The sequence below is a fragment of the Scyliorhinus canicula genome, chromosome 7, assembly GCF_902713615.1.
Source record: "Scyliorhinus canicula chromosome 7, sScyCan1.1, whole genome shotgun sequence".
Taxonomy (NCBI): Eukaryota; Metazoa; Chordata; class Chondrichthyes; order Carcharhiniformes; family Scyliorhinidae; genus Scyliorhinus; species Scyliorhinus canicula.
Window position 1 is genome coordinate 178,701,088 of NC_052152.1, and position 144,179 is coordinate 178,845,266.

General features: G+C 45.0%; 1 protein-coding gene across 2 annotated transcripts; it reads left to right on the plus strand.

The window, feature by feature from the left end:
* Positions 1 to 8,400: 8,400 nt before the first annotated feature.
* On the plus strand, positions 8,401 to 120,371 carry hck (HCK proto-oncogene, Src family tyrosine kinase). Of its 2 annotated transcripts, none has more exons than XM_038803381.1 (13): positions 8,401 to 8,718; positions 45,638 to 45,758; positions 51,552 to 51,594; positions 53,118 to 53,217; positions 54,990 to 55,088; positions 56,124 to 56,227; positions 56,566 to 56,715; positions 58,700 to 58,852; positions 73,366 to 73,548; positions 94,886 to 94,962; positions 115,407 to 115,560; positions 118,179 to 118,310; positions 118,858 to 120,371. In XM_038803381.1, the coding sequence occupies exons 2-13, from the start codon at positions 45,642 to 45,644 to the stop codon at positions 119,058 to 119,060; spliced, it is 1,515 nt and encodes a 504-aa protein (XP_038659309.1). In that variant the 5' UTR covers positions 8,401 to 8,718; positions 45,638 to 45,641; the 3' UTR covers positions 119,061 to 120,371. The 2 variants fall into 2 exon arrangements, with proteins under 2 accessions (XP_038659309.1, XP_038659308.1); XM_038803380.1 differs by lacking the exon at positions 8,401 to 8,718 and adding an exon at positions 31,729 to 31,772.
* Positions 120,372 to 144,179: the final 23,808 nt, after the last annotated feature.

A 144,179-nucleotide genomic window follows, 5' to 3' on the forward strand; every position in this document is an offset into this window, starting at 1 on the left:
GGGTCCCTAGTGCTGCGAAGCAACAGTGCTAGCCACTGTGTTACCGTGCCGCCCAGAACGATGTGAAGGCATCAGAGCGAGTGCAGAAAAGATTTACAAGAATGATTCAAGGGATGAGAAAATTCGATTACGAAGATAGATTGGAGAAATTGGGACTGATTTCCTTGGAGAAGGCTGAGAGGAGATTTGACCGGGCTATTCAAAATCATGTGGGGTCTGGACTGTTCCCTCCAATGAAAGGATTGAGAATGAAAGAGCACAAATTTAAGATAATTGTCTAAAGAAGCAATGGTGATATGAGGAAAATATTTTTCACAGAGCAAGTAGTTAGCATTTGGATTGTATTGCCTGAGAGTGTAATGGAGGCAGGTTCAATTAGGTAGCTATCTGGAAAGGAGTCAAGGGAGAAGATGGAGGAATGGCACTGAGTGAATTGTTCATTTGGAGAGTCAGTGGAGGCAGGATGGGCCAAATGGCCTTCTTCTATGCTATAACAATTCTGTGATTCTGTGAAAAACCAGGATAGTGAGAATTGGTCTAGTTTGTAGATTTAATATTTGCAATAAATCGATGTTTTGGCTGGTCATTCAATTCATTTTAAGTCTGTACAGTTTTTATTCATATATAGTCTTTATGAGTTTGAGAGATTGATATTAACCAATAATGTTTTGATGATGTTCACTATTAATATCTGATTAGACAAATACTAGGTGGCTAAATCAAAACAAAGCAACTTTCAACCCAAACTGCATTTTACAGTGCCTGTCTTTGCCCCTTAAACACTTCTAACAAAAAAATGGAAAAGAATTGTCACATCCTAGTATGTATTGACCTTTCTTCCAAAGACGGCATTGAGAAAAGAGTTGCTTTAATGGTCCTGTTTTTGATACACTATATTCACGCAAGAGGTAAGGAGGAAGGGAGAGGGTGTAACAGGGGAGGTGAGATTCTAAGATACACTCCCCACTGTGACAGGAATGGAGTGCCCATTTGAAACCTTTCTGATTTTATGATCAATTGACTTCAATAGAGTTTAAAATCAAACAAAATGTAAAATTGGCATTTGATTCAAATCCATCCATTTTCACTGGGCAGCTCAGGTTAAAATTGGGCTAATAGGTCACCTGGATATAAATGAGCTGTCTCCAAGACTGAGTCCTCATATACTGTTAATAATAAGCAACTCATTGGCTTGTCTGAATAATGAATAAATACCGTGGGTCTCACTGTACCACAAAGATTGGATGCCTTTTTGTAGCAGTGAACAGAAGGAGTTATAAGAAAAAGGTGAGAGCAGGTGAACTTTAAAAAGAAAATTGAAAAGCTACAAGGCCCAGAAAAATACTGCAAGAAGTTTAAAATGAATGGTGAGTTAAACATCCTAAAGTCAAGAAAGATGAGCCACTGATGTTGGAAAATGTAATTACTTCTCTGTTAAGAAAAATTGTATTCACTGAAATAAGGCAGCTTGAATAATATTCCGAGGTGAATCTTATGAATCATTTATTTAATCCATCTTTGGCAAGATTGTACTACACATGCCCTGCAGCCACTGGGCACACCACAAGGATGCTTGATGTCATTTACCCTGAGGATAACAATCTGTGGACATCCCAAGCACAGCCAAATGGCACAATCACACGCTCAGGCACCTGAGCAGGTCAAATTCAAGTTCAAAGACTATGTAGTGATCTAGTCTACATACGGACTGGGTTGTTTAAAAAGGGGGGGAAAGGGGAAGGGGAAGAGATGGGATGGGATATGCGCCAGGTAGCAGCCTAAGTCCATGGCCTTAGTGCTCCTATCTCTGTGATCTCTGGCAGCCCACAGCCCTCTGGGATATCTGGATTCCTCTGGTTCTAGCCTAGAACATAGAACATAGAACATAGAACAGTACAGCACAGAACAGGCCCTTCGGCCCTCGATGCTGTGCCGAGCAATGATCACCCTACTCAAACCCACGGATCCACCCTACACCCGTATCCACCCTATACCCGTAACCCAACAACCCCCCCCCCCCCCCCCACCACCACCCCTACCCCCCTCCCCACCACCCCTACCCCCCTCCCCACCACCCCTACTGTGCAGACTCTGCACAGACAGTGACCCAGCCGGGAATCGTCCTCTTGGGCATCCCTAATTTTAACCACTTCTACTGGTGGCTGTACCTTCAGCAGCCAAGATTCAAATCTCTAGAATTCCTTCCCTAAATCTGCCTTTCCTCCTTCAAAATAGTCTGTAAAATCTACATCTTTCGCCAAATTTTCGGTCATCCGCCTAATACCTCCTGATGTGGTGTTGGGTCAAATCTTGTTTTATTATGATCTTGAGAAGCACCTTGAGTTATTTTTACTTTGTTTATTTACGAGATGTGGCCGTCGCTGGCTAGATCAGCATTTAGTGCCCATCCCTAGTTGCCGTTGTGAAGGTGGTGAACCTCTTGAACCTCTGCAGTTCATAAGTTGTAGGTACACCCAGAATACTGGTAGGCAGGGAGTTGCAGGTTTTTGATCCAGCGACAGTGAAGGAATGGTGATACATTTCCTAGTCAGGATGGTGAGTGGCTTGGAAGGGGATTTCTCGTGCTGGTGTTCCCATGTGTCTGCTGCCCTTGTCCTTCTAGATGGTAGCAGTCATGGGTTTGGAAGGTGCTGCCTCAGGAGCCTTGATGAGTTGCTGCAGTACACATTGTAGATGGTACACACTGCTGCGCTCGTGTGTCAATGGTCGACAGAGTGAATATTTGTGCCAGGGCTGCTTTGTCCTTGATGGTGTCGAGCTTCTGGAGTGTTGTTTCATTATGTTAGAAAAGAGATAGAAATAAAAGTTATTTCTTAATTTATAGTGTTTTTTTTCCAATTAAGGGGCAATTTAGCGTAGCCAATTCACCTACCCTGTACATCTTTTTGGATTGTGGGGTTGAAATCCAAGCAGACATGGGGAGAATGTGCAAAGTCCATATGGACAGTGATCCAGGGCCGGGATCGAACCTGAATCTTCGGCGCCACCGTGCTGCCCCTGATATAAATAAAAGTTGTTAATAAAATGAGATTCCATTGTTTCATTAACTCAAATCTTAATTCAAAGTTCAACACAGCTTTTCATCGTTTTATCTGGACATTTGAATTGACACAGTGGAATTAAAACCAAAGGACCAATCAACTCACGTCACTAACTGGAAAAGCCTTGTGGCATGTTACCCTTGCTGATCTGACACAAGCTGGCGGACGGTAGTTGCAGATATATCTATAAATGCCGCACATATATCTGTAAAGCAAGAATACCGCGGGATACAATGGATTTGTCATTTAACCTTTCAGGGCAGATGTCTGGATATTATTGGAGCTGATTTCACAATCTGTAAAATTCTTAGCAAGTACATCAATATTTTATATTCTCACTCAGTGCAGGTTAGTTGTTGCACAGGTGAACGATCTAGGCACATAACTTATGAGCTCCAGGACCATGTGCCTGGGGAGGGAACACACCCTGAAGATGCACTGGGAAACCCCCCCCCCCCCGCAAACGTTCCCAGGTAAGAATTGCAATTTCAAACTTTTGATGTGTTATGGTGCTGCACTGGGAACCATCCGATAACGTGATTCAAATGTCAAACTTCAGCTGGTTCCGACTGTCTTACAGTGATACCTAGGAAATGTTAGAAGATTAAAACCACATCTAAATTCTGGATAACTGACACACCCAGCAGCTCCCCCCCCCCCCCCCCCCCCCCCCCCCCCACCACCACCCCAGCCCCCCCCGCCACCACTCTGACCATTCACAAGATTCCTCCCACCACACCCCAGTACCGCCAACCCCCAGGACACCAGCACTCCCACCGTCCACAGGACTCCACCCACCCCCTCCATTATCCCATGACTACCTCCCCGACACCCCACAGGACACCCCCACCATGCCTCATGGAACATCCCGGCTGCCCCACATTTACCTCCCCAGCCTCACATGGGTCATGCCGACCTCGCTTGGCCATCTACCTCACACCTCACCCCGAAACTACCCTCCCCCCCTTGAGCCAACCCAATTCCGCCTCCAATCCTCCATCCGGAACAGGGTCAACTGACCTCCACCTATCGGCACACTCACTCTGCCCTTCCACCCAGTCAAGCACAGTCCCCTGCCCACACCACCACCCCCAGCCCTGCCAGGCACAAGCTCGTCACCCCAAACAAATCCTACCCACTCACCTTATATAATGACTTTCTTTATGGCTTGTCAAAGTGGCTGCACCTTTAAACTTACCTAGTTTGCAGCAGCTGGGGTGTGGCTCACTGACCTGGACTCAACAATCTGTCAGGGGAACCCACTGTGTTGGAATCATCTCACCCAGCCTGAGCCAGGTAGGGTGAGAGAAGAGCAGCTTCAGCTGAAAGAAAGAAAGTAGGAGCTGAGTGGAAACCTGACTCAATTGCCACTCGACCGGATATTATGGGCCCTTATGTGTTAGATCATTCCATGGTCCATGCAGGACCTGTGATGGAAAGTGTTGCATGGTTCAGTGGCCTCTCAGCTGCACCTCAGCGACTTCTACATTATCCGCACTAGCACCCTGTTAGCCTGAGGTTGCAGCCTTTTCACCCAGACAATCTGAAGGAGTTGCAACTTGATTGTTGGCTGCACATTTCACTGGCAATATTAATCTTGGATTATCCAGAGATGAAATTGGTCTTGGGTGGTGACAGGAGAGTCCGTGATGCAGAGGTAACTCAGAGGCCCAGGCTAATGCACAGGGGGCATGGGTTCAAATCCCACCATGGCAGCTAATAGATTCAACAAACAAATCTGGAATATTCAGCTCGTCCCAGTAATGGTAACCATGAACCTATCCTTCATTGTCACTAAAACTCCTCTGGTTCACTAATGTCCTTTAGAGAAAGAAATCTGCCACCCTTACCCGGTCTGGCCTACATGTGACTCCAGACCCACAGCAATGTGGTTGACTGTTAACTGCCCTCTGCAATGCTCCAGCAAGCCATCTAGTTCAAGGGCAACTAGGGATTGGCAACAAATGCTGGCTTTTCCCGTGACCACCGCAACTCATGAAAGAATGAAGAAAAACTAATGAATAAGCAGCGCATTATACACTCTGCTTGATATATTTGCCATTGCCTTGAGTGGATGTCGCTGATTTCTCCTTTTTTGTGCTGGGCTACTTTTGTTGCCAATGATGCACATGTGCAGCCAGCACCTTTATGGGGGGCACTGTTCAGCTGGACACAAGTGCAGTCATCATATGCCCTGGAACTGCAAATGCTACAGTGCTGGCATCAAGTTAACACATTTCAAAATCCATGGCTCACCCCAACCCTCACAGAGAGGGCTGGAAAGAGCAAGTGGAAAATGGGTCCCATTTCGTCTGCCCACCCTCACTGTAATGTGACACTGTAATATCCCACATGGGACCTACGGGATGGGAACGCTTGTCTTCCCCGTGCTCCTGATGGAGGATGAGCTCCCCACTAGGGGTAGGGTATCTCAATTAACCCATATATGAAAGGTCAGTCAGAAAAGCACCGACCGACCAGAGAGGAACCCAGTAAGGATCTACTGGGTCGTGTATATATTGTTTGTGTAAATAAACTTTGTTTCATATTTTACTCAGTGTGGACTCCTGTGTCCTTATTAAAGGCATATCACGAGGGTGTAATTTTAGAAATGTATTAAAGGATGAAATATCTAAATAAATTACGGAGGTGGGGTGAATTAGGAAAGAAGGAGACAGGGAAATGGCCATGTTCCGAGTGCCCGCCTGTGACATGGCTCAGAAAACATGAAATTGCTGGAAATTGTAGACCAGCCATTTAATTAGTTCATAGAGATGGTCCATCTGGTTATTTTGTGTATTTTTGTGGTATAAATCATTTTGGTGATAAATGGGCAATTAAGTAAGATTCATTATTAAAAGTTTAAACACTGCTGAATCGAAGCTGTAACCTTTTACGAAGGTGGATTGTCTCTCCTTTAATAAAGATGAAAAGGAGTCAGGCGAGTAACTTTAAGAAGATGTTTATTTATAACACACTCCATGTACAAAGGGGCCCAGTCAGACTTTACCGGATCCTCACTCTCTGTTGGTCGGTTCCTATCTGGCCAACCTTATATACACAAGATAATAGCCTCATAGTTAGCATAGCCATATGGGAAAACAAACAAACCAGCTCCGTACAGGTTATTACATCTCCTTTAAATGAAGTTAGTGGAGAGCGGCACGATAGCTCAGTGATTAGCACTGTTGCTCACAGCGTCAGGGATCCGGATTCAATTCCCAACTTAGGTCACTGTATATGCAGGGTCTGCACGTTCTCCCCTTTCATGCGTGAGTTTCCTTCGGATGCTCCGGTTTCCTCCCGCAAGTACTGAAAGATATGCCTGTTAAGGTGAATTGTACATTCTGAATTCTCCCTCAGTGTACCCAAACAGACGCTGTAGTGTGGCGACTAGGGAATTTTCACAGTAACTTCATTGCATTGTTAATGTAAGCCTACCTGTGATGCTAATAAAGATTATTATTATTATTATTACTGTGCACAAGCTGACAAGTGCACATGCACAGGCAGGTATCGGCGACCATCCTGCAGGCGATGTTGTGTTAGCAGGCGATACGATGTTTGTGCTGCCACCATGACTAATTTGACAGAATCATACAACACAGGCCATTAACCATCCCATCGGGCCTTTTGTAACTTTTAAAATGACCTATCCAATTAGCTGCTCCCTTGCTCCTCCCTCTCCCACAAGTCCAACATTTCCAATTCCGAGCGAACACAGATTTCTCTGGATCTCCTGCTAATTATTTTATATCTGTAACCTCTGGTTATATAACCCATTCACCCCCAAAAGAACAGTTTCTCCTTATTGTTTCTGCACGGTAGCTCGGTGGTTAGCACTGTATGCAAGCCTACTTATGACAATAAAAATTATTATTATTATCACACTTTTTGAACTCCTTCCCATCTCCTCCCATGCATGTCAAGCACCTAGCTGATTTTCCTGGCCCTGGCAATTAAAACTGCCAAACACAAGTCTGCTTTAAATAGGGGGCTGGATTCGCCATTATTGAGACTATGTCCCCACGCCGGTGTCAAAATGGTGGAGTTTCATGGCAGAAAAGCTGGCATGAAAGGGACACGATTCCCTAGCCCTGCTGGGGGCTAGCAGGGACCCGGTGTAGATCCAGCAGCTTTTGCTGCAGATAAGGGTCTGGGTCAGAGGTGGCGCATGCGCAAGGCGGCGGCATCCAGCGGCCGTGCTGTTCTCCATGATGGACTTGGACCGCAGAACTGGTCCCAAAAAAGAAACCCCCCAATCAGCCGCGTGCCCGACCCTCAACCACTGCAGAAACATTTCCCAGCCGTCTATAAGGCCCTCCCCCCCCCCCCCCCCCCCCCGCCTCTGATTGGCACCCCCCCGACCAGGGCAGCTGCAGACTGAGTCCGCAGCCGCCACACGAGTATCCCGACTGGCTGGACCGTATTAGATCCACACCGTTGGGGCTTCAGCTGGTCGGGGACGGAGAATGGCAGAGCGGGCCTCTGGCAATGGTCCCAGGTGGTGCAGCGTACTCCCCGAGTATGTCGCTTTTCGGGGCCCGCAGAATCGGCGAAACGGCGCCGGTCCCGATTCCTTGTGGGAAAATGGATTCTCCCACCCCCGTGCAGGCTGCAATTTTGGGGTGGGGAGAATCTTGCCCAGGGTGTCGGGAATCTTGGGAATTATTACCAGCAATCAAAGCCAAGCTCCAGCAGCGGAAACGCTGAATCCTAAACACGACCTGACATTGGGTAAACCGATTGAAAAACACTGACCTAACCGAGATGTACACTGACAATCCGATGCCTGATTGAGTGAGCTATCTGGACTCCTATCTGGGGGGTGGCCTCTTGGCCAGTTCGATGGTGTTTAGAGACCTGGGCTGCGGCCACATGGCCACTGAATAATAATAATAATCTTTATTATTGTCACAAGTAGGCTTACATTAACACTGCAATGATGGGACATGCGGTGATTAATAAATTGTTTAATGCCGAGTCTGCACTGCAGGGGAGACATTGTATCAGATTGTAGCTTACTGCTGTAATAATATGGTGTAAGTAGTTAGATATGTTTTCTTCCCATTTAGGTAGGCGAGTTTGAAACGTGTTGGTGTCACTGTCACAAGCCCCGACGAGTGAAGCGGCGACCAACTTAAAGTAGAGAGAAAAATAAACACACTGATCAAGCCAGGAGTATCTCCCCGGCGCTCGAAACGACTGAAGGTTTAATCTCCCCTCCTCCCCCGATAAGAGCGCCTCAAGCAAAGTGGGTTTTCGTCACTTGCCTCAGTGGGCTTGATTTCCGTTTCTAATCATAGCGCTGGCAGCAGAGGTTTTAAAACCCACTGCGTCCGAAAGGCCGCCCACTGACTGATCACTGCTCCCCCTCCACTCACAACTCAAGGGGTGTGGTCACTTCCCAAGCGACTGAGAGACTCCTTCACAAGCTCCGTCCAGACACAAGGAAATGGGTCAGGGCGGGTAATCAGCGAGCCGGGCAGCTGTTGTCAGATCGCCAGCATCTCGGAGCTGTGGCTAACGATGGGACTTTACGTTGCTGCCTGAACCGGGACAAGAAAAGCATCGAGACCACTTTTTCTCGCCCCCCCCCCCCCCCCCCCGGAGTGTTTTACTTCAGAGTTCGTGAAGTGAGGGGAGAAGATTAAAGGTATGTGTTTGGTTTTGGTTCAGTCTGGAAGCAGCCTGAGGTTGCTGTGTGAGACTGGGACAGGGTTGGATTGTAGTGAGTGAGGGGCGGCAAGTGTGGAGAACTCTCCGATCAGATGCTGCGAGCTACTTCCGCACCCTGAATTATGTTTTCTCTCTTTGCCGGATGGTATATCCGACCACTCCTTTGGGTTTTAAAAAAAAATCCCATTTTTTTCACCCCTGCTTTTAAATTTAAATGTTTAAAAACAAAATATACTTGTGTTACCGTGCGCTGTTTGATAAAGCGGCGAAAATTGTGGAAACTAGGCGAGTCCCTCTCTCTCTCTCTCTCTCTCTCGAGATCTTTTAAAGGGCGTTATCCCGCCGAATTAGGAGACTCGTTGTCACAACTGTGTGGAGCAGTTCCCTGATTTTTAATTGAAGAACGTGAACTTAAAAACATACGACATGGCATTTTAGCATTTACGTGTCCGGCTTGGTGATATGATTAAGGGGAAGGGGGGAAGAATGTGTTGAGACATTTCCTGAGCTTTCCTGGATCAAGGACACCAACGAGAACTGTTGACCTACATTTGTCTCACTCGCGATGGGAGATGGTCTCCCTTCCTAATGGAGAGGAGTGTCTATGGGTGGGAGATGGTCTTTTCTAATGGAGAGGGGTACCTGTGGTGTCTTTTGGGGACTATGACTGGTGTCTTGTCTGATTGACATTTGTCATTAACGTTTCCCTTCTGTGACTACCATACAGTTAACCACGCGATTTCCCAACATAGCTCAGCTTTAAATTGCCAAATACCAAGAAATGGGGAACACCTATTGCAATACAGTAAATAAACAGCTAGCCCCAACTTTTACCAAGCTAAAATGTGTAACAATGTTGCCACCATTGTACCTGAGGGTAGGGGAAACTCCCTATGTTGAAACAGCAATTCGAAGATACTGCCTAAGAGATGGTTGAGATAAAGGGTGGAAGAGTGTCTGGATTTAACTCCTTGTTAGCAAAGTTACATGAAATGGTCTTAAAGTGAGAATTGGGAACTAGAATTGGATCCCGAGTTACATCTCTTAAGAGAGAGAAAGAGAAAGCGAAGAGATCAAATTTTGACCCTTTAAAAAATCTAATACCTAAAGAATTAAGATTCCACGCTTTTTGTTCATAGGCCAGAGAGCTTTTTTAAAAATAATAATAATCTTTATTGTCATAAGTAGGCTTACAATAACACTGCAATGAAGTTACTGTCAAAAGCCCCTAGTCGGGTTCGGGTACACAGAGGGAGAATTCAGAATGTCCAAATTACCTAACAGCATGTCTTTCGGGACTTGTGGGAGGAAACCAGAGTACCTGGAGGAAACCCACGCAGACACGGGGAGAATGTACAGACTCCACATAGACAGTGACCCAAGTCAAGAATCGAACCTGGGACCCTGGAGCCCACTGTGCTACTGTGCTGCAGGCATTAATTACCATGCTATTAAATGGTTACTTATGCCATTAATTACTATATTTAACTTACTTGAGTTTAATGGACAATTCATATGAAAAGGTACAATTGGTAAACTTTGCACAGGGATGGGGGATGTGTTAAAAGTGCAATCCTGTTTTGCTGAAGCTAACAGCAGAATAATGCAAATTGTCAACCAAATTGTAACTGTGCAATTCATGGGACAAGTTGTCCAATTTTCATGTTTTGTGCCATTTGCCATTTTCGTCACTATAATGTAGAAGTACTGTGACTTGTTAGTAATCAAAAATAGAGAAATTTAATAAATTCAGGGCCCCCTTGGATTCTGGGCTCCAATTTTGAATGCTGTGACCTACCATACTTCAGGGGGATCATTTTAACCCAATCCATCTAGTGAGAAACTGGCAGGGTTGGATCCAGTACCTGGTCTATACCCCCACCTGATTTTCCTTTCTGTTAGCTTTAGTGATAATTGAGCAGAATGTAAAGCAGGCATCCAGTCCGATTTTAGTTTCCCAATGGGCAAATTGGCACAAAGCTATTCCTTTTTTTAAAATTTAAAGTACCCAATTTTTTTTTTCAATTAAGGGGTAATTTAGCATGGCCAATCCACCTACTCTGCACATTTTTGGGTTGTGGGGGTGAAACCCACGCCAGCACGGGGAGAATGTGCAAACTCCACACGGACAGAGACCCAGAGCCGGGATCGAACCTGGGACCTCGACGCCGTGAGGCAGCAATCCTAACCACTGCGCCACCATGCTGCCCCTCACAAAGCTATTCCTTAAGTGCCTGATATACTGCCCTGAATCTGCACTTGGCAAAGTCACCAGTGATATGCTATGTAACTAGTTCATTCTCCCTCCCTCTTCATATCCAAGCTCTCTGCTGTCTGTAATACTTTCTATCACTTGATTTTCTTGAATGCATCTCCTTTATGGTCCATATTTTGGCTTTTTCTTTCACCAACACCCATTCCTACATTTCGCACTGTAGACAGTACATCATTTCCAATGACACCTTCTCAAGTGACTGCATTGGCATCCCTAATATACCCACAGGGTTCCATCCCATGCAATCTCCTTTTCATCAGATATGAACTGCCCTTTAGCAACATCATATGGAAACATGGCCAGTCTTCACATTAATGTCAATGATGCTCTGCTTTACGTCTCTGTGGTTATGCCTTTTGTTGTCTATCTCCAATGGCTTCCTATCTCCCATAGGATCAACATTTCAAAACAAATTTGCCATCAAATCCATTCATAACCTCCACCTTCCCAAACTTTACTCTTCAACAGCTATCCTTTCTCCTTTAACCACTACTTTGCTCTTATCCTCTAAATTTCCCTCTGTTGTTAATCTCCCTACGATCTTCAAAAGCTGCAGTGTCTCACTTATTGAATGCACCTTTGCTCCTAACGTTTTGACTTTTCTCCCATCTACTTGGTGAGACTACCGTCTGTACCCATGTAAAATTGTCAATCGTACGTGAGAACTAGAGCAGAGTTAATAGCCGATGGCTCTTCGTGCCTCTAGTTTTGAGTGTTCAAATCTGATATCTAATCCACACAGTGGAAACCTACAGTTTCTCGACTTCCTTGTGGGAAATCATGTGTTAATTGCCTTATTTTGGCACTCTGCAATATCGAAGTTTGGTATGTCAACATTCATCATAATCCATAGTATTTGGAGAAAGGATGTTTCGGTGATGAACACATTCTGAATGTGGTGTTTTCTTTAACCTTTTTCTTGTGCTCAGTTGGTAACTTGTAAGGATGCTATTCTTGTGTTTCCCAGAAGGCGATCATTTGTGAATAAGGAACTACTGTATTTAAATGACCTCCGCTGCATGCAATTCCCAGCAATGGCAGCCATTGATCTATTTCTGACTAGAAATAACCTTTTATCTCAACATTTAACATGAACCCTTGCCAAGTTTCATTTGAGAAATTGGGTCAGTCTGTGAAGATAATCAAAGTTGGCAAAATAGTGGCTAGACATAAAGGCTCGTGATCCCTGATGTTTATTAATGTTGCACAGTCCTTAAGAAAAAACTTTAAAGTGCGAAATCAATTAATTTTTGTGTTAAATTCAATTTGACAGTTTCAGCAAAAGCTCCAAGCTCAAATAATCTTGGCAAAATCTTAATTTTCCCAAGATGTTGGGGTGGGGTGAGGTCGGAAGGTGTTGAAGACTCCAGAGATTTGAGCACCTGATCTAGGCTGACAATTCAGTGCAATATTGAGTGAATGCTGCATTTTGAACACTATTTTCAAATGACATGTTAAAGCTAAACAACAGGCTGCTCTCTTGAGTGTTGAAAAAACATAAATAAATCCCACAGCATTATGTGAAGAATTGGGCAGTTCATCTGTCCAGGCCAATATTAATCCTTCCACCAACCCCATCACCAAAGCAGACTATCTGGTCATTGCTGTCTGTGGGACCGCCCAATATGCAAATTATTGCACCATATTTCCTGACATTATAAAGGTGATGACAGGGAAATACTTCTGAAGAGTCAATGAAATGCCTGCGTGGCCATGAAAGGCATGAGATAAATATCAATTTGTTTTATTTCAATGAGCTGTCAGTCTCTGCTGATTTTGTTCCAATTCTGTTCTCTGTTCAACTGTGGTGATAGCAGCGTTAATATGTTACCCATCAGAGAACTGACCTTGACATGGAATACTTGTTCTTTGTGGGAAGTAAAATGTCCCTAGATCCTGTGTAAAATGAAAGGAGGTGCCAAATGAGAATGTATTGCATACGGCATGGTTAAATTTGCCTCTAGCTAGGGAATTGTCTCCGATTAAAGATCTTTAGAGAAAACGAGTGCTTCTGGCGTAATGCCATTTTGGGGCTGAAACGTGTCATTATCAGCAAGAATCAGTTCTGAGGTATAATGTCCCTAGTGTCAGTGCAACCTCCAGATTCTTGATAATTAACAATATCACTAGAGAGTTGGTTTTGTGGTTATATTTCCATTGTGCAGTATGGCTGCTATTGCAATGCAGTCCTCTTTGAAGTTATTTGAAAGTTCAGAATTGTTTTCATGTGTAGGCTATCCTAGAAATTACTGGCATAATGTGGCATGATTTGTATATCTTCATAATTAAAACCATCTGTCTGCGTCCACCTCCATCCTTACATGCCTCCACCCTCAGTTGCTGAAACACGCATCCATACCGTTGTCACCTCCAGTCTCAATGTTTCCAATATCCTCTTGGCCAGCCTCCCACTTTGTAGCCTCTAAACTTGAGATCATCCTGAATACTGCTACCAGAATGCTGGCCCCACCAGTCAGCACCTGGAAATAAAAGTGAGGATGAGTTAAATCTCTCCGTGATGACGGTTGGTTCACTGAGAATATCTCGGTCATCCTTAGAACATAGAACATTACAGCGCAGTACAGGCCCTTTGGCCCACGATGTTGCGCCGTCCTGTGAAACCCCTCAAGTCCCTCTACACTATTCCCTTATCGTCCATATGCCTATCCAATGACCATTTGAATGCGTTTAGTGTTGGCGAGTCCACTACTGTTGCAGGCAGGGCATTCCACGCCCTTACTACCCTCTGAGTAAAGAACCTACCTCTGACATCTGTCCTATACCTATCTCCCTTCAATTTAAAGCTATGTCCCCTCGTGCTGGACATCACCATCCGAGGAAAAAGGCTCTCACAGTCCACCCTATCTAATCCTCTGATCATCTTGTATGCCTCAATTAAGTCACCTCTTAACCTTCTTCTCTCTAACGAAAACAGCCTCAAGTCCTTCAGCCTTTCCTCCTATGATCTTCCCTCCATACCAGGCAACATTCTTGTAAATCTCCTCTGTACCCTTTCCAATGCTTCCACATCCTTCCTATAACCAGAACTGCACACAATACTCCAAATGCAGCCGCACCAGAGTTTTGTACAACTGCAACATGACCTCATGGCTCCGAAACTCAATTCCTCTACCAATAAAAGCTAACACACCGTACGCCTTCTTAACAACCCTCTCAACCTGGGTGGCAACTTTCAGGGATCTATGGACATGGACACCGAGATCTCTCTGCTCGTCCACACTACCAAGAATCTTACCATTAGCCCAGTACTCTGCCTTTCTGTTATTCCTTCCAAAATGAATCACCTCACACTTTTCTGCATTAAACTCCATTTGCCACCTTTCAGCCCAGCTCTGCAGCTTATCTATGTCCCTCTGTAACTTGTAACATCCTTCTGCACTGTCCACAACTCCACCGACTTTAGTGTCATCTGAAAATTTACTCACCCATCCTTCTACGCCCTCCTCCAGGTCATTTATAAAAATGACAAACAGCAACGGCCCCAAAACAGATCCTTGTGGCACACCACTAGTAACTGGACACCAGTCAGAGTATTTCCCATCAACCACCACTCTTTGTCTTCTATCAGCTAGCCAATTTCTGATCCAAACTGCTAAATCACCCTGAATCCCATGCCTCTGTATTTTCTGCAATAGCCTACCGTGGGGAACCTTATCAAACGCTTTACTGAAATCCATATACACCACATCAACTGCTTTACCCTCATCCACCTGTTTGGTCACCTTCTCGAAGAACTCAGAGGTTTGTGAGGCATGACCTACCCTTCACAAAACCATGTTGACTATCTCTAATCAAATTATTCCTTTGCAGATGATTATACATCCTATCTCTTATAAACCTTTCCAAGACTTTTCCCACAACAGAAGTAAGGCTCGCTGGCCTATAGTTACCGGGGTTATCTCTACTCCCCTTCTTGTACAAGGGGACAACATTTGCTATCTTCCAGTCCTCTGGCACTATTCCTGTAGACAAAGATGACTTAAAGATCCAAGCCAAAGGCTCAGCAATCTTCTCCCTAGCTTCTCCTGCACACCTATTGTTTGGGCATTGAGCCACTGGGCCAGCCGATTGGCCCATCTAACTCTTTAGGCTAAAATGCATGAGCGCTTCTCCTTCCCGCCCCCGTCAAATAATGGAGTCTCCATTGTCTACTAGGATAACCATTCCAGACGTTGGTCAACTTATTGTAAACCGAGTGTTTTCTGACATCATTTTGGAATTTGTCTTTCATTGTTTTGTATCTCTGCTTCCTCCTTCTGCACTGCTGCACAGGTTTAACCTTTCCTTCTTATCATTTTCTGCCTTTCTAATATGAGGAGTTCAAGTATTCGGCGCAACTAATTTTTTCTGACTCTATAGGGTCCGTCTTTGAAGTCCTTGTCCATTTGGGCATCTGAGTGAAATATGTTCTGCAGTAAAATCCTGTGCGAATGTTTTACACTTGAGTCATTTCATTAATCGCTGTCACGCATACATCGCTGGAATAAATTGGTGGTTCATTCAGTGGATGTAGATTATTTACAAATGTTTAAAAGGGATCCAGACATGTTCCTGGATGTAAGTAATATTGTTGTTGACTTTTTCACAATCTAAACCTTTCATCATTTTAAATATAATTTTTTCAATTATGGTTTTCTGGAGTTAACTTCGACAAAGTTTCAGTTGGTCTCGATAATTAGTCACCATTCTCTGTGCTAAACATCAGCCAGGATTCCTACTTCGAAACATTATCCAGCCATGTTTGATAAAAAGTTGATTTCTTTCACAAAATTGGGTTTGGTTACAACGTCAGGCACGAGGGGCAATTACTCCCAGACAACCTTTGGAACAGGGCTTCTAACTGTCTGTAAAGAGGGTGCAAACATCATCCAAATGAGAGAGGATGAGAAAATTCAATTGACGGAGTGCAGCCTGTTCCTGCATAAATGCAACAGAGGCTCCCTGCCTGTCTGACGGAAAATCAGAATGTTACCCTGCCGAGGATTCCTAATCCGTCAAATAAATTTTGAAAAATTATTTTTCCCAAAGGGAAATAACGTTTCCTGTTAATCAAGTGACTGGATTCTGGGATCGGGTACCATTGCTGAAAATCCTTTCAGGAACTCTAAGCCATCCTGCAATGGAACTTGAGCAATGAATCCTGCTGTCACTTGGTCTGGCCTCTGTCCACCACAAGAGTGTGATGAGCAGAACTCCCACGAACTAAATTGACATAAGGCAGTAAAAAGGTATCAATAATGATGGAACTGCACCCCAGTGTGTTAGAAGAAAATAACACACCAGCATAATATTGTGAATGAAAGGCGCCACTGACCAAAATGCTTTCAATCTACATTAAAGATATAGGACTGCTGGGAGGCAGGAGGACAGTTAAATCAATTAATTCCCAACCTGCGAGCATTTTATCAGCACCAGGAGATGCTGCCGCTGCATGGTCATGCTTCCGGATAAAACCTGGAGGCTTCCTGGGATGGGGCTTGCTTTTATAGTTGCTCCCTGGTCTAAGAAGGAACTGCCACACCCCTCCCCGTGGCAATGGCTATCCCCATGTCTGTGGTGCCTGCACTGAAGGGGGCACCAACAACGGCCCCCTTAATTGCTGGGGTTTTCTGTGTGACCCCTGCACAGTAAATAACAGAAAGCGCATTGCCTTCAAGGGTGCCTCAGCATGGTGGTGCCTTTTTCTTCCTGCAGTGCCAGCAGCCACCATCTCGATCAATGGCTTTGCTAAGGCTGCTGAAATGAAATGAAAATCGCTTATTATCAAAAGTAGGCTTCAAATGAAGTTATTGTGAAAAGCCCTGAGTCGCCACATTCCGGCGCTGTTCGGGGAGGCTGGTACAGGAATTGAACCATACTGCTGGCCTGTCTCGGTCTGCTTTAAAAGCCAGCTCTTTAGCCCTGTGCTAAACCAGCCCCTGACCGCTCTGGGATGCACATTTGGACCCACATTTGGTCCTGGCGGTTGGGCATCATGCCCTTTGATAAAATACTGGACATGTTGACCTGTATTCTGTCATTGAATCGGGTGTACAAATTTGGAAAAATATCCAGCCCCCAAACACAATCTTTTTAAAAGTGGATGCCTGTACTTCAGGTTTTTGGTCAGGGTGGTGCTGGTTGGCAATATAAAAATCTAAGTTGGGGTAGGCGACCCTGGAAGTCATAAGGAGGATGCTGGGTGTGGAGGTGGCTGGGTGGAAGACCAACCTCGAGGCCCCAGCACAGTGTCCAGAAATTTAAGAGTAAAACATAAAAGTTCCTCTGGCCCTCACCCCATCCACTATGCCAACCTAGTGCCAACTCCTGCAAACCCTCTGGCCCTCACCCACCACCCTTTGCCCTTACACGACTGTGCTAATTCACTGACCATTCATCCAGTATCTACCATGAGTGGGCCTTAGAACCCATGCAAAGATGGGACCAAATAAAAGGTTTATTGCAGCCATCACTGCAGTGAAGAAAACTAAAGGCATTTACTATATTTACATTCCTTCAACTACATATAGACTTGTAACAACAAACATTCCAGGTGCACAGTCCCTTATAACAAGCATCAGAATTCATAGTCCCACTTCAAAGAATCTATAACCACTTGAAGCTATCAATCAAACTGAAATACGAGGCATCCTACTGTGATAATGGATGGTTGTGAAATCAGTCATGCATCAGTAACCCAGTAATAGAACCTTGGGCTTATGTGTACAGACAGTGGAATAGCGAGCAATTTCTTTAAATACTCCAGATACTTTTTTTTCAAAGATTTAAAGGGCAAACCTTTAAATGCCTTGATATATTGACAGCTCCTTTTGACAGGTGATTCTGATCGTTTGACAAATCTGTTAACTGCTTCAATGAGCTTGGCAGTTAGAGTTTATATAATTTTTATGCACCTCTGTGCCCACGCCTAACAATCCAAAAGTGCCTCAGGACCAGATCCAAAGGGGTACTCCAGTATCAAATTATGCTCCTACCAGATCTCCTCTGCACAGATCAGGGGCGGGATTCTCCCCTAGCCGGCGGGGTGAGGGTCCCAGCGTAGCGGAGTGGCGCCAACCACTCTGGCGTCGGGCCTCCCGAAAGGTGCGGAATTCTCCGTACCTTTGGGGGCCAGGCCCTCACATTGAGGGGCTAGGCCCGGACCGGAGTGGTTGGCACCACGCCCACTGGCGCCAAAACCGGCACAATGGCCTTTGACGCCCGCCACCTGGCGCCGGGGCTGGCCGAAAGGCCTTCGCCGGTTCACACATGTGCCGGTGCGTCAGCTGCCGCTGACGTCATCACCGGCGCATGCGCGCTGTGGGATTCTCTTCCGCCTCCGCCATGGTGGAGGATGTGGCGGCGGCGGAAGAAAAAGAGTGCTCCCACGGCACTGGCCTGCCAATCGGTGGGCCCCGATCGCGGCCCTGGCCACCGTGGGGGAACCCCACGGGGTCCGTTCGCCCTGCCACCCCCCCCCCCTCCCGGGGCCCGCTCGCGCCGCCAATCCCGCCGCCACCAGAGGTGGTTCAAACCACGGCGGCGGGAGAGGCCGGAGAATCGCCGCAGGGGGCTCGCCACTCGGCGCGGCGCGATTCCTGCCCCCGCCAATTCCCAGGTGGCGGAGAATTTCTGCCACAGCGGGGCCGGGATTTTCGGCGGACCCAGGCGATTCTCTGACCCTGCGGGGGGTTGGAGAATTTCGCCCCAGATTTCACACTCCTGGGATACAAAAATTCTATTTCAATTGAGGTAGCTGATGATTTAAATGGCCAGCTTTCTCAGTACATAGAATTTACAGTGCAGAAGGAGGCCATTTGGCCCATCGAGTCTGCACCGGCTCTTGGAAAGAGCACCATACCCGCTACCCAAGGTCAACACCTCCACTCTATCCCCATAACTCAGTAACCCCACCCAACACTAAGGTCAATTTTGGACAGTTAAGGGCAATTTATCATGGTCAATCCACCTAACCCGCACATCTTTGGACTGTGGAAGGAAACCGGAGCACGCGGAGGAAACCCGCTCACACACGGGGAGGATGTGCAGACTCCGCACAGACAGTGACCCAAGCCTGAATCGAACCTGGGACCCTGGAGCTGTGAAGCGATTGTGCTATCCACAATGCTACCGTGCTGCCCGATATGCACAATATGTACATACCCTCTGTTGCCACCCCTGTAAAATTGGGAAATGCTGTGTTCAAGGTGGAGTGGGGAAGGTGGAGTGGGGGTGGAACTTGAGATTTTCAGGCCCTTGTACCATAACAGCGAGGTCATGACGAAAACCCACGCTAATGTTTTATATTGACCTTAGAATGCTCACTACATGGGTTTGACATAATGCACTTCTATATGTCTCAATTCCTCAATACAAATACAAATTGTTCATTTGCACGGATGGGAGGGGCTGCTTCACTGCCTTGAAAGACTGGGAACAGAAAGGAAATAATGTGTGAAAGTCAACTAGGGAGACCATTGAAGAAGAGGCTGAGCAAAAGGTGAACTAAAATGGACATGAGAATTGAAGTGAATTAGAGTCTGTTGTGTGGAGGATCAGTGATGTTTACTTGCCTATATTAGCTGAACTGGACGCGTGTTCCCAAGTGGGTGTGTGTATAGGGGTGCATTTTCATGTCCATCATTTTTGGCTTCTTTGTGGCAAATGGAGTTAACTTTTCAGTAGATCCAGCTCTCATTGGTAAATATAAACAGCATGCATTTTCAAGAAGAGTCAGGAAAGACACTGATCGAGTTTGTTGTCAAATTCCCAATTAAGATGACCGTAATAGCTGCAAATATGTAACGGCACTTCCTTTTAAATGTCCAGAATTGTACATGCTCATCCTCTGTTTTTATTATAAAAGTTATTTTCTGTGCATTACCACCAATAGTATATACTGCTCGGGCCGAGTCACAACACGTTGCTTTATGTTTTATTTTTGTTCCCCATTAAGATGTTTAAATTGTAAATATTCAAATTTGGGGGGGGGGGGGAATTTATCATTCTCACTTTGGAATAAAGTTCTGTTAATTTTTGTATATATTTATTTCACATAAAATCTTTAGAAAACTGAATTGTAGCACTAAGTGACATTTTCTGTAACATTGTGAAACGGCTATTGTCAAGTTACTAATACTGCAGACAAAGTTGTTTGTTAACACAGGTTCACCACAGCACAAAATGGTGGTCAGAGCTGCTGCAACATTACAATGTTACCAGTATGTGAGAGATTGAATAAACATCTTGCATCTGTGAATAAGCATCTTGCATCTGTGATATTTAATTTGTGCCTGATTTGGATGTGATACTTTGAGGTTTTCTATTGTGGAAACTTATCCTATGTTTTTAAATTAATTCTTTGATATGTGGATGTCACTGGTGGCACCAGCATTTATTGCCCATGAATTGTAACTTGCCCATAAACCCTTAATCATCCTTTGAACATGCCAGTGGGCTGCCTTGAACTACTGCTGTTCCTGTGGTATTTTCCATAGTGATTTGATAAAAGTGGCTTGTTTGGCCACTGCACAGCACAGTTAAGAGTCAACCACGTTGGTCTGGGACTTAATTCACTCATAGACCAGACTGGGTAAGGATGACTACATGTTTCTGGGACAAAAATTAACCAGTATTTTTCTACAAAAGTTTCATGGTCAGTTTTTTTTTGTTTTGTTAAAATAACTAATTTCTGCATTTCTTTTAAAAACTGAATTTACATTCTCAAAATGTGATTTTAAACATACCTTCTCTGGATTATTAGTCCAGTAATGACTGAAACATTTTGATACTGACCGGTTATAGTAGCCATTCTTATTAAAGTAATTGAGTAAATAACTTAATTTCTGAAACTGACTGAATATAGCCATTTATATTTCAACTGTGCCATATAAATATTGATTAGACACACCTTTAAAATGAAAAGGTTTTGTCTGTAAGTCTCTCACAGATGATTTCTCACACACTACAAAAAAAACTCTGATCTCATCAAGTGCCTTGTCAAGAGCACCATCAGGAAGAATTGAATCAGATTGAAGATTCTAAGCAGAGGGGCTGATTTAGCTCACTGGGCTAAATCGCTGGCTTTTAAAGCAGATCAAGCAGGCCAGCAGCACAGTTCGATTCCCGTATCAGCCTCCCCGGACAGGCGCTGGAATGTGGCGACTAGAGGCTTTTCACAGTAACTTAATTGAAGCCTACTCGTGACAAGCGATTTTCATTTTTTCATGATTTCTCTCACTAGAAAAAAAACACTGATCTCAGCAAATGTCTTGCCAAGAGCACCATCAGGAAGAATTGAATCAGATTGAAGATTCTAAGCATTGCATTTAAATGCAATGCTTGAAGAGCATGCTGACAACATGAGATGGGGAACAGGCTAAACACTGCGATCTATGAGCTATTCATGGGACAGTATTGGCAGGCTAGAAAAGTCAAAGCCAGAGAGCAGGTTCGGAAGTGTTGATTCAAAATGGATTCATGTTAAAAGGCAAGAGTCTGGTGATATCAGTGTGGTCCAAAATATTGGGCAGAGAACACGCTGCATGTTAGTTGATTAGTAAGAAGCAGATAATAAGATAAGCTGTTTCAGCATATTGTCAAGGACTTGTCATAAACATGCAGAGGAAATGATTTTAGCTGAACTTCTGATCCTGCTCCATTGCAACATGTACAAGTTGAAATGGGTTAGAATAATTCTCATGCTATTGTGGGAATTCCTTCATTAAACAAAGCTACATTCCTCCCTAACAGCACAATGGGGTACCTATGCCACACAGACTGCAGCAGTTCAAGAAAGTGACTCACTGCTACCCTCTCAAAGGCACTTGTGGGTGGGTAACTAATGCTGGCTTTGCCATTGACATTTGAGTACTATAATCAATTTTTTTTTTCAACTCCAAAGAACTGAAAACATATACTTGCCTGCCATTGTATACGTAAAAAGTGCATGGAAGAATTTGTCAAATTTCACAAGTTTTGGTTTTACCCATTTTACAAGTGGCTTGGAATGTCCATGTGTAAGCAATGTCCATATGTAAGCAAAGAGAAATGCAAGAAACCATAGAAGGATCTGCGAAAGAAATCAGAAGACCTATAACTAAGAGAAACACTGACATTGTAGTATGGTTATAGTCCTGCATAACTGTGTGAAATTTATTGAGCACTATTCAATGTTTGCAATAAAGTTATCCCTCTGATCATAGAATCTCTACAGTGCAAAAAGAAGCCGTTTGGCCCATCCAGTTCTCACCAGCCCTCCAAAAGAGAACCCAGGCCCACTCTCCCGACCTATCCTGGTAACCCCACCAAACCTTTTGGATACTAAGGGGCAATTTATCATGGCCAGTCCACCTCACTTGCACTTTGGACTGTGGGAGGAAACTGGAGCACGCGGAAGAAACCCACGTGGACACTGGAAGAATGGGCGAACTCCACACATACGCCACCAATGATCCGAATCGAACCCGGGTCCCTGCTGCTGTGAGGCAGCAGTGCCAGCCACTGTGCTGCCCCATATTTAACCAACTTCAAAGGAAAAGGGTATAAAGTTCTACTGATGGGAAAATTATAATTTCACAGGGAGAGAGTGACAAAATATTGATAAAGTTTAGGTGACAGATTTAAAGACTTAAGGGGAGAATGCAACAGAAAATTGTACTCCCTTTGTGGGGGTGTGTGGAAGAAATCTTTATCAATATTGAAATATAATTATCTCCTTGTGTTGTAAGATTTGAAGTATGTTTTGCAGGATATGTAAAAATGCCAGAATGAAGAGTGTAAATGGCGAAAGGCCGGTTGGGGGGGGGGGGGGGGGGGGGGGGGGGGGGGGGGGGGGGGGGGGGGGTGGGGGGGGGGGGGGGGGGGGGGGGGGGGGGGGGGGGGGGAGGGGTGCTGGCTGGCTGGCTGGCTGGCTGGCTGGGGAGAGCCAATGGAGATTGCACCAGACTTGGATGTTTTGAAAACCTAAAAGTTCATGGAAAATCATTGTTGACGGAGATCGTATAGCTCAGCTGCCAGAGCAAATTCTTTTGAGTTGCAAGAGATATTGGTTCAGGGTTAAAATCAGAAGCTGATGAGATGCTGGTGTAATAATGATGTCCGATTACATGACTAGAAAATAACAGCAATATTGAAGAGAGCAAGAAGCACTTTCCTTTTGTGCAGGTCTAAATGTCTACACATTGGTATAAATAAACAAATCTGGCTCAAAGGACTACGGATATCAGCAGCATACCTTTGTGAAACTGGACAGTCTCCAAACTCTTTGTAAGCCCCTCCCATACAACAAAACATAGTGGCAGCGAGTGAAAGACCTAGCCAAGACTGAAAGAATCTATAAGGTTATTTTTTTTGTTTTTAAAAGTAAATAACCTTGAAGGAAGGACAAAATAAAAAATTCCACAACTCCCCAAGATGTCAGAACATCATTGGAGCAGGAGAGGTAAGCTGTGACATCAGCCCAGAGACCAGACAGAAACTGAGAAGCAGGATCAAATGCAAGGACAATCCCAAAGTTCAGCAGAAGCATGATATCCACCCTACCACTGCCAGAACTATTTCAGAATACAGGAGGCCCACAGCAGACCCAGGAGTGGGACAATTTGATTGATTTTGATTTATTGTCACGTGCACTGAGATACAGTGAAAAGTCTTCTGCATACAGTCCGGGCAGATCATTCCATACAGGAAAAACATAGGACATACCTGGAGAACAACTGGAGAAAATGGAAGAATTGCTTTAGGATTACATAAAAGGACCAGGCGGTCCCAGGTTCAATTCCCGGCTTGGGTCGATGTCTGTGTGGAGTCTTCACGTTCTCACCGTGTCTGCGCGGGTTTCCTCCGGGTGCTCCAGTTTCTTCCCACATGTCTTGAAAGACCTGCTTGTTAGGTGAATTGGACATTCTGAATTCTCCCTCTGTGTACCCAAACAGGCGCTGGAGTGTGGCGATCTGATTGAGGTCTACAAAATTATGAGGGGCATAGACAGAGTGGATAGTCAGAGACTTTTTCCCCAGGGTAAGAGCGGGTCAATTAGTCGGGGGGCAGAGGTTTAAGGTGCAGGGGCAAGGTTTAGAGGAGAGGTACGAGGTAAGTTAGTGGGTGCCTGGAACTCGCTGCCGGAGGAGGTGGTGGAAGCAGGGACGATAGTGACATTTAAGGGGCATCTTGACAAATACATGAATAGGATGGGAATAGAGGGATATGGACCCCGGAAGTGTAGAAGATTTTAGTTTAGACAGGCAGCACGGTCGGCGCAGGCTTGGAGGGGTGAAGGGCCTGTTCCTGTCCTGTACTTTTTTTTGTTCTTTGAAACTGCACTCAAAACGTTATAGACAGGCAAGGGGTTGATGAGACTTCAGCTTCTTATGCAGTCATGCAAGCTTTCAATGTCTATCAGAACTTGATAATTGAGTGGGTTAAATTGAACAGAAGAAAACCCAAGTCCAGGATTTGTTTATCAAACATCTCTATAGCTGATAGGGAAATGTATTTATGGAATTTTAAAAGACATGCTGACTCACAAGAGGATCATTGTCGGGACGTTAGACTATCAGATTTCTTGCATGCAGTGGAGGTTTTAACACTGGTGAAAGCAGTGCTATTCTGAGATAAATGGAACTTGGGGAAACAGACTAGGTGTTGGGTCATGGGGAAAGAGAGGTACCATGGAGAAGATCAAGTGAGACCATTCTATATGTAGGCCATAAAGTGAAAATTGTGCCAACTGCTATTTTTAAAATGTCTCTGGTGTGGTGGGCTCAAGCTGCAAAAATGAGAAGAATGTCCCACATAGGGTGCAGAGTGCCACAACTGTGGAAAAATAGACCACAAATAGTGACCAAAATTGTTGCTCAAAAATGCCAACCACTGGTAAAAAGGGGGTGCAACTTTTAAAGCAGAGCTTGTGTAAGAAGTGGAAGACCACAAAAACAAAAATTAACCTTCCATGGGGAGATGAGTGACACTGAAAAAACATCTTGGAGTGCCGCGCATCTCACAAAGTTCACATTGAATACCGGAGCAGGGGTTACAAGGCACAGGTCAGGAGTGTGATGCAGTACTCTCCACTAACCTTGGATGAGTGCATCTCCAAGGTGCTTACACTATCCAGGACCAAGTAACCTGTTTTGGTATCCCTTCCACCACCTTCAACATCCACTCCCTCCATCACCGATGCTAGCATTGTGTACCATCTACAAGTTGCAGAGCAGTAAATCACCAAGGCTCCTTTTGACAGCACTCCCAAACCTGTGATGTCTACCACCAAGAAGGACAAAGGTAGCAAATACATTGGAACACCACCACTTGCAAGTTCCCCTCAAGCCATTTTATGATTATTGGCTAGACCCTGGGTTGTGGGGATCCAGTTTGGGAACAATAACATTTTGTTTAAAGTAAACAAAATGTGAGATTCAAGAGGCTTGCCAAGTGAATAAATTCCAGTTTTTTGAATAAACTAAGAATATTTTACTATATAAATGCAAAGAGTTAAAACAATCTAAAATTCAGGAAAAGTATGTGGTACGTGTGAATTAAAAGGCAAACTGTAGTCGGGCACACCCCATTACTCTGGGGCTTGGTCAGCGTTTACTGCCCATCTTTAATTGACCTGGAGTAGGTGGTGGTGAGCTGCCGCAGGAAACCGACCACCAGTATTTTGAACAGTACAAGCAACTCCGTCATTGACGACTTACAGGGCAGTGAGCGATTAATCACACTGAGCCCTTCAGTTTGATCATCTTCAACTTGATTAAACATTTAGGAATTAATGTCATGCGAGGGTGCAGCATCAGTCTGGTGGCCAGGTATTACTCGTTCGACAAAATAATTGATTTCAAACTGGATTACTTCCAATAAAGAGCCACCATTATCTTTTCCAGTAAGGGTGCGAGAGTGCCGAGGAATGGACCTCTTTGATTTAAGAGGAAAACCTTCCTATTGTTATGGATTATTAGTCACAGTGGATTGAAATAAATCAATTGAATATTCTTTTTGATATGTAACTAGTTCATTTTGCTATCCTCCAAACACTGGAGAGGTCAAGAGAAGGATGTGAGCCATTAAGCAGTTACTAAAGAAAAACAAGACTTGAATCTAGTTCTTCTTCTGATTTATTGATCCTCACCACTAACATCTATCTTAGACTTTAACCCAACATCTCCATGAATGATCACAAGTGAGTAAAACAGCCTGAGGGAGAACAGAGGAACAACCAGGCTTGCAATTTTACTTGCAGGCACAAAGCATGTGTGCTGAAGTCGAGGAAGAGAGCACGCACATGAGACCAACAGAGGGAAGGTAAACATTGAAAAAACCCTTGAACAATCTCTGTTGTGGAGTTGAGCCAGCTAGCGTTTCTTAATGAGAAGCCTCCGAGCCTTAATATCCCTAAAGCGATGGGCAGCACAGTGATGCAGTGGTTAGCACTGCTGCCTCATGGCGCCAAGATTCCAGGTTCAATCCAGGCCCTGGATCACTGTCCATGTGGAGTTTGCACATTCCCCCTGTGTTTGTGTGGGTCTCACCCCCACAACCCAAAAAGATGTGCAGTGTAGGTGGATTGGCCATGCTAAATTGCCCCTTAAATGGAAAAAAAATAATTGGATACTCTAATTTTTTTGGAAAAAAAAATCCCCAAAAAGGCAATAGAAATAGGGACTTGCTACTGAAGAAGAGAAAACTACAAGCTCTTAAAGTCACCCAGAATGAGAGGCTACCTTATTGAGACATACCGTATTCTTGGAGGGGCGCTTGACCGGGTAGATGCTGAGACGATTTCCATTGTGGGATAGTCTAGGACGAGAAAACATAATCACACACTGAAGGCAGAGTAGTGACTCTCCTCGGCGTCCAAAGTAGATCAAAACAAGATTGGAATTTAGTCAAGGTAATTGGAAAGCAAAAGTCACAAACTTTTGCGGGAGAGTAGAGATGTAGGCGGGTGTAACTATGATGGTGATAAAGATTGGAGGGAGATACAGAGCAAATGATTAACATCAGAAGCGTGCATGATACTGAATAATATCATGACTGAGCAAAGAGCAGAAATTCATGCCTAGTTTGGAGGTCCAATTGTATACGTACTTGTGCAAATAAATTAGTTCTGGTTTAAAAATATGAACTTGAGCTGCATACAAGACATCTCTAAACCCCTACCACATGACAAAAATGTTGCATGTGGTGTAATCTGCAGAAAAAACTAATTTAATAATTTACACGTGTATTTAAATAACTTATTTCTGCCACTAATTTGTTTTGCATTATATCACACAAAAGGAAAGGTAAGTGTGCAGTACCCTGCCAAACATTTTCTATTACCACTGCAACATTTAAGGCCAGATCAGAGAATGCAGAAAGTGAAAGGGGCTGAAATATGTGGGTGAGGAGCTCACCCTGAAGGAAGTGAAAACAGCCTTCTTAAATAAATAGATAAAATACAGCTGTTGCTTAAATACAGAAGAACAGATGGTCCATGGTAAATTTATTGGAGTGTGCCTGTGTGGTAGTGAGTTAGCTCACAGCACAAATTGTAGCCAAATTTGCATATACTACCCCAAACCTTCAAGGTTCCCAGATTAATCTGAACTTCCCTTTGTTTGAACAGTTGTCAAAAGTGCACTCCTTGCATAATTTATTAAAGTGCAAAATTGAAATGAAGATCTATCTTCCTTAATCATTCAGAAATGTTAACTAACCAAAGTTTTTTTTAAAATGTTTTTTATTGAGTTTTCATATTTTATATACAACATATTACAAATTATTAGAGAGAACAAAAAACACGCAAAAATTAACATGTATATTTACAGGTAAGCATCTTCATAATAACAATTGTGGCCGCCCCCTTTAGCCAGCATACATATTTTACGTTCCCCAATATGGCCGAGGCACATGTTTATAGGCATTTATTTATAGTTTGGTTTTGGGCCTTAGCTTGCCATCAAACCTCCATAACGAACCTTCGCCCGATTCCCGTCCATTTTCCCCTGATTCTTGGCCACCCGACTATTCTTCCTCTTGTTCGTTAGCCACAAACAGGTCCGGGAACAATTGCATGAATGGCTCCCACGTTCTGTGGAAGCCGTCGTCTGACCCTCGGATGGTGAATTTGATTTTCTCCATTTGGAGAGATTCCGAGAGGTCGGACAGCCAGTCTGCAGCTCTGGGCGATGCTGCTGACCGCCAGCCAAACAGGATTCTACGGCGGGCGATCAGGGAGGCAAAGGCAAGGGCGTCCGCCCTCCTCCCCAGGAATAGATCTGGCTGGTCTGAAACCCCGAAGACCGCCACTATCGGGCATGGCTCCACCCTCACCCCCACCACTTTGGACATAGCCTCGAAGAAGGCTGTCCAGTACTCCACAAGTCTGGGGCAAGACCAGAACATGTGGGCGTGGTTGGCCGGGCCTCTTTGGCACCGTTCACATCTGTCCTCCACCTCTGGGAAGAACCTACTCATACGGTTTCTTGTTAAGTGGGCTCTATGTACCACTTTTAGTTGCGTCAGGCCGAGCCTTGCGCACGTGGAGGTGGAGTTGACCCTATGCAGTGCTTCGCTCCAGAGTCCCCACCCTATCTCCATCCCCAGGTCGTCCTCCCATTTCATTCTTGTTGCGTCCAGTACGGTGTCGTCCCTATCTACCAGTCGGTCATACATGTCACTACAGTTCCCTTTCTCTAGGATACTTGCGTCCAGTAGGTCTTCCAGTAGTGTCTGTCATGGCGGTTGTGGGTACATCCTTGTCTCCTTTCGTAGGAAGTTTTTGAGCTGCAGGTACCGTAGCTCGTTCCCCCAGCTAGTCGAAATTTCTCTGTCAGTTCGTCCAGTGTTGCGATCCTGTCGTCCGTGTATAGGTCCCTGACTGTCGGTGTCCCCCCCGTCCTGCCTCCACCTTTGAAGGTGGTGTCAGTTAGTGCTGGTGTGAACCTATGGTTGTTGCAGATGCGAGCCTTGTCCGACATTTTGGTCAGGCCAAATTGCTGCCGCAGTTGGTTCCAGGATTGGAGGGTGGCTGTCACCACTGGGCTGCTGGAGTGTTTTTTGGGTGGGGATGGGAGTGCTGCCGTGGCGAGGGCCCGGGGGGAAGTCCCCATGCAGGAGGCCTCCTCCGCACGCACCTACTCGGCTTCTGGCTCCTGGATCCATCCCCTTACTTGCTCGGCTGTTGCCGCCCAGTGTAGAATTGTAGATTCGGGAGGGCTGCGCCGCCCCCCCCCCCCCCCCCCCCCCCCCCCCCCGGATTTTGTTTTTGTAGGACCTTCTTTGGGATCCTAGCATTCCCCCCCCCCCCCCCCCCCCCCCCCCCCCCCCCACCATACGAACGCCATGATAAGTTTGTCCAGCACTTTGAAAAAGGCCTTGGGGATGTAGATCGGAATGGATCTAAACAGGAGAGGAACCTGGGCAGTACGTTCATTTTGATCGTCTGGACTCTCCCCGCGAGGGAGAGTGGGAGTGTGTTCCATCTTTGCAGGTCCTTTTTTACTTCCTCCGTCAGGCTGTGAGGTTCCATTTGTGGATCCCTTTCCAGTCATGGGCTATTTGGATCCCCAGGTAGTGGAATTTGTGTTGGGCTTGTTTGAAACGGCAGCCCCTTTAGTGCTGCCCCCCCCCCCCCCCCCCCCCCCCCCCCCCCCCCCCTTGCGGGTGTACTGGGAAGATCTCGCTTTTGCTCATGTTGAGTTTGTAGCCCGAGAAGGCTCCAAACTCTTTCAGGAGCGCGATGATTCCGTCCATGCTGCTTTGTGGGTCCGAGATATAGAGGAGCAGATCATCTGCATAGAGTGAGACTCTGTGCTCTCTGCCTCCCCTTCGGATCCCCCTCCAATTTTTATCTAACCAAAGTTAACGTCTGTGATATAACTGGGCAAACATCTATCGGCAAGATATCTATTACAAAAATGTCTTCCTAATTATTTCGAGAGAGAGAGAGGTTTACAGGCATTGTAGAACGTAGAGGAAGAAAATAATCTCCATCGCCTATGATTTAGGAGCAGAAGTAGGCCATTCAGCCTATTGAATCTGCTCTCTCATTCAATGAGATCATGACCGGTCTGATATGAAAAGCCTCAACTCCTTTCCCACCTGGTGCCCATAACCCTTGATGTCCTTTCTGATTGAAAATCTGTCTACTCTGCCTTGAACATACTTAACATACATCTAGCCTTGAACATACTTAACCCAGCTCCTACAGCCCCTTGTGGTAAAGAATTGCACAGAAAGAAGGCATTCCTCCTCCTCCTCTATTTTAAATGGGCGCCAACTTGCTCTGAGATTATGCCCTCCAGTTCTAGACTATCCAACAAGGAAAATGGCCTCTCAGCATCTACCCTGTCAATCCCCCTTGAGAATCCTATATGTCTGAATAAGGTCACCTCTGATTCTACTAAACTCTACTGAGAATAGGCCCAAATCACTCCACCTCTTCTAATAAGAAAATCCCTCCATATCTCGGAAACAACCTACTGAACGTTCTCTGAGCTGCTTCCAATGTCAGTATATCCTGGACCAAAACCGTTCAAAGTATTCCAGGTGTGAAGCTCATAGAAGTGTCAAAATAAACAGCCATTCAACCCTGACTTCTAAGAAGCATAATCCTATTAAATGGTCATAAAACTTCCAATCAAACAAAGCTCTGTCCCCTTGCTAGTTGTGTAACTGGAACCCGACCAGGTTTTTGTGATATTCCTCTGATTCTACTGCACAGCTGTATGAATAAATCCCCAGAGCTGAGTACACTTGAGCCCATTGAGGTTGACTGAATAGATGACTAACCATTGGAGACTTAAGGATTCCGCCAACCTTGCTGAAGGATTCAACCTCATGGAAATTCAAAATTGAGGCAGGCATTTGAAAAACTGAACCCAGAGTCACATTGCGAGTATGTTGATTCGCACGCCAGCACATTTCCTGCACTGGTCAAATGGCAGGCAATGGTAATCAGCTGGGAAATGGTGTCCCCACCACCATTCTTGGTTACTGCACATGGGTTTGCTCAGCATCAGGACTGCAAAATCGAGTCCTCATCTCCTTATTTAAGGAGGAACCTTGGAGACAGAGTAGGTTCACAAGGCTGATTCCTGGGATGAATGCATTGTCTTGTGAGGAAAGATTGAACAAGTTGAGCCTGTACTCATTGGAGTTTAGCGGAATGAGAATCAGAGTCACAGAATAATGCAGTGCAGAACAGGCCCTTCAGCCCATCGCGTCTGCACCAACGCATTAAAAACACCTGACCTGCCTACCTATGAGTACCCAATTCATATTTTCCAATTAAGTGGCAATTTAGCGTGGCCAATCCACCTAGTCTGCACATCTTTGGGTTGTGGGGGCGAGATCCATGCAAACACGGGGAGAATGTGCAAACTCCACACGGCCAGTGACCCAGAGCCGGGACTGAACCTGGGACCTCGGCGCCGTGAGGCAGCAGGGCTAACCCACTGCCAACCGTGCAGCCCTCGGACCTGCTTACCTAATCCCTTTTGCCAGCACTTGGCCCATAGCTTTAAATGTTACCATGTGCCAAGTGCTCATCCAGGTATGAAACACAAGATTTATGAAGGGTTTGTCAGGTTAGATGCTAAACGGATATTTCCCTTTGCAGGGAATTTGGAACTGGGGGATCATCGTTTCGGAATAAGGGGTCTCCCGTTTAAGATGGAGATGAGGAGGAATTTCTTCTGGCGGTCATGAATCTTTGAAATTTTCTACCCAAGAGCACAGTGGATGGTGAAATCATTGAATATACCCGAGATGTAAGACAATGTTTGTGAATTATAGGCAGTCGAGGGTTCGGGGAGCAGTCAAGCGAGTGGAGTTACAGTGAGAATCCGATCAGCCACAACCTTATTGAACAGAGGAGCCGATTCTCGGGATTGTCTGGCCTAACTCCTCTTTCCGGTGTCCTCATCAGAGGAGATCTCGTACTCATAATTTTGTCTCTGTACCTGTGTGTGTGTGTGTGTGTGTATGTATCAGTGCACTGAAATGGGAAGAATTTACTTCAAAGTTCAGTGCTGTGCACAGTGGCGGACTGGGTCTAAAAATATTGGTTGCCAGGAGACAAAGGGGGCCCACCCACAACTACAATGCTATCATTTAATTTTCATAACGAATAAATAAAATGTTCAAAAACTACATATGGAAAAAAGGTACAATTAAAAATTTTGTGGAAAAAATGTGTATTTCTTAGTAATTACAGTGTACATGTACTGTACATATTACTGGCAGTAGATACCAAATGTAAATACAGAATGTTATAATTGAATTTTTTATTTATTTTTTAAAATTTTAAGTAATTGGTTGATATTTTTAAATAGTTTACTGCACAATTTACACATTAACAGATAGTTCAAAAGCACAATCGAGCGTTGCATGCAGTCCACTATATTAAGAGCAATTGTTTGTGTTCGCTAGATGATTGTGCAAATCTGCCAATAATTGCTTCTGCATCCAATTCATCTAACAATTCCTTTTCAATGGATAGCAACATGTATTATTCCAAATTCTCCTCAGACAGTGAATTTCTTAACCTTGTCTTTATGATCTTTAGCTTTGAAAATGTCCTCTCACATTGGACTTGAGTAACTGATAGTGTGCAGATGACTTTATAAATTTTACAGTTGTTGCAACTGGAATCCATATTCTCACCATCATTAAGCAATAGCTTTAATACATCAAAGTTTGAAGCAAAAGAAAACAATTCCAAAATTACTTGATCTTTGCTGATTTGTGGAAACAGCTTAATAATACCTTCCAATGCTTCATCTTCAAGGCCCTTCTCTGCAATAGTTTTAAACTTTGCTGGGTCCAAGCAGGACAAATCTTTATTCAACTGTTTGTGTTGTACACAGCGTGATTCTAGTGACTGGACAATGCGATCCATTATTAGGTTAAACACACTTACTCGAAAATCAGCTATAGAGAATCTGAGGAATTTCTTTCATCATCAATAAGCTCATCTGCCATTCTTTTCTTCTTCCTCTGCCTCTTAACTGGCAATGCTGTTTCCAATGCTTCAATTTCCAATGTTTGATTTTCATCCATATTCATCTGTGAAATCCTGTCATTACATTTATTTACAAATTCCAGAGCCTTGCTGTGAACGTTATCAAATGTTCTTATCTGTTCCTTCAACTTTGTTGTAGCTGAATCTACCAAACTCCATGCAGTAAACATATCTAAACCACTTGTCTGTAGATAACTTGATAACGGGGTTGTAGTTTCAAATATATACAAGTAAGTAAATGCTGTCAATATGGTTTCAAACTTTAGAAGACTTTGAAGTAAAACATTTGCTTCATGTTTTGTTTTTGCATCAAACTTTTCTGAATCTTGTATCATTGATAAGCATGTCAATAGATTTACGAAAGTACTGGCAGCGGCATCATCAAAACGTCCAAATATGGTTGTTACTGCATTGGATTTTCCTGACCATCTGATCTCACCAATTAGCTTTAATCGTTTCATTTTTGCTTGTCCTAGATGTTTTCCAACAACTTCTATCCATACAGCCATTCTCTTGTATGATGCTTTCACAAAAGTTGCTATATTCTGGAGCAAATTGAAAAAAGAAACTGCAGGCACACAACATTTTGTTGTTTCAGTTATCACCAAATTCAAGACATGGGCATAGCACCATATATGAACATGTTGATCAGCCACATCAGCAATTTTACTTTGTAAACCATTATACTGGCCATGGTAGCTTGCTGCACCATCTGTGCTATCAGATAAACATTTTTGGGGGTCAATTTTAAGATGCTGTAATGTTTCAATCAATAGATCAAAAAGTCCCTGTCCTATACCATCATTACTTGGCACAACTGAAAGTAGTCGCTCACAGGTAATACCTTTAAGCACATACCGAATAATAATGCTAACCTGATCGATGGATGAATGATCTTGTGTTGAATCAACCTGAATAGAATAATATTTTGCTTGAGAAACTTCATGACTAATTCTTTCTTGTATCATATTCTTCATAATTTTGATTAACATGTTTATAGTTGTTTTACTCAGGTATGTAACAAGTCCACCACGGCCTTTACTTTGAGCCTTTCCTTGTTGCTCTAATCGTTTGATTCTTTGTTTAGACTTGTTTTGCACTGCAGAAACGTGAGCTGCCATAATGGGGTCATATTTTGCCATCAACTGCACTGTAGCTAAAAAATTGCCATGATTCAGAACCTCATTATCTAGAGTGTAGGCCGATTCATTTCTGTGACCTCGAAAAGGAAGTACTTGCTTGCCTAACATCTTTATGATGTCTATAATCCTCATGACAATACTTCTCTGCTTCAATACTTCTTCTTTCCTTTTAATTAGTGATGCTGCAAAAAATGTATCTAAGGTGCCATCATTAACCACACTGATATATTGCTGAACATTTCTGACATATGTTGTTGTCGATTCATGTAAAGTCAAGCTCTGGCTAATACGCCTGTAGTCACTAAAGCCACGTACAAAGGGTGATGGATTACAAGTGTTGGGAAACTCAAAGGCTAAGCTGTATGAACAATATAAGCATCTATTTTCTTTGTTATATGTTAGCCATTTTCTTGGGACTGAGTCATTCATAATTTTCCTCTCATACAAACGAGCATCAAATGGCAGATCATCAAGTGGCTGAAGTGGATGTTCAGCAAAAAACTGTTTTAGCTTTGCTCGTGATGGATATTGGAAGATTCCAGTAATTGATCTTTCATTTTCTTGCGTAGGTTCATTTACAGGATGTGTTTCAGAAACCAAGTCATTTATGCTTGAAGGAATATCTGATTCCCTGTCACTAGTTGAAGCTATGTGTTCAGATGTTGCAACTACAGGCAGTACAGATACCGGAACAAGGAAGCCAGAAGAAATATTGGGCCTGGGTTGATTAGTAATGGATGCACTTGTATTTGTCTCTACATTCAAAGTAGCTCTTCTCTGTTCTTGTAACTCGCATGTCATTGCATCATCACCATGAGCATTGTTTCTTGCTTCTTGATTATTTGTTGCAGAACTGGATATTGATGTGGATTGTGCTTGTGGTATTATAAACTCTGTAATAGGCCTGCATCGCTTGGCTGATTCCTTCCTTTCTGCTTCTTTTTGTTCTTTGCGTTTTAGTGACCCAGATTTATGCTTTTTCTTTTCCATGCTGGTAGGGGTAATATTCCTGAAATAAAAACTTAATTAAAAATAGCCCACATTGGGAAAAATGAATATTGATGATTGCAAGAATAACTTGAAGGAACGCCAGATAAACACCTACTTGATAAAAAATATAAAATAACTTACTTACACTTCAATAGGCTACGTTCATTAGTCAATACTACTGTGGCCTATGCAGCTTCAGAAGAGGAGACAATCCACTGTCCAGTGTTCACACCAGCAAGCAACTGAGACAACTGTTGAAACTTAGAAGTTTGGTCCGACTATAGTAAGACATTAAGAATGGTCACACGACCAAAGTTAACATGTCCAGTTTGATACCAGTGTAGTGTTACAAGTCGCAACCCTTTGAGTTTACCGATCATGGCTTATAACTTCAATATCTTTGACCTCATGATTCACGGGCCAAAGGTACCACTTCTCCTTTTCGGTGACCTCACGACCCTATGTACTGCTTGATATCCTTTCAAGTTGCCAACCATCACAAATCACGAACTGTAACTTTATCTTTAAATTCACACACTCTTGCTGAAAATTTGGATTTCCAACCATGTCCGACCCGGGTGAATCAGCCCCCCTCCCCCTCCACTCCACTCCTTTTCACATCCGTTTAACACTGCTTCATTCCTTCATACAATGAGTGATTATTTGTTTGTTTCTTTATTGCATTTTTATTTGGTATTGCTCTTTTTAAAAACAATTATATTTTATTAAGTTAGAATACAAATCTCAGGAAAGAAGTTGGAGATTTATTTATCTAATTAATTATTTTTAAGGGCCCTTCAGAGATTCACGGGCCCCTTCTTGGCTCTCCGGGCCCCGGACCGATGTACCGGCTGAACCAAGACTATTGCTTGATATCCTTTGAAGTTGCCGACCATCTCAAATCACGAATTGTAACTTTATCTTTAAATTCACACACTCTTGCTGAAAACATGGAATTTCCTTAATTATGCCCGACCCGGGCCCCCCTATTCCACATCCTTCCACTACCTCCCCTGCTTTGTTCCTTTTCATGCACTGCTTATTTGTGTCCTGTTCCCTCGTTTTTCTTATTCCTTTTTATTACTAAAAGAGTTGTCTGTGTTTGTTTCTTTATTGCATTTACATTTGATATAGGGGGCCCACTTAATCAGGGGCCCACTTGCCATCGGGCAAGCTGACACCCTGGCCAGTCTGCCACTGGCTGTGCAGTTTTTTTAAGGGTTGGAATTTCCATCTTCCCGCCGGCAGAATCTTCCGATCCTGCCAAAGACTGCTCCCACCCCCGCTTTGCAGCAGGACAGGTGAGTCATGCAAAATGCCGGAGACATCGGCGGCACCAGAAGATTGTGCTGGGGACCAATGGGGAGCCACCTCCTTCGCTGGAAACCACGCTATCTGCAATGTATTTTGTGTTGTAACTGAGCACAAGACTGTGGATGTCTGCTGTGATTCCCACATGGAACGTTTCTAATTTAAATTGTTTTTTGTGGGGGGGGGGTTCACTCCAAATGGAAGAGCAAATTTAATCCACAAGAAATGTAAATCAATCCCCTAGTGCATGCATCTTGCTTCCTACCTGACCCTAACCTAAGCAGCAAATGGCTCATCCATTCAATCCATCATTTCTTCCTGTCCAAATATCCTCCACGTCATTATCTACCTTGTCCATGCTGGCTTTCCTCTACAAACTCAACCTTTTTACTGGTGCTTTCTGATTTTCCAAGCTCCATTCTAAGCACACCAACTCTGGCAATAATCTGCTTCCTGCATTATCTAGTTCAGGGTTTTTCAAAGTGAGGGTTAGATGTAAGTGGAGGACACTTTTTTTTTTGCAAATAATTTACAAAATATAAGCTTATCTCTGAGCATCCCAGATGCCAGGAACAGGCCGCTTTTCTCCCTTCCCACCCACCCTCAAAAACGATGTTTTCTTTTCTCTTTTAAGTCTTCACCTCGGGGAGAAGGTCTTATTGTTTTCAGTTCTCCTCCTCTATCCCATGCTGCTGCCCCAGCTCCTCCAATCACTCCAACAGGGGCTGGTTTAGCATAGTGGGCTAAATAGCTGGCTTGTAATGCAGCGCAGGTTCAATTCCTGTACCGGCCTCCCCGAACAAGCGCCAGAATGAGGCGACTAGGGGCTTTTCACAGTAACTTCATTGGTGCCTACTTGTGACAATAAGTTGTTATTATTATTATTATTATCTATGTTTGAATGATTGAACCTGTCTCTTGAGGAGCAGCAAGGCGGAGGGTTTTGATTGGAGCAGCAGCATGGGAGAGATGGAGTCTGATTGGAGGAGCATCTCCTCACCAATTCTCCCACGCTTGCTGCTCCTCCAATCAAACTCTGGTTCTGAGTAAGATTCCTGCAATTTTCAGCCCTGGACCATGGCGGTACCGTAATGTAAAGTCCTATTGTACAAGGGTGCAACCTTTCTTGAATTTTTGACAGTCTACTTGTGACATTTTGATGTCTAATTCACCACACTCTTCCCCCGCCCCTGTTTTTTCTGGTCTGTGACGCAGTAGCAGTGGCCTAGAAACAGATGAACCAGCTGTCAATCAACTGAAGCCATGATGTGGCTCAGTTCAATCAACTGAAGGACAGCAAATGAAATTTGGTGCAGATAAATGTGGAGTGCTACAAGTAGAAAGGATAAATAGTTTGGTGCATATACTCTGGACATGCTACAATAACTAAGGGTGAAGTTGAACAGACTAGTCATATTGGACCAAATGCTCAACATGTCCAACAATAATAAGACAGCAATTAAAGGCAAAATGTTGAAAACACAAAAAAAAAAGACAGCACGGTGGCGCAGTGGTTAGCACAGCTGCCTCAGCGCCTAGGACCCAGGTTCGATCCCGGCTCTGGGTCACTGTCCGTGTTGGGTTTGCACATTCTCCCTGTGTTTGCGTGGGTTTCGCCCCCTCAACCCAAAGATGTGCAGGCTAGGTGGATTGGCCATGCTAAATCGCCCCTTATTTGGAAAAAAAATGAATTGGGTACTCTAAATTTATTTTAGAAAAAGAAAACACAAAAAGTCAGGAAACAGATTTGATGTCTGAGTCATGAGGATGAATTGGGGGAAAAAACGTGGATTAAATTTAACAAAATGAGCAGTAGTAGATCGGCAGCCTCTTGGAATGTCAGAATGTCCTAATGTTATGATTCATCCCATAAGGTCTTTACATCTAACTACTGTGCGGGCAGCTGAGGCATTGATCTGTTCCTACATCCTTGTGCGAACCTCTTGCCCTGAAAGCAATGTTATCAAGTGAACAGTGGTGATTCTTTCATCCTTAACCAAGTGATACGAATGGGTAAAATGTTATTGCTGTTTGGTGGCCTGTTTTTGTATCCATGTTCTTGTCAAGTGTGTTTTACATAGAATTACATAGAATTTACAGTGCAGAAGGAGGCCATTCGGCCCATCGAGTCTGCACCGGCTGCTGGAAAGAGCACCCTACGCAAGGTTAACACCTATCCCCAGAACCCAGTAACCCCATCCAACACTAAGGGCAATTTTGGACACTAAGGGCAATTTATCATGGCCAATCCACCTAACCTGCACATCTTTGGACTGTGGGAGGAAACCGGAGCACCCGGAGGAAACCCACGCACACACGGGGAGGATGTGCAGACTCCGCACAGACAGTGACCCAAGCCGGAATCGAACCTGGGATCCTGGAGCTGTGAAGCGATTGTGCTATCCGCAATGCTACCGTGCTGCAATAGGTTTTATTTTGTCAAATACTTCTAGTTTAGGAACTTTCTGATAACTGGTGCATCTACCTTCCTGCAATATACAGTTGGTCAAACCGTGAGAACAATCGATGAGTTTTGTTTTATGACATCCCTATTTAAGACCACTTTAACAAACCACTTTAACTGTAACATTTTGGTGCTGTTGCTTTCTACTAAAGCCAAAGGTATAGTTAAGTACAGTCCAAATCGGAAATGAGCTTGCTCAAACAGTGGATTCAGCTGAGTACAGAATTTTGGCAGAAATAGCCTTGCTCTAGTTCACAGGCACTCTAGCGTCAATCGCCCTCTGCTATTTTCATACTTGAGTTAACTTGTTTGGCAATTTCATCTAATAATTCTGCGAAAAGAGATAGCTAACATCTAACTACGCAGTCGGTTTCACAATTTCAAAAGGAAATACACAATGATCTTGGTACGGACAACAAGTTACCCATATGTGTTGCTTTTTTTCTTGCTGAATGGTGAATGTTTGCAAATAAAGCTGAAAATGTTTGGTGGAATGTTGCAACATATGACTGAGAAATTGCACGTGTTAGAAGGCTGATTTTAGAATATTTCACAAAGACCAGTAAATATTATTTATGGGATCTATAAGTTATCTAGATTATTGGGTAGTTGTAGTAAATCATATGATCTATTTTTTTCTATAAATTGGAAACGGGAGGATTATTGTTCAAAGCATAATTGCTTGAAACATTTTTAAGGGTAATTGTCTACTCCAAAGGTCATGTTTAGACGATTTGCTAATTTATATATCAAATAAAAATAGAAAACATTGACAATGCACAGCAATTCCTTCAGTAACTATAAAGAAAAGAATAAGGTAACATTTAGGTTGGGATCCTTTGTCGGAACATGGGTTGTCTTCATGCTGCTAGACACATTTTGATGAGACCAGAATTTGAACACCCTACATGATTTGGATGGGATTCAGGAAAGTGTGACCAGTATAATTGCTAAATTATATTACGAAGAGGAACTTTTACCTGGATTTATTGTGTTTTTGTTGGATCTTTTGGGTGAAGGGTGTTAGATTTGCTGCCAGATATTTTTCTCAACAATAGTGATAAGCCAATGGATCACATCCTCAGAAAAAAAGTAACTGTTTTAGATAGGGCTGTCCATTCCTGTATGTATCCATTAAGTCAGTGGGCCTGCATAAGGGTCTCCAGACTCTATCCTTAGAACAGTAACATCATGTAAAGGCAGCTTTTGCATACCTACTGATAACACCCATAACTGAATCTCCTCTACTCTCAATCTCCTGAACAGCTCTCTTCAATCAGAAATTCGTGCAATGTCAAATCCTGGATATCTTTCAAAGTTCCACCAACTCGGGATTAGGATGATCAAAGCCATCAACCTAGGTCGAGTCTCTTCTAATTCATTCTGTTCCTCTTGTTGCAGCCCCCCACGTTCTGGATAAACCAGACTGTAACCATGTCGTCTGCAGTCTTTGAGAGGGTAGATCATGCTATCTTCCTCTGATGCCTCTCCTCTATCTTTTTTTTAATTACTTCATCAGAGTTACAAAGTCAGAGTGTGGACAAGGGCAAACCCCTAATCCAGCTCCTTGCCTGCTCCAAAAACCAATTCAAATTGAATCTAATTCATGGTCCCCACAAGAGAGACATACCAGATCCATGCATTACACTTGACCTCATGCTCATCTTAGCCAAAAGGCTGAGAAGCGATGACTCTCCACTATCATCCAACCTGCTGGAACTGCATCTGCCTGGTTCTAATCTGATCTATCTAATCATGGTCAGAATTTCCTGCAATCGCTGCAGTTTGTCAACCCCATAAATAACAAAACTATTATTCCCACCTCCACGACATTACACAATCTTCAATGTCTTCCACGCTCAACTATTTTAATGCACTCTTTAGCCTTTTGTTTTCTGCTCCCTAAATTTGAACTTGTCTAAATTGCTAAAAAAATTGTGTCCCACACTAAATTCCATTTGCCCATCATTCCTCCTATTGTCCTTGATCTAAACTGGCACTTTATCATTTGGTACACATATTTTTTGAATTAACGCAAGCATCCCTCAGTGGCTTTGCCCCACTTTTTATCTCCATTTCCATTCAGCCCCATAACCCCCCCTGAGTGAAACGTTTCTCTACTGCAATTTGTACATTCCACCTCCTGATTTCCCTTCCTGGCTTTGAATACATTTTCTTGATGCCCTTTGGGAAAGCATTTTGGGATGTTTCTTTGCCGCAAGGGTGGCAAATCACCTAAAAGGAGAAACTGATAATTGTAATTGAACATTACATTTACCTCGCTATCTATTAATCAGTTCTTGATCAGCCTTTTTTGTTATTGAGAGCTCTTGCACCTGAATGCTTTATTTGGCACTCTTGTTTCAATGGTAACACGTACTCCTGTCCTATGCTTCTATTTGTCTGCAGCTACAGACAGTTGTACCCATTTTAGCTGGGACATGGTAAATTATGCTGCACTAGGCAATGTTCTGGTATCTTGGTTGCCATTCTGGAGAAAAGGAATGGGCGCAGACATTATTCTGCTCCATCAGTTGAGTCTGGGTCAGTCAGTTCTAAGGTGAAAGGCTGCTGTGAATGACTAATTATAGTATCATTTATTTCATATAGAGTAAGCCCTTCTTGAATAAAATTTTCAATGCTTTTGATCTGTAATTCTTTAGCAATAGTTTAGAACATCGGGTAATGTGTCCTACAGGCTTGTGGTTTTGCTTGAGAAAAATGCTTCCAAGCGATCTCCTATTTTCTCCCATCTGTTCCTGCATTATCTTGTTTCTGTGCCCCATCACCCGACTCCGCTTTGTTATGGGTATGGACCACAACCTCAATTGTCCAACTGTTTGCATTTTGTAAAACTGAGAAAATGTCACTGCACCACAGGAGTGACAACACTGACCAGTAGACTGCTTTTTATATTAACACAAACTTTAGTTTGAACACAGAATTAAGCACATTAGCAATAAAGAAATAATTTTTAAGTTAACAGTTACAACACATTAAACTTGCTTCCTGAAACTTGCTTTAACGTTCCAATTAAGCGACCCATATATTTCAAATACCACTTGTGTATAAAGTTTTTAAAAAACAGGTTTTACTTGTCTTGGTGCCGAGTCCTTGGAGAGAGAAACCGTTTTTTAAGGACCAAACTGAAAACCTGCTCAGCTTGGAGCCCTGGAAACAACTTATTTGTCCAGACAGACCTGGCCCTCCTATTAGTTACAGCAGCTGCACTCAAAGCACACAGCATTTTTTTGTCCCTTGATGTGCCTTGATTCATTTAGCCTGGCTCAAACTGTTACAGCATTACATTAGCTCTCTATCTACAGACAGGGTAAAAATGCCATTTAATATTTATTAGTAAAGCGCTTCCCCTGCAGCGTCCTGATTATCTTACTTTAATCATAGCTTCAGAGGGGCTGGTTTAGCTCACGCGGCTAAATCGCTGGCTTTTAAAGCAGTCCAAGCAGGCCAGCAGCACGGTTCGATTCCCGTACCAGCCTCCCCAGACAGGCACCGGAATGTGGCGACTAGGGGCTTTACACAGTAACTTCATTGAAGCCTACTCGTGACAAGCGATTTTCATTTCATTTCATACTGTCTATAAGCACTTTAACCTAGGTTTTAATAATGTTACTGCAAAAATGACAATTTCTTACATTTGTCGCAACTTTGTGGTGTTGATTCAGCCTGCAAACGTGTTCAGTAGGTACTATGTAATGAATGTAGGAATTTCAGATGCATATATTTGGTACAGTTAGGGTAGTGTGTGTGACTGCTGCAATCATGTTTTAAAAGAAATCCTACTTTGAAAGACAAGTATATTTTGGGAGTCAGGGGTGCAAATAAAGCATCGTAAAAAAACTTGGGCTAATGGAATTTTGTTTGGATTAAGGAGATTCCCTGTGGTGTTTGTTAGATTTTGGCTTGGTAAAATGATACCTTAGCTTCACCCAGTAATGGTATCAGGCATTTTGCAGGAAAAACAGGGTTTGGTTGTGAGCTGAATGAAGCTGTGATTAGGAGATGCTCAGTTTGCCCTCAGTGCAGTTTAGTTCAATGAGATTAATAGTCCTTAAAGCAGTGCAGGTTTGTCTGAGAACAAGGGGGAGCTGAAACAGCATCTGAAGAAATACAGCCATTTTTAGATGGTTCTAACAGGAGTCTGAGCTTTCCTTTAAAGTGGTGTCAAAAAATCTTCTCAAAGAACATTTCTGTTCCTGAATGACACAGTTTTAACAGTGGATTGAGACCTGAGATTTTATTTGCTGTTTGAATGGGTAGTAGTTAAGGGTTATTGTACTCACAATTACCCCTTAAACAACGTTGAGTTGTTTAAGGAGTAATTGTAAGTTATGTTCTGGTCTGATATTAAAGATATTCTAATACTGTGTTAATAATAAAGTTGATCATCTGGTCTGATATTAAAGATATTCTAATACTGTGTTAATAATAAAGTTGATCATCTGGTCTGATATTAAAGATATTCTAATACTATTAATAATAAAGTTGATCTTAGTATACAATGTCCCTATTTCTTTGTGAAAGTACCCATGGAGCAGAGTATACTGTCCATAAAATCTTACAAAATTAAAATAAACTATCTGGATTCCTGTTCACTATTCCATCCACTGTTGGGGTCTGGTTTGGTATCGTAATGACCAGTAGCCCATTTGTACCTGGGCCACTCCGCTAAATAAACCAATTATTGTGGATGCTCGAATCTGAAGTGAAAGAGAAAGTGCTGGAAAATCTCAGCAGGTCTGCTGTCATCTGTCAAAGTTTTGGTAAAGAGTCATTGGACTCGAAACGTTAGCTCTTTTCTCTCCCTACAGATGCTGCCAGACCTGCTGAAATTTTCCAGCATTTTCTCTTTCGTGACCACTCCAGCAGTGTCAGCAGGCTATAATAATAATAATCATTTTGGAACAATTCAACCAATCTTCGTTCTTTTAATCACCCTATGCCCATGTAGATACTTTACATGCAAAAGACGTTACAAAATAATCATCCAAGAGCAGAATCCTGATATTTGCTGCTGTATTTCCCCTATCTCCAGGCCAGACTCTATTTCTAGTGCCCCTATTGCCACATTGGCTTATATATGTGCATTGAGCAGGAATTGGAACCTGATCCTGCTTCAGAAATATAGTGAACATTCAAAGGCCTGGCTATGAGTCTGTAACTGTATTTTTAACTTGGGGTGGGGGTGTAGGGGGGAATATATAGTATAGTCTCTAACTTGTCTGTTAGACTGTACTCGTTGGAATTTAGAAGGATGAGGGGGGATCTTATAGAAACATATAAAATTATGAAGGGAATAGATAGGATAGATGCGGGCAGGTTGTTTCCACTGGCTGGTGAAAGCAGAACTAGGGGACACAGCCTCAAAATAAGGGGAAGTAGATTTAGGACTGAGTTTAGGAGGAACTTCTTCACCCAAAGGGTTGTGAATCTATGGAATTCCTTGCCCAGTGAAGCAGTTGATGCTCCTTCATTAAATGTTTTTAAGATATAGATAGTTTTTTGAGGATTAAAGGGATTAAGAGTTATGGTGTTCGGGCCGGAAAGTGGAGCTGAGTCCACAAAAGATCAGCCATGATCTCATTGAATGGCGGAGCAGGCTCGAGGGGCCAGATGGCCTACTCCTGCTCCTAGTTCTTATTTTGTCAAACTTGCCATAATTCCATGGCAATAATTTAACTCCGCAAAAGATAAAGTGCACATCAACCTACCACATATTAAATTATGGCACAGAAGTGCTTTTTTTTTTGCATGATTTCCAGTTGGTAAAGTGGTTTGCTTGGTGGCTCCCGAGTCGGTTTCTCTTACAATTTTGGGTTATGAGCTGACTACTTTAGATTCCTTTTTACAGCAGTAACAGTGGTGAAAATATTGTGAACTCCAGATATTTTTAATTTGCTTACTGCAAAGATTACACCAAAAGTGCTGAAACTAGCACTTTGAGCTTTCTGTGACAACTAAACATGACACTTTCAAGCCCAATTTGAACAGTTATTCAGCTGGTTAAGGACAGCCTCTGTTTCTCTCCCTTCTCCTGCCGGTATCATGGCGCAATTGGAATCTTGAGATATTCCTGGCACAATTGTTTTTGTTTTCTATCTAATTATCTATTAATTTTTTAAAAATGGATTTTTACCTATGCTGATGCAGCAGGGAGGGATCTGAATATCCGGTCAATTCATTCATAATGCGGCAGTGTGGTTGGCACTACTGCCTCACAGCACCAGAGGCCTGGGTTTGATTCCGGCCTTGGGTGACTGACTAGGTGCAGTTTGCATGTTCTCCCCGGGCACTCCGGTTTCCTCCCATAGGTCCAAAGATGTGCAGGTTAGATGGATTGGTCATGATCAATGTGCAGGGTTGTGGGGCTGGGGCAGGGGAGTGGGCCTGGCTGGGGTGTTCTTCCCGATGGTCAGGGTAGACTCGATGGGCCAAACGTCATCCTCCTGCACTGTAGGGATTCCATACAACTCCTTGTGATAAGCAATGTAAATTTCAGGCCAAATTATCTACACCGGTGTAAGAATTCTAGGTGATATTTCTAATGCGCCTGGTGGTGTGGGTGCACAGTTGAGGGTTTGGGTTTGTTGAGTTATTACCATGTTATGTACACATTTGATCTCTGAACCAAAGCTTCGCTTGGGAGCATCAAAAATGATTGCATTCAACAATTTTTTTTTCCAGAAACATGGGCTGTGCAAAATCAAAGGAGTCTTCTGACCAGCAAGGAAAGAGCTTAAATGATCCCGTACGTAAATCTAACACTGCTCTTTATGTGAAAGATCCCACATCCAACTCCCATTCAGTAAGTAAAAATCAAGTTTTAAAGAAATTCTTCCAACTACTTCCAACTAGGAAAGTTAGCTTGTACAGCATGCTTTCAGAGGATATTGTTTTAATAGTTGACAAACAGTAGTATCCTAGAAATAGTCAAGCCGGTGTGGGCAGTCTTTACAATGTGGGTGCAAAACAGATTGATTTTTTTTTTTTTTAAACTAGTTAACGAGCATGTTTTACTTTTAGCCATTGAGGAGTTTGTCAAATGTACTATTGAGACCCAAAGTCCCAGTTTTAATTCTTAGAATGGTTGTGATTTCGGCCATAGTAGCAGATAATAGTGGAATTTATCTCTGTACCTGCGGACTGTGGAGGAGAAAGGAGTCTTCCCTACTTCTGATTATGGACCAGTGACTCCAGATGGAAAATTAACATGCGGTGGTTAGTTAAAACCAGAACAGGATGGGATGTCCTTCACAACAACAACCAGCATTTCTATAGCATCCTTAATGTAGACGAATGTTTGAAATGTTTCGGAGCCACAAGGTAAAGAAAATGGGCACACAAATCCAAGAAGGCAATGTTAGCATGGGTGACCAAGAGGGAGAGCAGAGAGGACTGTCCAGAGCAATTGAAGGCATGGTCACCATTGGTAGAGTGGGAGGTAGACGTACAAGAGTTGAGTTAGAGGTGCAGAGAGTATTTCCCTGATTGCAAAGATATAAAATGTTGAAACTATGGAGGGATTTAAATGCAAAGACAAATTTGCTGTATTAGGAGCCAATGCAAGTCAGTGAAGATGATCTGCCACTGAATCTCTCATCCATGCCTTCCTTAACTCTGGACTTGACTATTTCAATGCCCTCATGTTTAACCTCCTACAAACCCTGCTGCCCTTATCTAAACTTCCACTATGTCCTACTCACTCCATCCCTGAGCTCACTATCTACATTGCCTCCCTGTTAAGCAATGCCTTGAATTAAAAATTTGTCCATTTTAAATCTCTCCCATGACTTGCCAGACCGCTCGCCCAGATCTCTGTAGTCCACCAATTCTGGCCCCTTGCATATTCATGATTTTGATCACACCACCATTTCGGCTCTAATATTCCCTCCTTAAACTTCACTGTTCTCCTTTAAAATAATCCCTAAACCCATCGCATCGCCCAAGCTTTTGGCCATCTGATCTAATATCTACTTGTGGCTCATTATCAAATAATATTCCATAAAGCTTCTGTAAGATGCCGTTGGATGTTGTGCAAGTTAAAGGCGCTATATAAATGCAGGTTCCTGATGATGGCCAAGTGGGACTTTGTGTAGAATGTTATTATTGTACTGGCTAACAAATTGAACGTTTGCACCGTTTACAAGAATGAGATGCATTCTGTTTTATATCTCCTCTCTTGTTACAGTTAAACATTGTCTGATTGACCTAGCAAGCTCACCACCACCTCTTTCCCAAATATTTCAAAAGGTTTTGTAATTTGCAATATTTAACTGTTAATCCTGTACTATGTATGCTGTCCATTTCTTCATTGCTCATTAATGATTCAATTTCTCCTTTTTTTGTTGTGGATGCTTTGCACATTGCTATACAGGAAACGTAATGTGGGTTAGATTAAGCTGTGTGTGTTTCAGCCATTCTGAGCCTTGTGTTGCCAGATGGTAGTGGGTGGGGAGTGGCGGGGGGAAGAGAGAGAGAAGGCTTTGGGCCCTTTCCATATTGAAAGTATGGGCCTAACATCTGCTTCTGATCCATTAATGTTTTCACAAACGCAGTTTGTGTCAACACTGGCTCTCCTGGAATAACCAACCTTAAATATGGTGTCTAAGATGCCACAATTCCTGCTGCTCCTTGGCTCAAATTGCCTGACATTTAACCTCCAGACTGTTGATTTTTCTCTCTCTACTTCCCAACCCAACAGCAATTCTACAGCTCCCAATTTACTTACCCAATGGCACAGACTCCCCTCCCACTACAGTCGTCTTTGTTATCATGAGAACCAATGGCCTTTACTCATAAGGAACACATAGGAGTAGGTCATTTGGCCCCTCTCGCCTTCTCGGCCATTCAACAAGATCATGGCTAATCTGATTGTGGCCTTCCCTCCACTTTTCCTGCTTGCGCCCCTTAATCCTTGGCCCACTTGTCAATCAAAAATCCGGCTTATTCAGCCTTTAATATATATGCAATGATCGAGCCACCATTGCTTGATTCCCCTCATTCCTGATTCCCTTCCCCCTCCCCTCATTCCTGATTCCCTTCCCCCTCCCCTCATTCCTGATTTCCCTCACAAGAGGAATCATCCTCTCAGCATCTACCCTGTCAAACCCCAATGCTTCTTGGGCTGCACTCTGGGAGAGCCCACTAAAGGTGGGCATGACTGAAGTTAACTCTGTCATATTCTTATTTTTCAATACTTTTTTATTTATTTTGATCAGTGTTTTGTCATTAATTCCTCTCAGCTATTCCATGTCTATTTTTATTCCTATGTTTGGACTCTGACTTTTCCTCTTGTCCCTTTTTCCTGATGTTACAAATCTATCTAGGTCCTCTACCTGCCAACCCCTTTATTAGTTTTTAAAAGTAATTTCCACAAATCTATACATCTTTTCATTGGCAATTTGGTCCTGGTCTCATTTAGGTACTAAGAGCGGAATTCTCCGCAACGGCCGACGCCGTCGTGAAACCCGGAATGTTTCACGATGGCGTCGGAGACCGCTCCTCGACCCCTAGTTTACCCCCCACCTCCCCCTGGGGGGGGGGGGCTAGGAGCGGCATTGAGGGGAACTCGGCCGCCGGGAATGACGCAGCCGGCGGCGCCTAATGACGTCAGCTGCGCATGCGCAGGTTGGCCGGCTCCAACCCGCACGTGCGCGGTTGCCATCTTCCCCTCCGCTGCCCCGCAAGACGTGGCGGCTTGATCTTGCAGGGCGGCGGAGGGGAAAGAGTGCGTCTCTTGGAGACGCCGGCCTGACGATCGGTGGGCACCGATCACGGGCCAGTCCACTCCCGAGCACGGCCGTGGTGCTCAATCCCCTCTCCGCCCCCCCACAAGCCCCAAACTCACCTTTGGCGCGCTGTTCACGCCGGCAGCGACCAGGTGTGGTTGCCGCCAGCGTGAACAGGTCGGGGACGGCAGGCCGCTCGGCCCATCCGTGAAAAACGGCGACCCGCGATTCTTCTTTTGCGACACGACATTTTGGGGGGGGGGGGTGGGAGAATCACGGGTGGTGCCAGAGCGGCCCTCCCGCGATTCTCCCACCCGGCCTGGGGAGCAGAGAATCATGCCCTAAGTATTCCAGCACTAGAGCTTTTTCCTGATCTAGAACAGTATCAATATACCATGAACTGGGATCCATCCTTACAAAACACTCTCTCAGCCAAGCATTCACTTTTGTAAGCTCTTTGCCAATCAAGTGTGGCTCTGGCAGTAATCCAGTGATGCCCGCTTTGAGGTGCAGCTTTTAATATGGTGTGTTTTATCTCTGAAATAAATCTGCGGCAAAGCTGCAAGCTAGAGATGCATTTTGTTTTTGCTTTTAGTTCAGTGTTTCCACCCAACCATTAAGTTGTCTTTCGGATAGTTCCTCATTTATGTTGAGGTGGATTTTTTTGACATCGAAGGATACTGTTAAGTGGTTAACAGGAGAGTGACTAAGGTATTACTAATTTCTCAAACCAGATGGGGCCCCTTGAAACTGACATTAGTTGGAGAAGTCTGAAGTGGTTTGGTTTATGTTGTATATTTACTTGCTGCTTCCCAGCAATGACACGTCACAGCTCAGTACCTCCTCATCTTAAACCTCTGGCATAGTATGCTGGGGCCCCAATATGATGCAATACAAAGTTAATTCCTTAATCATTATTTAAGTAATAAGTTCCCGTACCAGCCTCCCCGGACAGGCGCCGGAATGTGGCGACTAGGGGCTTTTCACAGTAACTTCATTGAAGCCTACTCGTGACAATAAGCGATTTTCATTTTTTCATTTTCAAGTCTAGTGATGTATCTGCCTAACAGTCAGTCATGAAAACGCTGGAGAAATGAGACCACATTTCCTTTTGAGTCCAAATACAATTTCCAGCCAGTGTTCACTCTTTGCAGGGCAATTGAAATGACGGATTAACTTTACAGATGAATCTGTCTGTTTATAATGGAAATCCATTGAAAAGGCATTAATATTTTTTCTAAAGTAAAGCACTCCTCTCCTTGTCGGAAGTTGCAGTCTTTAGCATAGTTCAGGTTCTGTTGCCTTTTCCAGTATCTCAGCCAACTGGACAATCATTATACGTGAACATAGACTGTCAGGAGGAGAAATTGAATCCATTTTGTTGGCATAAAACAGGAGCAAACCAACTAATTTGTTCAAGGTGATGCCCTGTGGTTGGTTGAAATGCATCCAACTACAAGGGGTGATAACCTAGCAGCTACCTGAAACAGCCCTTTTATATCCGATGCCCATTTCAGCGAGCTTTTCAGAACTAAGTAGAACGTGCACCAGGCATTCTCCCCACTGCTTTTCAAGATCCTGCTGTAATCTGGATAGAATGACAGGCAGTAGATAACAAAAAGCTTGAATTGTTCAGTGTCGACTTATCTTAATGTGGAGCCGGGAACCGAGGAGTTCCATTAATATTTAGAGAGGGTAAACAAACGGAGCGTTTTTTTTGGTTACAGATAACTTATTATAATTTCAAAATACATGCAGTAAAATGGAGTCCTTTTTCAAAAGGTGGAACCATTAGAATCCTGATAATTGAATGTAACATGATTTAAAATGAGCTCATAATGGCAAATCCGGAAACTACAGTAAGATCAATAATGAAAGTTAATCTCTTTGCCTATGGGCCATAGTTTCCAGTTGTTTGTCTGACCAATTACTTTCACAAGTGAATGGCGTGTTACAGTTCACTCGGGACCCAGTCTGCAGTGGTAATATGAACGTTTACGTGCCTGGTCTAGTCTGGAGCTGTGGATAGTGATGGTTGAGACTCCGATGTTTCATCCATCACGCACACTGATCAGGAATCTCCCCTGCTCTTGCCACTTGCTATTGGTGTGTTTTGGAAGGATTCACAGGTTAATACTCGACCCGTTTGGCTGCATTTTTAATGTGCCTTCCTTCGCCACGAGATCCTGGGGTGGGTCTCTAACTCCCAGGACAGGGACCCGCCCTCTGCGCCAAAAGGTCGTCTCTGAAATGGATAGCAAAATATAATTTGAGTCTGACTAAGGTTTTTAAAAAGTCGCTTGTTTATTTTTTTGTCAGGAGATGGAATGCTGAAGTAACAGGTTTGTGCAAAAAGGCTGATTGAGTGATCATAAATGCATATGTGATGCAGTACTTTTTGTTAGAACTAAGCTATTTTCAGCATTCCACTTTCGAGTCACAGTTTCCTATTTCTGTATAATTAGTTCTTAACGGACACTGTGGTGCAATTAAAAGCCCGCAGTTGAAAAATTTATCATGATGGAAGGGAAAATATTTCTATGCATTCAGTCAGATCCATGGGAGTAGATTCATAGACATTTGCAACACAGGAGTCCATTCGGCCCATTGTGTCCACGCCAGTCAACAAAAATCTGACTACACAAATCCCTTTTTCCATAGCCCTGGAGGTTATGGTGGCGCAAATTAATATCTAAATTTGCCATTTTATTGTGGGAATGATGTTATTAGTTTCCAGTATTTCCCCATATACTGCTTTGGGTGGGTTACATCTAAAAAGAAAAAAAAAATTAAATTCTTCTAGTATTATCACAGGATCCATAATTCTATTTGGATTTGAATATTCATACTTTGACCCTTAATTTCTTTAGAACACGAATAATGTTCCTTCTCTGCCATCACCGACATCAGGAGGTATGTATGAAAACCTAATCCTTGGCCATGCCTGTTACAAATTGGATTCAGCTGTTAATATTTTTGCTCGCTAACCTTTTCAAGCTTGAGTAATAACATGGTGTGCCGAGTGTTGAGCGCTGGGAATTTCTGGCTCCATCGTGGTGAGAGTTGGGCGGGGCCAAGCCAAGTCCGTTGACATTTGATGGGACCAGCCGATCCCGGCGGTGGGTGGGTCCAGCAAATCCCGTCCAATGTGCGATTCCTAAAGTGTTTGTATTTGTTCAGTTGCATTCGAAATCTAAAAATGCATCAATGTAGGGCATAATGGTTAGCATTGCTGTCTCAGGACGCCGAGGTTCCAGGTTCAATCCTGGCTCTGGGTCACTATCCGTGTGGAGTTTACGCATTCTCCCTGTGTTTTCATGGGTTTCGCCCCCACAACCCAAAAATGTGCAGGGTAGGTGGATTGGCCAAACTAAATTGCCCCTTAATTGCAAAAATGAATTGGGTACTCTAAATTATTTTTTTTTAAATGCATCAATATGGGGATTAAATTGTGGTGATATGTGAACGGGTCAAGGTTGTTGAATGTTTTACTTAAACTGACCCTCAAATGACCCTTTGATTTTACACCACGCATACTTTTTCATAATTGGGGTTTTCAAAATTGGGGTTTAAGTGTCTGATGTTTAATAGGTGCAAGTACATGCAATGATGTATTTTATAATTTTCTGAACATATTTCGACATGCTCAATGTTCTAAATGTCAAAAGATAATTGTGATTCCATACTAGAATGATTTCTTTTTTTTAAATTACCTATCTCCGGTCAACTTCTGGGACAGAACCTCAATGGTCTTTTAATATGCTGCTCTATGGCTTTATATTGTTAAAATTTTTAAAATACTCTTTTTCCTACACTCCCCCCACCACCATGCCTCATTTCCTGGGAGGGTCACGTAAGTTTGTCTCGGGCCTCTTTAGTTGTCTGCTAGCTGTATTTTGATTTGAAATTCCCGAATGCTTTGCCCATCAAATTTCACATCATTCCTACTGGAAAATCAGCTGGTGTCAAAATTTGACTGTGGGTCTGAAGAGATTTGAAAGTCAACTGATGGCAGCCATAAATATTTAAACCTCTTTTTGGAGAACGAATACACTGCACCATTTCATTCGTACAGTTGCTCGCAAGTGAATAGCAAATGTGTTGGCAGATTTGGGGCGGAACCTCGTTATCTTGTAAATTTTCTTTTGGCCTAGAAATTCCCCTTGCAAGCACTAGAAACTCATCCCTGCCGCAATCTGGAGGGAAACCTGTGATATTGTGCTTGGTCAGAGAAAAACTCTGCAACACCGGTCACTGGAGCCCCACCCCCTCCCCCGGTCAGAATTTCAGATAGTGTCTCTCTCTCTCTCTCTCTCTCTCTCTCTCTCTCTCTCTCAATACTGTCTGAAGCAGAAGCTAATTTTAGCTAATATGAAATCCATACTCTTGCGTGTAATATAATTGTTCTAATTGACTGAACACTTTTCTGTTGCCAGGACATGATGATGTGGTGGCGGTTGCACTTTATGACTATGAAGGCATTCATGATGGAGACCTGAGTTTTAAGAAAGGAGAAAAAGTAAAGGTGCTCTCAGAGTAAGGAAGAGTTCACTAATCCATTATTTGCTACCATCTAATTGAATGGTACGGTAGGAGGTGCCTGCATTCAAACATCCATGCGCTTTCAACGATAAATAATTATTTTTGATTGAAATGGAATTTAGAGAACTAGAAATTAAAATTAAAATCGCTTATTGTAGGTTTCAAATGAAGTTGCTGTGAAAAGCCCCTAGTCGCCACATTCCGGCGCCTGTTCGGGGAGGCTGGTACAGGAATTGAACCGTGCTGCTGGCCTGCCTTGGTCTGCTTTAAAAGCCAGCGATTTAGCCTGTGCTAAACCAGCCCCAATTTCCATTGATCTTGGAAATGTTAAATTATACAGAACTAAAGGACTACTTATGGTATGAGTTTCATGTCCAAATCTCCTGAACTTTAATTGTATAATATTGTTCTGTACAATGATGTAATTAATGCTTCGCGCTATATTAACATACTTTAGCTGTCTGGAAGCCAGTGAATAGCTGGTATATCAACATAGAACATAGAACAGTACAGCACAGAACAGGCCCTTCGGCCCTCGATGTTGTGCCGAGCCATGATCACCCTACTCAAACCCACGTATCCACCCTATACCCGTAACCCAACAACCCCCCCCCCCCCCTTAACCTTACTTTTTTTTAGGACACTACGGGCAATTTAGCATGGCCAATCCACCTAACCCGCACATCTTTGGACTGTGGGAGGAAACCGGAGCACCCGGAGGAAACCCACGCACACACGGGGAGGACGTGCAGACTCCGCACAGACAGTGACCCAGCCGGGAATGGAACCTGGGACCCTGGAGCTGTGAAGCATTTATGCTAACCACCATGCTACTGTGCTGCCCCAGTTCAGTAAAAATTCTATACACAGTGATGCCAATGCCGAATTCACACAATTGATTTTATAGAACATTTTCAAAGCATTGAAAGTTCTCTAAAGGCCAAGCTTGTCGAAATAAAAATCCAATTTAAAAATGTAAAGCAACAATTTCCTTGTCAGGGGAAGCAGATAGGAGGGGAAAGTTAATTTATGTTAAGGAAACTCTCAGGACAACATGCCTGTCAATGGATGGTCGAAACAAAGTAAAATCTCTGAGACAAACTCAGTAATTTGATATATGAAGACAGACTGGAGCATTGTATGACTTCTTAATTGGAACTGGGGAAGTAGAGCGATCAGTGTGTTCTTCTATCCATCTCCAGATAATGTACAAAGTACATGGGGGGGATAGTGGCAATCTTTTAATAAATGCATATGAACCATTTTTATTAAATTTTTGCTTGATGTAACAGCAGACTGGAAATGCATAAAATGGGCAAAGGGGCAGCACAGTGGTTAGCGTTGCTGCCTCACAGCGCTAGAGACCTGGGTTCCATTCCGACCTCTGGTGGCTATGTGGAGTTTGCTTGTTCCCCCGGGATGCGTGGCTTTCCACCGGGTGCTCCGGTTTCCTCCCACAGTCGCAGGTTCGGTGGATTGGCCATGCTAAATTGCGTCTAGGTGGGATTATGGGGATAGCGTGGGGGATCGGGCCTAGGTGGGGTGCTCTTTCAGAGGGTCGCTGCAGATTCGATGGGACAAATATCGGAATTCTGTAATTTGTATATTATTAAATGGCCTATATGCCACATGACCCCTCCCCATCACTGAATGTTCAAACCTCATCAATGTGATGGTTCACAACAGCTTTATGAAGGAAGGAAACAGTACAGCAAACACTGTAGGATTTCTATGATAATAGAATTGGTTCTTTTTTGTTATTTCAGGCAAGGTGAATGGTGGCTGGGAAGATCTTTGCAATCTGATCAGGAAGGTTACATTCCAAGTAACTATTTTGCCAAAGATAACTCATTGGAAATGGAGGAGTGAGTACCTGTGGATGTTTGCATTTGCAGTTTAAAGTATTTATAGATACAATAGAACCTGCTTTTATTGGCTGTTGGTACCGACAAAGGCTTTTGCTGCCATTACACAAATGATATTTCATCCAATGTAGTATGGTTGAAGGATGGGAAAACATTATTTTTTACGTGTGTGCTGTTGTACTTCCATCCTCTGCATCAGATATCACTACATTAGTGCAGGGCTCTCTTATTCTGTGGGGGGGGAAATAGCCCAATAGTGGTATAATGTACCCAACTTAATTGCATGTAGTTTCATCAATGCTGCCCAAATGTTATAGTGACTTTACAGACATCCTGTACTGCCACTCATGAGAATTTAAACTTGGTGCTTTACTGAAGAATCTTATGTTGCTGAGGAGCAATATAGTACAAAAGTTATGCCAATTGAGTGCTCTTGCCTTTGCATCAGAAGTCCACTTCAGGAAAGAATCAATCTAGATTGCCAGGCACTGATGACATGCTGTGATAGGAGTACCATCCTTCAGATGAGGATTTGAAAAGGCCTCCTCTATCAGCTCTGCTGGGTTTAAATATCTTCAGCACTATATTGCAGAGTAGAAGGAAACTTTCCTAACGTAATAATAAACAAAATGCTGGAAAAACTCAAAACGGGTCTGGCAGCCTCTCTTCCAATAAAGAGCCATATTGGACTCTAAACATTAACTGCTTCTCACCCCATAGATGTTGCCAGGACCTGCTGGGGTTTTTGCAGGAGTTCTTGTTTTTATTTCCGATCACCAAAATCCACAATATTTTGCTTTCATTAAGCTTTCCTAATACCCTCACCATCATTCCTCGATCAACTCCAGTATTGGTGTTTTTATCTCTTCTTGCTATTTGTGAGACCGTGTTGTAAATGAGTTAGCTGACGTGACCGCACACATCACATTCAATTAATTACTTTTTGTCAAGTACTTTGGGGTATACTGAAATGCAAGAAAGTGCAATATAAATGCAAGTTTGTAACTAAGACTATTCTTGTGTATTCAATTTGAGGTGGTTCTTCAAAGGTGTCAGTAGAAAGGATGCAGAGAGATACCTCCTAGCATCAGGAAATAAAGTTGGCTCATTTATGATACGAGACAGTGAAACGAACATAGGTGAGAATTTTTTTAATGTAGTTAACAGTGATAAGTAAACTCACGGGCATTTTAACTGTGCTATAAATGGAGGTTGTTACATCCTGAAAGGAAGAGGTCTTATTCTTAATTTTCTTTTGTTTTACATGAACATTGAATATCAATGTAAACTCAAAACATTTGACATTATGCATTGTCTGTTCTATGCTTAATTTGGAAGGCATTTGCTTACAGGAAAAAAAAGTAGAATTTTTTTTTTAATGTTCAGATGAATTAAATATAGCAACTTAAAAATGTGTTTTGAACTATCATGGTAATATGTTTTTGTATTGCTGAAATCTTCCCCTTTTGTAATTTAGGTAGTTATTCTCTGTCTGTTCGAGATCATGATCCTACATTAGGTGATGCAGTGAAGCATTATAAAATACGTACCTTGGACAATGGTGGCTTTTATATCTCTCCTCGCATAACATTCCCCTCTTTAAACAACCTGGTCAGCCATTACAAGAGTGAGTATTGTTGCATTTTGGAACAGCCTTGCCGCACCCTATTGCCTAATTTTGTGGCGTAATTGTGTGGAGTTATTTATTTTAAATTACTTTAGATTTATTACATAGAGGCATTAACTAAATTAAATGGTTTAATGTCACTGCCCAAATGGTGAAGTAAAGAATTTCAGACTGGGACATTAAGTATTGTTGCACAGTTTTTGTAAGTGCAATTTCAAAGCATGTGAATTACAAATTATTAACCAAAATGAAGGCAAGACTCATCAAAATGTTTTTATAGTGATTTTACAGACATCCTGTACTGCCACTCATGAGAATTTAAACTTGATGCTTTACCGAAGAATCTTATGTTGCTGAGGAGCAATATAGTCCATGGGCATGACCTACTGTCTTTTACTTTTTAAAAACACCATGGAAGTGTTTTTACACATGAGTGTTCTGCATCCGAACAATTCATTTTACATTTAACTTGCAGAATAAGTTGAATTGCATATTTTGGCCTTCTACTAAAGAGAATCAAAAAGTAACCAAACTTGCTTTGCAGTGGCGTTTGAGCATATACTTGACAGACTAGAAGTGACATTTAATCTACGGTTATCGCCCCTCAAAACCTATTGCAGTATCACTGCTAAAATGTCGGAAAGGCAATTGCCCAGTTGATGCTGGTGACTGCTAGCTCCTATGATGCTATCAAGAATTATTGTCCAGACTTTGCATCATTTCTCCCACTTAATACTTGACCCTGATTATCTGATGCTTTTTTTAATTGATTTTTGTTTTAAACATAGGGAAGTTCAAAGGTTTTGATCTGCAACTTGACCAATGACGCAAGCATTCATTTCAAGAATGCCAACAAATTGTACCTTGTGGCCATTTTGTCGTAGCAGCAAAGTAATGTACTGTGCCTTGTGTGGTGATATGCTCATATTCCCATTAAACCGCATGTCCTGCACCTTCTGGAAGGCACACTGGAAGAAAGTGGCTAGTTACTATTGTTCATTGCATACTACATCAAATATATAAGTGTGGTACAATCCAAGCAGCGTAATAGGCTATTATCATGCTTTGTAGTGGAGGAATTTAGGAAACCTGGTGCAAAAAAGTAACACCTATTTAATGGGCGAAATTCTCCCCTACCCGGTGGGGCGCCAACCACTCCGGCGCGGACCTCCCCAAAGGTGCGGAATTCTCTGCATCTTTAGGGGCTAGGCCCGCGCCGGAGTGGCTCCTGCTCCGCCGACTGCCGGCAAAACTGGCGCCAACGGCCTTTGGTGCTATGCCGCCCGGCGTCTGAGCTGGCCAAAAGGCCTTCGCCAGTTCGCGCATGCACCGGAGCGTCAGCGGCCGCTGATGTCACCATCGGCGCATGCACGGTGGAGGGGGTCTCTTCCGCCTCCGCCATGGTGGAGGCCGTGGCGGCGGCGGAAGAAAAAGAGTGCCCCCACGGCACTGGCCCTCCCGGCGATCGGTGGGCCCCGATCATGGGCCAGGCAACCGTGGGGGCAACCCCAGGGTCCGATCGCGCCACCAATCCCGCCGGCACAGAGGTGGTTTAAACCACGCCGGCGGGAAAGGTCTGACAGTGGCGGGACTTCGGCCCATCGAGGGCCAGAGAATTGCTGCGGGGGCCACGCCGATCGGCGGGGCGCGATTCCCACTCCCGCCGATTCCCGGGTGGCGGAGAATTCCGGCCACAGCGGGGGCGGGGTTTACGCCGGCCCCGGGCGATTCCCTGACCCTGCGGGGGGTCGGAGAATTCCACCCAATGTGTTGAATTAAAACTACAAAAGCTGGAATTGGAGAAAAGATTATCAGTGAGGCAATGTAAAAACCCAAAATGAAGCATTAACATTGTGACAGTTTGTGTTGCCCGTATCAGAATTAAGATCATTTTTTTGCTTGCCCACAATCTAGAGTTTTATGCCCATGATCTATTATCTGATGAGCTGACATATTAAATGTTTCTTTCAATTACTGGTAACAGAACAAGGGGACGGATTGTGTCAGAAACTCTCCAAGCCTTGCATTAGTGAAAAGCCTCAAAAACCATGGGAGAAAGATGCCTGGGAAATTCCACGAGAGTCACTCCGACTAGATAAAAAGCTTGGAGCTGGGCAATTTGGAGAAGTATGGTTGGGTGAGTTTTATTAAATTATCTTTCTTTTGAACCTGTGACTCATTATTAAACGAAACACAAAATGGGAAATTCAGTAAGCTGAAGGCAAAAAGACCATTGTTGTTTAAGCGTGATTCTGGTATTCTTGTAAATATGTTGGACCACATGATGACGGCATGAGTTCTTGATCACTCCAAAAACTCCAGAAGTACCTGTGCAGTCAACACCAGTCATTACTCACCAGATGGGGATGGAAAGAAAATAGAAATGTGGGTTATTCAACTTTTTTTTTAAAAAAACTTTTCTATGGGCATCATTGGCAAGGCCAGCATTTGTTGCACTTCTCTAACTGCCTTGTCCTAAGTGAGTTTGTAAGCCATTTCAGAGGACAGTAAAGAGTCAACCAAATTGCTGAGATTCTGGAGCCTCATGTAGGCCAGACATGTACAGATGGCAGATTTCCTTGCCTAAAGTATATTTTTAGGGTAACCGTTCCTGAGACTAGCTTTCAATTCCAGATGTTTCTTAACTGAATTCAAATTTCAGAGCCTTAGCTGGGTCTCTGGATTGCTAATCCAGTAACATTACCACTACACTGCCATCTCCCTAAGATCTGAAGTTTGGAGTTCGATTTGCCTAATAATTCAATATGTCAAGGGTAACCTTAATGTTCTATGACTAGCATAGAGTTACCCTAATGGTGGCTATAGCAAGGGAATTAGGACCATAGTTTTCAACATCTTTGTATCATGCATAGGAACAAGTTTTCTATTTATGGACTGGTATTAAAAAAAGCTACAATCAGTTTGCCTCTGTGGTGGCATGCCCCTTGGGAGTGTTCTAGGTTCAAGTCTCGCTCATGGCGCAATTTAGGCAGTCTCCTCAGTGTAACACTAAGGAAGTGCTGTATTTTATGCAGGTGCCATCCTTCAGAAGAGATACTGGGGAACGTTTTTGGGCCCACATTCGCCGTCTGTGATAACGGCGAAGGGGATCAGGGATTATGGGGAGAAGGCAGGAGAATGGGGATGAGAAAATATCAGCCATGATTGAATGGTGGATCAGACTCAATGGGCCGAGTGGCCTAATTCTGCTCCTATGTCTTATGGTCTTATTATGGGCACAAAATCTTGAGGGTTTGGAAACCGGAATCTTGCCAGCGATATCTTGATTCCCAATTTTGTTTCCCCCCACCCCTCACCAATGACTTGGTGACGTTCCGGCTCTTTCTCCCTGTCCTTGTGTGGTTTCCTCTGGGTGCACCGGCTCTGTCTTCCTGTCCTTGTGTGGTTTCCTCTGGGTGCTCCGGTTTCCTCCCACAATCCCAAAATGTGCAGGTGAGGTGGGGCTATGGGAATAGGGTGAGGGAAGTTGGCTGAGGTAGAGTGCTCTTTCAGAGGGTCGATGCAGACTCGATGGGCCAAATGGCCACCTTCTGCACTATCGGAATTCTTTAATGAATTTACATATTATTAAATGGCCTATATGCCACATGACCCCTCCCCCTCACAATGTTCAAACCTCATCAATGTGATGGCTCACAACAGCTTTATGAAGGAAGGAAACAGTAGAGGGAGTTCCGGGTGCGCGCCAGTATTACTATTGACCCTGGGGGAAGGGGAAATGCCTGGGTACCACCTCCTGACCCAGGTTGGAGCTGCCAACCTGTGCCAGGGTGGGCCCTCTGGAGAACTCTACTGGGGTCCTGTTATTTGTGGTAGTGGGAGGAGAGTGCCAAGGCCTTTGAAAGGGGAGACTTGGCAGTGATGGGGAAGTGGTCATTGAGAGGGAAAACCTGTATTGAGGAGAGTAGTGGTATTGAGGGGTTTCCCCACTCTCTAGGCCCTGCCCAGAGTGTGTAAACCACGCCCCCTCAATATGACTTTTTTTGTCACTGAAAATCTGGTCTGAAAACTCAGCAGTGCATCTATAGAGATAAACACCGGATTTCAGTCAAAGCCTGACACTGATAAACTATGGTAAACTTCCACCCTTAAGTTCTCAAATTCAGTTTTACCATTTTAAATTGGTGAGTTCCCTGACCAGCATTTTTACTTTATCATTACCATACAAATGATTATTTTCTATTTGTAGAACTTTTCATGAACTGCTCCCATTTACAAGTGAATGCACTTCCAAAATTATTGGATGTTGAGCTTTTTTGCGACATCTGAAGAAAAATTATAAATATAAATTTATTCTTCAGTCCAGATTTAGAAAAAGCTATATCATACATATTAAGTTGTCCATTCTCAGTTTGTTAATATAAATTGTGTTGATATATTTGTGTTTGAGATGGTAGTGGATTTGGAAGACTTTGGAAACCTATTCCACAGAATCATCTCGAGGTCAAAGAGTCTGGAACTATAGTGTAACCTTTGGCAGAAAGATTGATTGGGAAAGATCAATTCATAATCCTAAATTTGACACACAATACTTGATATAAATTTGAAAATCTTAATCACATGTGGCTTCCTTTAGGTGATGTCAGGCGCCTGTCTCTTTCCAGGGCAGTAGAAAATTAAGGTCTATGTACAGAAAGTACATGCCCTATGCAAAAATATCAATAATAGATATAGCATGAGGTCTCAGGCAAGTGGTCTCTACTTGAAGCAGCATGTTTCAGAATGTTACTTTCCTCTTGATCCATGTTGCATTCAAATGGTAACATTTCAAGTAATTTCAACAAGTAACATCTTGAATTATTCAAAAGGGAGTAGTTGCGATGAAGAAGACTACATTCCTTTGTAATGGGCCATATGCCCTCCTTCATTTTATTGTGGAAAGAAACCATTAAAACATACAACAAGATTTCAATCTTACAAACGTTAGTAGAGTTTTGGATTTTTCTCTGAAGAATTTCAACAATTATAGTCGGATACGTAGTGGTAACTAGAAAGGATAAGAAATTGCCAAGTCCATTTGACATAATCAGCTGTTGAAATGTAATTTTTTTAATTCAGTAATATAAAACCAGAACTGTACAAAATGTTTTTATAGGAAGACCACACTGGACTAAATATTAGATATATAAAATGCCAGGAGCATTAACTATCCAGTTTAATGAGCTGCAATAACTCTGTTTCTAATTCAGTTTTGCTTTTCTTCAATTGGCATTTCATGGATGTGTGGGTTTGGAAACATCTTCTTTAATCAATGGGTCCTAACTGTAAGCACAAAGATCGGTTCCAAACATTCAATTGGAAGAGCACTTCACTATTTTTTGCTATTATAGCTAATGTGATGAACCATTCAAGGCACAGCATGAATTTAATTAGATCTCTGAGCTGATGTCAGGGGAAACTTTTATTTTTTATTTTTATTTTTTTAAATTAATTTAGAGTATCCAATTAATTTTTTTTCCAATTTAGCGTGGCCAATCCACCTACCCTGCACATCCTTGGGTTGTGGAGGTGAAACCCACGCAGACACAGGGAGAATGTGCAAACTCCACACGGTCAGTGACCCAGAGCCGGGATCGAACCTGGGACCTCGGCGCCGTGAGGCAGCCGTGCTGTCCACTGCACCACCGTTCTGCCCTGATGTCAGGGGAAACTTAATGACATTTCTTGGATTGTATATCAGCCGTGGTTTTCAGCGGTTACAGTGGTGCTTCAGACCAAAGGTCATTCATATGCCTCTGCAGATATAAGTACCAAAATGAACAAGCTTCGTACAGTAAGATCAGCCAATCTTCATTGTCTGGAAATGATGCCAATGCTGCTGCTGTCATAAATCCAGCCTGAATGAATTAACAATTGATCCTCCATTTTTAAAAAAAAAAACTTCTTTCACTGGTTGTGGGCACTCTGGCTAGGCCAGCATTTATTACACATCCCTAATTGCCTTCGAAAAGGTGGTGATGTGCCTCCTTGAGCCACTGCAGTCCATGCACTGTAGATATAGTGCTGCTATGAAAGATGTTCTAGGATTTTGACACACCCAAGAGTGAAGAAACAGGAAATGTAGTTCCAAGACTGGGCGGCATGTGGCTTTGAAGGGGACTTGAAGGTGGTGGTATTCCCATGCTGCCTTTGTGGTAAAAATCTAGGAGGTAGAGAGAAAGGGATTGGAAGGCACTGTTGAAATCTAGGTGGTAGAGATAAATGGTTTGGAAGGTGATGTTGAAAGAATCTTGGTTAGTTGCTGAATTGCATCTTCTATATGGCACACTGCTGCCACTGCCAGTGGTGGAGGTGTGAATGGGGTGCAAATCAAGTATGCTGCTTTGATCTGGATGTTGTCCAGCTTCTTGTGTTGTTGGCACTGCACTCGGGCAAGTGGAGAATATTCCATTACACTCCTGACTTGTGCCTTGGACAGGCTTTGGGGAATCGGAAGGGGAACTGCTCTCAATAGAATTCCCAGCTTCTGACCTGCTCTTGTAGATGGATTATTTATATGGCTAGTCCAGTTCAGTTTCTGGTCAGTGTTAACCCTCAGGGTTTTGATGGTGGGGGATTCAGCAATGGTAATGCCCATGAATGTCGAGGGGACTTGGCCGTTTCCTTGTACTTGTGTGACTTGCCATTTATCAGCCCAAGCCTGAATGTTGCCCAGGTCTTGTTGCATTTGGAAATGAACTGTTGCTGTATCTGAGGAGTCATGAATGGTACAGAATATTGTGCAATCATCAGCAACTATTCTAAGTAAGACTCCAACCAATGGAAAGTTTTCCCCCGATTCTCAGTGACTTTAGTTTTGCTGGGACTCCTTGTCACCAAACTTAATCAAATGTCGCTTTGTTGTCAAGGGCAGTTACTCTCACCTCACCTCTGCAGTTCAGTTCCTTTTTCTATGTTTAAACCAAAGCTGTAATGAGGCCGGAAGCTATGCAATCCTGGCAGAACCCAAACTGAGCATCAGTGAGCAGGTTATTGCTGAGTAATTGCCTCTTGATAGCACTGTTGATGACACCTTCCGTCATGTTACTGAGAATAGTCTGATGGGACAGTAATGAGCCAGATTGGATTTGTCCTCTTTGTGGATGGGCCATACTTGGACAATTTTCCACATTGTCTGGTAGATGCCAGTGTTGCTGCTGCAGTGGAACAGCTTGGCCAGCGGTGCGGCAAGCTCTAGAGCACACTTCTTCAGCGCTACAACTGGCATGTTGTTGGGGCCCAGAGCCATACCAGTATCCAATGGCTTCAGCTGTTTCTTGATATCAAGTGAATCTAATTGGCTGAAGACAGATGTTTGTGATTCTGAGGACCACAGGAAGAGGCCAAGATGGATTATTCACTCAGTACTTCTGGCTGACAGTGGTTGCAAATGATCTAGCTCAGTACTCCAGAATTGTCTTTTTCACCGACGTGCTGCATTTGAGAATGGGGATAATTGTGCAGTCCCGTCTGGATAGTTGTTCAATTGTACATCACCATTCGTGACTGGATGCAGCAGGACTGCAGAGCTTGGCTCTGACCTGTTGGTGAGGGCCAGCCAGTCAGTAGTGGCGCTCTCGAGCCCCTCTTGGTGATGGAATTTGAAGTCTCCCACCCAGAGTATATCCCGTGCCTTTGCCATCCTGTGTTTTTTTTAATTGGTGTTCAACTTGGAGTCTGATTCATCAATTGAAGAGCGGAGGAATACTGATTCATCAGCTTAAGAAAGCTGTATGTGGCTATCAACTGGAGGTTTCCTTGCCCATGTGTGAGTTAATGCAATGAGACTTCATGGTCCATATTAAAGACTTCCACGGTAACTCCCTCCTGACTGTGTACCACTGTGCTAGAGTCTCTAGTAAATCTGTCCTGCCAGTGGGAAAGCACATACTTATGTTGTGATGCCTGGGACACAGTCTGTAAGATGTGGGGACTGGAGAAGGGGATAGTGTCAGCGGTTTACGGAGCTATTTTAGAAGAGGAGAAGGCACCACTGGAAAGGATCAAAGCAAAGTGGGAGGAAGAGTTGGGAGGGGTTATGGAGGAGTTCTGGTGTGAGGTGCTCCAGAGTACATTCCTCCACCTCGTGTGCAAGGTTGGGGCTGATACAGCTGAAGTTAGTATACAGGGCACACCTCACGAGTGCAAGGAGGAGCTGATTCTTTGAAGGAGTAGAGGATGTGTGTGAGCATTGCGGGGCGGGGGGGGGGGGAGCGGGGGCAGTGGCGGACTGGGTCTAAAAATATTGGCTGCCAGGAGACAAAGGGGGCCCACCCACAACTACAATTCTATCATTTAATTTTCCTAACGAATAAATATAATTTTCAAAAAATACATATGGAAAAAAGGGACAATTTAAATTTTTGTGGAAAAAATGTGTATTTCTTAGTAATTACAGTGTACATGTACTGTACATATCACTGGCAGTAGATATCAAATGTAAATACAGAATGTTGTAATTGAATTTTTAATTTATTTTAAAAAATTAAGTAATTGGTTGATATTTTTAAATGGTTTACTGCACAATTTACACATTAACAGGTAGTTCAAAAGCACAATAGAGCATTGCATGCAGTCCACTATATTAAGAGCAATCATTTGTGTTCGCTAGATAACTTTGCGAATCTGCCAATAATTGCTTCTGCATCCAATTTATCTAACAATTCCTTTTCAATGGATAGCAACATGTATGATTCCAAATTCTCCTCAGACAGCGAATTTCTTAACCTTGTCTTTATGATCTTTAGCTTTGAAAATGTCCTCTCACATTGGACTTGAGTAACTGATAGTGTGCAGATGACTTTATAAAGTTCATAAAGGTTATCATATGCCTTGTCATGAAGTCTGTTGGATGCCAGAATTTTTAGTACACACGATGGGCAAGTGCTACAAATTTCACAATTGTTGCAACTGGAATCCATATTCTCACCATCATTAAGCAATAGCTTTAATACATCAAAGTTTGAAGCAAAAGAAAACAATTCCAATATTACTTGATCTTTGCTGATTTGTGGAAACAGCTTAATAATACCTTCCAATGCTTCATCTTCAAGGCCCTTCTCTGCAATAGTTTTAAACTTTGCTGGGTCCAAGCAGGACAAATTTTTATACAACTGTTTGTGTTGTACAAAGCATGATTCTAGTGACTGGACAATGCGATCCATTATTAGGTTAAACACATTTACTCGAAAATCAGCTAGAGAATCTGAGGAATTTCTTTCATCATCAATAAGCTCATCTGCCATTCTTTTCTTCTTCCTCTGCCTCTTAACTGGCAATGCTGTTTCCAATGCATCAATTTCCAATGTTTGATTTTCATCCATATTCATCTGTGAAAATCTGTCATTACATTTATTTACAAATTCCAAAGCCTTGCTGTGAACGTTATCAAATGTTCTTGTCTGTTCCTTCAACTTTGTTGTAGCTGAATCTACCAAACTCCATGCAGTAAACATATCTAAACCACTTGTCTGTAGATAACTTGATAACGGGGTTGCAGTTTCAAATATATATACAAGTAAGTAAATGCTGTCAATATGGTTTCAAACTTTAGAAGACTTTGAAGTAAAACATTTGCTTCATGTTTTGTTTTTTGCATCAAACTTTTCTGAATCTTGTATCATTGATAAGCATGTCAATAGATTTACGAAAGTACTGGCAGCGGCATCATCAAAACGTCCAAATATAGTTGTTGCTGCATTGGATTTTCCTGACCATCTGGTCTCACCAATTAGCTTTAATCATTTCATTTTTTCTTGTCCTAGATGTTTTCCAACAACTTCTATCCATACAGCCATTCTCTTGTATGATGCTTTCACAAAAGTTGCTATATTCTGGAGCAAATTGAAAAAAGAAACTGCAGGCACACAACATTTTGTTGTTTCAGTTATCACCAAATTCAAGACATGGGCATAGCCACATCAGCAATTTTACTTTGTAAACCATTATACTGGCCATGGTAGCTAGCAGCGCCATCTGTGCTATCAGATAAACATTTTTGGGGGTCAATTTTAAGATGCTGTAATGTTTCGATCAATAGATCAAAAAGTCCCTGTCCTGTACCATCATTACTTGGCACAACTGAAAGTAGTCGCTCACAGATAGTACCTTTAAGCACATACCGAATAATAATGATAACCTGATCGATGGATGAATTATCTTGTGTTGAATCAACCTGAATAGAATAATATTTTGCTTGAGAAACTTCATGACTAATTCTTTCTTGTATCATGTTCTTCATAATTTTGATTAACATGTTTATAGTTGTTTTACTCAGGTATGTAACAAGTCCACCACGGCCTTTACTTTGAGCCTTTCCTTGTTGCTCTAATCGTTTGATTCTTTGTTTAGACTTGTTTTGCACTGCAGAAACATGAGCTGCCATAATGGGGTCATATTCTGCCATCAACTGCACTGTAGCTTAAAAAATTGCCATGATTCAGAACCTCATTATCTAGAGTGTAGGCCAATTCATTTCTGTGACCTCGAAAAGGAAGTGCTTGCTTGCCTAACATCTTTATGATGTCTATAATCCTCATGACAATACTTCTCTGCTTCAATACTTCTTCTTTCCTTTTAATTAGTGATGCTGCAAAACATTTATCTAAGGTGCCATCATTAACCACACTGATATATTGCTGAGCATTTCTGACATGTGTTGTTGTCGATTCATGTAAAGTCAAGCTCTGGCTAATACGCCTGTAGTCACTAAAGCAACGTACAAAGGGTGATGGATTACAAGTGTTGGGAAACTCAAAGGCTAAGCAGTATGAACAATATAAGCATCTATTTTCTTTGTTATATATTAGCCATTTTCTTGGGACTGAGTCATTCATAATTTTCCTCTCATACAAACGAGCATCAAATGGCAGATCATCAAGTGGCTGAAGTGGATGTTCAGCAAAAAAACTGTTTTAGCTTTGCTCGTGATGGGTATTGGAAGATTCCAGTAATTGATCTTTCATTTTCTTGCGTAGGTTCATTTACAGGATGTGCTTCAGAAACCAAGTCATTTATGCTTGAAGGAATATCTGATTCCCTGTCACTAGTTGAAGCTATGTGTTCAGATGTTGCAACTACAGGCAGTACAGATACCGGAACAAGGAAGCCAGAAGAAATATTGGGCCTGGGTTGATTAGTAATGGATGCACTTGTATTTGTCTCTACATTCAAAGTAGCTCTTCTCTGTTCTTGTAACTCGCATGTCATTGCATCATCACCATGAGCATTGTTTCTTGCTTCTTGATTATTTGTTGCAGAACTGGATATTGATGTGGATTGTGCTTATGGTAATATAAACTCTGTAATAGGCCTGCATCACTTGGCTGATTCCTTCCTTTCTGCTTCTTTTTGTTCTTTGCGTTTTAGTGACCCAGATTTATGCTTTTTCTTTTCCATGCTGGTAGGGGTAATATTCCTGAAATAAAAACTTAATTAAAAATAGCCCACATTGGGAAAAATGAATATTGATGATTGCAAGAATAACTTGAAGGAATGCCAGATAAACCCCTACTTGATTAAAAAATATAAAATAACTTACTTACACTTCAATAGGCTATGTTCATTAGTCAATACTACTGTGGCCTATGCAGCTTCAGAAGAGGACACAATCCACTGTCCAGTGTTCACACCAGCAAGAAACTGAGACAACTGTTGAAACTTAGAAGTTTGGTCCGACTATAGTAAGACATTAAGAATGGTCACACGACCTAAGTTAACATGTTCAGTTTGATACCAGTGTAGTGTTACAAGTCGCAACCCTTTGAGTTTACCGATCATGGCTTATCACTTCAATATCTTTGACCTCATGATTCACGGTCAAAGGTACCGCTTCTCCTTTTCGGTGACCTCACGACCCTATGTACTGCTTGATATCCTTTCAAGTTGCCGACCATCTCAAATCACGAACTGTAACTTTATCTTTAAATTCACACACTCTTGCTGAAAACGTGGATTTCCAACTATGTCCGACCCGGGTGAACCAGCCCCCCTCCCACTCCTTTTCACATCCGTTTAACACTGCTTTGTTCCTTCATACACTGAGTGATTATTTGTTTGTTTCTTTATTGCATTTTTATTTGGTATTACTATTTTTAAAAACAATTATATTTTATTAAGTTAGACTACAAATCTCAGGAAAGAAGTTGGAGATTTATTTATCTAATTAATTATAATGTTTAAGGGCCCTTCAGAGATTCACGGGCCCCTTCTTGGCTCTCCGGGCCCTGGACCGATGTACCGGCTGAACAAAGACTACTGCTTGATATCCTTCGAAGTTGCCGACCATCTCAAACCGCGAATTGTAACTTTATCTTTAAATTCACACACTCTTGCTGAAAACATGGTATTTCCTTAATTGTGCCCGACCCGGGCCCCCCTATTCCACTACCTCCCCTGCTTCGTTCCTTTTAATGCACTGCTTATTTGTGCCTGTATTCTTTTTTTTTCTTATTCCTTTTTATTACTAAAACAGTTGTCTGTGTTTGTTTCTTTATTGCATTTTTATTTGATATAGGGGGCCCACTTCAACAGGGGCCCACTTGCCATCGGGCAAGCTGACACCCTGGCCAGTCCACAACTGGGCGGGGGGGAGATTAGCTGAGACTAGCTGCCGTGGTGTGGGTTGAATTCATGTTCCCAGAGCATTAGCCTGGGGTCTCTGGATTGTTAGTGCAATGACATTGCCACAATGCTGCTATCTTCCCCCGTAGGGTTTCTATATTGGGTTGTTGCTTCATCAGTCTATGGATAGCTCTCTATTATGGCTTAAGCCCCAAATGTTATAAGGTGGACCTTGCAGGGCTGGGTATGCCGTTGTCATTTCCGGTGCCTAAATATTTGCAATGCAAGTGTTCAAGGCAAAGTTCTGCAAAATTATAGATACACTATACACTGTTTGTGTCCAACTGTGTCATGCTGTATCAGTTTGATCTTTCAGTTCAAAGGAAGTTTGTGATGCCAGTAAAAATGTGCAAAAAACCAATATAACTAGTTGAAAGTTCCACTGGTCCGGCTGATCTAATCGGCGATTTCTATTCAAGTTTAAACTTCCAACATCTGCAGTCATCTTTATTAGTTATTTTGGGGTGGCAGTGGCAAAGTGGTATTGTTGCTGGACTAGTAATCTAGAGACCCAGGATAATGATCTGGGGACCAGGGTTTGAATTCCACCACGGCAGACTGGGACTGCAGCAGGTGGTGAGGGGAAAACGTACTTGACCTCACCCTCCACAACCTGCGTGCTGCAGATGCATTTGTCCATGACAAGATCAGTAGAAGTGACCATCACAAACTCCTTGTGGAGTCAAAGTTCCGTCATCACATTGAGTATACTCTCCATCGTGTTGTGTGGCACTACCACCATGCTAACTTGAACAGATCTAGCAACTCAAGACTGGCCATCCATGAGGCAGCAGCAAAGTTGTATTCAACCTCATGGCCCAGCTTATCCCCCATTCTACCATTACCACCATGCCAGGAGATCTGCTGGTTCAAAGAGTGCAGGAGAGCAATGCCAGGCATATCTAAAACTGTCAACCTGGTGAAGCTACAACACCAGTCTACTTGTATGCCATACAGCATAAGCAGCAAGTAATAGACAAGAGCTAAGTGATGCCACAACAAACGCATCGGATCTGAGCTCTGCAGTCCTGCCACATCCAGCCATGAATGATGGTGGACCATTAAACAAGTCACTGGAGGTGGAGGTTCCACAAATATCTCCATCCTCATTGATTGCAGAGCCCAACACATATGTGCAAAAGACAAGGCTGAGGCATTCACAACAATCTTCAGCAAGAAGTGCCAAGTGGATGATCCATCTCCGTCTCTTCCGGAGGTCCCCAGCATCACAGATGTCAGTCTTCAGCCAATACGATTTACTGCATGTGATATCAAGAAATGGCTAATAACGAGAGATACTGCAAAGGCTATAGGCCCTGACAATATTCCGGCAAAGGTACTGAAGCCTTGTGCTCCAGAACTTGCCGCACCCCTAGCCAAGCTGTTCCAGTACAGCTACAACACTGACAATTACCGCCTTATCAGTCTACTCTCCATCAGCAAAGTGATGGAAGGAGTCATCCACAGTGCTATCAACTGGCAACCTGCTCACGGATACTCGGTTTGGGTTCTGCCAGGGTCACTCGGCCTCTGACCTCATTACAGCCTTGGTTCAAATGTGGACAGAAGAACTGAATGCTTGAGGTGAGAGTGACTGCCCTTGACATCAAGGCAGCATTTGACAGAGTAAGACATCAATGAACCCTAGCTAAACTGGAGTCAAGGGGGGGAGGGACCGGGGGGGGGAACACTCCACTGGATGGTTGTGGTGGTTGGAGGTCAATCACCTCAACTCCAGGACATCACTGCAGGAATTCCTCAGGGTAGTGTCCTCATCCCAACTATTTTCAGCTGCTTCATCAATGACTTCCCTTCTTCATAAGTTCAGAAGTGGGGATGTTTGCAATATGTTCAGAACCATTCGCAACTCCTCCCATGTCCAAATGCAGCAAGACCTGAACAATATCCAGGCTTGGGCTGACAAGTGGTAAGATACATTCGTGCCAAAAAAGTGCCAGACAATGACCTTCTCCTTCAAGAGAGGATCTAACAATCTCCCCTTGACATTCAACGGTATTAGCAATGCCGAAACCCCCACAATCAACATCCTGGCGGTTACCATCGATCAGAAACTGTACTGGACTAGTCTATTAATACTGTGGCTAACAGGTCAGGTCAAAGGCTAGGAATCCTACAGCGAGTATCTCACCTCCTGACCCCCCCCCCCCCCCCCCCCCCCCCCCCCCCCTCCTCCCCAAAGCTTGTTCACCATTTACAAGGCACACGTCAAGAGTGTGATAGCATACTCCCCACTTACCTGGATGAGTGTAACTCCAACAACACTCAAAAAGCTTGAGACTATCCGGGACAAAGCAGCCCGCTTCACTACTACCCCTTCCACAAACATCCAACCCCTCCACTACCGACGTGGCAGCTGTGTGTACCACCTACAAGATGCACTGCACTAACTCTCCACGGTTCCTTAGACAGCATCTTCCAAACCCACGACCGCTGCCATGTAGAAGGACAAGAGCAATAGATACCTGGGAACCCCACCATCTGGAGGTTCTCCTCCAAGTCACTTAGCGTCCTGACTTGGAAATATATCGCTGTTTCTTCACTGGTCGCTGGGGCAAATCCTGGAACTCCCTACCTAACAGTACTGGAGGTGTACCTACACCTTGGGGTCTGCAATGGTTCAAGAAGGCAGCACACCGCCACCTTCTAAAGGACAATTAGGAATGGGCATAAATGCTGGGGGGGGGGGGGGGGGCAGTGAAGAATAAGAAGTTCCACTCTTAAGATTTGTCCTCTTGCCCCTCTAGCTTTGCTCTTGCGTTATCTGGATCTCCAGTGCTTATGGAAGGAGAATCCAGCATTCGTCACCTTCATTTTGAAATAGTCCCAGTCACAAATTGTTTTATCAAGTACTGACATATTTATCTTTCATCAGTAACAAAATGTGGATATAACCAGAACTGAAGTTTGTGATAAGCAGTGAGGTCAGTCACATGTAGATCAGGCTGGGGGTTGGTTGTGAATTTAGTGAACTAGTGTGTGAATGAAAGGGAAGGAGTGAATGCTGATAAACTGTAATTTAAAAAAAAAAACTGGCTCTGCCCAAATATCTTTATACCTGAGCAGAAATACAAATAGTAATGCTACTCAAGCAGTAGTTCCTATTGTTTAAAATATTGTATCGCCTCTTCTCGCCAAGATATGGTAGCATCTCATCTTACTGTAAGGAGGATTTGTGGCTCGTTTGATCATCCCTGCATCAGCAAGGATCTCTGGGTTCAGCTCCAACTCCATGACTTGTTAGCCATGGAAGAAATATTCATGCTGTGGCTCAGCATGTTGTGGTAGCGCAGTGGTTAGCACTGTTGTTTCACAATGCCAGGGCCCCAGGCTCTATTCCCGGCTTGGGTCACTGTCTGTGTGGAGTCTGCACGTTCTCGCTGTGCCTGCGTGGGTTTTCTCCGGGTGCTCCCGTTTCCTCGCACAAGTGCCGAAAGACGTGCCGTTAGGTGAATTGGATATTCTGAATTCTCCCTCTGTGTACCCGAGCAGGCGCCGGAGTGCGGCAACTAGGGGATTCTCACAGTAACTTCATTGTAGTGTTAACGTAAGCCTACTTGTGACGATAGGGAAGATTATTTTAATCAGCCCTCTAATCCTTCCAACACTTCCTCAGTATTCCCCCAAGAGGGTAAAAAAGGTATGAGAAGATACAAAACAAACATTGTAGATCAGCTGTAGGTATGTACTTAACTAGAGGGTAGGGGTGTCCCTACAAGAACATTACAGTAGTGGTAACTTCACTGTTTCCCCTAGCTGACACACAGCCAAGAAACAGGGTGGTGCCACTGTCTTTTGTAGTCTGTGGGATTAGTAAATTGTGAAGACAAGGTGGTGAGAGAGCATACACTGATACAAGTGCATACCATCAATTCATTGTCAAGTTTAAATTTGAATCCAATGACAGTAAGCACCATTTTTATGAACACATTCATTTATGTAATCTCAACGCCCTTTAAAAGACTAAGTTGAGAGTTTAATTATAAGACAAAAATCTAATTTCTTTTTCAGCCGTGTACAATAACCATACCAAAGTAGCAGTGAAAACCATGAAGCCAGGCAGTATGTCCGTGGAAGCCTTTCTCATGGAAGCAAATCTCATGAAGGCTCTTCAGCACGATAAGCTGGTGCGACTCAATGCAGTGGTAACAAAGGAGGAACCCATATACATCATTACAGAGTTCATGTCCAAAGGTAGAGTGAGTGCTGATATTGATGTGCACATTTTCTGTCTGTATCTCTCTCTTCTGGTTGTATCTCTCTTTCGTTCATAGTTCATCTGGTGTTTTATTAACAGTGGTGATGTTGCAATTTTACAAAACTGTTTCCTCCAACTATTTCACAGTACTGCCAGTCTCTGCCACATAAGTATAGTTGTTATTGAAGCCTCGATCACGTGTTCACACGCAGTTCATATCCACTTCTACTAAGATTGTTCGCTTGATTATTCTGAAAATAGTCTTGCAATCTTTGAATAATGGACTTTTTTTTAGCTTGTCAAGCAGCTGGAGATTTTCAGTTAATGAGGCAAGTTTACAACCTGGTTTTATCAGTGTACACGCCTTGCATGGGGATTTGACTTCATTTCCCGTATCCTCCCTAGAAACAACACTGTCCATTTCTATGGGCATTGGATGAAAATGTCAGTGAGTTGGGGGAAGGGCCTGGCCTTCTATCCATGCCAGTTACTATCACTCTCTTTGGAACCATCAATAAGAATGCCTATTTTCACCTCTAACGTTGTCCAACACTGCCTGCCTCAACTCTTTTTTAATTACTGCCATGCTCACTTCCAGGTCTGTATTACCCAAGGCGTGGGCTAGTTTCTCCCACCCCCCCAGCTGACTTCACACGTTCTACCATAGAGCTCATCCAAAACTCTGCCCATGTTCTAACTCACACCCAAGTCTCAGTCACCCATCACAGCTGGGTTCATTGACCTACATCTGTCTACCTGTTGAAGCAATGCCTTGAATTTTTAAATTCTCATCCTTGCATTCAAATCCCCCAATTGCCTAACCCCGCTCTCTCTGCAATCTCCTCCAGTCTTGCTGTGCTCCTGTAATTCTGCTCTCTTGCGAGTCACCAATTTTAATTCCACCACCATTGGCAGTCATGACCTCAGCTAGCACTAAACCTCTTCCCTCCTGCCCTCCCTTTTAAGATGTCCCTTAAAATGGACCTTTCTGAACAAGCTTTTGGTCATCTGCACTAATATCTCCATCTGTGGCTCCCTGTCCCAATTTTGTTTGATGCTGCTTTGAAGGACACTTTATGAATACAAGTTGTGGTTTGTTTGTTGTAGTGTCACTCTCTTTTTGTGAGAGGACAAACAATCCTGTTATACATTGAATAACAATATTATGCGTTTTGGCAATAACATTTATATGGAAGGCATTTGTATGTCTGAGGATACAAAAATGTGTAATGGTTAGAATACTGAGATACACATTTTAGATTTATTTCACAACAGAAGTTTGATTACCATCTCCTCCCCTATCTTAATAAATCCAAGCTCATCAACGCTCCTTGGACATCGCCTTCTGAACCAATGACCATCTCGAAGGAGAAGGGCAGCAGACACATGAGACCACCACCATCTGGAAATTCCCCTCAAAGCCGCCCACTCAGTCTTGACTTGGAAATATATCATCGTTCCTTCACTGTCATTGGGTCAAAATCTGCAACTCCCTCCCGCACTGTAGGTATACCTACATAATATGGACTGCAGTGGTTCAATAAGGCAGCTCATCACCATTTTCTTAAAGGCAATAAGGGATGGGCAATAAATGCTGGCCTAGCCAACGATGTCCACGTCACAGTAATGAATTTTTTAAAAGCATGAACTCGGTGAGAACTCAATATCTCACAATTGTTTTCAATACTGTATGTTGCCCGAAATCAATAGTATTCACAATCTGTTTTAAGCCATTGAACAGTGTATGTGTGAGAGAGAAAATAGTTTGTGAGAAATTTATGGCAGTTTATTTTTCATCTTTGGAATGAGCAACCCAAGTTGAATGGGACAGTAACAGTTTGTGTCCTGTTAGGATGTCGCGGTATTTAGAGTCACATGATTGTCTTGCTCTTAATTTCTGACCATGTGTAATCTATGTAACGAGCAAGTGTTGATGAAGCATTTGAGTTAACATTCCTATTTTTAAAGTTTTTATTAAGTTTTCATATTTTATATCCCGCGCAAATGTCTTTGCCTTCTCTGGCGCTGTTGCTGCTGCATTCCCAGCCCTTGTCCACGCACAAACATGTCCGGCTCGGCCTGTGCGGTCAAGTAGGGATTCCTTCCCCTGGAAGGTTACCCACAGTTTGGCCGGGTACAGCACATCGAACCACACCCCACTCTTTTAGAGGGCTGCCTTTGCTGTGTTAAATTCAGCACGGTACGGCCAGGTCGGCTTGGATTGAATGGCCTTTCCACTGGCAGGACCGAGTGCGCCTTGCCCAGTTCAGGATCTTTTCCTGATCTTGGTATATTATGGCCCTTGGCTCCTCCCCCCCACTTTAGGTTTTGGTCAGAGGTGTGTCTATCTCCGAGTGTTTGGGAAAACTCTCCCTTCCAAACAGGTGACCCAGCATCTGGGCTACATATTCCATGGGGTTCCTGCCCTCGATGCCATCCAGCAGGCCCACAAAATGGAGGTTCTGGCTGCATGAATGATTCTCCTGGTACTCCACCATTCCCTTCAGTGCCCCTTCGCCACCAACCTTCCCACTTCTGTTTCCAGGGAGGCAATTCGGTCACTTTGGTCAGTCGCTACTTTCTTTAGGTCCCTGATTATTGTCTCCTGTGCTTCCAATCATCGCTCCGTTTTCTCCATGCCACCTTGAAGGGGGCCAGTGTGTCCGCAACCCTCACCTTCACTGACGCCCTTGTTTCCAGCTTGATGGCGTTTGTGTTTCTGGCGCTCTTGAGTCACTAGGTCCGTCCACTCGCTCATCGGTGGATATCCAGCATGGGTCCTGACGACCCAACCCGCTCTAATTTGGCCAGCTGTGAGTCGTTCCTCATGTTCGCTGTTGCCCGTTCCTCCTCCTCTCCAGGCTTTTGCTGGCTCTGCCATCGTTTCGGGTCCTGGGGTTATTGCTGGGCAATTCTTGGTAGTTGCGGCTGTCCTGTGAGGGGGGGGGGGGGGGATTCGACGTGTTTGGTGGACTATTTTTATACAAAAAATGCAGTTTTTTGAGTTCCTGGAGGAGAGCATCTGTTCAGCATATCCCCCTCACTGGTAAGTTAACATTCTTACACTTTTATAACATCTGAGTTTCTTGATACGTGTCAGTCTTGCAATAAACTTCAGTATTTGCATTTTCCCAGACGTCTTGCAATGTGAATCATGGGGATTTTAATCCTGCCTACCCTAATGGTATTTTGCTTCCCTTTTGAGGCGATGAAAAACGAGAGTGGTTCTTTTGGTCTCATAGGAAATGTTATCTTCCACCTCCCCACTCCTCCCTTCCTCATTATTTACAAGAACAGAGAAGGAAAGCAGCCAGTTGTGAGTTTGGGTAACTAAAATTGCCATGGTCACATATTACAACAGGTGGCTGAGGAGCAAAGTGAAACCAGCCATTTCCCACAGAGAGCCTGGTGGCTATTTTATGCAATGTTTAATGAATGTCGCCATAGTTGCAGAGGACCTTATGCTGCCCTCTCCTTTTGAGAGAGAGAGAGTTGGCTGTTGGTGATTTAACCTGAGGGTCACCACACCTCCGGCAAGGGGCAAGGTCATGAATAAGCTCAGCCGGTACAGGAATCGACCTGCACTGTTGGTGTCACTCCACATCATAAACCAGTCGTTGAGTCAATACATGCAACAGCAATTTGTTTTTTGTTTTAAAAAATATTTTATTGAAGCATTTATCATTTTAACATTTTTAAACACCAACAGACAAATCCAACACATGCTAAAACCCCACATTAACATACAAAACTCCCCCCAAGCCTAAACCCATGCACTCTATTTCCTTATTGGTCACTTCCATCCACCTCTCTCTCCCCCCCCACCCCCCGCTTCCTGCTGAAGGTCAATTCTCTTTGAAGTCGACGAAAGCTGCCACCTCCGAGCGAACCCCTGTAATGAACCTCTTCAGGCGAACTTCATCTTCTCTAGCCTAAGAAACCCTGCCGTGTCACTGACCCAAACATCCGACTTTGGAGGCTCCGCGTCTCTCCATCCCAACAAATCCGTCTCCGGGCCTGCAGGGAAGCAAAGGCCATACATTCAACAGCAATAACCTGCATTTATATATTTTAATTAATTCTTGGAATGGTATGTACTGGCGGCCAGCATTTATTACATATCACTAATTGCCCTTGAGAAGATGGTCGCGGTGAGCTGCCTTTTTGAACTCTTGCAGTCCCTAGCACTTTAACATAGCATAACATCCCTAAGAACTTCATAGTAGTGGAATCGGGCAACAATTGACACTGAACCAAAAGAAGGTGATATCAAGAGATGTGGCTAAACCTTTATTTTAAGAAGAATTTTTAAAGATAAAAGAGATAACAATCCAATTTCCCCCTTGACAGCCTCGGTCGAACCTGCTTCCACCACGCTCCCAGGCAGTGCATTCCAGACCCTAATCAGTCGCTGCATGAAAACTTATTTCCTCTTTTCATTATTGCTTCTTTACCAATTACCTTAAATCTGTGTCCTCTTTATTTGTGATCCTTCCATCACTGAGGGTAAATCAACACCTGACATATGGGAAGCTTTCAAATGTCAGTTGAAAGGAATGTAGGACCGCCATGTTCATGTAAGGAAGAAGGATAAATACGGCAAATTTCGGGCACCTTGGATAACGAGAGATATAGGCCTCGTCAAAGAAAAAGGAAGCATTTGGCAAGGCTAGAATGCTGGGAAAACACGGAGCCTGTGTGGAATATAAGGAAAGTAGGAAGGGGCTTAAGCAAGGATTCAGGAGGCCAAAATGGCTCACGAAAAGTCATTGGCAAATAGGGTTAAGGAAAATCCCAAGGCTTTTTACATGTACATAAAAAGCAAGAGGGTAGCCAGGGAAAGGGTTGGCCCACTGAAAGACAGAGGAGGGAATCTATGTGTGGAGCCAGAGGAAATGGGTGAGGTACAAAATGAATACTTTACATCAGTATTCACCAAAGAGAAGGAATTGGTGGATGTTGAGTCTGGAGAAGGGTCTGTAGATAGCCTGGGTCACATTGAGATCCAAAAAGACGAGGTGTTGGGCGTCTTGAAAAATGTTAAGGTAGATAGGTTCCCAGGGCCTGATGGGATCTACCCCAGAATATTGAAGGAGGCAAGAGAGGAAATTGCTGAGACCTTGACAGAAATATTTGGATCCTCACGGTCTTCAGGTGATGTCCCAAAGGACTGGAGAATAGCAAATGTTCCTTTGTTTAAGAAGGGTAGCAAGGATAATCCAGGGAACTACAGGCCAGTGAGCCTTACGTCAGTGGTAGGGAAATTACTGGAGAGAATTCTTCGAGACAGGATCTACTCCCATTTGGAAGCAAGTGGACGTATTAGCGAGAGCAGCACGGTTTTGTAAAGGAGGTCGTGTCTCACTAACTAGAGTTTTTGAGGCGGTCACAAAAATGATTGATGCAGGTAGGGCAGTGAATGTTGTCTACATGGACTTCAGTAAGGCCTTTGAGAAGGTCCCTCATGGCAGACTGGTACAAAAGGTGATCAGGGATGAGCTGGCAGGATGGATACAGAACTGGCTAGGTCATGGAAGGCAGAGAGTAGAGTTGGAAGGGTGCTTTTCTGATTGGAGGGTTGTAACTAGTGGTGTTCCGCAGGGATTAGTGGTGGGACCGTTGCTGTTTGTAGTATATATAAAAGATTTGGAGAAAAATGTAACTGGTCTGATTAGTAAGTTTGCGGATGACACAAAGATTGGTGGAATTGCGGATAGCGATGAGGACTGTCCGAGGATATAGCAGGATTTAGATCATCTGCAGACTTGAGCGAAGAGATAGCAGATGGAGTTTAATCCGGACAAATGTGAGGTAATGCATTTTGGAAGGTCTAATACAGGTAGGGAATATACAGTGAATGGAAGAAACCTCGAGTATTTTTTTTTTTAAATAATTTTTATTGAAATTTTTACAAAACAACCGCGGTAACCCCCCAAGAACAATACCCAACCAACTTCAAAAGCAACTACAAACAAAAGAAAAAAACAAAAAAACAAAATCCAAAATATGAATATGTGGCAAGTTCAAAATGTGGGTTCAATCCAAATTCATCCTAATGAAAGAAAAGGTTAGTCAGAACCCACTGACCCCAATATAGTTTAAGTTTCTCCACTATCTAATGGTGTATAAGATATTGGTCCTGATCTTCAATCCCCACCATGGCAGATGCTGACCTGCTTCCTGCTGTTGAAGGTCCCAATGGTGTGCAGCCTATTTCCGCCAGAACCAGAAACTTCAGAAATGGTTCCATGGGAGTCCTCGCTTGTAGTCCCTGTAAACGTGTACATTTTGCTGATAATTACCCTGGGTTTTACGCGCACAGCTGAGCTTTGGTGTATAAAGCTGCTCAGGAGTGCAGGTCTAAGTAGGTCAGAGAGTGTCAAAGCACTCCACCCACAACAACCCTTGACACAATGCTTACCACTCCCCCACACCCTCCAGCAATGCTAACACCAGCTACTTGGCGCTGAGGACCCAGGTTCAATCCTGGCCCTGGGTCACTATCTGTGAGGAGTTTGCACATTCTCCCTGTGTCTGCATGGGTTTCACCCCTACAACCCACAGATGTGCAGGTTAGGTGGATTGGCAAAATTGCCCCTTACTTGGAAAAAATAAGTGGGTGCTCTAAATTTATCAAAAAAAATTAAATGGAATCAATGGCCTGTGCTCTTGCTCTACTGCTGACCCGACGATCTGAGCCATTTATTCAAAATGGGTTAGCAGGGAATTGAGTCAGGGTTGCAAGTTAAAACCGATTACAAGCTGCTGTACCATCCCCATTTCCCCTTTTTCACTTACTTCCCTTCTTCCATGTTTAAACTTCACTAAATACCTGCTTTGTGTTTTTTCTTTATCAAAGCAACACTTGTGTATGACCAAAATTATTATAAACGTCATAGTTAGCCCATCCTAACCTTCATTAATTTGTTCTATTTAATGGATCCTAAAATAACTTTGTCTGTGGGTAACCTTTATAAAACACTGCAAAAACCAACAAAAGTGGAAGAAACAACACTTACTGATTTCTGGCGCGCTTTCTCCCACCTAATTTATTTTTGAATTAAATATTAACCAGAGTCCAGGTTCTCTGATGTTTACATTTGTGTATATAAAATGATGCATGTCTGCTTTAACTAAAGCAACAGATTGAGCAAAGATCTGGAGAGAGATAACTAATGTTCCTTATAATAAATTTGCATATACTTCCCTTTTCTGTTGAAACCTTTCTTTAGTAATGTCTTTAGTAATCATTTTATTTTCACTTAAAGGGGACAGTCTCTGAAATATTTAATCCAGCCACTTTGCCAGACATCCAGTAAATGTCTTTGGATTAAAAGGTGATTTTATTTTTATAACCAGACTAAGGACATTCCTCTTATTTTTTTTCCTTCCTGCTCCCGGCAATAAGCACAGAGATACACAATGAATATCTTGAGCATTATTCCAGAACTCTTTCCAGCATAATAAATTTCAGATGAGCCATTTTATCTGTTTCTGCTATGCATCACTGGCTGTGTTTGGGGGGAAAAAATGCTCCTTTTTTGCCCTTTTAGTTTGCCATACTCTTCCTGAAATTGGAGTGTTGGTGGATTTCCCATCGCAGAGTTCCTTGCATCTCTGATCTAAACTCAAATTTACAATCCAAAAATTTGGTTCCAGATAATGGCTTAAATATTCATTGGTGCTGCACCTGTCTGGTGTCAACAAGGTGTCAAATCGTCCAGTCTGGTGTGGGCATGTACTGTGGAAATGCCCTGCCTGCCAAAATGACAAAGGCATATGTGAATAGGGGTCCATATCTGTTTGTATGGGTCCTTCCTGAGTTTGGGCTGCCCTGAACAAAGCCAACACTGGGTTTTGTCGCATTTGGGGTAATTAGGTCCTTAAGCATTCCTTAATTTAAATGAGGCCTGCTGTCCAATTTCGTTTGGGCTTTGGGACTACCTGTTCAAATGTCAGTGGGCGGCACGGTAGCACAGTGGCTAGCACTATTGCCTCACAGTGCCAGCGACCCTGGTCCGATTCCTGGCTTGGGTCACTGTCTGTGCAGAGTCTGCACATTCTGCCCGGGTCTGCGTGGGTTTCCTCCCACATGTCCCGAAAGACGTGCTTGCTAGATGAATTGGCCATTCTAGAGTTCTCTCTTGGTGTAACTGAGCAGGGTGCCGTAGTGTGGAGACTAGGGGATTTTCACAAGAACTTAATTTCAGTGTTAATTAAAGCCTACCTGTGACACTAATAAGGATTAATATTATTCTCAGAGCCCCCCCCCCTGCCAGTGGTTCCTAATCCCATTAAACTATATAAATTCTATTCCCAGGAAAGCAATCATGTTTGTAATGTTTAATGCCTCAGCAACGAAATGTGCTTGTCTTGTATTTAGAGATCAGACACACGGATTGACGAGGGGCAGCATGGTGGCACAGTGGTTAGCTCTGCTCCCTCTTTCTTCCCCCCCCCCCCCCCCCCCCCAGCACCAGGAACCCGGGTTCAATTCCAACCTTGGGTGACTGTGGAGTTTGTATGTTCCCCCCCCCTTGTCTGCGTGGTTTCCTCCAGGTGCTTTGTTTCCTCCTGCAGACCAAAGATGTGCAGGTTATATGGATTGGCCATGATAAGTTGCCGCTTAGTGTCCAAAAGGTTAGGTGGAGTTACAGGGATAGACCAGCAGAGTGGCCTAGCAAGGGTGCTCATTCAGAGGATCAGTGCAGACTCGATGGACTGAATGGCCCTCTTCTGCGCTGTAAGGATTCTATGATTTAAATTTGTCAGCACCTGGTTGTGGGTGCAAAGTCAGCACCATGACTGCAATGACACCCAATGCTATTGGGAAGAGAGTTCCAAGATTTTTACAGTGGAACGAATGGCCAGGATGGTGTGCCTGGTGGTATTTCCATGCAGCTGTTGCCTTGGCCTTCTAGATGGTAGAGGTTGCAGGTTTGGAAGGTGCTGTCAAAGTCCCCATGTCTAGTTGCTGAAGTCTATCCTGTTGATGGTACATATTGATGTCAGTGTGCTGGTGTTGGAAGGGAGTGAATGTTTAAGGGGGTGGTAATTTTTAAAAATTCATTTATGGGGTGTTGCCCGTTAGACCAACATTTATTGCCCATCCCTAGTTGCCCTTAAGGTGGTGATGAGTTGCCTTCTTGAACCGCTGCAGTGTTTGAGGTGTAGGTACACCCACAGTGCTAATACGGTGGGAGTTCCAGGATTTTGACCCAACGACAGTGAAGCAACAGCGGTCTATTTCTAAGTCAGGGTGAATGACTTGGAGGGGAACATCCAGGTGGTGAGGTTCCCAGGTATCTGCTGCTCTTGTCCTTTTAGGTGGTTGCGGTTTCAGAAGGTACTGCCGAAGGAGCCTTGGTGAGCTACTGCAGTGCATCTTCTAGATGGTGCACACGGCTGCTACTGTTCATCAGTGGTGGAGTGATGAATGTTTGTAGAAGGGGGAGAAACCAATTGGGCTGCTTGGTGTTAAGCTTCTTGGTGATGTTGGAGCAGCATTCATGCAGGCAAGTTGGGAGTATTCTATTACACTCCTGATTGGCGCCTCCTAGATAGTGGACAGGCTTTGGGAGATCAGGAGGCAAGTTATTCGCTGTAGGATTCCTAGCCTTTGACTTACTCTTGTAGCCACCTTATTAATATAGCTAGTCCAGTTTAATTTCTGATCAATGGTAACCCCCAGGATGTTGATTGTGAAAGTTTCAGCGATGATAATGCCATTGAATGTCAAGGGGCGAAGGTTAGATCCTCTCTTGTAGGAGACGGTCATTGTCTGGCACTTGCGTGGCACGAATGTAATAAAGATAATTGGTTGGATAGGATTTTTCTGCTTTTTTGTGTGGACAGAACACATCTGAGCAATTTATCTACATTGCGAAGAAGATGCCTGTGTTGTAGTGGCACTGGAGCCGCTTGGCTGGGTGGGGCGCAGCTAATTCTGGAGCACAAGTCTTCAGTACAGTGGCCGGGTTGTTGTTGAAACCCGTGGCCTTCGCAGTTACCAGTGCCTGCAGGTATTTCTTGCTATCATGTGGGGTGAATCAAGTTTGCGGAAGACTGGCATTTGTGATGTTGGGGACCTCGGGTGGAGGCCAAATTGGATCATGCAGTCAGCATTGATGTAATGGGCAAGGCCTGCTTCAAGCAGCTGCCATGGACATCTAATAAATAAAGTCAGCTGACCCACTACTGGATTGGAGATTTTTCCAGACATCCTTCGCACCCGTGACATTGAACCCTGAAATTGACCTTAATTACTATATCCACTTTATGCAAATAAAATTAAGGAATGAGCCTGCAACTGAAGGAAGATGTGAATCCTATTTGAAGCAGGTAATTAAATGGGGGTAAAATCTTGCTTGGACTATTCCGCTTGGGCTACAGTGCAGTGTTATCCATGGCAGCCTTTTGGTGATCTGCTTTAAAAGCTTTTCTGTAGGTGGGTGGATATAGTGTATCATTATTCCCCAGGTTATTCATGACAGCCTGCCTTCTCAACCTTGCCCTTCGCCTGAGGTTAAATCACCACCAGTCAGCTCTCTTCCATCCACACACCCCCCCCCCACCCCCCAAGAGTAAAAGCAGCCTATGGTCACCTAGGACTACAGCAGATTTACCTTTTTTATTGTATCAAGCTGATCCAAAGTGTAACTTAAACTACAAAGGCTAGTGATTTTAATTAGTTGCTAACTGAACCATGCAAGGGTAGAAGTGGCTTGGCATGGAAACTAATCTGTGGGGTCAAATAACTTGACTGCATTCAATAATTGTCAATAATTGTTCTTGAATAATGAATAACTTTTGTGACTGAGCAGAGGGTAAAGGCACCCATCGAACTACCCAGAATAAAACATCATCAAAAGGGAAGAACATTGAGTGCAGGGGGATAAATCAGAATCCCAGACTACAGGAAAGAAAACATGAAATTTTGTAGTAGTGAAGAAATTAATGGGGATCATTTCAACCTGACTCACTGGATTGAATTACTGTTCACACGCTGCTCAATTTTACTCGCTATAAATCACCCTCTAATTGAAAGTATGCATATTTTGTGATCTGCAGCAGCCATTAGCAAACTGGCTTTCAACTGAAGCACTTTGTGGTGATAGTCCCTTTAAGGACAACACCACAGAGGAAGGGTCACATGGCCTACGCAGCCAGTGAGGACTCTGTGTGGAATCATCCTAACGGGTGAAGTCCTCCTAGGCAAAGTGATATTTTAAGAGCTAGCTACAGCCACGCGGCTGCTGCACAATTCTTATTGAATAAATAACTATGTCTTGTGTTCCCCAATGAAGTCTGTGAAAATGCATCTTTACACACTTTTGTATAATGACATGGGGCGCGATTGACTTGGTGTTGGGTCTCGTGGGATGCCTCTTGCGGGATTTGTGATACTCCAAGCATCTCCTGAGATTCAACAGTATCTTGTGAGACGGCACAATCTGGATCTCGCCCTCACTGGGCATGACTCAGATCGCCATATTTAAATAAGTCATTCCGCTCATTTAAATATACATTCACCCGGTGCCGACGACTCACCAGCCACACCAAGGACACCTTGCCAGGGTGCAGTTTAGTACTGGTCCATACAGAAGTGGTACCCTGGCATTGCCAGGCTGGCAGTGCCCAGATGCCAGGTTGACACTGCCAGGGAGAGGGCCCGGGAGGCCTTGCCAAGTAGATGGAGGATAAGGGGGGGTTCCTCTGAAGGCCTCCCAAAGGTTTTGAAAAAGGGGGTAGAAATCAGGGGTGTGGAAGTGAAAGATCGGGGGCAGCCTTCCAAAATGGTGACCCGATCTGCGAGGAGCCTTGGAAATCACCAAGTGAGGCCTCGGCGGAGAGAATCTCCTGAGGCCAAAAAACGGAGAAAAAGTGCTGTTGAATAAATAGATGTTTCTCGGTGCTGCAATTGCCAAGAAACGCTCCGCTAAACCCACCCGAAACCAGATATAGAAAGTTTTCAGGTGAATCCCGCCCACTGTCTTTCGGGTTTTTTTTATTGCTGGGTTTTAAATTTTAGTAACTTATGGAGAGATGGCTGGTTTAGCACAGTGGGCTAAACAGCTGGCTTGTAATGCAGAACAACGCCAGCAGTGCGGGTTCAATTCCCGTACCGGCCTCCCCGAACAGACGTCGAAATGTGGCGACTAGGAGCTTTTCACAGTAACTTCGTTGAAGCCTATTTGTGACAAGTTATTATTATTAGTGGTAATGTCACTTGACTAGTAATCTAGAGGTCCAGGCTAATGCTCTGGAGACGGGGGTTCAAATCCCACCATGACACTGGTGGAATTTGAACTCTATTAACAAATCTGGAATAGAAATCTACTTTCAATAATGGTGAAACCATCGTTGACTGTTGAATAAACACATCTGGTTCACTTTTGTCCACCAGGGAAGGGGGGGGGCGAGGGGACAAACCATCATCTTGGTTGGTTTCCCTTGCATGCTTTAAATTCAAGGACCAATATATTGGGACACATTAATAGCCATTCCAACTATCCCCTCCTGTCCTACCCAATCAAACGAAACGAGTCGAGTAATTCTGTCCCGCATTGGGATTGGACTAGTTGATTTTTTTTTTTTACAGAGTCCAGGTTTTGTACATTTCTCCCATTGACTAATATTTAATCACTTGTAATAATTGGAAAATATTCAAGAAAGGCAATTTTTTATGGTGTGCTATCTGAACACGTACATTGCTATCTGAGTAACTATGGTGTGTGTGCATACAAGCAGTACATTTATTTGCAACCTTGAAAGTTGTTGGGGGAGGATGCTGGTTCCTGTGGTCAGTCAAGAGCGTAAGTTTATGTGCTAGATTTCAGCTTCGCTGTTTTCTACAGTCAGTTCAAACCACAGCAGTTGATACTGGCCAAGCAGCAAGAGGAAATAGAAATTTTGTTTTGAAAAATGTAACAAATGTTTTCAGAATAATTGTTTTTCTCCTTTTTTTTATCATTGTTGCAAAAAAATTGCATTTTACATCAATGTGATCTTCATTTTTGAACAAGTTAGAGTGCCTTATTTTAAAACCTGCAATATGTTAGTCATTCCTCATTGTTATAACCCGCACGAGACTTGAGGGGGACAGACTAATTAGCCTCCCCATGAGCCTTATAGAATACAAGCTTCCCGGCTGAGGGACAGAAGCCCATCAGTGAAATAATGGACTATCATAAAAGTTGGCCCAGGTGGGAGCCGAACATGAGTAGTCCCAGCTGGGACCTGGGGTGTACTGTGTAAATAGTTTATCATAGAATTTACAGTGCAGAAGGAGGCCATTCGGCCCATCGAGTCTGCACCGGCTCTTGGAAAGAGCACCCCACCCAAGGTCAACACCTCCACCCCATCCCCATAACCCAGTAACCCCACCCAACACTAAGTGCAATTTTGGACACTAGGGCAATTTATCATGGCCAATCCACCTAACCTGCACATCTTTGGACTGTGGGAGGAAACCGGAGCACCCGGAGGAAACCCACGCACACACGGGGAGGATGTGCCGACTCCGCACAGACAGTGACCCAAGCTGGAATCGAACCTGGGACCCTGGAGCTGTGAAGCGATTGTGCTAGCCATAATGCTACCGTGCTGCCCCGATAAAATAATTTGCTTTGCAATAAAATAAGTTTCTTTCATGCTTCTCGTTTTGGACTCCTCTGTGGCCACGAAATTGGCAACGAGGCTAAAAGTGGAGCTACAATCGGCGCTGACAATTGTTGAAAGAATGGTCACCTCCTATTGCACTACCAGCATAAGGTTTACTCTGTTTTCAAAATGCTGCTCTTGGACTTGATGTGTTCGATGCTCGTGTGGATCTTTGGAATCACTAGAAGCGGTGATGAGCAACAGACTGATATATCTGACTGCCTCTGGAGCCCCCCCCCCCCCCCCCCCCCCCCCCCACCTTCAGCATAATAAAAAGCCGCGCGTACCCCGGACTCTAGGACATTCGAGGAGCTGGTAGTTCTAATATTATGTTCCCAAGCTGTTGGTCCATTGTGCAACGGTGCCATTTCAACACAGCATAAAGACCCCACGGGGGTCTGTTTATGTTCTTAATGACGTTTGAGGAAACTAGCTGAATCTTGAGGTTATGGCTCTTCCCTTCCTGAGATACTGCACGGACCAATTTGGTTTGTGGCGTGAACAATATGGTGGCCCAGTGAAAGATACTGGCTGAGCCATTGTTAGACCTAAAGAAGGCCGTAGAAACCTTTCAAGAGAGAGTACAGAAAAGGGAGTGCTCCCTCCCACCAATCAGCATCCCCCCCCCCCCCCCCCCCCAGAATGGGATCCCCTGGACCCCCACCTTGGGGCGAACACAGCCGAGGCAAGGAGTGTGGATTTAGGACTGAGTTAGCTAGGCAAGATGCATCCCCTGAATCCGTAGAGGGAGACCCCAGACTATGTGGGGCATGCGACCAGACAAGCCGCAGGGAGCGAAAGCCATTGTGTGGCCAACAAACCTACTGCCTCACCAGGGTAGGAGTCAGCCCAGAGCCCGCATTTTTCATTTGGAACAGCCTGATGAGTAATGCATGCAGCTGAACTGCAAAGTTGCCCCCATTTGGATCACCATTCATGTAAACAGTCACCCTCCTGGAATCGAATTGGACACGGGACCTGCTGTCTCGCTCATATGTAGACAAGCATTTGAAAAAGTTTAATCAGGGGTACAGCAGTTGAGCTTACAATACTGAGGCAACACTTGCAACCCACACTGAGGAACCCTCTTGTTTTGGACTCCTATGGCCACTAAACTCATGTTAATGTTTAGATGTTTAAAATAGTAGCCCCATTTCTCCGGCCACGTTGGGCTCAAGGGAGAGTGCAACGCGGCCGTGGACCAGGCAGAACGGCACCCGGGGGAGGGGGGGATCTCTCCCGGGTCATCGTGACCCCTGGGTGGTTCAGGTAAGTGCAGAGTGGCCACCTGGCTCTCCCCCTGGAATGCAGGCACGTTGGCACTGCCAAGGTGCCCAGTTGACACTGCCAAGCCAGAAGAGGTGCTGCCAGGGTGGCAGTGCAAGGGTGCCCAAGTGCCAGGGTGGACTGCCAAAGGTCAGGGGGCGAGGGGGCCAATGCCCATGAAATGAGGGTGGAGGGGGGTTTGAAGGGTGGGGGAGTGCAGGGCAAGGCAGGTAAGTGCGGGCCTCCAGGAGGTTGCAGGGGGTGATGGTAGGGGTCTGAGAAGGGAGGGGGTGCTGGAAGGGGGCTTGGGGGCCTGAAGCGGGGGGACCCCCATGGGCCCCTGAGCGGGGTGTTGTCACTTGGGGGGTGTGGGGTAGTGTCTATATTTGTGGCGGGGGACCCATAAGCTCACTTAGAAATCGGGAACACCCTTTCAAAATAGCAGTCGAATCTCTTGAGTTCAGCTCCCAATTGCTAAAAAAATTCCAAGTGTGGGCTAAACTGGTGAGAAACTCCGTAGGGCCCAAAAAAGTGACCAAGTAACATTGAACAGCGGTGGGGATCTCGCCGGCAGAACCGACGGGAAACTCCCTGAAAAACCCTCCACAAATTAGCATGCTTTTGGAAGAATCACACCCATTGTCTTGATGTAGAAGAAAGTTGTTTTCGTTGTTTTTCAAGGAAATTTGAAAGAGTTAATTGGAGTGCAGTCAAGTAAATCATGTCACAGGTGCACAAACTGTGTTTTTCTCTTATCTGCTCAAATTGACCATTAAGGGCATTGAATAATCATTTCAACAGAAAATGATTTGGTTTGTCTATATTATGACTAATTAGATGAAATTGTCATGAACTTAATGTCCTTATTGCCAAATTTAAATAAACTGCATGAAAAAAACTACTAATATTAATAAAAGACACTGAATTAGAAATTAAAATCGTTTCATTGTATTCGGAGATCTTAAACAAACTATTGGCAAATAATTAAATCTAACAATTATATTGCGAAAAAGTCGGCAGCCCAGTTTTAGGTGTAGGTTGAAACTTTAAAATTGTCTCTCTTGAACTTGCTTTCACCATTTAAAATGTTTTCGGAAGAGAATAACTTGTGAATCGAAATTCCGCACTGTGATACACTCAATCAGGAATGCTTAACCAATAGAATACCTACAATGATGAAGGAGGCCATTTGGCCCATCCAGTCTGTAACCCTACCTAGGTCCAATCACCCACCTTATCCCTGTAACCCTACCTAAACTTTGGACAATTTCGGGGCAATTTAGCACAACCAATCCACCTAGCCTGCTCATCTTTGGACTATGGGAGGAAACTGGAGCATTCAAAGAAAACCCATGCAGGCACAGGGAAAATGTGCAAAGTCCACACAGATAGTCACCCGCGATAGGAATCGTGCCTCATTAACTTAATTGAGTTTTTTGAGGAGGTGACAAAGATGATTGAGGGGAGGGCAGTGGATGTTGTTCAGTAAACACTTTGACAAGATGCCTAATGGCAGACTGGTACAAAAGGTGAAGTCACATGGTATCAGAGGTGAGGTGGTAAGATGGATACAGAACTGGCTCGGTCACTGAAGGCAAAGGTAGCAGTAGAAGGGTGTTTTTCTGAATGGAAGGTTGTGACTAGTGTTCCACAGGGATCTGTGCTTGGGCCTCTGTTGTTTGTAGTATACAGAAACAATTTGGAGGAAAATATAGTTGGTCTGATTGGTAAGTTTGCGGATGACAGCAAGGTTGGTGGAGTGGCAGATAGTGTTGAGGATTGTCAGAGGATACAGCAGGACATCGGTTGGAGACTTGGGTAGAGAAATGGCAAATGGAATTTAATCCGGACAAATGTGAGGTAATGTATTTTGGTAGATCTAACATAGATGGGAAATATACCGTAAATGGCAAAACTCTCAGGAATATAGAAAGTCAGAGTGATTTGGGCGTGCAGGTCTACAGATCTTTGAAGGTGGCAACACAAGTGGACAAGGTAGACAAGAAAGCATGCGGAACGCTTGCCTTCATTGGACGGGGCATCGAGTATAAAAACTGGCAAGTCATGCTACAGTTGTATAGAACCTTGGTACGGCCGTACTTGGAATATTGCACACCATTCTTGTCGCCACATTACGGGAAGGATGTGGAGGCTTTGGATTTGGATTTTGTTTATTGTCACGTATACCAAGGAACAGTGAAGTAGTTTTCTGCGAGCAGCTCAACAGATCATTAAGTACATGAAAAGAAAAGGAAATAAAAGAAAATACATAATGGGGCAACACGAGGTACAACACAAGATACACAATGTAACTACATAAATACCGGCATCGGGTGAAGCATACAGGAGTGTAGTGTTAATGAGGTCAGTCCATAAGAGGGTCGTTTAGGAGGCTGGTAACAGCAGGGAAGAAGCTGTTTTTGAGTCTGTTCGTGCATGTTCTCAGACTTTTGTGTCTCCTGCCCGATGGAAGAAGTTGGAAGAGTGTAAGCTGGGTGGGAGGGGTCTTTGATTATGCTGCCCGCTTTCCCCAGGCAGTGGGAGGTGTCGATGGAGTCAATGGATGGGAGGCAAGTTTGTGTAATGGACTCGGCTGTGTTCGCGACTCTTAAGTATCTTGCAATCTTCGGCCGAGCAGTTGCCATACCAGGCTGTGATGTAGCCAGATAGGATGCTTTCCATGATGCATCTGTAAAAGTTGGTAAGTGTTGATGTGGACATGCCAAATTTCCTTTGTTTCCTGAGTAAGTCTAGGTGCTGTTGTGCTTTCTTGGTGGTAGCGTCGACGTGGGTGGACCGGGACAGATTTTTGGAGATGTGTACCCCTAGGAATTTGAAACTGCTAACCATCTCCACCTTGGCCCCTTTGATGCTGAAGGGGGTGTGCACAGTACTTGGCTTTCTGAAGTCAATGACCAGTTCTTTAGTTTTGCTGGCATTGAGGGATAGATTGTTGTCACTGCAACACCCCACTAGGTTCTCAATCTCCCTCCTGTATTCTGACTCATCATTATTCGAGATCCGGTCCACTATGGTCGTATCGTCAGCAAACCTGTAGATGGAGTTGGAACCAAATTTTGCAGTCGTGTGTGTACAGGGAGTAGGGAGAGGGAGCAGAGGAGGTTTACCAGGATGTTGCCTGGTGTGGAGGGTGTTAGCTATGTGGAGAGGCTGAATAGATTCAGACTGTTTTCATTAGAAAATCAGAGGTTGAGGCGTGACCTAATAAAGGTCTAAAAATGCATGACAATTCTCGTAAAGCACTTGAGTAGGCATCAATTGAGGCCCATCGAGTCTGTACTAACCCTTTGAAAGACACCACCTAGGCCCAATCAGCCATCCTATTCCTGCAACCCCACCATAAGGGGCAATTCAGCATGGCCAATCCATCTAATCGGCACATCTTTGGACTGTGGGAGGAAACCAGAGTACCTGAAGGAAATTCACGGTCGTAGACACAAGGAGAATGTGCAAACTCCACACACACAGTTACCTAAGGTTGGAGTTGAACCTGCGTCGCGTCGCCTCGCCCTATGAGGCAGCAGTGCTAACCACTGTGCCATCGTGCAGCCCAAAAATTGCGATGCGTGGTGGTTGGGGAAGCAGCCATCATTGAACATTGAATCAGTTGCAGCTGCCATCACAGGAATCATTTTAAGCATCCCGAAAATTAATGTTTGTGATAAAGTATAATCATTCAGGAAGGTGTGGAACAAGGCACTCCCACTCTTGAGGAATGGGAGAAAGAAGGTTAGTCTCTACAAAAAAAATAAAACAACAGCGAGTGCAATGACTTGAATTTACCTAGCACCTTTCAACTCAGCAAAAGGCTAAAGCATTTTACAGGAGCATAATCAAACAAAATTCAACATGGAGTCAAAGGAGATGTTAGGACAGAGGACTCGAAGCTTGGTCAGAAGGTGGTCTTATGCGCCATCATAAAAGCAGAGGAGGTGGACAGCCAGCAGGGATTAGAAAGGGATTTCCAAAGGTCAAGGCCCAGGCAGCTGAAACTATATTGTCAATGGTGAAGTGATAAACATAGGGGAGTCCTAGGGGTCAGATTTGAAGTAGCACAGGCATTGGATCATTGTAAGACCGGATGGACTTACAGAGATAGAGAGGAAAATGGTCATGGTGGTGGTGGAGTCTGCCAACGCTTCATATGTACGTCAGCAAGTACAAGGGTGATTGGTAAACAGGACTTGAAGGTTCAGTGTGAAGGGAAGTTAAAGGAGGAAGAGCAAAATGGAAGTTGCAGTTGCTGATTAACTACAGCTGATTACTAAATACATTTTCTTGAAATTTTGTTCTAGAATATATTATTGAGAATATACTTGGGCCTTCACAGTGCCAATAGTTAATAAATTGGTGTGTTCCTCCTCTCCATGAACTCCGGCTTCTCTGAAACCCCAAATATCGCAACCAGAAGGTCAGGGTCCACCTCCTCCTCCACTATCCTGGCTACACTCCCGCCCAGAATCTTCCCAATTTTTTCACAACCCCAAAACATGTGCGCGTGATTCACTGGCCCCCGCCCACACCTCTCTCACTCATCTGATACCCCCTGAAAGAACCCACTCATTCTCGTCTGAGTCATATGTGCCCTGTGCACCACCTTAAACTGTATCATGCTCGTCCTTGCACAAGAGGAGGTCCCATTTACCCAACGCAATGCCTCACTCCGTACTCCCCAATTGATATCCCCTCCCAACTCCGCTTCCCATTTCTTCTTGATCTTCACTACCCGCTCTCCTCCCTGCTCCCCCAATCACTTGTATATATCCCCAATTCATCCCTCCCCTTCCACATCCGGGGGCAGGAGTCGCCCCAGCACCTCCTGTATATGCTGCTCTCGCTCTCGCTCTCTCTCCCAATTTAATATCGTCACTGTGGCCCGCACCACCGGGCTCCCTGACTACGTACGCAAAGCCATTGGCAATGCTGCCGTCACCATAGCCCTCAAACTAGACCCCTTACAAGATTTCTCCTCTATCCTAACCCACTCTACCCCACCACCACACCTTGTCCACATTAATCAGGAAATATCCTACCTACCTCTTCCTCCTGCTCCAAATGGCCCTCTGTCCTAAAACTACCCAGCAGAGGCCCGTAGAGTGCTCTTAGTCAACCAACGATAAAGTGAAGTTCAATTACCTCAAAGGATTCCATCCCACGACCTTAAATGAAACCTCAACGAGAAGTTCAAGGTCAAACTAGATTTTGTTCTGGCAGGAGAATACTTGCTATGTGCTGGAATAGAACATTTATTAATAGTAAAGCATTCTATTTTGTAGGTGGCGATATAAGAGAGGTAGGTGTTAAGAATGCTATTTGTTTTCTCGCTCTGTTGGTTGGTCAGTTTTATTGATGTAAAAGTGAAATGCTGCAGAAACTGTCCAAGGCCACAAAAACATTTTTTTTGTGTGAAGCAGCTTTTCACTTGCGCCTCCTTCGATTTGGTCTGCTGTATTCGCTGCTCCCAATGCAATCTCATCTTAAGTTAGGAAGACTAAACGCCGAGTGGGTGACCGCTTTGCAGAACACCTTCATTCAGTCTGGAAGCATAACCCCAACCTTCCTGTCGCTTGCCATTTCAACTCGCAATCTTGCTCTCCACATGTCCATCCTTGGTCTGCTGCAATGTTCCAGTGAAGCCCAGACAAACTGGAGGAATGGCACCACATCTTCCGAGCCTTCTGGACTCAACATTGAGTTAATCATTCAGACCATGAGCTCTCTCCTCCATTTCGACCCCTTTTTTTAAAATCCATTTTTATAAACTCATTATTGTGTTTTGCTTTCACAGAGCACTGACCCTGTTCTGCTGTTAACACAGTCTGCTGCTATCTTTCCTTTATACCGCTATGAGCACCTTCTTTAGTTTTTAACACTATCACTAACACTCTTTTTTTTTTGTCTTGTGTCCATGACATCTTTGCCAAATCTCCCCTGAGCTCCTAGGTTCTATTTGATCCATCTGCTGCACCCCGCCCCCCCCTCCCCTTAAACAGTGTAACATCCATCACATTTCTTCTCTTTAGCCCTGAAGCAGAGTATTATTTATAACTATTTAGAAGCCAACAGCATAACATGTCTCATGGCATCAGCCCAAGAAGTTAACAGTAAGAAGTCTGCAACACCAGACTAAAGTCCAACAGGTTTGTTTGGAATCACTAGCTTTCGGAGCAGAGCTCCTTCATCAGGTATCATCTAACCTGATGAAGGAGCTACGCTCCGACAGCTGGTGATTCCAAACAAACCTGCAAAAAGTTAACGATAGGGACCATGTGGATTGGTAACACTAGTGTAAATACAAAAACAATCCTTGCTTTTTGTATTATTTCAGCATAGTAAAAGGCTTAATGGTGCATGGGTGTTTAAGTTCTTTTTTGTCTCTTACAGGGAGTTTATTAGATTTCCTGAAGAGCGATGAAGGAAACAAATTGCAATTACCAAAGCTGATTGATTTTTCAGCTCAGGTAAGTGATCACGATTGTTTTACAAATCTCTACAGAACAAATATCAGGCCCAACATAATTAAACGTTACAAAATATGTATAATATCTTTATTTCTTTCTGTCACTTTGGGGACATTTTATTCGTTGAAAGAGCAACAATTGTCTCGACCATTCACTGCATGTTATGTTGTCCATATATTTTCTACAGTCCTTTCGACTTAAGCTTGTTAAAAGATTTAAAGCATTATTTGGAACTGAGATCCTAATATTTGCTTGAGGTACTAATGAAAGTAGCCCTTCCACAACCAACTGTGACCATCACCAGTTCTCTTATCTGTGTCCATAAATGCAGAAAGATAATACTAAAATATACATTGAGCATGATACCAAGGGATGAACAATCCCCAAAAATCAAGGAGTTGTGAAACACTGTCCAATTTTTCATGTTCTCCTACTGGAAACTTTAAATTTGTGATTAAAATGTTCTGTCCATTGCTCACTGCACATTAGCATTCGTATTTTATTAAGTATACAGTACTTGTGAATGTATTAACATACACAATGGTGCTTACAACCAGATCGTGATTAGGTTGTAGGCATAAACATGTTATAGTTCTATGCATAATGCCTTGGGCTTTTATGAATCCAGAATGCTTGGATAAACTGGCGCTATTAATGCATTTCTCTTCCCCCTCTTCATGATACAGTATTACACAATTATACCAAAATAAAAATAGGACTCCGTAGAAGGAGGGTTCAGTTAAACACCTCCCCTAATCAATGATTTCAGTTAGGGGCAGCACGGTGGCGCAGTGGTTAACGCTGCTGTCTCACGGCGCTGAGGACCCAGGTGCGATCCTGGCTCTGGATCATTGTCCATGTGGAGTTTCACATTCTCCCCCTCTTTGCGTTGGTCTCGCCCCCACAACCCAAAGATGTGCAGGGTAGGTGGATTGGCCATGCTAAATTGCCCCTTAATTGGGAAAAATGAATTGGGTACTCTAAATTTATTAAGAAATAAAAAATCACTGACTTCAGTTAATAACTGAGCCTAGTTTCTGACCCAAATTTTTTTTTTAACATTCGGTTACCAAGAGAGTAACTCTCTTTCTTTGTTTGTTACGTGGGGCAGCACGGTAGCATGGTGGTTAGCATAAATGCTTCACAGCTCCAGGGCCCCAGGTTCGATTCCCGGCTGAGTCACTGTCTGTGTGGAGTCTGCACGTCCTCCCCGTGTGTGCGTGGGTTTCCTCCGGGTGCTCCGGTATCCTCCCACAGTCCAAAGATGTGCGGGTTAGGTGGATTGGCCATGCTAAATTTCCCGTAGTGTCCTAAAAAGTAAGGTTGGGGGGGGGGGGGTTGTTGGTTTACAGGTATAGGGTGGATACGTGGGTTTGAGTAGGGTGATCATTGCTCGGCACAACGTCGAAGGCCGAAGGGCCTGTTCTGTGCTGTACTGTTCTATGTTCTATCAGTAGTTTTGCTTTTGTCACTAATTCTGCCAAATAAGGTAAGGTAAAGTCGCCATAGGCTGCTTTCCCCTTTTAAGGGGTAGGGCTGACTGGTGGTGATTTAACCTGAAGATCACCACACCTCAGGCGAGGGGCAAGGTTGAGAAGGCGGAGCCTTCATGAATAACCTCTGCAAATAAACCCTTAAAATAAAATCGTTCACTGATAAATCTGCCTTTGATTCTCTGTTATTCATAGAATTTACAGTGCAGAAGGAGGCCATTCGGCCCATCGAGTATGCACTGGCTCTTGGAAAGAGCACCCTACCCAAGCCCATACCTCCACCCTATCCCCATAACCCAGTAACCCCACCTAACACTAAGGGCAATTTGGACCCTAAGGGCAATTTAGCATGGCCAATCCACCTAACCACATCTTTAGACTGTGGGAGGAAACTGGAGCACCCGGAGGAAACCCACGCACACACGGGGAGAACGTGCAGACTCCACACAGACAGCGACCCAAGCCAGGAATTGAATCTGGGACCCTGGAGCTGTGAAGCATTTGTGCTAACCACTGTGCTACCACGATGCCCAATTCAATACAAGTTTGTTTCCAGACTTTTACAAATGTCCAAATATAAATATAAAACTAGACAGCTTTCTATTTGAAAGGACCATGGTCGAGAAATCACCATGCATAACCACGCAAGTGAGGGTATTGCACCGATTCCTGGGTGCAGCCTGTGTAGCCCATTCATTACAATGCAGAAGAATGGCACATGCAGGTACATTGCCTGTGTGCACCAGAATGTATTGATCCAGTGCTATCCTGATATCCTGCATCCAAACTGGCTGATGCATCACCAGGATTAGAAACTTAATTCACAAAGTCCAGCCCACAAATTCATATCCAACAAACTCGTACCTCAAAAGAATTCAATAAACGTGATTTTATTGAAACATATAAGAATCTATGGGGGTGTGACAGTAGGTGCTGGAAGAATGTTTCCCCTAGTGGGGGAGTCGAGGACTTGGGGACACAGTTTCAAAATGAGGAGTCTCCCATTTAAGACACAGATGAGGAAGAATTCCTGAGGGTTGGTAATCTTTGGAATTCTCTTCCTCCGGGGACAGTGGAGGCTGGCTCATTGAATATAATCCAGACTGAGTTTGACAGATTTTTCATCGGCAAGGGAGTGAGGGGTGGGGGGTGGGGGCAGACAGGAAAGTCTTGGCCACAATCAGATCAGCCAGGATCTTATTGAATGTTGCAGCAGACTCAATTGGCCAAATGGCCTACTCCTTTTTCAGACTCTGTCTCCCACCTCTCTCTTCAGAAACTGGCACGCAAGCTACCCTTTCCTCTTGATCTGTTTATAACCAACTTGTGTTTGATGACTCACATGTGTTGCTCCTGCTTATATACTTGCTCCTTCATGTGCAGAGTGCCAGTATTGGTTGTTGTGATTTCAAGATCAGGTGACTGTGGCTCCTCCCACTTCCTGTGTGACCCATCTTTCTCCTGCCTCTGCTATGGATGTCCAAGTGATGGTTCTTCATCTGAAAGCAGCCAAGCAGTAGGGGAGGGTTGAGATGAAGGAAGGGAGAGTAGGGAGGAATGGAGGAGTTTCATGGTCACTTCAACTTGCTCTTGATGCTGCATCTTGATAGGAGTTAAAAAGGGAGTGCAAGTTGTCCGTTACCATCAAAACCACTTCTGCTGCGCCAGATGTCACAGGCTTTTCATTACCTCTGGAACCTTGATGCATTTCAGCATGACCTCTAGGGTGCTCAGAGGGTGGCATTATGGAGCCAACCAGCCAGGCCACCCCAGCTCATCTTGTGTCTGCTATTGGGGGCAACGTTCTGTGCGTGAGAGAGAGGGAGCAAGGTGTCCGTGATTGTGTCAGAATGCTTGAATGTGCCAACCAGAGTTGTACAGCTGGTGGTGGGCAGAGGCAAGTGTGTTGTTCCTCGTCACCACAGCAAGGGCAATATGTGTTGCTGGCAACATTGGATGGGTGAGGTGCAGTATATGAATGTTAGGAGTGAGTCCTGAATGCTACTGAGTGCAGCTGTGAGAGGGGGGGGGGGGGGGGGGGGAGAAAAGAGAGCTGAGTGGGACATTGGTGTTCTGATGAGAAGCAAGTGAGAATATAAAAAGACTTGTGAATTGCAAGTCCAAACTGTTTTTGCTGCATCTATTATTGTCCCTGAAATTTGGACTGTGTGCTTTGGTATGACTTAATTATTCGGGTAATGACTCCATTCTGAAACAGTCCATTGGTGTAGTCAGCCTCACTTCAAAATGGAGACTTTAAAATTGAATCATTCTTCTCTGATTCAAAAAAACATTGGTTAAAGGTCAACATTACAGCAACTAGCAAAATTAATAGCCAGAAACCCCATCCTGTTTTAAAAGCTTCCGAATTCCACGCTAGCTGAAAATCTAGCTCATCTGCCATTTTTATTAACCCTTGATTCTCTTTCTCCTATCTTTTATCTCCGCTGCTAGCACCCCCTCCAAAACTTTGCTGTTTTCCTCTTAGACACTTCACCCTCTGCCGCTTGAGCTTCAAAGATATCTGGCGTGAATCTCATTAAAGAAATATCCTTTCAAGTGAAAATTTGAATCTGAACAAATGTCAACAAAACCATAGCAAACGTTTGTTTAAAAAGTGGCCTGGTGGGTGGGAGCAAGAAGACTTTTTTTTCGTAGAATCTTTATTGTCTCAAGTAGGCTTACATTAACACTGCAATGAAATTACTGTGAAAAGCCCCTAGTCACCACATTCCTGCGCCTGTTTGGGTACACAGAGGGAGAATTCAGAATGTCCAGCTTACCTAACAGCACGTCTTTCGGGACTTCTGGGAGGATACCGGAGAACCCGGAGGAAACCCACGCAGACACAGGGAGAACGTGCGGACTCCACACAAGTGACCCAAACCGGGAATCGAACCTGGGACACTGGAGCTGTGAAGCAACAGTGTTAACCACTGTGCTGCCGTCATTCCGAGGCATTTTGGGGAGGGTGGGAGAGAGAGAAAAAAATGGCAAGACAAAAGTTTAAGGAGGAAATTTTAGAATGTAGGGCTGAAGACCATGTACCAGAAGTGCTGTGCGTGAGGAAAACACAAAAGACTGGAGAAAGAAAATCCCTGAATGCAAAAGAAACTTCAAGCAAGAAACGCTTACAAAGTTGAGGTGAGAGGAAACCATTTGAAAAGGTCGACTAAGATTTCAATTCACTCTGTTTTGAGTGAGGGAGACAATGCAAGTCGGTAAAGAAAACAGTAATGAGCAATCAGGACATATTGCAAGATGATTTTGAACCAGTTGATGAAGAATGAGAATGGAGAGTGTTGATAAGGGTTTCAATGTTAGTGGGATGAGGTAGGGAACTTTGATCAAAGTTGGTTGTCTTTGTAAAGGGTTACATTTTTGAGTTTGAAGCTTGACTGTGGGTTAGCAGGACACCAAGATAGCAGAATGTGGTGTGTGGCCATTGATGTATCCCTTGTGTTGATAAAAGAGCACAAACCTAAATCCCCATGTTTGGCAGCAATATAACAATGTTGTTATATTAGTCTGCAATTTCATGGGGTAGGGACCTACTTGTGCTCTGGGGAGGTGGGGCTGGGATCATTGGGTCCATCGCCCCTGTGATCACATCAGAGGCAGACACAGGTGGCCAAGTGCCCGAATGGGTTGGTTTAAAAACTCACCTTGGCTATCTGATACTTTGACCTAGTTGTTTGGACACGTTTTAGACCCACTGTTCCTCACTGCTCAGACCTCATTATCCCCCACCCCACTTCCCATGCCAACTCATTTACCCAGTGTACACCAAATAAAGAACTGATGAACCTTATAGTAACAACGGCACGTGTGGCACTGCTTAGAAACACATTCATCATTTTTGAAAGGAAATCTGTTGTTCCTATAACCCTATCAAAAATGTCAGTCAAACACAGCATTAAAGTATGAATAACATGTTTTAAGCACTTGACATTTCTTAACCTTGTGCAAATGAACATTGGGACATTGATAAGAGATCACAGAAAAAAGTGCAGGCTCCCTTATAAAATTGACTCGCTTTTATTTACACAGGTACAGAGAAGTGTTGACTTTGCTTGATTTCCATTTATATATGAGTGGAGGTGCTGGGAATGGGGCTAGGAGTTCTGGAATCTGATCTCTGGTGCTGTTTTAACATGGTTCCCGAGGTTTTCTGTCTCCATGTAAATCCAGCCTATTGTCCCTTGTTTCCAGCTCCAGTGTATAAAGCCGCAACTGGGTAGGCTAGAACAGATATCTGGATACGTTTTCAGATTTGGGCTAATGTAAGGTCCCTTTTAAATGCTAAGTGCTGTCAGTTGTAGAAGATGCTTGGAGCTAAGTGGCTATACAAGAAAAGGAGTTTCTTGCATGTGGTAAAAAATGGACAAGTGCTGCAACAGCTATTTAACTTGACTGGAGAAATGCGAGGTCTACTTGGACAATGTTTAAGCCACACAAGAGTTGTTTGCATTCTTAGATCAAACGCTTAAATTAGAGATAAGCAAAGCCGCCATGACGCCCAGGCGAAGAAATTAACAGAAAAGGAAATTCGTCTTTGGTTTTCTGTTATCGCTGAGGTTTTCTGAAGCAAGTCCGATTTCTTGACCAGTAGCCAGTTCTGTGTTCTGCTGCTCAGTCCATTGTCAGTAGTCAGAACTGCAACTGCATCCTTCAAGTAATGTTTGTTTGGATGTCGTATTGCTATTTGCTGCTTTTAAATGAGCCTGGTTCACCTGCTCAAGTTGATTGAAAGTTAATTGGCACGCGATTGAAATATTTGCACCAGTCAAGCTGCTTTTGTTTTGGTCGAGCAAGTTATTTGGCAATGTATACAACGCGAGTAAACAGCCTAGTAACGCCCTGTAAAATCAATCTCCAAACAATGTGACTTTCTCATGTGATACACTCGCGCAATATTTGCTTTCATCAGAAAACCTCTGAGTTACTATTCCTCCTTTTGACCAGCACCAAATTAGTGAAGAATAAATATTTAAAATGACACATTCTAGTAACAATTTAAAAAAAAATTTAACTCTTACTGGAGGCGTACAGCATTGCCAGGCAGGAATGTTCTGCAGAATTGAGCCTAATATTAGACAACTGTAGAAGCCCCGATGCCAAACCTGAAAGTCCGAGGCAACCTCCCTTGACCATTTGTGGGACTCCAGTCACATTTATGGTCCATCTGTTAACTAATTAGTTGCTGTTGGGGCTCTTTTACTTCCAAGGGCCAGCAACTCTTCTGTGATAACATTGCCACCTGAAACCTGTCACTGGTAAACAAAGTGACATGGTTTGGGGAGTTTGAGGGTACAAGGTGCTTGGGGGGGGGGGGGGGGGGGGGGGGGGGGTGCGGTGCTTGGGCGGGGGGGTGGTGCGGTGCTTGGGCGGGGGGGGGGGGGTGCGGGGTGCGGGGCGGGGGGGGGGTGCGGGGCACGGGGGGGTTGCGGGGCGGGGGGGTGGGGAGTGGGCATTGTTTAATACCCTCTAGTGAGGAGGGGAGAACTTAGAAGTGGAGACCCCAATTGTCCCCATGTGATAGACAGACAAGACCCCTCTCTTCCCATGTGATAGACAGACCTGACCCCTCTGTTCCCATGTGATAGGCAGACATAGATATAGATATAGAACAGTACAGCACAGAACAGGCCCTTCGACCCTCGATGTTGTGCCGAGCAATGATCACCCTACTCAAGTCAATGTATCCACCCTATACCAGTAACCCCAACAAACCCCCCCCCCGTCCCCTCCCCCCCCCCCCCCCCCCCCCCCCCCCCCCCCCCCCCCCCCCCCCCCCCCCCCCCCCCATTAACCTTATTTTTTTAGGACACTAAGGGCAATTTAGCATAGCCAATCCACCTAACCCGCACATCTTTGGACTGTGGGAGGAAACCGGAGCACCCGGAGGAAACCCACGCACACACTGGGAGGACGTACAGACTCCGCACAGACAGTGAACCAGCCGGGATATAACCCCTCTGTTCTCATGTGATAGGCAGACATGACCTCTCTGTTCCCATGTGATAGGCAGACATAACGCCTCTGTTCCCATGTGATAGGCAGACATAACCCCTCTGTTCCCATGTGATAGACATATGTCCTTCTTGTAAATTTTATAATTTTCCACCTGATGACTCCCAATATTTAGCTGAAGGAAATTTCTATTCATCCTGTTTAGGAAGGTGAACAAGCAGTGTGACAAATTGTACAAGAGTAGGATTCAAGGTGGTGACAGTGAGATAGGGCTGAGTGTTGTCAGAATATACATGAAACCTGAAGTGTTTTCAGATGAAGTCACTGAGAAGGCATTTAGATGAGAATTAGAAGGGAGATGAGAATTAGAAAGGGGCCAAGAATACATTCATGGAGAACTCCAAGGTGACAAATGTGGCAATAACTTGGCCTTGACAGTGATGCTTACATCCCATGAAATAACATTTTTTTTTTAAAAGGACCAAGAGTGGGAGGGAAGCCTTTGTAAGTGATTTTCTGACTTTGAACAGACAGATAAGAAGAATGGAACCAAGTTTTTGTAGTTTTGCTCAGCTCGGCAATGGAAGAGAGGTGTTGGCAAAGGATGCTGTGATTAACTGTGAAAGTTGCTGACTGGTCAAGAAGGATGCAAAGCAACAGTTTATTATGATCATGTGGTCACAAAGTTATGTAAGCTTGTATAATTGTGATAACTCAAAATTGAATGTGCTTTCTGATGAGCAGTGGCTCTAAGCTCACCAAAAATAAGGTGCACCTCCCACTCTACCTGTACCTTCAGTCTGATTTTAACCGTGGCTGATATGTGTCGAGCCATCGGCAGTGACGCATGTGAACAGCTTATAGGTTGAAAAGGGAAGGAAATAAATGAGGAAGTAATGGTCAGATGACTTTAAGTTTGGTTTCTGAATACCTTTGAGCTGTAAGGCAGGACTCTCCCAAAAGGGAAGAAAAGTCCCCTAGTGAGCACGTTCAGCCCTGTGTTTCCTGGCGTTTTCAGTGCCGAGAAACTTATGGTTATTCAACGTAACTCGCGTTAAATAAGGGGCCTGAGCGGGGAACGTGCAGCCGAGGCTACATATAGAATTTACAGTGCAGAAGGAGGCCATTCGGCCCATCGAGTCTGCACCGGCTCCTGGAAAGAGCACCCTACCCAAGGTTAACACCTCCACCCTATCCCCATAACCCAGTAACCCCACCCAACACTAAGGGCAATTTTGGACACTAAGGGCAATTTATCATGGCCAATCCACCTAGCCTGCACATCTTTGGACTGTGGGAGGAAACCAGAGCACCCGGAGGAAACCCACGCACACACGGGGAGGATGTGCAGACTCCGCACAGACAGTGACCCAAGCCAGAATAGAACCTGGGACCCTGGAGCTGTGAAGCGATTGTGCTATCCACAATGCTACCGTGTTGCCCAGTTTTGCACAGTGGGGAGCTCTGTTCCCCAGAACCCCCCATTGTAGCAAGACATCGGGATGCCATATAAAAATGGCGCCCCTTCCACCGCCCCCTCCCTTAAAGAACACTAGTGAACCAGATGGGTTTTTATGACAATCGACAATGGTTTCATGGTCATCATTAGACTTTTAATTCCAGATATTTTTTTTAAATTAATTGAATTTACACCATCTGCCATGGTCGGATTTAAACCCGGGTCCCCAGGTTCTGGATTACTAGTCTAGTGAAAATACCACTACACCGTTGCCTCCCACGACCCTCTGTTGGATGCAACCGCCTATCACTTCATCTCTTGACCACCTCTAATTACTCTTTGAGGATTGTGTTTGGGTTGTGATATGATATTCCAATAGTTGATCAGCGTCTTGATGTAATTCGGACATTCTGAATTTTCCCGCTGTGTACCCGAACAGGTGCCAGAGTGTGGCGACTCGGGGATTTTCACAGTAGCTTCATTGCAGTGTTATTGTAAGCCGACTTGTCACAATAGCAATGATTAAATATTAAAAGATTAAAGTCTCACGCCAGGTCCATGTTGGAATCTCTGAAATTTTATCCAAGGAACCAATCGCAAAGCATGATAACAGAATTCTTAATCTTTTCGCCAAGGCTACCCAGTTATGCTGTCAAGCATAGGCTTGGGTGACTTCAAAAGTAACACTGAAAACTGAAACAAAAATAGAAAGTGCTCTTTCAAAAGCTGGAAGATATTAAATAAGGAAACCGTGCCCTTGAGATTCCTTTATACGTTTAGTTGACCAGTGCTTTCAGAAACTGTTTGCGTCTCCAGCGATTTTCAGAGAACCAGCCAGTTAATTGATGCTTTTCAAAAATTGTTTTGAAAGATATTACACACTTTTTATACACAAGTGGATTTTTCAGTATTATTATTTTTTGTCACTGTCATTATTAGCTGGGTAGGAACACAAACCCATTCCAATAAAGTTTAGTTTGACCCATCGGAGCTATTTTCCACTGTTAATTTTAAAGATGAACTATTTTTAAAAATGTTTAAAAAGGAAGTTCAGATATGCTTAGTTATATCAATAGGAGGATGTTGAATTGCAGAAAGACAGATGTTGAATTGCAGCCAAAGCATTGTGATTTTTATAGAAACTGTAATTTTTATAGAAACTGTAAGACAGTTTTATTCTGGCGTGTGCGTATCCATGTAGTCTGGAGTACTTCTTGGAATGTGCACCAGTGAATTACCATTAGAGTTGCTATAAATTCATTGTCAATTAATTGCAGGTGTTATTGATGCACCTTCATTTTGCTTGACTTTAACTTGCGATAATTTCGTTTTAAAACGTGGTGCAAGTTCCCCATATGCGCTCATCTTGGCAGGGTAGCTATCATCAGCATTACTGAAGGAAGCAAGAATGGGGAAATCAGCCAGCGTTTCATAGTTCTGATCACCCTTCAGGGATCCCAGATGAAAATTGCATGTGTGAGGATCTTGGGAGTGGTTGAGCTCAGACTTGGCTATGAATACTTTCCGCCCACAGTTGAATAGTGCCCATGAGACACCACCTTGAGGAAGAAGAGAAGGAAATAAAAAGACCTTTTCTCCCATGATTACGAATAATGTCCTCTTTGGATCAGAAAACCAGTACTTGTTAAAATGCCATTTATTTACTTACTCCTGGACTGCCTCTCAGAATGTTCACTAGAGTTAGCCACACTAAAGGGCTGCCACTCTACTAATGGAAACTTGCACCAGCACTTGAAGAGGAACATGTTTAGTGTTGGTGATAACTCATTATCACACATTCCCCTCAAACTGTTGCCATATAGTTTTAAATATTTTAATTAGTTGCTTTGTTTGCTCAGCATAAAACAATTTTAAAATTGATCTGGAAGTAAATTAAATTGTAGTTTGTTTCACTTAAACAGACTATGCAGTTATAGTTAAAATAAATGTTCATTTTTAGACTCCTCCCAAATATGCTCGACGTTCTTGAGGTTACAGGAAAATTTGTGGATACTTCAAATGTGTGGCATGTATTGTTAAAACAAAAAAAGACTGAGTAGCCCACCAACTGGAGGTGTGTTGAATGTATGTGACCAATTGGTTCCTTGTCTCATTCAGTAAGGTGACTGTGTTGGTTTGTTTGCAAGGTACTTGCTAGTTCATTGATTTTCAGAGTATTGGGTGCGGGCTTTACAAATTTTCTCACTTGTCATGAAGCCTCCTGTACTAAGAGCACAGGCTGAAAATATGGGAGAAGAATTCAGTGATCCTACAAGTTTTCCACCCACTAATTTTTCACTGGGTTAGCAACAAACATTTTCAGAAAGGGAGAAAGAAGACCATCCAGTCAGCTGTTTTTAAATAAATTTAGAGTACCTGATTTTTTTTTTCCAATTAAGGGGCAATTTAGTGTGACCAATCAACTTAACCTGCACGTCTTTGGGTTGTGGGGGTGAAACACACGTGGACACGGGGAGAATGTGTAAACTCCACACAGACAATGACCCAGGGCTGGGATTGAACCCGGGTCCTCGGTGCTGTAGGTAGCAGTGCTAACCACTGCACCACCGTGCCGCCCAACCATCCAGTCAGTTAATATCAAACTCGGCCCTGTAGAATTCAAATTATTTTTTGGTTTAAGTAGTTCCTGGTCATGTGGTGAATCTTGCATCATCTCTCCAATGTTACTCAACTTGCATTTAAGAAGTATTGATAATTTGAGATGGAGGGAAGGGGAGAGAGACAAAAAAGTATTACCTAGCTATGGAGAGCGGAAAAGGAGATTACACTGGGGGGGGGGGGGGGGGGGGCACAGTAGCAGATATACAAACTGAGGGGAGAGTGCAAATATACGGGAGCAAAGAGAAGCATGGTTTTTTTTAAAAGACAAGAAGGAAACAGTGAAGCACACCAACAACCATTGCATTTATACAGCACCTTTATCATAAGTAGACCTCCCAAAACACTTCAAAACAAAATGACACACAGCCTCGTAAGAGATATTGGGATAGATGACCAAACGCTTGTCAAAGACGTAGGTTTTAAGGAGTGTCTTAAACGAGGAGAAGGAGCTAACAAAGTGGCGAGAGAGGTTTAGGGAGAAAATTCCAGAGCTTAGGGCCTGGGCAGTTGAAGGTATGGCTACCAATGATGGAGCAATTAAAATTGGAGATGTGCGAGCGGAAGGCAGATATCTCCGACCACAGGAGGTACCTACTGAAAGGGGAAGAGTCAAAACAAGTGAGAAATTTGAAAACCAAGATGAGGATTTTAAGTAGACAGCATTTTCAGACCAGGAGTCAAAGTGAATCAACAAGCACAAGGGTGATGGATGAACAGGGTTTGGTGCCAGTTAGAATGCAGGCAACAGGTCTTTGGATGAGCTCCGATTTATCTAGGATGGAAAAGGGGAGGCCACCTAGAGTGCATTGAATGAGTCAAATCTGGAGACCGCAAAATCATGGGCTTGAATGCAGATAGTAATCTGAAGGAATAGAAGACAGGGTGAAGCTTAGCATAAACCCGAGGAAGAAAGAGTGCGAAGCACAAACATGGAGGAAAACAGGAGGAAAGATTTTCACACGGCCATGAAGGCTGGAAAAAGATCAAGGTTGTTTTGGGACAGCTTCTTGTGCAGTTCTGCTGCTGGGCATGTTTCCCAGTGGTGGGAATGGTGGCAGATCAGCTGCTTGCTGAATGGGGGCAGGCAGGTTATTTAAATAATTAAAGATCATTTTTCCAGGCTACCAGCATTTTCCCACAGTGGAGTAACCTTCTCCCATTGCATGGGGAGGCCATTTGTTTTTTGTAGGTGTCCTCTTTGTGGCAGCCCATGGGGCTTTGCCATGAGAGCTGGGCGTTCCATGGCCCAAAGAGGGAGCTGCAGGGAGCGACAGGACCCACCACTCCCATGTGGGGGTCACAGAGGGACAAGTTGGCTTAGCCCCTCAGAATCTTAATTAAAAACTCTTTGAGCTCTTAACTGCCTCAGTGGAGCTGCCGAGGCTGTAGGAGCTGCCGAGGCTGTAGGAGCTGCCGAGGCTGTAGGAGCTGCCGAGGCTGTAGGAGCTGCCGAGGCTGTAGGAGCTGCCGAGGCTGTAGGAGCTGCCGAGGCTGTAGGAGCTGCCGAGGCTGTAGGAGCTGCCGAGGCTGTAGGAGCTGCCGAGGCTGTAGGAGCTGCCGAGGCTGTAGGAGCTGCCGAGGCTGTAGGAGCTGCCGAGGCTGTAGGAGCTGCCGAGGCTGTAGGAGCTGCCGAGGCTGTAGGAGCTGCCGAGGCTGTAGGAGCTGCCGAGGCTGTAGGAGCTGCCGAGGCTGTAGGAGCTGCCGAGGCTGTAGGAGCTGCCGAGGCTGCAGGAGCTGCCGAGGCTGCAGGAGCTGCCGAGGCTGTAGGAGCTGCCGAGGCTGTAGGAGCTGCCGAGGCTGTAGGAGCTGCCGAGGCTGTAGGAGCTGCCGAGGCTGTAGGAGCTGCCGAGGCTGTAGGAGCTGCCGAGGCTGTAGGAGCTGCCGAGGCTGTAGGAGCTGCCGAGGCTGTAGGAGCTGCCGAGGCTGTAGGAGCTGCCGAGGCTGTAGGAGCTGCCGAGGCTGTAGGAGCTGCCGAGGCTGTAGGAGCTGCCGAGGCTGTAGGAGCTGCCGAGGCTGTAGGAGCTGCCGAGGCTGTAGGAGCTGCCGAGGCTGCCGGGGCTGCAGGAGCTGCCGAGGCTGCAGGAGCTGCCGAGGCTGCAGGAGCTGCCGAGGCTGCAGGAGCTGCCGAGGCTGTAGGAGCTGCCGAGGCTGTAGGAGCTGCCGAGGCTGTAGGAGCTGCCGAGGCTGTAGGAGCTGCCGAGGCTGTAGGAGCTGCCGAGGCTGTAGGAGCTGCCGAGGCTGTAGGAGCTGCCGAGGCTGTAGGAGCTGCCGAGGCTGTAGGAGCTGCCGAGGCTGTAGGAGCTGCTGGCCCTCGTGATTGTGTTTAGAGCATCTACATCCCACACATCATCTTTCATTGGGCAGTGAGCTGGGAGCAGCCAATTAGGAGGCACCTCTGGGGCAACTAACTGAGTGACTGCGGATTCGGGAGCCCCCGTTCCGTCCTGATGTTGTTACCCTGAAATGGCCTGCCCTTGGGACTGCAAGAGAAGCCAGGGTGGATTTAAAAAAAGAACAGCAGGCACAAGTCGTCTCTGTCTCTCTCCTATATTGTTGAGGTTGGACATATTTTGTGTAAGCCAGTCATACCTAAAGGAAGTTTAGAAAGCATGATTTAAATACCACCAAAGCGAAAGTAGTTATGCAATATAGTATGTTTCTGCTCCCTAATTCAGAGATATGGAGGCCAATATGAGTCGCCTACCGTTACCCTAACATCCCCGAACTCAGCACAGAGTTTGGCAGTAAACGTTGAACCTTATTGGTGTGCATGTTATCACCAGTTAGTGTAAATTTTCTGAGGCATTTAAAAACTTTTTTTTTTTTGTTTTACTGAGGATGATGAAGTGTGATAAGAGGTGAAAACATAAGGCAGTAAATTGTTGTATGTTGGTTTTGACTACCTAAGAATAGTTGCAGAGAGGGATCTCCAAACACTAACTGGTTTATCATAAGAACATCACTATTTACAGATATACAAGAGTACATAGAACATACAGTGCAGAAGGAGGCCATTCGGCCCATCGCGTTTGCACCGACCCACTTAAGCCCTCATATCCACCCTATCCAAGTAACCTACTAACCCCTCCTAACCTTTTTTAGTCACTAAAGGCAATTTATCATGGCCAATCCACCTAACCTGCACGTCTTTGGACTGTGGGAGGAAACCGGAGCACCCGGAAGAAACCCACGCAGACTCTGGGAGAACGTGCAAACTCCGCACAGACAGTGACCCAGCGGGGAATCAAACCTGAGACCCTGGCGCTGTGAAGCTACAGTGCTATCCATTTGTGTTACTGTGCTGCCCAATGCAGGTATGACTCGGTCTAAACCATGAGTTTTCTCTTACTAAACTGTCATGTGACTCTCACATCATCGGTCCCACATATTAACCCTTACAGCCCTGAACATCCTGAACTTTGCAGCCCTGAACATCCTCATACTGCATCTCGCCCAAGTCTTTGTCCAAATATACTTTACATTTAGATTTGCATACTACCCTTTCTCCCTCAAGGTCTCTGATTTCATTGGGTTTAATCCATCTGGAGGCTAACTCTTCCTGATCATGTTGTTGTGTGGCTTGGAAGATGGATAGTCTCACTTTGGACTTTTATCAGTTTGACTTTCAAAATCTGGTTTTCCCAAATGTATAAAGGAAGGTTCTCTTTGAAGAGGTGAGGATGTGGGTTGGATTCTCCGATTTGCAGATTAACTGCTGACGCCGACGTGGGAACAGTCCGCAGCACCACTCGGGATCCACAGAAAAAAAACCGCACCTTCGGGAACTCGGCCCATCGGGGGAGTGCGTCGGGTGACGTCCTGAGGCCGTCCCAACGGCGTGCGATACACTGTTTTTGAGGGGCGGAGCATCACAAAAGCAGCGTCACCCCCCATTTTCGCCACAAACGGGGATTCTCCGGCCAAATGCCAAATGCGATTTCGGTGACTATGACTGGAGGATCCTCCCCATGATTTCCCCTCTTCCTCCTTATCATGCTTCTGGAGTATGCATCAAGTAACATTGTTGTTCATCAGCAACCCTTTGAATAATGCTCTGCCCAGGTCTGTAATCCAAACTATCAGCCTGCTCAGGTTTCTGGTACAGTTCCTCCTGTTGTAAGTGGAAGCTTGTTTTTTGTAGACCTGTTCTTGCTCCTGAACTTTCTGGTTATCCCTGAGTGTTAACCCATGGGAAGCGCTGTGCAAAGCTTCCTACCCAACGCAGTTCAGACAGTGGAGTAGATCATCGATCGTAGAATTTACAGTGCAGAAGGAGGCCATTCGGCCCATCGAGTCTGCACCAGCTCTTGGAAAGAGCACCCCACACCTCCACCCTATCCCCGTAACCCCACCTAACCTAAGGGCAATTTAGCATGGCTAATCCACTTAGCCCTGCACATCTTTGGACTGTAGGAGGAAACCTGTGCAGACTCCGCACAGACAGTGGCCCAAGCTGGGAATCTGACCTGGGACACTGAAGCTGTGAAGCAACTGTGCTAGCCACTATGCTACCGTGCTGCCCACTGTATGCCCATCTGTATGTTAAAAGTACCATTGGAAAATCCTCATTCTTCTAGAGGATTTTAATCGTGGTAGACATCCCTTTCTGCCTCACCACTATTGGGGGATTACTCTAGGAACTGATGAGGTGTAGGATTCCGTAGCTCTCAGCAAAATGGGGGAAATAGTTGTTAGCAAATTGTGGATCATTGTCAGATGGCACTTGGTCCAGGTGACAGATGTTGCAAAGACCTCTTTCACAGAATTGCTGACTGACTTGGTGGTTGTTGTGTGTAGGTGGATCACCTTGATCTGCCTGGAGAAGATGTCACCAGTGATGAAGAAGGATTTGCCATTGTATATAGATCCATTACCAGACATTCCCATGGTCTGGTAGGGAATTGAGTGGGAATAAGGGGCTTGCTTTGGATTGGTTGGTCCATCGCGCACATCTGGCACCTCTTAGATTGTTCTTGATATTTCCAACCACTACACTGCAGATTGGACTCTTGCTCTGCACTTTGTGATGTCCAAGTGGCCTTGGTGGATTTGTTGCAGAATCTCTGGTCAGAGTGAGGTGAGAATGACCAACTGCTCATCATACACTGCCAGGTCACCAATAATGGTGAAGTGTTCCCTCTGTTCAAAGTATATTTTCATGACTTCTCCATGAGGATGCTGCTGTGGCCACATTGCATGTAGTATTGCTGGATGCGGATGCCGTTCTTCTCTTTTATTTACTATTGATGTATTTGTAGGGCAGCACGGTGGCCTAGTGGTTAGCACAACCGCCTCACGGCGCTGCGGTCCCAGGTTCGATCCCGGCTCTGGGTCACTGTCCGTGTGGAGTTTGCACATTATCCCCGTGTCTGCGTGGGTTTCGCCCCCACAACCCAAAAATGTGCAGAGTAGGTGGATTGGCCATGCTAAATTGCCCCTTAATAGAAAAAATAATTGGGTAATCTAAATTTATTAAAAAAAACTATTGATGTATTTGTTGTAGCTTTTTTGAGCTTGCTAGGAAATGTGTTGCCACAAACTGGAAGTACGATCCTATCTCATTGACCAAATTAACATCCTGTTTTGCTGGATGGTTCACTGTGGTCCTGGACAATGCACCCACAATCATTTGTAACTTGCCCTGGACAGTCATTGTCTCATAAACAAAGTGCACTAGTCGCAAGCAGAATCTCTTGTTTCAGGGGGGGCTTCCTATTGAGTTCCTTTTCACCCAGTAATGAGATTAATGAGACAGTGGTTAGCATTGCTGCCTCATAGCACCGAGGACCCGTGTTAAATTCTGGCCTTGGGTGGCTATCTGTGTGGAGTTGTCCCTGTGTCCGAATGGGTTTCTTCCGGGTGCTCCGGTTTGCTCCCACAGTCGAAAAATGCGCAGTTAGGTGGATTTCCATGCCAAATTGCCCCTTCGTGTTCAGGATGTGTAGGCTGGGTGGGATTGCAAGGGAGTGGGCCTAAACAGGGTGCACTTTCAGAGGGGCGGTGCGGACTCGATGGGCCGAATGTCGTCCTCCTGCGCTCTAGGAATTCTATTCTGTTTGAAGGCTGATGCTTGCCAGCTGGTCCCTTTGATCTTTTGGATGAGGTTGGGTTTGACACTGACTACTGTACTCTCTGAAGAGAGAATTCCTGGTTGTGAAGCATATGTGCAGGGGTGACTTTTCAGCTCACGTTTGGTGTCAGAGAGAATGTCAGTGTCTCTTTTTGGTGAAACCCCTCTATTTCATAGCCTAGCATTTGACAATTCTCTTGTGACCCCCTGTGTATTTAGGGGTTTTGGTTCTGCACACCCTACCAAAGTATCCAATGTTTGAACAATTAAAATATTTGACAGTGTTTGCAGGACACTGTTCATGCCTATGGGGCTTTTTGGTCCCACAGAGCTGGTATGTTTTTTTTCATAAGGTCTTTTTGCCATGGAGTGTCTCTGACATGCTTTTGTTTAATAATCTGTACCTTCATTGGGTGTTTTCTGAACCATGGTTTGCCCTCCCCTCTTGCTATATCTCTCTGGACCTCTGTCTGACTAACTGCCTTCTCCAAAGTTAAGTAGCCTTTGGATTGCAGTATGCCAGAAAGGGGGGTGGGGGTTCTTCAGTTACCCCTACTACGATGCGGCCTTGTATCAGCTCAGATTTAAGGTCACCGTGTTCACTACCTTCAGTTATTCATTGGTAAAGATATCCATTTGTTCATCAGGTTTCTGGACCCTTTTTTTAAAAAAAACTTGGCTCATTTTATTATCTTGTTATTCCAACGGTTACAATAATTATCAAAAACTTTTAAGAACTCTAAATTTATCTGATGTTTCATTAATGCCTTGTCTTGCTCTCACGCCATCAGCAATCACTCCAATATAATGATATATTGACCTTTTCTCCTCTGACATATTGTTTAATCCACATGCAATTCCGAATCTTGCCCAGTTCTGCGCCTTATCTGGCCCTCCCTATGGCCCAAATCTGCCTGGCAAGGTTAATTTGGAATCCATAGCTGTTTAAAGCTCTTTAAGAAGTTTGCCTGAATTTTTTTAACTTCCATGTCAGTATTAGAGTTTTCCTGTGTTCATCAAGCTCTTGTTGATACCTGCTGCAGTCACTGACCCCCTCTCTACCTTTTGGTAGTCATTCCTAAACTTTGCAACATTTCTAAATAATCACTGGAAGTAATTATTAAGGCCATTTCACTGCTTTCTTTACATTGGAAAATCATGTTTGAGCAGCCGATTCCATTTTTTTCAATTACTGCTACATGGTCGCCATGTGTAATGTCACCTGTGACATTATGGGAAATGTTCAGAATACAAAGGGTTAATGTCATATCGTTAACCACAAGATGGAGGTAGGTACAGAACTATCTTTAGTTCTTTAGAACTAACTATATTTGATAGTTCTGTATCTGGCTGGTTTAGTACAGTGGGCTAAACAGCTGGCTTGTAATACGGAACAAGGCAGCAGTGCGGGTTCAATTCCCTTACCAGCCTCCCTGAACAGGCGTCGGAATGTGGCGACTCGGGGCTTTTCACAGTAACTTCATTGATGCCTACTTCTGACAATAAGCGATTATTGTCATTGTTGTTGTTGTTATTATTATTATCTATATAAAGCACTGACTCAGACTTCTGGGAGAAGGCTGGAGAGGAGTGCATCGGAGTAGTGAGAGAGATCAGAGTACAGTTGTAAATAGAATGTAGAGACCAGTGTTAGTTGAGTGTAGATTGTAGATTATTGTTTACCTTAGGAGTAAGTGGTCGAGCTTTAATAAGTAGTATAATACATGTTAGCTTGTTATTGAACTTGGTTTCTGTGGGCTTTGTGAACACTACAACATCCATCCTGAGAACAAGAATCAAAAAGAACACCACAACACCCAACTCTGGGCTGTGGGGTGTATCGAAATCTTTGCTCACCCTCCCTCAATGGTTGCCAGCTGGATTGGGATTTTTCATGAACCACCACGAGTAGCCCTTAGCAAATTGAACAGTTGATTTCTTCACTGCCCATCAGCCTCCATGTCTTCTATGGAGAGCTCTTTTGGCAATTTTCAACTACCTTGCCAAAGTCTTCGGTTTGGGTGCTGTTGTTTACAGGTCTGACTTTTCAAAAGTTGATTTTGGAGATTTCGGGGTCCTCCATTGCTGCTGCCATGTCATATGTTAGTTGTGACTAGCTAAGAAACAGCTGCAGAGACGTAGATGAACCTGAACAATAACTGGCTTATTGTACCTGAGGAAGGAGCAGTGTTCCGAAAGCTAGTGTTTGAAACAAACATGTTGGACTTTAACCTGGTGTTGTAAGACTTCTTACTGGCTTATTGTAAGCATGTAACTATTTGCAGATATACAAGACTACAGGTATTACTCAGTTAAACCATGAGCTTTTTCCTACAGGACGTTTAGTTACATCATCATGTGGACAGTACTGTTTCTCCCCATTCATTAATCTTTTCAGCCCAGATCACCCTAATACTACAGAAATTATTAGACATGATCCATGGAATTATGAGGTATCTCCATGCAGTCAATAATTAATAGCCTGCTGACACTCTAGAATTTAATATAATGAGTGGCCACTTTGGGCAATCTGCTCCTCCGGCTTGTAAATGTGGGATTGCCTTCAAAAGAAGATGGCCAAGTTAAAACAGCTGATAGTGGTGTTAACAGTTGAATGATTAATTTGTATCATGTTGCTCCCAAATGTTTTCAATGCCGAACTTTGAGATAATGTTGAGGAATTTTTATAACCAGTTAGTGTTGCTGTCCAGAGTAATTTCTGACCTTTTAGAGTAATTGTTTGTTTCTTAAAAATATATAAATCTATCTAGCTATTTAAACAGTTCAACTGTATCAAATGTAATCTCTAATAACTTTGTATTTCAAGATTGCTGAAGGAATGGCTTATATTGAATCAAAGAATTATATACATAGAGATTTGAGGGCTGCTAACATCTTGGTGTCTAATACGTTGGTTTGCAAGATCGCCGACTTTGGCTTAGCCAGAATAATTGAAGACAATGAATATACAGCCAGAGAAGGTATGTTTAAAAGTATTTAAAATATCATCATTTTAGCAAGCTGTGCTCTAGCTATGTAATACAGATTGCCCTTGATTTTTGTGCGTCTGCCATTTATCCACATCTTGGAGATTTTTAAATCTATTTTAAGTCTTTTCTCCATTACAGCTTTTAAAATTTGTATTGCAGCTACTAAGTTCCTCATCTTTAACATTTTAAATTTCCCTTGTATGACAAGCCTTCCTCTTTTCTGAAAAATTATGTGAAGTACAAAAGTAAATTGATGCAGATGCTGAAAATCTAAAATTAGTAAAAGAAAGTGCTGGAAATATTCAACAGATCATGCAGCACCAGTGGAGAGAAATAAAGGAAGGGTTTGGGTTTCGGGTCAATAACCTTTCCCTCCGAACAAAATATTCTTTGAACAAGCTTGCCATTCTTTTAATCCATCTAAATCTGTCGTTAATGGGCCTCATTCCCATTATCCCTTTTTGTCTCTCACTGTCTCAGTAATTCATGGGATGTGAGAATCACTGGTAGGGCCAGTATTTATTGCCTTGAGAATTTGGTGGTGAGCTGCTGCCTTCAGGTTCTGAAGTTCATGTTGTACAGGTACACCCAGAGTACTGTAGGGACCCAGGAACAGTGAAAAAGCAATGATATGTTTGCAAGTCAGGATAGTGTGTGACTTGGAGAAGAACTTTCAGGTAATAGTTTTCCCGTGCATGTGCTGCCCTGGAACGTCTAGAAGGGGTTGTGGGTTTGAAAGGCCTTGTTGAAGGAAGATATTTATAAAAATTTTTACTGTTAACTTTGTTATCTATTGCATGTTTTTTCCATATTCTCTTTTTGTATTGCTTATTACATTCCCTTTGTTCCTGTTTATAGTTCTCCCAGCCCTGGATTCCACTTTTCATAGCATTTGTGCAAGCCTTTCTGTTTAGCTTGTTTCTGTCTCTTACCTTATTAATTGATGGTTGCTTCATTGTACAAGTGGAGCTTTGACCTTTTAGGGGTTGTGTTACAGTTTACTGTGGCTAACATAAGAAATTCAAGCCACAGTAGGCCATTCGGCCCTTCAAACCTGCTCCACTTTTCAGTAAGGTTGTGTCTACTTAATTACACCTTGCAGGGCTATCCCTTGAAATCCTTAATGCCCCATGCGTATTTCCCATCCATTCAAAATTTGCTTACTTAAAATCTTGGTTTGTGACTTGCCTTGCTTCCTCTCAAACCTACTATCAAATTCAGTTATATTATGGTAATTACTTTGAGGATGTTTCCTTACCGTCAAATTGTTAACGAACTCTGGTTCATTACAAACTGCTAAGTCTTATGTGATCTTGTCTTTTCTGAAAGAAATAGTTCCAGTAAAAACTCCTCAATAAACTCTCAAAATATGTTTACTACTTGAGCTGCTCTGCTTCTCCCAAGGTGAAAATTAAAATCTCCCATCTTGGAGCAGACTCTTTCTGCTACATACTTCCCAATCTCTGAATTTATACACTGGCCGTCTATCGTGTTTCCACTGTGTTCCTTCTTAATGAAAAGTCTTTATTTTCATTTTGTTGACAGTAATTTCCAGCAGCCAGTTCCAAAATGTATTCCGTACCCCTAGTTTGTTCTCCCGACGATATGTATCTGTTTTGCCGGACAGTGCCCACATTGAAAGCCGATAACAAATTATTTCAGCTGGCGCATAATATAAGCAGCAGACGTACATCCCATTGGAATAACTCTTTGCTCCACAGTTGTCTGTGTTTAAATCCTTTTGCTAGCCCACCGGGTTCATCGTAAAAACCATAGAATCTCTACGGTGCAGAAGCAGGCCATTCGGCCCATCTGAAAGAGCGCCCTACCTAGGCCCATGCCCCATCCCCATAAGCCCACCTCACCTTTGGGCAGCATGGGGCAATTTAGAATGGCCAATCCACCTAACCACATCTTTGGACTGTGGGAGGAAACCCATGCAGACACAGAGGAAATGTGCAAACTCCACACAGTCACACAAGGTTGGAATCGAACCCAGGTCCCTGGTGCTATGAGTCAGCAGTGCTGACCACTGTGCTACTGTGGCCGTGCAGTTTAGCTGCAATCTTCTTGTGTAGAATAGGTTTCTGTTTAATGTATGATTACCTGTTATTTGCAATAATAATTACTTTGTTTAATTTTGCTAAAGTACTCTTCTGTGTTCTTTTAATTTGTTGGCAAAATGGTGGGCTGAATTCAGAACTAGAACCTAAATCTGTCTCATACGAATTTATTTGAAAATACCTGCCCTTTTAGAGTAGGTAATGTAACTTTCTCTGTTCTATGTCTGAATCATATCATACATTATGTGCTTCCATGCTTCTGCTAATAACCAGCTATGAAAATGAAGCAAGTAATTTTATATAGATAGACCTGAAATTGCTCTGTTTAATGCTAACGTAAAGGCACCACACATTTCTGAACTTCCTCTTCGTTAAACACTATGATACAATTGAATATTCGCAAGGCTCTTTATTTTTCTTGTAATTTTGCCATCCATTCATTATAGAAATTGTGGTGTGTGTGTGTACAGATGCAGCAATCTGGATTTTCTGGCTATTGAGTTTAATCAGGCTTTACAATCTTACATTTTTCTATTTTTTTCTAAGGTGCTAAATTCCCTATTAAGTGGACAGCGCCAGAAGCCATCAACTTTGGGTCATTTACAATCAAATCTGATGTGTGGTCCTTTGGAATTCTTCTCATGGAAACCATAACCTATGGCCGAACTCCTTACCCAGGTCTGTAAAGGGCAGTCACGTTTTTCGAGCAGGACTGCAGTGCTGCTCTATGCATCCTGTTCCTCTTTGCACTTGCGCTACTAACTGAAGAAGATATTCAATAATAGGGTTGATGTGAAGCAGGCTCACTTCATGTTCGTGCTGCAGTTATTGTACAAATTCAATCTGAATCCTGAGTCAGGGATTCACCTGAAAGCCAAAGCACAGCGAGTCCCCCGAGGGGAGGGGAAATAGTCCCCAATTTACATTCCTAAGTTTAACATTGGTGTCATGCCGAAACTGTATCACATTGATCAAACATGTGGTGTGTACGTACTGCTGTACACCTAACAGTTAACTTACAATTTTGTATCATGCACGTCAACCACTTATTTACTATTCATAGCAAATTGTTAATAAATTATTTCTTGTTCTTTGAAAGATCTTTATACATTCCAATTTACATCGATAGTAAGTTGGGATCTGGTGGAAACTTGAGTGAGTGGAATATGTCAGTCCATTTTGTCTTAAATAATTAAACAAATGGGCATTACATTTCTGATTGAAGGGATGTCCAACCCAGATGTGATTCGATCGCTGGAACGTGCATATCGGATGCCACGTCCGGAAGTGTGTCCACTGGAGCTCTACGACATCATGATGAAGTGCTGGCAGAACAAAGCGGAGGAGCGTCCGACTTTTGAATATTTACAGAGTGTGCTGGAAGACTTTTATACAGCAACGGAGAGTCAGTATCAGCAGCAGCCATAAGCAATTGCCAAAAATGGACAGATGATGGGGAAAGGCAAAAATAAAGTAACTCGAACCACCGTTTTAGATTTAACTGTTTAAGACCTGCACTTACATTTGGTTTTTTTTTTTTTGCACCTTGCCCAATAAGAATAATTTTTAACATTTTTGAAAATGTGAGCAATCTTTCTGCACAAAAAAAAATAATCAGTCCTTAGATGGCTGAACTATAGGGTTTATTTTTTCTGAAACAATGTTTAAAGTAATATTGGTAATGTATTTTCATTGACATCACAGTTTTATCTTTTATTGTGCACTATTTTTATACTGAAGATAGCACTCACCGAGCAGAACCTTGCTATTACAGCCTCTTTTACAGCAATGTCATGTTTACATCTTTTATAAATAGAAGGTCAGTTGAATTGTCTCAACTCCATATGGGCTCTTATAGCACAAGGAATTCCCAATACATAGAGTCTATATAGCTGGAGTAGTTGTAGGAAAGAACTTAATCTATTTGTACAGTGTCTCAAAGGACTAGATACATTTGGTGCCAGTGTGTGCAAAGGGGGGAAGATAGAGAAATTTATTCATAATATTTTCATAGACTAAATATTTTTGAGATGACTATCATCAATAACAAAAAAAGACTGAGTATCCTGTTTCACGTTAGCTAATAAAATCCTTGCTAGTCTGTCTTGTGTTGACCTTCACCATATTAATAGGTTACCCAGAGAGCCAGCAAATGTGGAGAAATTTTACCCCCTCATTTCTTGCACACACCTTTTTTGAAGGCTCCTCTGTGGTTGAGATTAAGTCCACATTGACTCAGGTCAACTAATATCGAAAATACTGCACATTTTCACATTAAGCTTCTTCATGTGGGTACAGCTTCATTTATCTAAGATTCACCTTTCCAGGGAAGCAGCTAGAAGAGGAGCGAGGGAGAGCTACTGAGCCAAAATCTGAGGAAAAAATTATAGTCTATGACATCAAAATAAATCATTAGTTGATCTCTTTATTCTCAGAATACTTTTTTAAAAAGTTTTTATCAGGTGTGTGATTTAATAAATGTTTGAAAATAATTTATAACAATGCGTGTACTAAATCCTGTAAGTTTCATGTGTCGCAACATTTAGGCCAAGGTGTGTATCAGAACATTGTTTAATAATGGACTGGAGCTTCAAGATTTATAAACTATGCATCATTATTTTTCACATGGCTTGAAATGATTTCCGAATAAAAAGGTACCATGATTCCAAATTGTAGCCATTCATATTGTATATTTGTATTCATGCTTGAGGTGTGAAATAAAGTGCCTTAATCTTCAAATTGCTAGTTCTGAAATTTATCAAATCTATGGAATTGATAATGATTCAACTAGCTAAAACTTACAAATGTAAATCTCTGCAGTTGATCTTTATAAATTCATTTACACTAGGAGCAGTTTCCTGATTAAATCTCATCGCTTTCTCCCAACATCTGTGGTTGATAAAGTAACTAGTATATACTCTAAAGTTACCCCCACTTCTTTGCAGAGAATCATAGTCCAGCACTCCCAGCAGATCATATGATGGCCATCTCGAGAAACACCAGGACTGGATGGCCACAATTTCCTTAGATGTGCTCTCTACTAAGAGTAGCAGATTCTAGGTTCAGTGTTCCAGTGCCCAAGGAGGTCTTCACTTCCCAGCTCCTCACTTAGCATTATATTGTCCTTACTAGAAGATTTGCATTTCTTAAAGCTTTCTAAAATTATCTGTAACTTTATGTCCTCATTTTTTCTTTAAGTCCACTCAATTCAATTTGGATATTGTCATCTGGCTTTATATAGAAGTCTTAGTAACTAATTAGCCCCTGCCCACTTTAAAAATATGGCAATAATTGAGTCAGAAACTCCCTCCCTTTGGATAGAATGTGCAAGATGCTCTCATTGCCCCAGGACACTGCCCAAAGCTGCAATACAGATTCTTGGCTACTCTAATCTACAGAGCCATCAGATATACCTGGGGAACTTTAGAAGATTTGAACGGTGATCTGGTCGATATTTCATAGAATCCCAACAATACAGAAGGAGGCCATTCGGCCCATCGAGTCTGCACCGATCCATGTTTCACCCTATCCCTCCAACCCCATAACCTAACCTTCACATTCCTGGACACTAAGGGGCAATTTAGCATGGCCAATCCGCCTACCCCGTACATCCTAAGATTGTGGGAGGAAATTGGAGCACCCGGAGGAAACCCACACAGACACTGGGAGAACGTACAAACTCCATACAGACCTATGGAGCTGGATTCTCCAATTATTGAGACTCAAGTGCTGACACCAGCGTGGGTCGATTGTTGTTTTACGACCGAAAAAAAACGGCCACCGATCCTGCGTCTGCTGGGGGGCTAGCAGGCACTCTGTGTAGAGCCCATGGCTCTAGCTGCAGATACGCCAGAGAATTTAAAAAAAAAATCTTTTTATTCTCCGCCTTTTCAACATTTTCATCAATAACCAACCAAAGGAAAAACAAACAAAAACAAAAACAAATACAGTAACAGTCCCTGCGCACACATGCCCCCTGCTCAATATACAGACCAAAACATCCACCTGTACGTTCCAGGTTTTAAAAAAAAAAACCCCCACAAATTAACAATCTGTAAACAAATGTAACCAAAAACAACAATACCACCAAACCCCCCCCCCCCCCCCCCCCCCCCCCCCACTTCCTAATGTTCCAAGGCAACCGATTCTCGGAAGTGCATAATCAACAGCCCCCATAAATTGTGAAACCCTTCCATCATCACTTTCAGCTGAGACTTCACCTTCCCGAGAGTGAAAGAAATTCAAGTGGGTCCACCCCTCCCTGCCGAGCTGTGTCACAAGATGGAGAAGCTAATGTCCACCCAACAGGACCCACCTCTGGGCAATCAGTGAGGCAAAGACTAACACTTGCCCGGCACCCAAAAAAGGCTTCTAGGGGCCCTGATGCTAAGTTCATGAGCATTACCCGACATGTCCACGTGACTATCCTAACCGGGGGTCTCCCACCCCCACCTCCCTCTGATCTACCATCCTCATAACTCTGGGCTCTGTCCACTGGGCTTGGCCCACCCTGCCCCATTGTTGCCATCGAGTTTTCTCCCCCCCCCCCCCCCTTCCAGAATCCTCCCATCCACTTCCCCTCAAACTCCTTGTGGTGATATGATTTGCATACCTGTCTGCCATTGGGGCAGAACACCGGCTTACCATTGGCCCTGGTTGGTCATGTGCCTCTCGACCGATTGGTCGAGAGGCTGAGTTAACCACGCCTCCATTGCCGAGGTATAAATAGTCAAACGCCCGGCGGTCGTCCATTTTATTGTAGACGACCGCAGGGCTATGTTCTAGTTTATTAAAGCCTGACTTTTGTAAAGCAACTCGTCTCTCGTACAATTGATGGCCCATCAATTTAATAAACTACAACTTTGAAGATGGAGTTCCAGTTCAAGCCCGAATGCCTCCGCATCAGCCCGCAAACTCCGAACTCTGCAGAACTTTTCCAACTTTGGCTGACATGCCTCGAAGGATACCTGGAATCTACAACCACCAACCACCCCCCCCCCACCCCCCACCCCCCACCGTGGCACAGAAGCTGCACGTCCTCCACTCCAGCGTGGGTATCGACACCTACGCAATAATCAAAGAAGAAAAAGATTATGATGAAGCTATACTAAAGCTAAAGGGACAATTCATTAAACCAGTCAACAGGGTATTCGCCCGACATCTGCTGGCCACCAGATGGCAGCTCCCCGGTGAGTCACTAAACCAATTTTACCGGGCCCTCGCTACCCTGGGGAGGAATTGCTCCTGCGTCGCAGTCTCAGCTACGGAGCACATGGAACTACTGATCAGAGATGCTTACGTGGCTGGGATGCAGTCCCCCGCTATCCGCCAGCGGATGCTGGAGAGAGACGACCTCAGCTTAACTGAGACACTGACACTCTCCTCCTCCCTGGAGGTCGCCGATCAAAACGCCCGCACCTATTTCCCCACCCTGGGCCTCCTGGCACACTTCCCAACCGCCATCCGCCGCTCCCGACCTCCCTCAGGCCTGTGCCGCGGGACGCCCCGACAATTCCACGGGGCCCCGCTGCTACTTTTGCGGGTTCGCGAAACACCCTCGCCTGCGCTGCCCAGCCCGCTCCGCCCTCTGTAAGAGCTGCGGGAAGAAGGGCCACTACTCCACGGTCTGCCAGGCCAAAACGGTGGCTGCGGCTCTTCTGGACTCTCCCCCCGGGATCCTGCGACCGACCTGTGCGCCTCTCTCTCTCCCACGGGCCCTCCCGGTCCCCTCCTAGCCACTGCGCAACACTCTTTCCCCCCCAGGCCCCCGCGCCTGGCCTGCTCGCCTCTCTCTCTCTCTCTCTCTCTCCTCCGTGGCCGCTCCAGCGCACCGCGCTCCTCCCAGTTCGCGCCCCGACGCCCGACCTGCGCGCCTCTCCGGGTCCTTCCTAACCGCCGCGCGAGTCTCTCCCCCCGGGCCCCCGTGCCTGGCCTGCTCGTTTCCCTCCCTCCTCCGGGGCCGCTCCTCCCAAACCGCTGCACCCGACCTGCACGCCTCTCCGGGCCCTCCCGGTCCCTTCCTACCCGCCGCGCGAATCTTCTCCCCCCGCGCCTGGCCTGCGCGCCTGGCCGCCCCCGCTCGCAGCCGCTCCACTCGGCTCGCCGGCACCGCTAGCCCCGCCCCCAGCGACCACGAGAGCCCCACGGGTGCCGGCATCTTGGGGCGCCGACTCCACGTGCGTGTCCTGGGCGCCGCCATCTTAGGGCGCCGACTGCACGTGCGGGTCCTGGACGGCGCCATCTTGGGGCGCCGACTCCCGTGCGGGTCCTGGGCGCCGCCATCTTGGGGCCCTGACTCCACGTGCGGGTCCTGGGCGTTGCCATCTTGGGATCCTGACTCCACGTGCGGATCCTGGCCACCGCCTTCCGGGACTGGCACGCAAGGTTCTTCCAGCATCGACTCGGACGGCAACGACGGATACGGTTTTTCTCCACGGCTCGCGGCCATTCAGCTCGACCAGGCACGTCCACGCACGCTCACCAAAACAACAACGCTGATCCACCTCAACGGCCACGAGACGGGCTGCCTGCTGGACTCCGGGAGCACGGAAAGCTTTGTTCACCCTGACACAGTAAGACGCTGCGCGCTCCCTGTCCATCCAGTAGAACACAAAATCGGGTTAGCCTCAGGTTCGCACTCCGTGCACATCACCGGGTGCTGCATCGCGGACCTCACGGTCCAGGGGAAGGTTTTTAAAAATTATAAATTCCTTGTCCTCCCTGACCTTTGCGCACCGGCACTCCTAGGACTGGACGTCCAGTGCAACCTGCAGAGCTTGACCTTGACCTTCCAATTCGGCGGCACTATACTCCCCCTCACTGTCTGAAGCCTCGCGTCCCTCAAAGTGGACCCTCCCTCCCTGTTTGCTAACCTCACCCCCGATTGCAAACCCGTCGCAACACGGAGCAGACGGTACAGCGCCCAGGACCGGACCTTCATCAGGTTCGAGGTCCAGAGGCTGCTGACGGAAGGGGTCATCGAGGGCAGCAACAGTCCCTGGCGAGCCCAAGTGCTGGTGGTCCGGACGAGGGAGAAAAACCGGATGGTCATCGACTAGAGCCAGACCATCAACCGGTTTACGCAACTGGACGTGTATCCTCTCCCCTGTATTTCCACACTATGCCGAACTGCACCCTGCTGTTATTCAGTGCCATCTTCATTCGGCCGAAGGCCGCTCGCCAACTCCACAATAAAGTCCTGGTATGTACATATACCAACTCCAGCCCACTGCACCTCCCGCTTCTGCTTTGCCCAACACTAGACCTGCTCCTTCACGTGGTACCTAGAGAAACAAATAATCACTGCTCTTGGCAGCTCATTTGCCTTTGGTTCAGGCCTCCATGCCCTATGAGCCTGATCCAGTTTGTATCGAGAGGGTCTTTGCCCTCCCCCAACAGCTCCAACATCTTGGCAAAATACTCCGTCGTCCTCAGGTCCTCCACCCCTTCGGGCAGGCCCACAATCCTCAGATTTTGCCGCCTAGATCTGTTTTCCGGGTCCTCCACTTTGGCTCGCAAAAACTTGTTGGCCTCCTCCAGATTCTGCAGCTCCTCAACCATCGAGGTGAGTTGATTACTGTATTGTGACAAGGCCTCTTCCACTCCGTTCAGTTTCTCACCCTGCTCTTGCACCTCGGCTGATGCCCTCGACATCGCCACCTTCACTGGGGCAATCGCCTCCTCTACCAGCACCTTCAATACTGCCACAATCTCCTTCCTGATCACCGCCATGTACTTTTCGAACTGTCTTTCAAGTTTCACAACCATCCCCTCGGTCATCTTTCCTGCTGTGAACAGTGTGGCCCCACCCAGGACCCAGCCTCCACCATCCTTCCAGTTGCTGAGCCGACCCTTCCACTCGACGTCGAACCTTCAATCGCTGCCTTCTTCACGGCAGCTTTTCTTTCAGGTTTGGACATATTTCTTCCTTATGTCTGCCTGCACTTACTTAACCAAAAATTGCCCATTGGGACTGGGCATTAAATTCTAAAAAATCAAGTCTTGAGCAGGAGCCATCCAATGTGCAACCTCCACCTACGTGCCGCCACCGGGAACTCATGATTTATTAACATTAACTGTGGGTCAAATATATACAAAACAACAGATGAATAACAATATGAACTTGCACAAGCAACCTCTCGCCCAGCTCCCGAGTCAGTCTCTTGGCTAGAGAATTGCCGGTTCCGTGGCCATGCACGTTGCCGGCGGCGGACTGCAGCGGCCGCATCGTGCAACACGGTGCCGGCCGCGTGTGGACCTGGCCTGCCAAAGAGTGCCCCTCCTTTGGCCAGGCTCATCACTCCTGGACCACCACCCCCATCAATGCACCCGCCCCCCGCCCCTCCCCTTACTCTGGCGGCACTGGACTTGATCCGTAGCTACCACACCGTCGGGAACTCGGCCCATCAGGGGAAGAGCCTCAGGTGAAGGCCTGAGGCCATCCCAATGACATGTGGCATACTTTGGAAGAATGGTGTTTTGTGGGGGGGGGGGGTGGAGCATCATAAAAGCGGCGCCGCCCCCCGATTTCGGCACCGCCAACGTGGATTCTCCGGCAGATCGCCGAACACGATTTCGGGTGGGTGACCGGAGAATCCCTCCCATGGTTTCAAAAAAATGTTCAAGCACATGACCCACCTGAAAAATAATTTCAGAATTTGAAAAAAAACATGTTTGCAGCAATGTACTGCATTCTGAAATAATTTATTTAACGATTCAGAATCAGAAGCTGTTCAGAGTAATCATGACTCTTTTCAGCTCCTGTGCTGCAGAAACAAAATTGATGACAACAATAGAACATGGTCTTCAGTACTGTCTGCAGCCTTGGATTCTGTGCAAACGTTGCATTATAATCTTTAATTTGAGTTTGCATGGCCACGCCTGAAATTAACAGCAGCGAAATATGCCATTTTTGATTAAGTGCTGCAGTAAAGCTTTTTGTCCACAGCAAGTGGAATCCTCCTTCCTGCAGCCTTCACTCCTGTATTGATGGGGAAAGAATCAGTCATATGAAATATTTGACTCCAGCTTTAATTTTTGAGCTGTGCTTTATTAGCTAATTTCAAGGTAGGGTGATGATCAGAACACTAAAATTGGTCCCTGGGCTGAGCTGGGGATAACCGTAGATCAGTATCCAGTGATATCCCATTCTCTGCTGGAAAGTGTGGGCATTAAACGGGGATTGGACAAAAGGCTTTGTCACCCTATGATTGTTTATTCTAGCATTGGCCTCTATTTAGATTCTCAGATAAACAGAAACCATTGTATGACGATGATTAATAAATACGTTGAGAGCCTTCTTCAACAGGAACCAAACGTTTATGGTGGAATGGTGGAAGGGGAGGAAACGTTAGAAATATTTGCATCATTTATTTTAGCAAAATACATTTTAATTCTGCTTTTTCAACTAATGTCCTCTTTGTAATATGCTGGGCGGGATTCTTCGACACCACCCGGGGGGTCGGAGAATCGCCCGGGGCCGGCGTCAATCCCGCCCCCACTGTGTCCCGAATTCTCAGCCCCCCGAGATTCGGCGGGGGCGGGAATCGCGCCGCTCGGCGAGCCCCCCTGCGGCGATTCTCCGGCCCGCGATGGGCCGAAGTCCCGCCGCTGACAGGCCTCTCCCGCCAGCGTGGATTTAGCCACCTACCTGACCGGCGGGATTGGCGGTGCGGGCGGGCACCGGGGTCCTGAGGGGAGGGGGGGGCGGGCGCGGGGTGAAGGTGGAAGAGACCCCCCCTCCCCTGCGCATGCCGTCAGCAGCCACTGATGCTCCGGCACATGCGCGGACTTACGCTGGCCAGTGAAGTCCTTTCGGCCCCAGCTGGCGTGGCGCCAAAGGCGTCCGCACCTTTGGGGCGGCCCGACGCCGGAGTGGTTCATGCCACTCCAACACGCCGGGACCCCCCACCCCGCCGGGTAGGGGGGAATCCCAGCACTGATCTGCTAATCCTCAACTCTACATCCCAGCCGCTATTTTCATTTCCTGCCATGCCAACCTCTCCATCCCAAACAAATTACATGGTCAACAAATTGCATGGTAAATATTTGAGGCTTTGTAACAACTGCGTGTCCTATTTAAGTTGGCTATCAAGGCTTTACAATTGCACGCAAATGTTTATTTGCAGACATTGGCCGGGATTCTCCCCTACCCGGCGGGTCGGGGGGTCCCGGCGTGTCGGAGTGGCGTGAACCACTCTGGCCTCGGGCCGCCCCAAACGTGCGGACGTCTCCACACCTTTAGAGGCCAAGCCAGCTGGTGTGAAGACCATGGCGAAGGCGGAAGAAAAAGAGTGCCCGCATGGCACAGGCCCGCCCACCGATCGGTGGGCCCCGATCGTGGGCCAGGCCACCGTGGGGGCACCCCGCGGCATCAGATTGCCCCACGCACCCTCCAGGACGCCAGAGCCTGCCCGCGCCGCCAATCCCGCCAATCAGGTAGGTGGTTTAATCCACGCCGACGGGAGAGGCCTGTCAGCGGCAGGACTTTGGCCCATCGCGGGCCGGAGAATCGCCGCGACGGACCCACCGACCGGCGCAAGGGGCACGCCGACTGGCGCGGCGCAATTCCCGCGTGTGAGGTTATCCATTATGTGAGGTTATCCATTTTGGTAGGAATAACAGCAAACGGGATTATTATTTAAACAATAAATTATTAAAGCATGCCGCTGTTCAGAGAGACTTGGGTGTGCTAGTGCATGAGTCACAGAAGGTTGGTTTACAAGTGCAACAGGTGATTAAGAAGGCAAATGGAATTTTGTCCTTCATTGCTAGAGGGATGGAGTTTAAGACTAGGGAGGTTATGTTGCAATTGTATAAGGTGTTAGTGCAGCCACACCTGGAGTATTGTGTTCAGTTTTGGTCTCCTTACTTGAGAAAGGACGTACTGGCGCTGGAGGGTGTGCAGAGGAGATTCACTAGGTTAATCCCAGAGCTGAAGGGGTTGGATTATGAGGAGAGGTTGAGTAGACTGGGACTGTACTCGTTTGAATTTAGAAGGATGAGGGGGGATCTTATAGAAACATTTAAAATTATGAAGGGAATAGATAGGATAGATGCGGGCAGGTTGTTTCCACTGGCTGGTGACAGCAGAACTAGGGGACATAGCCTCAAAATAAGGGGAAGTAGATTTAGGACTGAGTTTAGGAGGAACTTCTTCACCCAAAGGGTTGTGAATCTATGGAATTCCTTGCCCAGTGAAGCAGTTGAGTCTCCTTCATTACATGTTTTTAAGGTAAAGATAGATAGTTTTTTGAAGAATAAAGGGATTAAGGGTTATGGTGTTCGGGCCGGAAAGTGGAGCTGAGTCCACAAAAGATCAGCCATGATCTAATTGAATGGCGGAGCAGGCTCGAGGGGCCAGATGGCCTACTCCTGCTCCTAGTTCTTATGTTCTTATGTTCTTATGTTCTTATCTCGGGGGGCTGTGAATTTGGGACACGGCGGGGGTGGGATTGACTCCGGCCCCGGGCGATTCTCTGACCCGGCGGGGGGTCGGAGAATCCCACCCGTTAAGCCTGCACCACTTTCTCAAACAAATGACTTTTGATAGTACTCAAGAAGAACTTGAAATTGGGCAACATCTCTGAATAAATGTCATCATCAATTAAATGTTTGAGTGGGGTGGACATCTGTGCCGGGATTTTCCCCTGCCCGGTGGGGCGGGGGTCCCGGTGGGATGGAGTGGCTTAAACCAGTCTGGCGTCGGGCCGCCCCAAAGGTGTGGATTTCTCCGCACCTTTAGGGGCCAAGCCCTAGCCTTGAGGGGCTAGGCCCCCGCCGGAGTGGTTGGCGCCCCACCGGCCGGCGGGAAAGGCCTTTGGCGCCACGCCAGCCGGGGCCGAAGGGACTTCGCTGGCGAACGCGGAAAGAAAAGAGTGCCCCCACGGCACAGGCCCGCCCGCCGATCAGTGGGCCCCGTCGCAGGCCAGGCCACCGTGGGGACACCCCCGGAGCCCACTCGAGCCTCCTGGTCCCGGCGGTAAGGTAGGTGGTTTGATTCCCGCCGGCGGGACAGGCATGTCAGCGGCGGGACTTCAGCCCATCGCGGGCCGTAGAATCGCCGGGGGGGGAGGCACGCGCGATTCCCGCCCCCCCCCCCCCCCCGAATCTCTGGTGTCGGAGACTTCGGGAGATGGTGGGAGCGGGATTCACGCCGACCCCCGGCAATTCTCCAACCTGGCGGGCGGTCAGAGAATCCCGCCCCTTATTCTGGCCATTACACTATGGTCTTTGACTTTTTTATTTAACACACACTTTTGTGTTCTCTCTCTCTCTAGGCAGTGGCCTGGGAATTTAGCCAGGGTTAGGCAGCTTTCAGGCCTCGGTGAGGGATGACCAGGGTGCAAGGAAGCTCACACCCTTACTTTCATTTTCTCACCGTTTCTCCTTGCCCCATGCCATTTTCCTGTTATTCTCCTCGCATCTTCCCTGTCGCTTTATCTAACCTCTTCTTTCACTTCCCCTTTCCATTTTCCTCATCCTTGATGCCTTCTGTCCCTTGCTCATATTTCCTTGGCCCTTAAAGGCACCTGTTCTGAGATTGAGTCCTTCTGTCTTGAACTTCGAAACAGGTTGCAGAGTAGGCACTGAAGCGACCATCAATTCATTCAGAGACACGAGTTGAAGTAAACTGTGGCTTTAATCCGCTTACAACTGAGCCTGCCTGTGACTATACTGACCTGAGGGCGGACTCGCAGGACCGCAGCACTTATACTTCCTGCTGGGGACGGAGCCAAGGGCGGAGCCAAGGGCGGAGCCCTGTTAATGCTGCTCATCTCCCCCTATGGGCAGAGCCGCGCAACGGCTCACAGATGGAGCCCACAGGGACACAGTAACGTACAGTGTGAATTTATAGTGGTTACACATTCACCACAGGCATGTAACACCTCGTCGTGATTCCAACCTCTGTAGACCTAGTGTCAGGGTGCATCATCCATATCCTCCGTTAGCATATCCCATCTATTAATCCTTCATGCTACACCTCTCAATGAAAATGAAATGAAATGAAAATGAAAAATGAAATGAAATGAAATGAAATGAAAATGAAATGAAAATCGCTTATTGTCACGAGTAGGCTTCAATGAAGTTACTGTGAAAAGCCCCTAGTCGCCACATTCCGGCGCCTGTCCGGGGAGGCTGGTACGGGAATCGAACCGTGCTGCTGGCCTGCTTGGTCTGCTTTAAAAGCCAGCGATTTAGCCGAGTGAGCTAAACCAGCCCCTTGAGCTAAACCAGCCCCTCAAGTACGCTTTCCAACTTTTTAACAATAACATGAAGCTATATCTTTAACTTACTTACATTGCATTTCTGTAACTCCCTTTCTGTCCTACTACAGTCCTTCCCCCTCCCAAAGTCATATTTCTGGGGGATTCAATCTCTCGCTGAATTCTCGGCCCTTAGACTGCTTGGGACATGCAAACTTCTGCAGAATCGGATAACACTGAACCAGTATAGCTGGGAAGCTGAATGTAGGTTTCAGAATGACTGAAATGCAAGGACTTTTAGGCAAAAAAATTCTCAGAGAATACAGAGGAGAATCGACTTTTGGACCTCCTATTAGAAAAGAAGAACTCCAGACACTGAGCAACTTGTTGATCTCTTAAAAGACTCTGGGTCCAAGCTTCAGAAGAGGAATGATCCTCAACTCTAAGGATGGATATGACCGCTGCATCATTGACTGCTGAATCAAAGACTGAGAAAGCATTAAAGATCTGTGGCGGGGTTCTCCGTTGGCCAACGGCAAAACGGGAAAGGCGATTGGGCAGATAATCAGTTCCAACGTCAAAATCGCGACAGGCGCCGATTTGACGGCAAAACGCAATTCTCCGTCCCTCTCGACAGCAGCATCAATGCATTCCGGAACGCACGTACAGGTGACACTGTTTGCATATCAGTGGCGGGCCCCTTCCGGTTTTCTCCGGGGCCTCCGCGATTCTAAGCTTCCAATGGACCGAGTTCCCGACCGTGCGGTTCACTTGTGCTTTTAAAAATAGTGAAACCGGCGTTGTGGCTGCTGAGGGAGAGAGAGAGGAGGTAGGATCCGGAGAGGAGCGACTGCAGGCTGCCGGCCTGTACACTGGCCATACTAGCTGGGTGGGGGTGGGGGGCGAGGGGGGGGGGGGGTGGATAACAGGCCGAGTGGCCAGGGTGACCCCCCCATGGGACTGGGGCGGTGTCCAGGCACGGACCGCCATTACCGTGGCCATCTTGCTGCGCACCCGCTAACCACCCCCTGGCCCTGGTTCCGCAGTGTGCCACCTGCCATATGGGTGCCCCACTCCCCGCACGCCACCCCCCTGCCACACCAACCCCACCCCCAGCTTCAGCACCCCCTGCCCACCCGACCGCCACAGGCGGCCCACCCAGGGCATCACACACCTGGCAAGGGCCAGGGGTGTGGGGATGGGAAGGGGGGAAGGGACATGCAGGGGCAGATCCCACAGTGCCAATCGAGGCCACCATGATGTTCACCCTGAACCTTTACGCAATGGGGTCCTTCCAGGCACCGAGTGGTGACCTGTCGGGGATCTCACAGACCTCGGCGCACAGATGCATCCGTGCCGTCACGGAGGCCCTATATGCCCAGGCGGATCAATGCGTCTATTTCAATATGGACCAAGCCCACCAGGATGCCCGGGTTTGCAGCAGGGTTTGCCGCAATCGCGTGGTGCCCCAGGTCCAGGGGGTGATCGACGGGATGCATGTCCCACTACGGGTTGCTGCAGATGACAGGCCACTCTACACAAACTGAGAGGGGTTCCACTCGATGAACATGCTGCTGATTTGTGACCATCAGCTGGGCATCATTCAACTCTGCACCCGATAGCCGGCCAGTGTGCACGATGCCTTCATCCTGGCACTCTCGACAATTCCTGACGTGTTCATGACAGCCTGCCTGGCTGAGGGGTTGGCTCCTGGGTGACAGTCATGGCTGTTGACGCCTACCTGGAGGCCACAGACCAACGCAGAGACCCGCTACAAACAACGCCCATACAGCAACCAGGGGCATGATTGGGCGGTGCTTCGGCCTCCTGAAGATGCAGTTCAGGTGCCTGGAGCTGTCTGGATGGCCCCTCCAGTATGATGCTGAGAGGGTCGCCTGCATCGTGGCGGCCTGCTGCGTCGTCCACAACATCGCGCAGCAGAGGGGCGATGTGCTGGAGGAGGACGAACGCCAGGCCTCGTCTGACAAAGAGAATGTGGAAGAGGGTGAGGATGGGCAGAACATGGGGCCCAGGCAGGCACGGGACGCCGTATGACGTGTGCATCAGGGCCAACGCACACGAACCATTCTGATTGCCTCCAGGTTCACCAACTAGGAGAGGTGTAGGGGGGGTGACTGGCCAGGGGCACGGACACCGCATCACAACCCCACACCCCCTCATGCCCCCGATGGCCACCACCCGCCTGCAACCCCCCCCCCAGAGGATACATCCCTCTGGGATGGTGGAGGTTGATAGAGACTGCTGTGGCAGAAAAAAATGAACATAGAACATACAGTGCAGGAGGAGGCCATTCGGCCCATCGAGTCTGCACTGACCCACTTAAGCCCTCACTTCCACCCTATCCCCAGAACCCAATAACCCCGCCTAACCTTTTTTGGTCACTAAGGGCAATTTATCACAGCCAATCCACCTAACCTGCACGTCTTTGGACTGTGGGAGGAAATCAGAGCACCCGGAGGAAACCCACGCAGACACGGGGAGAATGTGCAGACTCCACACAGTGTCCCAGCGGGGAATCGAACCTGGGACCCTGGCGGTGTGAAGCCACAGTGCTAACCACTGTGCTATCGTGCTGCCCGCATATGTGTGAACATCTGACTCGAGCTCCGGGGTGTCTTGAGCCTCTGGAGGAGAACTGGTATCTGAGCTGCTCGGCTCAAGGAGGGGCTCCGGCTGTGGCTCTAGCTGGGGGCGGGGGTGCCACATGGACCTGCCCCATCTCCAGCAGGTCCTGCAAGACACAAGACAGGATGCATGATTAGACCACCGGCCAGGGAGAGAGTGGGGGTGGGGGTATGGGATGGGTTGGGTCGAGGGTGATTTGGGGGTGAGAGTGGTGTTGGCATTGTGGTGGTGTGGGGGTGAGGATGGAGTGGGGATCAGGGTGGTGTGTGGGTGATACTGGGGGGAAGGGTTGACACCAGTCAGAGGGAGCCGTAACTAAGCAGGGTCTCACTTCCTCGCCTGCAGCCGAGCTCCACCGCAGCAACCTTCCTTTCCTCCGGACTGCCAACCACGTCCAGGGCCCTCTGCTCTGCCATGGTGAGGGGTCGCAGGTCCGGGGGGGGAGGGGGGTGCGGGAAATAGATAATACTATAGTGTTTGACGATCTGACGCATGCGGCCCAAGGGGCGAGTAGGTGATGGCCTCAGTGGCCAGGTCACCTGCCATGGCAGCTGGTATGGCTACCCTCATGTGGTGCAGGGTGGGGGTTCGAGCCGTCCTCCGGGGAGGGGGGGTGGTAGAGTTACGGGTGTGTGGAGTGGGGTTGCTACCAGGGACACACTGCTGCCTACACACCCTGGCCACCCTGAGGAGGTTGTGCAGTTTTTTCTGGCACTGCTGTCCCGTCCGGACGGTGTTGCCCACGGCGCTCATGACCTCTGCCACCTGCTCCCAGGCACGACGAACAGCAGCAGCTGGCAGCCTCCTTCTCCTTCCCGGGCCGGGTCCAAGGCTATCCACCGCTCCTCCACCATGTCCAACGGGGTCTCCAGCTTGGCGTCTGTGAACCTCGGGGCTGCTCTCCTCGCTGCCATCTTGTTGGCTGGGATGGTGTGTGTGAGGGTAGAATTGCTTTTATGCGGCTGTAGCTTGTCAGCCTTTAGGTGTCAATCGTGAAACCGGCGAATCCGGCACCGTTTCCCATTAGAATTGATTGTGTTCCACGTGGGGCCGGTGCTAGCCCCATAACAGGAGCGGAATCAGTCCAGGTGCAGCGCCAGTTTTTCTGTCGTAAAAATCCCCGGATTCTGCGTTGGCATCATGAGAAACAGAGAACCCCCACCCCTGATATTTCAATCAACTGAGATGGGGGAAGGAGAAATGACCAAGTTCCTGTAAGACAGTCAGGAAAAGACGAGATGATTTCTCAATGATTTTTCAGAAGGGCTGTCTACTTTCTGTAGGCAGTGGTAACCGCCACACTGCTTGCTGTACAAGGTTGCCCCACTGTGGGAAATGGGAAGAATTGCTGAGAATATGGAGAGAGGACAGACTCATCTTCTGCAGTGAGATTAATTTCCTGTAGACAATCAACTCGGGCATAAGATTGTTTTACCGATTCTGCAGCTGCAGAAGTGGTAAGGATTCTGCTGCAGCTTCTGTGCTGACCGCCAAAGTGGGAGAGAAGATGGGCTGAAATCTAGTTTCCAAAGTGACTACCTTTGGAAGGTGCCAGCTCTTTAGCAGTGTAATCCTCAATGCACTCTTACCTCGACTCAAGCAAGGCATTGACTGTGGAAGACCTGTCGTGAACAACGGGAGATAGAACAGGCAGAACATCAGTTGATTCAGTGAAACTAAGATCTGAGTGCTGTTCTAAAAGCACAGCTGATTTTTCTAAAATAAAGACAACAGAGATATTATATGGTGCATCTAACAATGGGAAAGATTGATCATTCTTTCGGACCTCAACCTCCAAAAGATCACTCACTGCTGCAAGGGATTTTTCCTCTTCACTCTCGAGGAAGAGCCAACTCAGGTCATCATGGGATGGTCACTGCTGCAGTGTCAACTGTATCCCCCACCTCTGGCCTTTTTGAAGATCTGAGAGATTCAGAACTTCCTTGTCTGCTCTGGCTCTAGTGGATAGTGTCTCTTTGAAAGAAAGGAACTTACTACTGAGTCTTCAGCTTCTGAAGACTGAATTTCTACTGCTTCTAAACAAAAGGTTGACTATTGCTACATGAAAGACAGTCATTGAAATGATGAACATCATCATTTTTTTCTCCAGCATTCCTAGAAGTATGCCACTTAATAGGAATGTACATTGATTCTCTCTCCTTTATCACCAATGATCTGTTGCCCCATGTAGGTAAGACTAGTAATAATCCTACCTTTGATTGTCATATGAGGAGTGGTTGAGGAATCTGGGTCTGTACTCCATGGAGTTTAGAAGGATGAGGGGAGACGGAACCAGTTGGAAGGACAAAAGTAAGTGAGGCTTAGTGTAGGATCAGTGTAGGCATCTTTATTGCAGACAAGATGAAATACAGCAAGAAGAGCTTTGGAATAGTCTCGTCCAGAGGTGATGAAAAATATGCAGAAAGGTTTAAGTAATTACAAGGATAATACAGAGACAGGCAAGCAATTTAAAAGGTAAACATATTGCGCCTTCATAATGGAGGGGATGCATTGTTTGAAGGTCACTGCAGGGTTTTGTAGCATCTTATTCAGCTGATAGACTAGACAAGAGAGTGAAGTGGTTGGCAAAGAAATAATTTGTGTGGCAAGATCAATAATTTCAGGCATCTCAATTTTTCAGCAGATGGGAATTGTAACTCAAAGATAATGTTAGATAATAATCTTTATAATGATCTTGATTGTCACAAGTAGGCTTACATTAACACTGCCATGATGTTACTGTGAAAATCCCCGTGTCATCACACTCCGGCGACTGTTCGGATACACAGAGGGAGAATTTAGAATGTCCAATTCATCTAACAAGCAAGTCTTTCGGGATGAAAGCCTCGTAGATTAAGTCATCATGGGACTTCTGGTGACGGTGATGTGCCGAGCAGACGCACATCGGGTGGCTCTCCTCCAGAACATAGCCCATGTGGTGAATTAGATTCACACGGTATTATAAGTTACCAATGTCACTCTGTTCCCAGTATATATATGTACCGATATTGTAAGTGCAGTTGCACTACCTGACCACCAGGGGGAGTAGCTCTGGGAGTACTCGAGAGTTTGTACTGGGCTCCCCCCTTGGTCCGCCCAGAACTCCTCCCCCTGGAGCTGCTGTATAAAGATCCGTGCCACAGAGTCAGCCAGCCAGTTCACCGAAAATTCAACGGCTAACAGGCTGGCTCTGTTGTAAGTATATTAAAACCGCTATTCTAATCCTACAAGCACGTGTCCGTAGAATTGATGGTTCCATCAGCCCAATAGCCACTTTTAGGCAAAATCAGCCCAAACATTTGGTAACATCATACCTTCAATTACGAAAGGGATGAAACAAGCAACATGCCAGCAAATGGAAGCTCCAGGGGCCAAAGAGATGGCAGGAGCGGAGGAAAAGGACACATCAACAGGCGGTCAAGCCGGCGGACCCTCGAGGCAAGGGGGCCACGGCCACACCAGAGAGAGGGAGACCGACGACCAGAGCATCAGCCTCCTCCCCCACCCCACCTGGAGATGGATGGAAAGCATTCCTTATGAAGGAACTGGCCGCGATGAGAGAGGTGATAGTGGTGGAAATCCAGGTGAAATAAAGGTGAAAAGGAGCAGAACCTTTGACTCTTTATACAACAACAGCTAAACGTCTAACAAATGGTTGCAGGGGATGGTTGCTGTGCAAATGTGAAGGGTTGAAAGATACTACTTTTCCAGACCAAACCAAAGAGTGAGTGAGAAGAAAAAAGAGAATATATATGATATGGCTGAACCGAGGATAAAGATGGACGGATATGACTATCCCCCCTTATTTTCTGAAAGGGGATCGTACGACCATGGAGAAGTGCAGTAGTTATGTGGACTAAGGTAACTGCCTTGGGAAAGAGAAAACGAGGTATGGCATTGGCTCTTTCTCTACCTTTTGACAGTAAAATCCGGAGCAAAGTGTTTTCTGAGCTGGAATTGGAAGAGTTACTCAGAAGAAGGTCTGCAGACTCTATTATGTTACATGTTTAAGATTTATAAAAAGGATGACTTATTAAGTGCGTATGAAGCATGGTCAGATTTTGATAGGTTCTGGAAAATAGAGGATTTCTCCATTGAAGACTATATAATGGAATTTGGCGGACTATATAAAAAGCTGCAGAAACACAACCTGGAATTTCCACAGTCTGTGTTGGCCTTTAAATTACTTGACTGTGCTAGAGTGAGCAACATGGATAGGCTCCTAGTTTTGACAGGAGTTCAGTTTGCGAATAAGGATACCTTATTCGATCAGATGACAGAAGCTTTAAAAAAAAGCTCCTGGGGAAACATTCGATTCCGATGGATCTGATGACCCAAATAGATCAGCCTGAAATAAAGCAGAATATGGAAGATACACTACGAACAGGTTCCAAAACTATAGAAGGAGATCGGGACTCAGAAATTATGAAGACAGAAACCGAGTTAGAACCTACAATAGGAAGATGAACCCCAGAAATGCCCGGGGTATGATAAATAGATGTTTTCAATGTGACTCTCAATACCATTATGCTTTCAACTGCTCAACATGTTATAATAGAGTGTTTGAAGCGACACATGACACGGAAGAGTCAGAAGAGGAAAAAGATAGTGACCAGAAAGAAGGCATTCTCCTATTTAACAAGCAGTTTTACGCCGGTAATGAGAGTGTTGGTTGCAGAATCTTTCAATTGTGCTGTATTGGACAGTGGCTGCACATCTACTGTGTGTGGAATTGACTGGTTAAAATGTTACCTAGACTCCTTGAATGCTGAAAATCGTAACACGGTTAAGTATTTTGAAAGTTCCACAAGTTTCAGGTTTGGGGATGATAATACTCTGAAGTCGCTGAAAAGAGTGGTGATGCCTTGCAATAGTGCCGGAGTGAATCATTTCATTAGCACGAATGTTGTATCAAGTGAGATACCTTTGCTTCTGAGCAGACCGTCGATGAAGAAAGCACACATGAAACTGGATAAGGAACAGCATAAGGCAACAGGTTTGGAAAGACGGTGGACAATTGACACAGTCGGGAAACAATTGTATTCCATTACTGACAAATAATATTTCAAGTACAGTTGTGTGTTAATGGCAGTTGAAAATGGGACCTTAGCTGATAAAAAGCTTGTTGTATTAAAACTGCATAGGCAATTTTCGCAACCGTCTTCTCGAAGGCTGAAAAATTTACTAAAGGATGCAGGGGTAAGGGATGTAGGCTATACTAAACTGATAGAACAGGTTAGTAATCGCTGTGAAGTTTGTAGGAAGTACAGAAGGACACCAGCATGACCGATAGTAATCCTACCTTTGGCCAGGGATTTTGACGACATTGTGGCCATGGACCTTAAGATCTGGGATCAAACTAATAATATATTAATTTTGCATTTTGTAGATTTAGCAACCAGATTTAGTCAATCAACGACTGTACGAAGTAAAGGAATGAGAGTAATTCTGGATCAAATCGTGGAAAAATGGATAGGGACAGGAATGGGCCCACTGGCAAAATTCCTTACGGACAATGGGGGAGAATTTGCTAATGATGAGTTTTGGGATATGTGAGAAAATGTGAATATCACAGTTATGAATACGGCTGCGGAAAGCACATTTAGTAATGGCGTCTGTGAAAGAAACCATGCTGTAATCGATGAAATGCTCTGGAAAATTTTGGCAGATAGACCAAACTGCAAGCTAAATTCAGTTTTAGCATGGGCAGTACATGCAAAGAATTCATTGCAGGTTGTTGGGGGGCTATAGTCTCTATCAATTAGTGTTTGGTAGAAATCTTAAAATTCCGTCCATTTTGGATGACCAGCCTCCAGCTTGGGAAGGGACTACAATTAGCTCTGCCTTTGCTGAGCATTTAAATGCATTACATAGCAGTAGAGAAGCTTTTTTGTAAGCAGAAGTCTCTGAAAGAATTCACAGAGCTTAAGGCATAATGTACGGCCATCAAATACCGTTTTTCAGCAAGAAGACAGTACACTATAAGAGACACAATTTTAAGAATGGAAAGGCCCAGGGAAGATCATAGACAGAGATGGCAAAACAATTATTTTGCAACATGGCAATCAAACTGTTAGGTTTGAAGGATAATGGGTACAGACTACAAATTTTCAAATTTAGACAGAGCAGACGGACATGACAAGGAACCAGGGTCATCTGGTACGCACGGATTACAGAACTATGAGGACCAGTTAACTGATATAGACAGGGTTTCTGTGGAGGAACACAACACTTCTGATGAAGTAGAACAGGCCATTTTTCCGAAAGGACAACTGCCAAAAGTTGGTACAAATGTGACATACTTGCCAGAAGGGTCTAGTCAATGGAAGGATGCAACTGTTATTAGTAGAGCAGGGAATGCCACTGGAAAGTATAAACATTGGTTGAATGAAATTTTAGCAACTATTACTGGGCGGCTAATATAGCCATGATCAGGAAGTGGGTGGTGGGGGTGGGGTCGGGATGGGTGCGTATGGAGGCAGCTTCTTGTAAGGGCACCAGTCTGGGGGCATTGGTAACTGTGCCTCTGCCGCTCCCGCCAGCGCGGTACTCCACCAGCCCCGTGGTGGTGGCAGCCCTGAGAGTTTGGGGCCAGTGGAGGCGGCATGTGGTAGCAGTGGGAGCATCGGTCTGGGCCCCAATTTATGATAATCACTGGTTTGCCCCGGGGAGGATGGGGGGTTCCGGATATGGCGGAGAGCAGTGATTGAGCGGATGGAGGATGTGTTCACGGAGGGGAGCTTTCTGAGTATGAGGGTGTTGTAGGAAAAGTTTGAGTTGCTGAGGGGAAATGAATTCAGGTATCTGCAGGTGCGGGACTTCCTTCGTAAACAGGTGTCAACCTTCCCGCTCCCACCGCTAAGGGGGATTCAGGACAGGGTAATTTTCAGAGAGTGGGTGGGGAGGGGAGCGTCTCGGACATCTATAAGGAGCTTATGAGGTCGGAGGAGACACAGACCAAGGAGCTGAAGCGCAAATGGGAGGAGGAGCTAGGAGGTGAGATAAAACATGGTCTATGGGCAGACGCATTGAGTAGAGTCAACACGTCCACAACATGTGCCAGGCTCAGCTTGATACAATTCAAGGTTGTGCACCGGTTGTGCCCGGATGAGCAGATTCGTTGCGGTGGAGGGCAGGTGCACAAAATGCGCGGGAGGACCAGCGAACCATGTCCACATATTTTGGACATGTCCAAAGCTTAGGGGATTTTGGCAGGGGTTTGCGGATGTCATGTCCAACGTTTTAACAACAAGGGTGGCGCTGAGTCCAGAGGTGGCGATTTTCGGGGTGTTGGAAGATCTGGGTATCCAGGAGGAGAAAGAGGCAGATGTGCTGGCCTTTGCTTCCCTGGTAGCCCGGAGACCGATACTATTGGCATAGAGGGACTCAAAGTCCACGAAGTTGGAGACTTGGCTATCAGACATGGCTAGCTTTCATTGTATGGAGAAAATTAAGTTCGCCTTGAGAGGGTCACTATTAGGGTTCATCCGGAGGTGGCAACCGTTTGTCGACTTCTTTGCAAAAAATTAATCGTCAGCAGACGGGGGGAGGGGGGGGGGTGGGGCTGGGAGGTGGGGAGGGAGGGGGTGCTGGTGAGGGGATAGTTTAGGTTAGAGTAGGGGGTTAATGAGGGTGGGACCTGTACGAAAGGTAAACGGCTTTGGCATTATGTTTATGGTTACATGTATATTGTTTATTTTGTTGTTGTTACTATACCAAAAATACTTCAAAAAAATGTTTATTTTTAAAAAAAACATTGGTTGAATGTACAGCATTCAGGGGAGGGAGTCAAGACAATGGATTGGGAACACGAAGTTCAAAAATGGAGGCACAGAAACGCAGTGCCAGTTCAGATAGTACATCGGATAGTGAACAGGTCCGCAGGAAAAGGTCGAGAACTATTGAAGGGACATCCCACAGCAGAAGGGAAAGACGACAAATACTAATACACTGTAGGAGTAGAAGCCCAAACGCACGTGAGATTTTGATGGCTTCCAATAAATTGGATGAAAAAGTTATCAAAGATGCCAAATGGCAAGAACTGCATAGTTGGAGTGAATTTGGGGTATACACGGAAGTACCGGATAGGGGACAAAGAGCTCTATCCCACAGGTGGATTTGCACGGAAAAGGTTCTTCCGGTTGGAACTTATAAGCCAAAGGCCAGGCTTGTGGCAAGGGGATTTGAAGAAAACTTAGAAGATCAGGATTTAAGGGTAGATTCAGCTACGGCAGGAAAGATTATTTTAAAGATCTTGGCTTTATTAGCCACAAAGGCATGGGAATGCAAATATATAGATATAAAAGTTACCTTTTTACAGGGCCATCAGCTCCAGAGAGACATTTTTCTCTGTCATTCTAAAGAGGCAGCTAACACAGAACGGGTACTCTGGAAGTTGAACAAATGTGTATATGGATTAAATTATGCATCTAGAGCCTGCTATTTTTCGGTAAGGTCAGTTTTGTTGAAGTTTGGCTGTTGCCAGTCAGCGCCGGCCCGAGGGTTGCTGGCGCCCCGGGCAAGCTGAACTTCGGCGCCCTTCGGGGGGGTTCGGGTCGGGGTCGGTCGGGGTCGGGTCGGAGTCGGGGGGGTTGGGTCGGGGTTGGGGGGGTCGTGTCGGGGTCGGGGGGGGTCGGGTCGGGGTCGGGGGGGGTCGGGTTGGGGTCGGGGGGGTCAGGTCGGGGGGTCGGGTCGGGGTCGGGGGGGTTGGGTCGGGGGCGGGGGGGGTCGGGGTCAGGGGGGGTCGGGGGGGGGGTCGGGGGCGGGGGCGGGGGGGGTCGGGGGCGGGGGGGGTCGGGGGCGGGGGGGGTTGGGGGCGGGGCGGGGTCGGGGGGGGTCGGGGGCGGGGCGGGGGGGGTCGGGGGCGGGGGGGTCAGGGGCGGGGGCGGGGGGGGTCGGGGGCGGGGGCGAGGGGGTCGGGTCGGGGGCGGGGGGGGGGGGTCGGGCCGGGGGCGGGGGGGTCGGGTGGGGGTGGGGGGGTTCCGGGGGGGGGTGGGTCGGGTCGGGGGCGGGGGGGGTCGGGTCAGGTCGGAGGGGGACCGGAGTGACCTGGTTATATGATCGGGACTCACCGATCGGCGGGCCGGTCTCTCTGTCGGCAGGTCTCTGACGCCGGTCACGCACTCGTTGATGGCGCCCCCTAGCACATGGCGCCCCGGGCAACTGCCCGAGTTGCCGGTACCTTGAGCCGGCCCTGTTGCCAGTTGAAAGCAGGTCCGGCAATGTTTTACTAGCACTATAAAGGAAATCTTTCTGGCATCTTTATGATGCATGTCGATGATTTTTGTGTGGGGTGGGACTAGTGATTTCGAAACTATTGTAATCTCTGGTTTGAGGAAAGAATTCAGGGTTGGAAGTCAGGCATCCGGTGCACTTAAATATATTGGACTGGAAATCGGACAGACTAAGTTAGGGGCAACTTTGTCAGCAATCTTATTTGGAAAGCATCAGCCCAATAGCAATTAGCCATGGCCGGGTTTCACAAAAAGACACAATGGTTTCAAAGATGGAAAAAGAGCAACTGCGAAGTTTAATTGGGCAACTGAATTGGTTAGGTAGACAGACCAGACCGGACGTGAGTTTTGATGTCTTAGAGTTGAGTACAAAAATGTATAATCCCAAAGTGGAAGACATAATAAAAGCAAATAAAGCGTTGGTCAAACAAAAAATGCAGAGTGTGTTTGAGGTTCCCGGTTTTAGGTGACCGTAGGCACTTGAAATTCATAGTTTATAGTGATTCATTCCATATTTATGTGATGGGGTTTCAAGCGCAGGGGAACAATGGTAAATGTTGGCCTCTTGTGTGGGAAACAAAGAAAATAAGGAGAATGGTCAAAAGCGCTTTAGCTGCTGAGATGTTAAGCCTTGTAGAGGCGGTGGATATGGCCTTTTATATATCTCAGATATTGACAGGAATTTTGGGATGAGGCAATTTGGGTAACATACCTATTGAATGTCACATTGACAATAAATTCCTGTGGGAAAATGTGCACTCCACAAAAAGTGTCAATGAAAAAAGGTTAAGGATAGACATTGCAAGTTTGAAGCAGATGTTGGACAGAGGGGAAATAGCACAAATTAAAAGCGTCGACAGTAGCTATCAATTGTCAGATGGTTTTACAAAAAGAGGGGCTGTTCACAGAAACTTTTGGATAATGACTGAGTTTTTTTCTTCCAAAAAAAAAAGAAAAAAAAGAAGGGGGGAATTTGCATGTGTGTTTTTGAGTTTCTTGTAATTTTGATTTCACCTAATTATTTTTTTTCTCCAAGGAAGGGGAGATGATTAAGTAATGGGTTGAGAGACATTACAATTAGCTGTCTCTTTTAATTGACACTGATATGTAAAGGGGCTTCAGGTGGCCTTTGTGTCAGGTGATGTGATGATCGAGTTTTGTGCATAGTCTGTTAAAGTGAAATAAAGGTGTTGGTGAAAAGGAGCAGAACCTTTGACTCTTTATACAACAGCAGCTGAACGTCTAACACATATTTCTCTCCCAACTCCTCAAGCCTCTCAAAATGACCTCTCAGGAACAGGTCTTTTAATACCCTGACTCCCCTCTCCTCCCATCCCCAAAACCTCCCACCCAACATGTGTGGCGCAAACCTCTGGTTCCCCCTAATCGGCATCTCTCTTGACCCCACCCACAACTTAAAGTGCTGCTTCATCTGCCTCCAAATCTTCAGTGTTGCCACCACC

Bases quoted from the DNA above. Each gene is read 5' to 3' on its own strand.
- hck (XM_038803380.1), top strand. From the start codon at position 31,744: ATGGTGAAATCATTGAATATACCCGAGAT. The intron at 55,089-56,123 runs GTGAGTACCTGT...ATTCAATTTGAG, and splicing joins AACTCATTGGAAATGGAGGA to GTGGTTCTTCAAAGGTGTCA. The intron at 56,228-56,565 runs GTGAGAATTTTT...TTTGTAATTTAG, and splicing joins AGACAGTGAAACGAACATAG to GTAGTTATTCTCTGTCTGTT.